The following is a 144,179-nucleotide window of genomic DNA, read 5'->3' on the forward strand; positions in this document are numbered from 1 at the left end:
AATGTAAGTCTCTCTAGGTCGTCCTCAGACGAGCCCTCCATCGTCGCTTCCAGTCATCCCGGTTCTCCATAAATCTGGCCAGTTCATTGGTACTTTGTGCTCATGCGTCTACTTCACTAAGTAGTAGCGCATTAATGTTTACAAACACCTGTGTGTGTAAGCCCAGAGATCAAAGGTTACCATGGTGACGACGTTATCAAAAACCTGTTTACGTGAGCCCAGAGATCAAAGGTTTCCATGGAGATGTGCTGTGAAAGGAGAGCCTTTCCATTTGTTCTGAAGGAGAAATAAACCTCTTACATTTCTAACTATAGTTTAAAAACGGTAGCTGCTTTTGGCTGGTAGCTCTGGGAGGGGAAAAAACATTCTTGACCGTTGGTGCTCATCCTAATTTGCGGCCTTGATGTAACAACATTCATAATTAAGTAAATGTAACACCCTTTTCACCCCGGTTACACTTTTCATTTGCCCTGTACGATGGGCGCTGTAAGTGATGAAAGTGGGGGATGTTGGCTTATCAGGCGCCCGCAGCTCACAGCCAAAGTGCGAGTGTGGGAGCGAGAGAGCGAGGGAGAGAGAGAGAGGGCGCACCGGTTCCGGCGCTGTTGTTATTAGAATCTGGTGCTAGCTGCGCTAACAGATATAAGAAGTAGATGTTTCTACAACCAGGGTGGAGGAGAGCTCTCCTGTCAGACTGAGAGGATCAGTGAGGTAAAGGACTCTCTGAGGGTTTAGATAGTTCATTTTAGTCTAAGTTATCTCAGTGGGTCTCAAACGTTTTGACCACAAATTATGTAAACACATATTTCCAAGGCACTCCTTTATAATTATTAGGATAAATAAAAACAGGTTTGAAATCATTCCAATGTATACTATAGGACAGTAAACCAAAAATATCGTTTAAAGTTGGAGAGATACAAACATATGCATAAATAAATAAATGTTAACCAGGTAAAATAAGATATGCATACCCCCGGACCCCCCTAGAGGATGTGACGTCCACCCCCCAATTCAAACATGTTCATACAATACTGAATATATTTGAAGCCATTTTGACGTATATTACCTATGTCAATAAGTTTCTGTTTTTGTAGTGTATTTGTCTTTTGTAGAGATGTTTCATTTATTCTTTATATATAAAATCTCGCCTAGGGCAGCAAATTGTCTAGAACCGGCCCTGGTACTAGGCCTCAAGAGCCTTTCTTGTGCTGGCAGACACATAGAAACAAATTGGCGGGGCGCACTTCGCACGTGCACACACTAAGAAATTCCACGCGGTCCGCACTCACATTATGCTGGGCCCACGTGCCTTAGCACCGCTGCTATGACTCCATCCTAGGGGAAACACTGCCTTCTGTACGATAATCGTTCCCAGTCGTTTGTCCCATCCCTTAATAATGGTCAACATGATGTCTCAGTTTGTAGCAAATAATTGATTTTCACATTAAAACTACCAAATTGTTTTGCAGCAGTTCATTCTGAAAGGCCACTTTTTACTCCCTGCAGAGCCTTTATTCCTCATTTATTCAAACTCATTCCTGTAATTATAAAACTATGCAGTGCATTAAATCTAAAGATACACCTGTAGCATAAAAGCATTGCCATTTCCTTTGTTATTTGCAATGTGGCATTTAAGCTGCTAAAACATGATGACATGCTTGAAATGCCACATATTTTTGGATGTGACATTAACAAAAAAATTCATCTAAATTATAGTTGTTACATTTCTGATAAGTTCTAGTGGTGTATGTGGCTCTGCGGTATGGAATTAATAATTCACCTTTACAAACATGGAATCGGCAAAATGTATGAACTATAACAGTACCTTTGTGTTATATTGATATATATTAGGCTTTCAAACATACATATGTCTCTGTTATGTTATAGACTGGTGTGACATGAGTAAATGTGTCTTGCTCACACTATTATGCGCTTCGTTTAACAGTTTTTCTGAGCATGAAATGATAGTGGCGTGACAAATGGACATGTCAGTGCTCTTTAGAAGTCAGAACATGATGTGTATTTAATGAGTTTTGTGGCTTTTCTGTTAAAATAATGAATTTGTATTCAGTTTCAAGCAGGACTGAGTTGGTGCTAGTGAGATTTCATCGTTCCTTCACTGTACTGCTACTGTAGATCCTTGTATGTTACTTTTAGGGAAAATAAAAACAACACATATTCTGAATTATTGAACAAAGCTGGTATTGTGTCTTTATACGCAATATCAGATACTTGTTTATTTTATTATAAAATTAATATGCCAACAAAATGAAATGGGGCGAATGGAGATCCCAAGGCATTGCTCACAAAAAAATGTATTTGCTCACATTTATCAAATGTTTTTCACAAGTTGAATATATTTGTAAACCCATAGCTAGACATAAACAGGGCTGCCGTAAAATACGTGTTACATAAAGCTTAAACTATAAATCGATTTTGGTAATTCTAGCTTTACCAACATTTGAATTAACTACTTCTGCTTCATATGATGGTACATGTAATGAATTAGCAATACGGACAACAGAGATATTTGAAAAACACCAGCCTACTTCTGGATTTAGGGATTTAATAGAACAAATGATGAATGGATGAATTGAGAAAACAATGTTCAACTGAATTGACATGGAAATAAGGGTTAGTAGCCCTCTTATTCTCGCCTTTAAAGTAATTTGATAAACTACCACTAGAGCTAAACATATGTATTTATCAATCAATTACTAGACAGAAAAACATTGGGAAACTATTTTAATAACCAATAATTGGTTTCTTATAATTTTTCAAACTTATCTCGTTCCAGCTTCTTATTAATCACAATTAGTTTTATTAGTAATGGGATTTTCTATAGACCATACAACTCAACTTAATCAGATGATTAAAACAACTAACAAATAATCTACAGCTACATCTATGTCAGAGTTTGTTTGTGGGCTTACTTTACACGCTTAATTTATGTGTAAATGTGTGTAGACAGCTCTGGGTCAAATAAAGTCAGTCGTGCTAAAATAAGCCGTGTTCATCATGACAAGCACACACTCTCTCTTCACCCTCTCTTCCCCTCTGGTGGGAACGCAGTTTACCTCTTCAACCCTCATTAGCATACCAATAGCGAGTAGACAGCTAAAGCGAGTTTGTCAAAGGTATTTTAATTACCAATTAGAAAGTTGGCTGCCTGTATGCGAGCTACTTCTATATCTTTTCCACTCTCCTTCTTGCTTTCTCATACTAACACACACATATAGAGGTGTATAGCCCGGAGCAAAAGGTCCCCCAGTGCCACAGCCTTGATAAACAATGTCTCATTCAGCTCCGTATGAATAATTAAGGGTGAGTGTCGAGAAGAGGGGACACTTGTTTATTCCCGGAGAATAGCCTCGTCCATGGCTGTACACCAGAGATGCCAGAGGAGCTTATGGCCCGGCTTGACATTATCTAAATGGCACACTTACAAAAGGACGAATAAACACAGAAAAATATTCCGCGTGCGCACCGTGACACTCCGAATAACATTCATAAATGATGAACGAAGTGGATAAATACAGCAAGTGTGGTAAATATGAAATATTGATGCGGCTTTTGCGATGCTCGTATTAAGAGTGTCCCTGTGTGTGTTTGTGTGTGTGTGTGTGTGTGTGTGTTTATTACATATAGACTTTTTGGTTCAAAGGTGTACTGTGCAGGGTGACAAGGAGGTCAACAACGCATTTGATAAATTATTTATTCCATTATGAGATCGTAAAAAAGCTTTAGTGTAATTGCGAGGATAAAACGGGAAGCTTTGTAGATGTGGATGTCAACCTGGCAATTCCTTAAGGTTTGTGAGTGATCATTTGCATTTGCTCTGATGTTGGCCTTTTTTTGCAGTAGCCTACCTTTTAAATATATAATAAGGAATTGTGTCTTTGTTCTTTTTTCCCCCTCGTACCCTTTGACTTGATCTTTCAGCTTTTATTGACTCGCTAACTTTACCCCCGTGGACTTGAGGAAAAAAGTGCAGATTTGCAGAATCTGACAGTAGGGGCACGTCTGGAGCGATACATGCAGATGATGCACATTCAGAGGAAATTAATACGCTTTGAAACAATATCGATGTGATGTTTTTATATGAAATACAAGCTGAGTGTTATGAGTTCATCTTAAATGCTGCTGGTTTTGGATTAGCCGCAATCCAAGGCCAGACAAAATGTATGAAATGAATTTACATTTTAAGAGTTTGAGCTTTTTTGTCCTTCATACTTTTATTTTATTTTCACATTAAAAGTGTATACGTCTGAAGATTTCTCCAAAAGTTAGCATAATATAATGCCTCATGCATATTCAAACTTAACATTTAGGAAAATGTGCAACACAAAACATATATATTCCTTTTGTTTTTTTATGTAAATGTTTGACCCTATTCACCTGTAGTGTGTTGCAATTGCACATCGTTAAAGACCTAAAGGGTAATTTCTTTAAAAATGAGTTATTGTCAGTATCCACTGCAGAATCATTACATTCCAGTTTCATTCCTATCTGTATTCAGAAGGTACAAATATGTTTTTTCACACACCATTCATAACCTGATTTATAACATTTTATTCCAAAAACAATGCGAACAAATTTGATGTGTAATGGCTCTTGAAACTAGTCTATGATTAAATAAGTGTTTAAAAAAAAGGTGAAAACCTTTGAATGTGATAGGTCAGCAAAAAAAGACAAGACTCTTGAACACAGCTGCAGATTTTTCTACCGTAAATGCATGCAAATGAGCACCTATTTAATGATAAAATGCCCAATTTGAATAATTAAATATAAAACATGTAGTGCAAAAAATAATTGCCTGCATTTAATCTAATCACCGACCGGGGAAGTTTCATGGTGATATAACATGTTTACCATACACCCGGGGTAAATCCACTTATAGAGTTCTGTATGCAGTATTTACAGCAGAGTGTTGGTGTTGTGAGAAAAGTTGACGTGAATTAACACAGACAACACACTTACTATCTCATTTAGGCTAAATCCCATTAATGTATAGGCACAGACATGACTGCCGCTTAGCTTGCAGCAATCACTTAGCAGAACAGTTCCAAATGCACGGTTTTGAGCCTGAGGGGCTACAGCTCACATACCCTGAGTCTCAAGTGAAAATAATCAAGGAGGCCAGTGCGCAGCTTAAGCTTATAAAGTACAGTACAGTGGATCCCATGCACTCCAGTTTCTGCTCTGCTGTGTTTCAATAGGGGATGAACACTTGGTCTTAAAGGGATGGTTCACATGTTTTGAAATGGTGGTAGTACGAGAAGAAGCGGCTTTAAAGCAAAGCAAATCACTATTAGTCCAAGTGTACACTGAATTGTGAATATTTTAGCAGCTTTGCGTTGACGTCAAACAGCCCTTAGCAACAGGGGGCTGAAGCCGGTATCGATGCTTTCTTCAAAGCTACCAGACTTAATTGAAAATATCTGTAATTGTACCTCGCAGATGGTGGGAGGTCAGACAGAAAACCTACCTGTTTGCTGATAAAAAATGATGCACCTTAAGGGTTAAGCCCATTCAATACTAATGACTGATGGGCATTCCAATGCTTATTTTAAGTAAATGTATGGTGTAAAAATATGGTTTATTCCACTTATTGTAAGCCTTATTGTACGGAAGAGGATTAGGGCCAGATGATTATTTATTTGTTTGTTCTGAGAAAAAAGTCAGAATTCTGACTTTAATCTCAGAATTCTGACTTTTTTCTCAAAAGAAAAAAATTAAATAAAAATTGGGAGAAAAAAGTCAATTCTGACTTTAATCTCAGAATTCTGACTTTTTTCTCAGAATTCTGACTTTAAAGTCAGAAATACCGGTAACTGTAGAGAACGGGCTTCAGTGAGAGACTTACACATTGCAGTAGGCAACAATGGAGGACGTGAGTGAATTTCTGCGCGCCAGAGGGGTCCAAGAGGAAACCATATGAATGTGACATGCAGACAATGATGAGCTAGCAGCCCACCATCTAATTCAGTAAATAATAGTTTAGTTCATTGACACGCAAGTTTGTGCTTGTTGGAACAGTGACGACTAACCAAGAGCAACAGCCTGGTGCTTTTCATGTTTCTGTAGAGATTGAATTAAGTGTGTTTAAACTGAGAGCCTGACAGCTACCGCTCACCTGCCTGGCGGGGAAAAACATATCGCCCAACCTTATTTTTTTTTGCCGTCATTACCTCAAATTATTTTGCCTGTAACAGTTTAGAGGACAGTGGTCAAAGTACAACGCAAGGAGGCAGTTGCTAATTATATATATCCAACATTTGCCCAGTATAACCCCTCTCGGTACTGTAGCAGTGTTACCGCAGGGGTTTGAGCCATTGGCCTTTTACTCCATAATCACCGAATTATCAGCATATGAATATGAATCCTCTTGGACCCCTCTGGCGCGCAGAAATTCACTCACGTCCTCCATTGTAGCCTACTGCAATGTGTAAGTCTCTCACTGAAGCCCGTTCTCTACACTTACCGGTATTTCTGCCTGAGATTAAAGTCAGAATTCTGACTTTTTTTCTCCAAATTTTTTTTTTTTTTTTTTGTTCTGAGAAAAAAAGTCAGAATTCTGAGAAAAAAGTCAAAGTTCTGAGATTAAAGTCAGAAATTCAACATTTTTTTTTTTCAAATCCTCCACAAAAAAAATATCATGTGGCCCTAATCCTCTTCCGTATTATTGTAAGCTGCTTTGGATAAAATGTTCAGCTAAATGAAATGTAATGTAATGAAATGTGGTTGCTTGCATCTTAGTTAATAACTTTTTTATTTTTTTGTTTTGTTATTTTGTTAGTTTGGATTCACAAAAGTCATGGTGTAACAGATACAATTACAGTTTGTTTTTTTAAATGGAATCTGCTGGCATGAGAGCATATGTGGCTTCAGGGGCCTCATTTATAAAGGGATATACGCTCAAAAAATGGCGTACGCCAGTTTTTACGCAATGTTTGCGATTTATAAAATACTAACTTGACGGGAAAATGTGCGGTCCTCCACGCAAACTCTAACCCATGCGTACGCACTAAGCACACACACGGGAGAGATGAGAAACTGCGACACCGTTGGCAGAAGGAAGAATGGAGATAAATGTGGAAATAAATAAAATGTTACCTCTCATTTATCATATATGAAGAATTCATTTTCAAACATTGATTAAAGCCAATCTTAAAATGATTAAACAAACGCCTGTTTGAGACTCCTCAGTGCACACAAAAACATAACTTGGAGAAATAAATAAATACGGATATGTTATTTAAAACCACCTCGAATATGTTGTGTTAATGTTATGAAATGTTTTCTCATAAATGATGTGGTAAGCAGGAGGACAGAATAACGTCTAAACTAACGCCGTTTTGCTTTTCTATAGGTTGTAGATACGAGCATGGTTTTATATACTATCATGTTTAATCGTGTTTTATGCCGTTTGCCAAGACTTGATAAGTCGCTCGTAAAACACAGGAGGTATGGAAACTAAGAACACCATATGTGTAAATTGTACAGCTAATATAACACAACACATTAGTTGTATTTCCTTTAACTGGTGGATTATGGATATATAGTTGCTGATCGACAGCTGGAACACAAACCACCAAATACAACAAAAATAATTCAGATCCAGTCGTCATGACTCCACTCCGGAGGGATTCCCCGATCATTTCTTACAGTTTCTCATCAAGGGGGTGTCTCCTGTCCCCGGGACAAACACACTGCCTGAGGAAGGTTATGTGTATTTTTTTTGCCATTAACTTTTTTCGGACCACTTATTTATTTATTTTGGTGACGATCCGACCTCCATGCTGCTACTCTGGTTCAAACTGCATCCACCAAACAATATGATTTATCTCGACCTCCCCACAATAACCAAAATCTGACATGGTGTGAGATGTCTTTTTTAGCTGTTCTATCGTCATTTCCTGCGATCTTCTTCATGCAGTCAGTCAAAATGAATGAATGAATGGGCGTTTCTTTGACTATTTATAGGCAAATATGGGCGTTACGAGTCGATTGTGATTTATCAAGGGAAACAGGCGTAGGAAGTGCCGTACGCACTTCTCTCGCCGGTACGCAATGTTTTGTGAATCGGAAAATGGCGGAAAATGTATGTACCTATTTTTGTGCTTTGTACTACGTAAGCAACCTTCCTACGTCAATCCTACGCAAGGCGTTATAAATGAGGCCCCTGGTCTCAGATGAAAACAAAGCATAAATATGTCTAATATAGTGCAAAGAAAACGTTAAAAATCCCCTTCATGGTGTTTAGCCTACTACTTGTGTGTCTAAATATGTTTCATAAATCCTCAAAAAGTGAGCAGCTCATTTGCATACTAAAACTTTGACTTAAAAAAATGTGTGATACAAAATACAAGTGTGTCATTATTTTACTTTTTTAAGTGTCATTTTACAAGACATTTATTTCAATTCCGTTGTCTCAAAATGAGTGTATTTGAATACAAAATAAGCCATTTAAATTCCTAAATGTAGTTATTCTGCCCTTGCAAGAATATGTTGGGATTGCAGGCTTGGCAGATAGCTTAACAAGATCCGGAATAAACACCCAGGAGACAGCAGGTCAGTTTTGGATGTTTACTTGATTAATTTCCATTTCCATTTTTATTTCCATTTTGTAAAACTGAAATACAAACAAAACACACAGTCATGAGACGTTTTCACATTAAGCACTAAATACAAATAAACAAGACTAAACAGCAGAGTACCTGTTAGCATAAATGCTACAAACATTTCAACTGCTGCTCACCGGCTAACAAGTTTAGCATCATTCATTGTTCTACATGTTTGCATATAATCAATTTAAATGTGCAACTAAGTATATACAGACAATATATGGAATGGTACTTACAGACATAAAGACCCTAGGATTTGAGCAAGGATTGAATTGACAGGAACAACCCATGTGCTCCAGAAACAGGAAACTACGGCAAGCATTTATGGACACACTGTGGGTGTTTCTCAATCGCGAGTACGCTTGCTTGTCTGCCGAGCATCTTGCTTCAGAAGCGAGGCAAGAATACTTCCTGGCATTCGGAAAACAAAGAGTGGAACAGGCTAGCAAGTGTGCAGGTGTGCGTCATTTGAGAGGCCCCGCCTTACATTTTCCGCCACAGATTTGGGGAAATTGGTCCGTGCGCAAAGCATTGTGGGGATTTTAAGACCGCGGAGTCTACACATGTGCAGCCTCGAAATTTCTCGCTACGAAGTACGCCGGCTCGGTAGATTTCCAAGTATGCTGGAGATTGGAACAGTACTTCGGCGGCACTCGATGACGTAGTATGCTTGAAATAGTGGCTCTGAAGCAGCTTTACTTGCGATTGAGAAACACCCAGTGCAAAACCCAAAACCCTTTGAAGGCCCTCTTAAAGGGGCAGCAAAGTAGTGTACACTTAAAGGAATATAGATTATCTAAGGTGGCTAAATATATTTTTCGTCCAAAGCAGGACATGAGTATGATGTCCTTTTGTTGTTCTGTTGTTTATGTTTTTATGTCTTCATGTGGAACCTACTGCTGCAGGTCTCCCTTGAAAAAGAGATCAATGATCTCAATGGGATTTCACCTGGATAAATAAAGGTTTTGAATTTAATTGAATTGACATTGCTTCAATGCGATAACGCCAGGAATCTCTTCAAAGCGGGGTTGTGTCAACCAAACTACCTTTGGTAACACACCGAAAAAAGTACCCTCAAACAATTGTACTTAAAACAATTCGAACTATCAGGAGATCAAGAGTTCGGCTCTCCTCATTGTTTTACTAGTGTTTCAGGAGAGCAGCTGTAAGGGCTGGCAGGAAACCCAGTAATAGAGACAGATGTGATGCACAGCAGGAGCTGCTGGTCCAACCCTGCAGTCAGGGTGGAGGTAGAGTCAGCACAGAGCACCAGACAGCTGAGCCACAGGGAACTCTGTGAGACGCATTTGAAATCTGACAGATAGCTTTTGGAAGATTAATCAGTCATAGGAAAACCATTAAAGTCAGAATACAAATGCCACAGCACGAGGCTTCTGTTCATTACGGCAGCTTTGAGGTGCAAAAACAGCAACGCTTTGGCATCGCAAAGTCTATTTACAGAGGGTGTAGGAGTGTCATTAAGAGAGACATGTGTCATGCGGTGATGAAAATATTCTCATGTTTATTTTTGTGTCTTGTTTGATTGAGTTATAATGCACAGATAGTAATTATTTTTAGTTCCTGAACTTTTGGCTTTTAAGTAGAAATCCCATCCCTGCAGGAGGTGGCGTAGGATTTGAAGTCTTGCATATTGCATGTTTTGCATCATCCAATCTTACCTGTGGCAAACAGCCAGTGCTCTAAGTGCTATGACTTGGCATTTCTACATTCCACACAATTAGACTTAACTTGAATGCCCAAAATGGAGAAAAAAAGTCCAGAAGCACTGCACATGCATCTAATGGCACATTTCCACTACACGGTCGGCCTCGGCCACGCTCGGTACGGCTCGGTACGGCTTGGCCTTAACAGGGCCGACTCACTTCATGCTGCGCTTCCATTACAGTTTAGGAACTGGGGTAGTTACTATAGTAACGCAGTGTAGGCGGAGCCGTGACGTCATCTTCAATGAGAACTCCAGAAACACAACACAGCCGTTAGCTGTTAGCACTCAGAGCTCACAGCTCCTTATATATGTTCAGAAACTCGACAAAAGTTAAACAAGTACACACCACAGACTGCCTGTGTCATGGTGAATACAGTCGCTGCTTTATTTATGTCTGTATAGGCCGTTGTGAGTGTGGACGGTCGGAGCATATACTGCGTTAGCTTAGCCAAACTCCATCTAGAAAAACACGCATTTTAAAAGGTTTTTCGCCTGCCGTCTGTCTGCAGACTTGACAAAGCATTAATTCATGGTTTTTACTAACCGGTATCAGTATGTTGTTACTTCGGCATCATTTTGAAACGTGTATTACAATTAAATCACGGTCAAATATGTCCATCTTGTTGTAGTTGTAGCCCCCTTGCCAGCGCTCCTCTCTCTAGTTTAGCATACTCAGCCCGACTCAGCCCTGTTTGTTGGCCTCGATAGAACCACAATTTTCTCGGGCCAGAAAAGACGTGAAAAAGTGGCCCCGGGCCGGGCCGGAACTAGGCCTAGTGGAAGCGCAACCAAAAACGGGAACGGCACGACACGGCACGCTTAAAGCGAGCTCCGCGCTGTAGTGGAACTGCGCCATAAATGTGTTAGTCCAACTCAGGGCCCACTTAAGAATCTAATAAGATTTCGCAGCCCATATTCAACCATAAACAATATGGAGGCTAAATACACTTCTGATTGGTCAATTCAGAACATGTGACACGTTGTAAATCCAGTAGAACAGACCACTGTCAAGGACTGTAATGACCGTTGCTAAGGAGGATCAAGAAAGAGAAAGGAAAAGAAAAAAATGTTAATGATGAAAATGTATTCCACACAAATCATAAGGAACCGCTGCGTTAGTCAATATCAGTAGTAACATTTTAAGAAATTATAAATCTGAACAGGGATGAGAAGCAAAATACAATAGGTGAAAGGCCAGTTATTGAATGCATGGGTTGTAGTTTTTAACTGAACATATTTGTGATAAAAGCAGACATTTCTCTCAATGCTAAGTGTTAAAAAAAAGACAGAAAACTAATAACTTGTCTTGGCCAAGTGGCGATGCTGTTAAATTGGAATCTGTTAACAAGTTTGCAAAAGTTTCAAGGCAACAAACAAAGAGACAAACACGACTGAAAACACAGTGTCCTTGGCCGAGATACAGTAACATTTTTCCCCACCAATATTTAATTGGATGGATTTCTTTTCAATATTGTATTCAAGTATATAAACAACTTTTTTTTCCGACTGCCAAAATAATTTCCCTGTAAAACAGCCATGTACAGTTGAAGGACAAGGCAGACCAAAGAGACATTTATGGACTAGCGTTGACGGGGCTGTTGCATTGCCTCATGTCACGATATCTTGGCCTACTACACTTTAAAATACTGCGGAGACTACAGCCAACGGAAAACTACCAGGTACGTTCTGTTCCTGCGCGAGAGGAAATAACTTGTTCATGGTGTTCTTTGTAACAGTGCCTTTCATTTTGTCTTATTAATAATTGGTTAAATTGGGCTCACACACTGGGATATTCTGAAAGCGTATGTTGTTCCAAGAATAGTTGAATTACTCAAATCTTGCACTCATGTCCTGTTTTCTTCTACCACTATGCAATTTTTATTAAAGGTCACCTAGTATGCATAATCCACTGTTTCATGTCTTTTATACATAAACATGTTTTCCCCTCTGTGGTAAAAGTTTCAGGAAAAAATATTCGCTCACTTTTTGTCCTGATCCATTTATATAAAAACCTGTCTGAAAATGAGCTCATCAGATTTTGGCCACTTTATGATGTCATAAATATTGTTTGGCTTGTGTAACCATTAGCCAATAACCAACCAAGGTAACCACCCCCCCCCCACCTTATCACCTGAATCTCCTCCTAGAGCACCATTGTGTTCTTTGTAATCAAATATCTCTCAGAGGGGCGTTGGGAGTGGCTCCTTATTTTCATCTAAATTAACAGACAGAGAATCAGCACTTTTGAAATCTTATACTAGATATCGTCACCTTCTTAAACTAAGCACGGTTTAAGAGGGCTGTGACGTCAGCGGCCCGTTTTTGGTTGCGTTTCAACTTGGCCTAGTACCGGCCGGCGGGTCCTAATTCACAGTTTTTCTGGCCTCATAAAATCGTGGGTCTAGGGCCAGCGACAACAAGGCTGAGTCGGGCTGAGTATGCTAAACTAGAGAGAGAATCGCTGGCAAGGGGGCTACAACTACAACAAGATGGACATATTTGACCGTGATTTAATTGTAATACACGTTTCAAAATGATGCCGAAGTAACAACATACTGATACCGGTTAGTAAAAACCATGAATTAATGCTTTGTCAAGTCTGCAGACAGACGGCAGGCGAAAAACCTTTTAAAATGTGTGTTTTCTAAATGGAGATTGGCTAAGCTAACGCAGTATATGCTCCGACCGTCCACACTCACAACAACGGCCTATACAGACATAAATAAAGCAGCGACTGTATTCGCCATGACACAGGCAGTCTGTGGTTTGTACTTGTTTAACTTTTGTCTAGTTTCTGAACATATATGAGGAGCTGTGAGCTCTGAGTGCTAACAGCTAACGGCTGTGTTGTTTTTCTCGGGTTCTCATTGAAGATGACGTCACGGCTCCGCCTACACTGCGTTACTATAGTTGCTACCCCTGGTACTAAACTGTAATGGAAATGCGCCATAAAGTGAGCCAGTCCTAACGAGGCCTAGCCATACCGAGCGAGGCCGAGCGAGGCCGTGTAGTGGAAATGCGCCATAAGGGCCTGAGTCATATTTTGGAGAAAATGTTTGTTTTTACCTAAATCATCTCTTCTTGATGCTGGCCACCTCTGGTCAAATTGTCTACATCCTTATTGAAAGGATAGTGCTGTTCCTACCCTGATAGTATAATGGCCTATGTCAAGAGTGTGACTTAGGCAATATATTTAAAAAAGATAATGGCTTAAGTCACATTGTCTTGTGACTTAGGCAATTTTACAAGCTTTACAAAATGGCTGCTTCAAGAAAAAAGAAAAACTAACAGATACATTAAGTTATTTTCATGGTTCAGGGCTTGTTGGTAAGTGATGTTTACTATACTATAGGCTAGGCTATAAATGTTGTGTAGTTATTTAGTCTTTTACTTTCACAATTTATAGTTACTGTAGCTACCGAAGCTACTGTAGGTACTATAGTTACTGTAGCTAATGTAGCTACTGTAGGTCCATGAAGCATGCACACATTTCCCCTCTGGGACAATAAAGTCTAATCTAATCTTTCAAAAGTAATGGTTACAATTACTGTATAATTAAGTACATTTTGCGTTTGTCTGTTTCAATTCTTAATATTGTATTATTGTCTCCTTTTTCCACATTACATTTCCATCTTATTAGGAAAGATTAAATGTTTTTTTAATTGAATTCGGCCAAATACTATTCATCAAAATAGCTGTAAAGGGGACCTATCATGCAAAATGCACTTTTGTACGTCTGTTATACATGAATATGTGTCCCCGGTGTTCCAGGGAACTCACCAAGTGTCAGAAAACACAACCCTCTCTATTTTCCTCCATACCCAAATCTCTAAAAAAGGGGCTGCAACGGATCTGATAAAAACTGATCCAGATTTGAACACTTTCCTGACGTCAGGACAGTGGCGCTACGGCTATTGGGCCAACTCCACCAATCAGGAGGAGACAGCCACGGCCATTGCCGTTCGAAAGCGCTGGAGACGTTGTAGTACATATGCCAGGCCAGTAGATGGTGCTGTTCTCACAGAATCAGCCCTTGCTAGAAATTGTCAAATTGAGCAAAATGAGGCATGGCTAAAATGCATGATCTGTTTGGTATTTTGAAAAAAAAAAAGTATAAATATGCCTTATATAGGTATGGTCCTACACTATATTATTCAAATATAGCATGATAGGTCCACTTTAATGTATTAATACATAGGACCACAGTGCAATTACAAAAATGTTTTTCATAATGATCACACAGTTGTGACCGTACGCCTACTCCTTTTTGGTAGGAGATGTACTTGACTTTTCAGACACCGATCAGGTGTCTGAAAAGAACGGTCTCATCCAATGAAAATGAGACCGTCGTTAAAGAGGTGGAGCAGCATGTACCAGGACACTGTATCAGATGGAGCAGACAATAATCTAAACACTTTCATTGAAGAAGAGAGTGTTGCTGAAGATGCCAAGCAGACCCGTCCACACCATGAAGAAGACACAGATGATGATGATGATGATGATGATGATGATGTTATAGACCCAAACTACAATCCATCCTCTGATGAGTCCTCTGTCCCTGAAAATGAAGACAGTCTGGCAGGAACTTCAGAACATTATGGTCCTCATCTAGAGGATGTGTATGAAAACAATACGGTCAAAAGGAAACGACATAAATACCTCAGCCCAGAAACATGGAAGCAAAATGAATCCAAGAAGAAACGTCTCAAAGGAATGGCATACAAGGCCAAAGGTGGCAAAGAAATAGCTGCAAAGGCTATGGGCCTTCCCTGCAATTCGAAGTTCTGTCAACGAGTCACAACTCGAGACTGTCAATCCATTACAGAAGAGCAGAGGCAGTGGATATTTCAGAAAGTTTGTTCAATGGACAACTGGGAAGAACATAGGTAATACACCACTTTGGTCACAAAGGTTGCCATGAAGCAAAAGAAAGAAAGTTGGAGAGGGATCCAGGCGCAGTTCATCATTTCCCTACCAACTGAAAGTTCAGGATGGAATGAATCTTAAAGTGTGCAAAGCTCTTTTTCTTCTACACTTGGTATCCCTGAAAGAACCATTACACTGGCTGAACAAAGACACCATCGACCATGACGAACAAGTGGCAGACCCGCCAAGTTGACGCTCTGCCAATCAAGGAGAGGAAATGTCAGGACCTTCAGTCCATGAAACATGTCATGCCCGTCGAGTGTCATCAGTTTTTTGACAATTTTCCACATAATTACGCACGCACGCTTACACACACACACACACACACACACACACACACACACACACACACACACACACACACACACACACACACACACACACACACACACACACACACACACACACACACACACACACACACACACACACACACACACACACACATTTTGTAAGCTTAATAATGATATACCCCCAATATAATAGAAACATATTCATTGGTCAGAAAAATCACCATCCCTTTTTTTTCCATTTTGCAAAAAGTTGACCAGGTCTCATTGATATCTTGAAAGCCAGGAAATGTATGTGAGAGAAAAGATGTGGAGCAATGTTGAGAGTTTTGGCTGTTTTACTTCCTTATAATAATTGGGAAGAAAATCTAAAATACACATTTCTTTGTTTTAATTGCTGCACTTAGTTCAGACTAGTTACGTCTGAAGATTTATGCAAAACAAATGTTAGTATTAGATGCCTCATTTGCATATTTAAACAAAAACATTTAGGAATCTTGTCAAGCTAAATATATTTTCTTAATGTAATTATTCAACTGGGGACATTTATGGAGATATTAATAAGACACAATGTATTCACGTTTTACATGTGTGGGAAGGTGTCCTTATATAACAAAAATAACCAGAATGTCCACTATGCTTTCAATTGGATTACAAAAGGAATGAATTGCCTCTATTTTATTATAACTAAATGCCAGTGGCGTCGGCTGGCCTGGGTTTTTTCTGTAGCCCCGGACAATTCTCCCTTAATATTATAATACATTAACCGTGCTTTACCTGAACCTCATCATGACACTAGAGAGGACGGCGGGATTGTAATTTCCCGTGTTCAGTGAATGCAACAGAGGCAAGACACCAGACCAATCAGAGAGTTGCATTCATAATTTGAAAAATGATTGATTAGAGAATAATATGCTATAGTACAAGTAGCCTATTTCTGGGTCTCTGTGTTTCATTCAAGCTCGGCTCTCTGTGTGTGTGGCAATAGCGCATTTAGTGTGATTGAGCGAGCGAGAAAGAGAGAGAGAGCGCACCGGTGCCAGCAGGGACCGTGTTGTTAGCATCTGTTAGCTAGCTGCACTAACGAACATAAGGAGCTGATTCCACAACAAGCTGGAGGAGAGTCCTCTCCTCTCAGACTGAGAGACTCAGGTGAGCTAAAGGACTCTCTGAGTGTTTAAACGTTAGATAGTACTTTAGTCTAAGTTATCTCAGTGGGTCTTTAACGGTTTGTTCACGAATTATGTAAAATATTATTTCCGGGGCACACCTTCATATGATCATTATAGTTATAAAACAAATTAGACAATAAATGAAAAACAGGTATGAAATACTATATGACAGTAAAACAAGAATACAGTTTAAAAGGAGAGTGATTTGTAAAATATCCATAAAGAAAAATAAAATCTGTTTACAGTTCTGTTTCATATGGGTGTTGAGAGATGTATCCATAGATCTCTGCATGTTGCTCTCAAAGTGCACCAGGTTGATGCTTTTAACTTAAAAAAATCTTCCCGGGGTAGCATGCCCCCGGACCCCCTAGAGCAGGGGTTTTCAAAGTGTGGGAAGGTGAGAATCCCCTCAGAGAACATAAGAACAGCCGCGCCCCCCCTCCCAATTATTATTGCTATTATTATTATTATTATTGTTGTTGTTGCTATAATGCAGGGGTATTCAATTGCATTTCAAAGAGGTCCAGTAAGATAAAATGAAGACTGTTTCTCTCCTCTTGTCTCGTCTCTGTGTGTGTGTTTGAATCATAGACTGTATAGGTTTGAATCTATCGTGCTGACTCACTGACTGCACCGATGTGATTGGCTGAGTAGCGTCACCTTAAAACAGTAAACAATAACTTTTTTAAACCTTTTTATCTTTATGTTTTAAACATATTGTATAAACCTCCCCCACTACTTGGACTATTCCTTGCACCCCTCTAGAATAAGCCCGAATGGTCTCAACCATATTGCATCAGTAACGTGCACTTGTTAGACCCTCCAGAAAAACGCGGGCTAAAATCCTTGATTATGCGGGCTAAAATCCTTGATTATGCGGGCTAAAATCCTTGATTATGCGGGCTAAAATCCTTGATTATGCGATTAAACATGCGGGGTTTTTATGTGATTTTATGCGGTGAAGTTGCGAAATATGCGGAAATATGCTAAATATGCGAAAAGTTGCGAAATATGCGGGAAGCGGAAAAAAGGTGATTCTTCTCCCACACCCTGTTACTAGGCTACTACTGAATGAAAGTGAGCCCTTTTAAAGAGTTCCTATGATAAACAAGCATACTAGAAGCAAGCTACATCACAAAGTGTTATTTATGTATTTATATATGGGCTATTTTAATCACTCTCTCTCACACTCACACACACACACACACACACACACACACACACACACACACACACACACACACACACACACACACACACACACACACACACACACTCTTCTCCGTCTCATTCTGTTTTCATTTACTCGTTCGTTATCTGACCAGCTTGTAGGCTACTCACCAATCTTGTAGGCTACTCACCTCGTTTCTTGTAGCCCTCTAAAGGGTTTTGGAGGTTGATGCCTCGGTGAACGCGAGTTGTTTGGCTTTCTTGTCCGCAGCAGCAGAAAGCATTTTCGAATGTTTGAATGAATCAAAGTGGGTCGTCACCGTCGATTTTATCTTATGCTCCAACACACAGTTGCACGGGGTGCAGAATAGTTTCCCCCCACTTTCGTGCAAGACATCAGAGTACTGCTTTGCCCGGTCTTTAGCAGAAATGTTCGTCGGTAAATGAGATGGATTCGATTTTTTGATCTTGGTGTGTTCTCTTTCGAGTTTTTTTCTCAACTTTGTGTGGAAAAATGCGGGGATTATGCGGTAAATTATGCGATCGCATAATCGCGTTTTTCTGGAGGGTCTAACTTGTTGTTATAACAAGATCGCAAGGACAGTGGTAGCGATCGGAAAATTGAGTGTTGTTCAGTTTGTGTGTTGTGGAACCTATGTGTGGAACATGCGTGTGCGTGCATGAAAATATACCACACACCCAATTACAATTGCATGTTCAATTCACTACCCTGGAAGTTAATAAAGTTGTTAAAGTTGGAACAGCCTGTGGACAGCCGTTCTTCCTTGCATGTCAGTCGCCGACACCTTCTTACAGAGGACAGGCAAATCTAGCTGCAGCACGACCCGTATATTTTCGCACGCCGTGTTCTCAACAGATATCTTTTAAAAAAAAAGTACATTTTCAAAATCGTGGCTACATCCTTATATGCTCCCGGCAACACACTGAACGTCAACTTTGCCTCCTTATTACACTCACCCCTACTTTAGTGGGAACAATGAGTCTGCGTCTTTGATTCACACAGGAATAAACGCAGATCATCCTCTGGCTGCAGCCTTGACCGGCACTCGCTTTTGATCAAAGTCAATGCGGAAAACCCGCACTCACACAGGTAGGTGGAGGTGAAGGGAATGAGCACTTTTACAGCCTTTTTGGCGAGGTGGGGGAACTCGGTCTCCACAGACAGCCAAAAGTGTGCAAGTGTCACTTTACTCGTCTTTTTCTCGTTGTTTTTTTTCTCACGCTGCGCCTCCACTGAAGCTCTCTGGCGCCCCCCAGGGGAGGCGCGCCTCACACTTTGAAAACCGCTGCCCTAGAGGATGTTAACTCCACCCCCCACTTATAAAATAGCACTTTACCCCTGCTTACACCTATATGTGAGCTGATTATCGAGCCTTCATTGTAACAGTCGCGGGTGTACTGTGTATGTGTGTGTGGGGAGTGTTGCATAAACAAATTCCACTGTCGCGACCGGTACCTTCATGGGAAACCCTACATGTTTGAGCACCCTCTATGAAACGTCAAGCTACCCCACAGCACCCCCAAAATAAAATCTCTGGTGCTGCCACTGTGGGCTAAGCCCCTAATGTTTCCAGGTCCAGGAAACGCCCCTGCTAAATGCAGAAACAATTCATGCTGTGCTTTAAAAATGAACTTGAGGAATCCTCCCAGTGGTATATGCCATACTGTGACAGATATGTGACTATCAGGATGACTCTGCTGTAGCCCTGTGGCCTAGGACACACACACACACACACACACACACACACACACACACACACACACACACACTACGCAACATAAAGTCCAGACAGGGTTACACACACATACACACATCAATCTGTATCTTGCCATCTATCTTACTACAGTGTAATCGGCCTTATTTGACCTGAGCAGCAGGGGGTCAACAGGGCGGACAGATGTTTCATGATAATGCTTTGTGTGTGTGTGTGTGTGTGTGTGTGTGTGTGTGTGTGTGTGTGTGTGTGTGTGTGTGTGTGTGTGTGTGTGTGTGTGTGTGTGTGTGTGTGTGTGTGTGTGTGTGTGTGTGTGTGTGTGTGTGTGTGTGTGTGTGTGTGTGTGTGTGTGTGTGTGTGTGTGTGTGTGTGTGTGTGTGTGTGTGTGAGGGGATAATGCTTGCCGAATGGTTTTAGACCGTGTCTCTCTCTTTCTCTCGTATTTCACTTCTTCCCGACCCAGGTCACATCAGTTGCAATTAGTCCATCCATCCCAATCTCTTATCCACTAATATTATATAAAAGAGAGATGGCTTTACCTCATGCTGTGTATAAGTCTGTGTGTGTTGAAGCAAGATGGTATTTAACCTTGATCTCGATCTCCAGGAGCAGCAGGGGGTGTAAGGGGGTTAACCTCTAACAATGTGCACATTTATGAACTCATTCCTGCGCACACATCTTTAAAGAAATATATCCAATAATGCTAAGATCCTGACTGAGGGCCAAGCAATTTTCCGACTAACACAATGCCCGTAAAAATTCCCAAAGCCAATAACTCCCCGGAGGCTCATAACTCAGCCTTAATCGTCTTGTACTTCTGTCGGATATGACATCGCTGCGCCTCGCAATATGCCTGGCAGGATCTCAAAATCCTCCACCTTTATCCTCGAGTCCTCACTCAAATCTTGGCCTTTTTGAGAAGATCCCAAGCGTCTCCTTTTTTCAAAGCACTGGTCCCCAATGGTATCAAAGGACGAGGGCAAAAAGGAAACTAAGAGTTTGATGAACCTAAAAGCAAAGATGAAAAAAACCTCAAGGAATCCGGTGACACACTTCCTCCCCCCCCCCCCCCGGATGCCCTATAATGGCTGTTTTAATGAGTGCCCAGCTTGTTTTTAGCCGTGTTTGTTAATTAATCAGTATGCATGCCGTGCCAGCAGATGGCAGTAAGGATAAGGTGCCTCTGGGGAAACGGCTAATAGGGTAATAGGAAAGGGGAGAAGAAAGAATGACAGAGCAGTCCCCAGGATTACACACAGGTGACCTGTGTCACAGTATGGCAGCCGGGGCCATGTAGTATACTCTGCTGACCTCGCATGGTCATCAAAGGGCAGGATTTGCATGAGTGAGCTTGTGTAGTACAGACACAACGCACACGCTGGTACAAATACAGGACAGAAGTACACAGGATACAACACACAAAGTACAGCGTAGGGAATGTCATGGGAATTTATAATAATTCAATATATATATATATATAGGTTCCCTAACTACAAAATGTTCTCAGACATAAGGGTGTCACCTTGACCATTGTCAGGCAATTATCATATGGATGTTAGGGTTGTAATTAACATGCTATGCTATACTTCTGTCTGCCCCCCACTTTTCTTAAAGGATGCCCTATTATACTGTTTTTCATCAATATATTATAGGTCTCAGATATATACAAAACATGTATCTGAAGTGTTTGGCTCCAAACACCAAACAGATCATTGCAGCATCCCATAATCCCCTCTGTTTCAGCCCTGTTTCAAAAGTGCTGATTCTCTGTCTGTTACTTTAGATGAAAATAAGGAGCCCCTCCCCACGCCCCTCTGAGAGATATTTGGTTAAAAAGAACACAATGGTGCTCTAGGAGGAGATTCAGGTGATAAGGTGGGGGGGGGGGTTACCTTGGTTGGTTATTGGCTAATGGTTACACAAGCCCAAAAAATCGTTATGACATCATAAAGTGGCCAAAATCTGATCAGCTCATTTTCAGACAGGTTTTTATATAAATGGATCAGGGCAAAAAGTGAGTGAATCTTTTTTCCTGAAACTTTCAGAATCTCTTTACACAGAGGGGACACATGTTTGTGTAGAAAAGACATGAACAAGTGCATTTTGCATAATAGGTGACCTTTAAGACTGTAATGTAAATTACCTAGCTGAATGAATCCTATTCCTGTGTCTCTTCCCTGTATACAGTCATTGCTTTTCTGTGTAACTTGGTCAGATTATTGTACTACATTAGTGGTACAGGTTATCTGTCCTTCCAACTGGAAATATATTGATTCTGTTAAATGCTATAACTCTTTATTAAATAACACAACTTTGGTTTAAGCTTGTATATTTGTACCAGGAGGTGATTAAGTGTGGAGATTCCACCACAACAGGGAACATTTCCTCCTGATTTCTCCCACTCCCCTCCCCCCGATGGGGCCCTTCACTGTACTGGTTTCCAGGGCGGTATAGAGGGATATTAGTGCTGCTGTGGGGCCCCATCACACAGATGGACAGGGCCCAGCACATATGCTGACAGGACATTATACGGCTCTCTCCACTTCCCCCGCGCAGAGCGCCGGCCGAGCGCTCCGGGGCCCCGAGCGGAATATTAATGTTCCCAATTCAATTTGCGGGAGCCAAAGCTACTTCCTGGATGAGCAGTGTCGACACTTCTGTGTAATGGATGACGAGCATGCGGGGATTGTGTGTGTGTTGACCTAATAACGAGGTAGAACATCAGAGCTTGGATAAACTATGGCTGCTGGTGCTGTTGCATTTTTTTACTTGATACATAGCAGGTCTGCACTGATGCTTCAGGGATAGAAAAAAAAGTCTCACACCTTCTACTGCTTCCTTGGCTTTTGTGGGAATTAAGCGTTACAGCCTTAAACAGTGCTAAAGTATCAGTTTAGGCAGTTTAGGCTGTGAAAAGAAAAAGTACAACATGTACTGTAGCTCACACTAAAAATGCATTAACAGATTTTTTTGCCACCTAGAAATAGAAAGAAAGAAATGCTGTAAAACACAACTGACCTATCACCATACATAGATTCACTTCTAAGTGTTGCTCTGTGTCTGCTGAATTTGTACAAAAGGAACAATTTCCAGTCATTTACTTGAAATGAATGTTTGTCCAATAATGACTCTCTTTTAGCTCTGTTTTGGTCTCCACCATCTCCTGAAATAAATATTTGGCTTTCAGCTGCTAAATGCTACATTAGAGGGTGAAATTAACAACCACTTCTTCCAAAATATGGGTTAAAATCTACGTTGGCATATAAACTGTGTTCATCTGGCATTGTCTGTTGTCAGAAATCGGCCTACTTCGCAAAAAAGTGCATCACTACATCACTAATTATTTGACCGCATTCTATTATCAATCGACTTTGCACATTGATGGCGGCATGTAACATATGACAATGAATATAGTATCGCAATCCTTTGATTCTCCCTCACTGTCAACCATTGCAATAGTGGTGTTTACTCAGTCTAGCTATAAACAAAGCTCCACTATTCGTAGGATTCATTTTGCGCCAACTTCAAATAGCTGGAGTAGATCAACCTAAGAGAATGAGCAGGGGAGAAATAATGGTTCAATTAAATCAAAGAGAAGTAAGGTTTTCACAGATAAGCGGTTGGGAATATCAGTTTGGTTTCCAGGTTAAGAACTTCAGTCTACCATCCATTTACAGTGCGACCAAAAAGTGAATTTGGGACCCTGTTCCACTATGGTCAACATACTGTTTCTAAATGTGTGCGTCTGCTGTTCGTTATTGAGGTTGTACAGTGGGTAAAAAATAGTTGAGTGGTATAAGTGAAACATATCACTTTGAAACCAAAGAAATTAGCTGAAAGACGGGCGATTCATCTGTTCCATTTCTTTTTTACTAGGAGCAACACCGTTACACGTTGATCCAATCATATACAAATATTTTATAGAACAACCTAAAGCATGGGTTGGTGACAAAGCTGCCGTATTTAATAACTCCCCTTAACACTTCCTGTACATACCATACTGTAACTGAGAGTGTTAACAAGACATAACGCTCAGTGTGTCAGGCTGTGGTTTCTATTCCTGGCTATACCTGCAGCATTTGTTATGACTACTGTTCTGGCTGTGCGCACTGATTTAAATAATATATTAAATACATTTGTTCTTTCCCATACTCACATGTTCCCTGGGAATTAATACATTGACATGATAATAAGGCATATTGCTTTACTTTGAGTCAATACTACAATGATTAAGACACCAGGTTTAAAATCGAGAGGGTTGGAGACATAGTTTACCACTTTTAAGGTGCATAACAAAAACATGACATTTTCCTTTCATGAAGTAAACTACAGTTTTTTAATTATTATAGCATATTGTGTTCATAATTTTTAATTGAACAAAGCTCCAGATCTCATATTTTATGTATGCCCTTTAGTCTTTTATGGTTGTTTTACTGTATCTGTGTGAATACATTATGTTTACTTTGAAGCAATAAAGATACTTAAAAAATACGTTTTTGTTTTATTATTTCCTCGTTAAGTCAGCATGGACTAATAAACAAGGGAAGAAAGAACACACTTTTTATGGAAATACAAACCATATAAGAAATGTGTTTAGTAAAATACCTGAATCCTTCAGCATCCAGCTGAGGCTCCTTATTGTCCTGAATGTGCTGTAGAGTAAGTTAATGAGTGCTTGGCCTGAAATAAAACATTTCAAATTACACAACTACACACAATGGTGTCCTTATGTTCCCCTCCTCTCTTTCACTGGACGCTCAGTGGCTTTGCGCTCATATTTAAGCCTGCATTTTAGCCGACTGCCTTTCAAGAGGCTGAGGGCTGAAAAGCATCTCACCCTCTTTTTTGTTCGGCAGAGTAGGATTTGTGGACAGTTCTCGTCATGGGGGTTGTTCACATAAACACGCTAAAATAAAAGCCTACTTCTTGTAGTGAGGGCCAGGAAATTTCTATTTCAGGATATTGTTTAAAAAAAGTATGAAAATCCTCTTTTTAAGAACATAAGTATTTTAATTGTTCCACTTACATTTGAACCTCTTAACACTTTTACGTGTGGCCATTGGAGTCACAGATGTGAACAGATACGATACAGACCACAGGAAAGATAGCTTCCCACAATCCATGCTGCCATAAATAACAAGTACACGTATAAATACATTTAGAGGACAAAGATTATCTGGGATGTAGATTGTCATGTTATCCCGAATTACAGGCAGAAAGCTGCGAGAGGGGGGGCGGTTTAGGATGGGAGACAGATCATATTTAGCTTATCCCCATTGTACATTCTTAGTCTTAGTTTGCCAGCCGGCTCCACTTAATGACAGTTTAGGCTTGGTGTTGCCATGGCGACCAATACTTGATTGCTTGCCCTAATCTTTTTTAATGTGGCTTAATGCTGTGTGTACCTCTCAACATTTTAGTGAGTCAGTAGATATATGCTATTGAATATAGAAGGATATTACTATAAATCTCTATCTTCTTATCTTCTCTCTCTCTTTCTCTCTCTCTCTCTCTCTCTCTCTCTCTCTCTCTCTCTCTCTCTCTCTCTCTCTCTCTCTCTCTCTCTCTCTCTCTCTCTCTCTCTCTCTCTCTCTCTCTGCTAGTCCACGCTGCAGTGCAGGGGACAGGATGTGATGTAATGTGAGGGGATTGGAAAAATCAGGCATTTCCTGCTGGATTTCTGACGTTAACATAGCTTCCAAACATTGAAATGTACTTTTGGTGTTCTGAAATATATGTACTTGCCTTGTGTCTTTTTGTATTCATTTTCATGTATCAGGTTGTTTTGACACTTATGTAGCCTGTCTTTGTATTTTTTTTTTTTTCTTTTTTGTTGTGTTCTTTAGTAATCACTTGGTGTCTCTTTGTGGTGGTTTTTAGACTTTGTATAGTTGCTTTTATCTGTTTGCATCAGTTTTAGTCTTTTTGATGTTACTTGGGTCTTCCTTGTGAGTTTTGAGTCTCTTTGAACTAACTTTGTGTCTCTTTGTAATTGTGTTGTGTCTGTAGCGTGTGTCTTTTGTACTCATTGTGAGTGTACTTGTAGCCTCTTTCTGTCTCTTTACCTTTTGTGTACATCCGTCTGCTTTTGATCTCTTTGTAGTCTTTTGGTGTCTATTGGTGTTCTTTCTTACTCTTTGCAGCTGTTTTTCCCAGCATGTCTTCGTTGTTTAATGTTTCTATAATAATAGACAATTTGATCTTTTTTGGAGAGATAAGTTGCAGATCCAGGCCAGGGGAGCCTTGAGCCTGCACCCAGTAGGCCTGTTTGGTCATCTATATATGGCTAAATATGTTTACTTGCTGCAGTACATTTACTCAAAGTGAACATATAAAGGTTAGAAATAACTTTGAAAAAAAACCCCTTCCTCTATCTTTCTCACGCTCCACCCACGGTCAGTCTCCCTCCTACCATCTCTTGCTCCAGCTTTTTGCTGTCTGCCCAGACTTCACAGCTCCTTTTGGACTCCTGCTGTTCTTTATTTACCGTTTTCGTCCATGTCCACACAGAAACTAACAGGCCCCCCGCTGCAAGAGAGACACACCTTCAAATATACAGTACATCCATAATGGTTATCTTGGTGACTTGGAAAAAGTTGGACAATAGTTCCTACTCCTCAGGACAGATTATTGTTTTTTACCAAATATAGAACACGGTCTGTTGAGACCACATTTCAGCTTGTAATATTTCAGATGTTTTGCAATTAAATACAGACAGCAGCACCTAAAGGTATAATTAAAATGAAATTGAGCCTGCCAATCTTTGAAAGGACCTCAAGGTATGAATACTGAGATTTTAAATCAATACCTCTATCTCTGAAAACACCCATCCAATCTCACAGACACCCACTAGATCTGATGGATAGAGCAATGCACTTTTCATGCAAATCAATATTTTACCGTATTCAGAATACCACATAGATAACAACCTCACATTGGCATAACATCTGTATAAGGATGCCTAACCATATCAATCAAATATATGACTAAACAACACAATGTAATCAGTACAAGAGGTTATTTTCTATTGCAAATGCCTTTGTCAATTTGTTAATTTGGACGTGAATGACATCCACATTATTCATATTTCTAAAGCTACTCGAATACAAAGGTTTTCCACACTGTGATAGATTAAACTCCTTCAAGCAGAGTAGGTCTAGGCTTGTAGTTGGTGAAAAATGTAAGTATGCTACATTTTAAAGGTTGTATTGTGAATAACACTTTGCTCCTCAAGCTGTTCTTTGCCTTGGATATTTCTTCATTTGCTTTTTTAAAGATTAAGGATTTCCCAAAACACCTCATCATAGACATATCGGCTCTTTGAAAAAGTGTAAAATAGTAGGTAGGAGGTTTGCACTCCATCCTGAATATATTCCGTTTTACACAGTGAGTGGTTATCAGCAGCTGAGAGGGTAGATGTATTAAAGAAAATATGCAAGAATTTTGAATCTGTATATAGAAGAAAATAAAACAACAAATAGTCTCGTTTCTTTTCATTGGAATCAGCATTTAGGGGAAAAATAGCACAAGGCCGGTTCAGTGGCTTCTTTGGAGCTTTTATACACATCACATGATCATCAGAAGACTGTGATAGCCCAGATAACATGAATGTGTATATTCCACATCTACAATGTTTCTGACCACTTCATCAACTGTGGATTATAGCCTGATGATACAAATGCGTTGAGGTTGATGCAGATATTGATATCTGAGAATTGTTCTAAACAAGCCAATCTTGATTTTCTTTTCACAACACAATGTTAATGACATTTTTCACAAGATTCCTTTAGAAATATGTTTTTAACAAACATGTGAAGGCAAGGCAAATTACAGATGGAAAATAAACTACTTTTGTTGGTTCAAAAACAATTATGTTAACAATGTTTCAAACATTATCTTTGGTATTTTCGTGCTTACATGTATTGTCATCTGTTGGTTAGCATAAACTGCTCATATACATATGCAATTATATCATTGGATGCTTAGTTATATCCAAGTCACTAACAAAATGTTGACTGTAAAAAGGATAATTGTACTTTTTTCAGTTGGATTGTCTAAGCAGGTATAATGCATGATTGTTAGTAGGAACTTGATCCATGAGTTTTAGCAATGTTAAGTAACAAATGTTAAGTAACAAATGTTAAGTGATCTTAACATTGATATCTAAGTTATGTTTCTATTCTTAGACTTATGTTTGCATATGTTTTGCTTTTATGTATTTAAAAAATGTGCTTGCAATTTTGATTAAGCATATTTTCAACATTTTAATCCGAAAATACAATGCCGTATATTCCAGACCTTTCGTTTTATATCTCATATCTCTAAAGTTTCCACATAACCACAACTTCATTTTTATTTTTTATAATCTATTGACTAAATCGTGACCCAACCATAAATTAACCGAGCATTGATACAACAATAAAGGCTAAGATATATAGAACGATATGTAGAATCATCCTAGGCTCAAAACAAAAGAAATGTGATTGAAACAGTAAGAATGAGATGTTTAAGGGAATCCTTGAAATTGTAGAGGATAGTTAATGCAAGTAGGGGAACGTACCTCAGAGACAATCTATACCACTTTACCTCACAGCTGGGTTTTTATATCTACTATGTATGGTCGAATAAATCCTGCATGCGGAATATAAAGACGTGCTGCTGTTCAAATGATATTTACCATTGGCTGTCATGTTGGACTGTTGGCTCCTCATCAAAGTTGTATAGTGGAGGATGAGTCGCTAACGAGTGGAGCTGTGAAACTGATTGGCTTGCTGTGGAAAGTGACACGCGTCGTCAGCGTATAGTAACATGCACACTAATTATGTGTATGAAGAAGAGTAATCAGATGGATGTTTTTCATTTGGCTAAACACACACACCAAGACACACACACACACCAAGACACACACACACACACCAAGACACACACACACACACACACACACACACACACACACACACACACACACACACACACACACACACACACACACACACACACACACACACACACACACACACAGCTGTGATCCTGGCAACAGTGGAAGCCCAGCTGGCAATGTGTGCATCTCAATGGCATACCCGGGTTCTGTGGAAATTATAGATGTGCCAACAGATGTTTGGCAGGGATGTTATGGGTGTCTGACACTTCCTGTATATCTACTCGTGTGTATGTCCCTGCATTAGCTTGTGTGTGTTTTACCAAATGTTGTGTCTGGTAATTCTTTGTGTGTGTATATAATTGGTGTTCATCTCCCCATGGGATTGAGAGTAAGTGTGTGTCTATGTGTGCTAAGCCCACGAAGATGAATTTGAGGAATTAATCATTTATGTGAGTGGTGGAACATGAGAGGCCACCGGTGGTTCTCTTTGCAATATTGATACCGCATTGTTACAGGAAGCAAGCGAGGCCTCCGGGGGAGTAAAAATAAGTTATAAAAACACAGATGATGAAGGACAAGATGATAGATGATAGAGACTGTGAAGGAAGAAGTTACCCAGAGTCTTACAGAGGGATTGAAGGTGAGGCAGATGGAGAGGGTAAAGTGGCACGAGGGAGTGGAGAGGCGGAATCATAATGCAGAATGATTAGAGGGACAGGTTATATAACTTGATTGTGCTTTTCCTGGACGATAACAAGGGGAAGCAACAAAGGATGAGGTTGAATCTGAATGAGGGAGGTAAAGACTGAGCCATGTCCGGCAAGAAAGATGGGAGTCACGAAAATTGAAAGAGACAATGAAAAGAGTTAAAGGTCACCTATTATGCAAAATCCACTTGTTCATGTCTTTTATACATCAACATGTGTCCCCTCTGTGTATAGAGACTCTGAAAGTTTCAGGAACAAAGACTTGCTCACTTTCCGTCCTGATCCATTTATATAAAACCTGACTGAAAATGAGCTGATCAGATTTTGGCCACTTTATGATGTCACAACGATTTTCTGGCTCATTAGCCAATAACCAACCAAGGTAACCCCCCCGCTCCTTATTTTCATAAGTAACAGACAGAGAATCAGCACTTTTGAAACAGGGCTGAAACAGAGGGGATTATGGGATGCTGCAATGATCTGTTTGGTGTTGAGAGCCAAACACTTCAGATACATGTTTTGTATATATCTGAGACCTATAATATATTAATGAAAAACAGTATAATAGGGGACCTTTAACCCAAGAACTGTATCGACGTTTTCACTGCATGGCATGGCACACTTGTCATGACTCGCTTTTTTTGGATTTCAAATGCCAAATAGTTGTGGATAGAACTTGAAGGTTCAAAGCAGCTTGGGCCAATACTTGAAGATGAAGTTAAATCAACGCAGACTAGTGATTGTTCAAAGCTCCTTGTCCCAATCTCGACCCGGGATCCTTTAGAAATATACATTTTTATTGATTAGCAAAAAAAAAGAAAATCACTTGCCCAAGATTTAAAATAAATTGAAGGCCCAAAAACTGTTTTGTGCACCATGCAGTTAAGACGTGCCTCTGTTCAGTTGCATATGAAGGGGTTCAACAAGTTTTTTCATTTAGGATGATCTTACCGCAGTATCACATGGCGTCGTATCAGCGCAGTAGAAACCCAAACTGCTGCTTCCCATTGGGGCAATCAGAAAGCAGCATTTACACTGGTTTCTAACTTGTTATTTCTTAAAACCTTTCTTCATAACAGGCAATAAAGTGTCCGACCACACACCGGCCTCTTGCCTTATAATCATATCAGCGGCACACTTTTCCCCTTGCTGCTGTCACTCACTTCCAGCATGCACTGACACAGTGACAGGCACAGCATGGCACATGAGTAAGGCACTGGGGGGAGAGATGACTAGGGACAAAAGTGAAGACAAGATATAAAAGATAGGGGAGGGTTTGTGATGTACATTAAAAAGGGAAGGATGTATAGGTTGGAGCATGAGGAGAGAGAAAAGTGTGGGTTGGGAAGGGAAGTGAGAAACAGAAATAACAAGAGTGCGAAGGAAAGGAGCAAGACCAAAAGGAAAATACCGAGTGGAGCCGAGTTTAAATGAGGTTTACAACTTTTGCAGCAAGGAGGAATGTTGAACAGCAGAGGGCTGCAAAGGAGGAAGGAGAGGAATAGATGAAGTGAGAACGAAGAATCTGAGGAAGAGAGGGTGACGCCAAAGGAGATAGACACTATTGCCATAATTAAAGCTGAGGATGAGGTCACTGCCGGGGACATGGTGCGACTTTAATAGCCCAGAGATTTGGCCGCCGTCCCATCAGCCCTTTAACTCTGCATTAAGCTGATTACCCCCACATTTAACCAAAGATCACCGGCCACACTCGCTTCTCGCCTAATATCGCTTTAACTAAAGCATTTGTCGGGGGTGGGAGACAGCGAAGGGCGTAAGCTTAAAATCCATTTCATTTGTGTGTGTTTTTATAATGAAAGCCCCGGTGTTTTTGTGCGATTTTCAGTAATACGCTACACTACGTATTTGGGTGTTTTTACAACTGGGCCACTTGAATGGTACATAGTGTGTGAGTGCACACTGTTTCCTGAGATTACTTGTTGAACCACTCTGTGGAAGGGTTAGGTGCACTAGGTTTTAATACCAATAATTGCAGCTTTTGGTGAATGACTCATTGTTCTAATGCAGCTGTGGTTAACATCACATCATCAAAATGATTCTCTGCGTGTGTGTTTACAGCGACAGATGAGTGCAGATCAGCAGCACACACACTGACACACACTTTGTCATGCATATTCACATCCAGTAGTAGATCTTCTGACCTCAATCATCTTTATTATTAGAAACGATTAGGAAATTAAAGCACTGCTATTTTTAAACAACATGTGAAATACACAGTTCAGATATTATATGATGTTTCCACAAGCTATCATGCAATCATCACACAATGGAAGTCTCAGCAACGTAAAAAACGTTTTTATCAAGTCTGGATTGAGGTTGCGATTACCATTGACTTCTATGGAAACATGAGTTTGTTTGGCTGTATTTCTAACAAAGCAGTTGCTGTAGTAGTAAACAACACCAATGGTGTCAGGACTGAAATCTTAAAGAGTGAACCATGAGTAGCGTTTATGGCTGTAATGATTATTTGTTTCAAATTCCGCACTTAATGCTGTGTACTTTTTTTTCTATTCTCTCTGTTTTTACTGGCATTTCTACAAGGTTATAGAATAGGCTATGTTAAAAGTAAAACATTTAAAACCGTTATAAAATACCTTATAAAATGTTATTCCAGTGCTACGGAGCCCCTAAAGGGACATGAAAAAAAAAATGTCCCTTTAGGGGCTCCGTACAGTGCTGTGTAGAATTGTTTATGACTTGTGTGATACAAACATTTCCAAAACTTAAATGAACTTAAAAAAGATGTAAGAATTGGTCCCAAAACGTATTTACTTTGAATTCATCAACTTGAGAAAAAAACTCCTAATCATAATAAATGGAACAAATTATAAAAAAAATAAAATAATGGCTTGTTGCAGCATACAACCACTGCTCAACTACAATTTACAAATCCACTCAATGCAAAATGGCATTGTGGGAGGTTAAGCAAAATGCAACAATTTTGGCTTTTTTGTGGAAATGTCATATGTCATCAAGTGAAGCCGGTCAGCTTTCTTACAATGTGGTCTCTAAATAAAAAAAGGCAGGGTGCGAATAAAGTGCAGTGGGTAGCGAATGGACTAATTTCAAATACAGCCTTCAACTGTTGCACAATCACATAATGGACTGTTGCTTTATATAGAGTCTATATGAGGGTGGGGGAGGGTGACACATTGTGCTGGCCCACCACTTCACCTGCCTATACAGCAAATGTGTGCACATGTGTGATTGTACAGAGTGTTTGTGACTGGGGCCCTGGGCATGTGGCTTCCTGCCAATGCCCCACATATCTAGTGTTCCCACTTGGCTGAACCTGCACAACCAACCGCCGGTTAGATGCAAAAAGCCCCCAACCCCCCCCGGTTTCCCTTTGCCCCGCCGCTCTATTATCCTCCCTCCCTCTCCCTTTGCAGCCACAGGATTAACATAGCAGGGTGGAAGCACTTCAGCTAAATCTCCCCTCCCCTGCAGCGCTCGTGCTGCTTGGACTGCTCTGGATCGAAGCTCACCGCGCAGAGGAGAGTCTTAGCACAAAGTGGTGTGTGAGAAACACATCTGGAGTGCTGGGTCATGAGCCTGTTTTTTTAACACGGGGAATATGCAACACTGGCGGATCAGCTTTCAGAGCGATTGCAGCGTATCAGGCATCTGTTCACGACTTTCCCTCGACACTATCTTCCCCTAGACACTGTTGAAAATACAGCTAGTGTCATGCCACGTTGTCATGGTTCGACTAAGATATTGGTCTTCTTTAACTATTATTTATATTGATTTATTTGCCCGTTATTTTTTAAGATTTTTGGATTGGTCGTAAGGATTTAGATTGGACCGGTAGGTTAACAGAATGCCTGAAAATCGTTAAAAGGTTAATGTCCAAGCTGTGTCAAAAACACAAAGATTTTCAGTTTAATAAGATATTAGAAATATAGGCGACCCATGGGTCATCCCCTCTGTCTCCCCATTTCAACACTGTCACAAAAATATTTTAAATTAATATTAAATTAAAAGAAACTGAGAATTTAGAGGCTGAAAACTGGCCTTTCTGCCATTTTTGAATGAAACATGCTCAACTGTATTCAATGTATTAGACAACTTTAGATGACTAATCATTGCAGCTCTAGTTTTCTTACTTGTATTTGGATCTATAATATTCAACTCTACAACTGCATTTGCCTTCTACTTTCTGTTGATGCAAAATGAATATGTCTTGAACACGCCATATTCAACCAATGAGCATAAAGGTTAATTCATTTATGTAGCGCTATTTTAATGAGCGGATTGCACGGAGTGGTGATTGCCTTCAGTGGTGTTATTAATGCTGCGTCCTTGCAGATTTTACGCTAAACATTCCACTCATGCAGCGTGCCGGTCATATCTAAATACACTCCTCGTCTACGTCCCCTTCCCCCCCCCCCCCCGTCTCTGTCTGATCCTTTGATATCTGCCTCGACTTCAAAGTGTTGGGCTGCAGCGTTACCTGATGCTAATAGTCCACATGAAAGAGAATCTGTATGAGGTGTGAGCGTCAGGGACTGATGGTGCCTCTTGGGGGGACCCCCATCTCTCCTCCGTCAAGCCAGACATTCTATTCCCCAGCTTCTAGTTAGTGGTGACTTCTAAAAGACCTTCAGAGATAAGGGTGGGATAGTGTTGCGTACACCGGAGGGCCGCAGACCTTTTAAAGACAGGAGCCACAGGACAGTGAAGGCCAGTTCAAAGTGCATGAATAAAGTACGTTGAGGTGGTTTGGGTTGAGTGAGTTGATAAATATGAAGAAAAAAGATTTAGTATTAGAGCCCTGTCCAGTCCACAAGATTAGAATCACTCCTCTGGGACAATAGGAATATTATAATTCAGTGGCACTGTGTGAAGTGGTCCAGTAGTTAGCATAGCTATACATCATCCTGCCAGACAGAGGGGTGTTGAGACTGGCTGCACTCTGAGGAGATAGGACCTCATTAGAATGGAGATATCTCCAGCGGGCATAAGATTTATTAAACCTAATATATATATGTCTTATTGGATATTAAAATGTAGAGGCGGGAGGCCTTCTCATTTTGGGGAAAAAAAGAAATTAGTCCTTGAAAAGCATTGAGGGGTGTATCACAGAGCCAGGGCAACCGAGGTCAACCAGCAGGTAGGCATTGTGAAGAGAACATATTAGTGCTAAGCAGTAGATGTAATCTTCCCCTAAAATACAGATTCAATCTGTCCGACTCCTTTCATCTGCTCCTCATTCACTAGAAGTAGATTCACGGACTCTCAAAGTCTTTACTGTGCTTTTAGACAATATCGTTCTAACTCAGCAATAGACGAATACGCTGCCAACTAAGGCAACAACTGGCATTTCAGTGTCTGTGTCGACATGAGACGCTATTATGCCTTTGGGGGTTTTCCCTTTCTTGTTGTGTGTTGTAGGTTTGTGTGCATGTAAATGGTCTTCAAAGGCTAAAATCCCCAACTTCCATTCATGCCCCTTTCACACCAACGCGTTTTCAGGGCCGGCTCGGAGCTAGAGCCTGAAAAGTACAGTTTTTTCCAACCCGGTATCACGGCAAGACGTGAACATGTGACGATCTACCATGCTGGGAGACGTGAATATGTCACGGTTTCGTCCCTTCAAACGTGACAGTTACATGGTATTGTTAACATGGCCCAACCAGTGGAGAAATACCCGGAAGTGCCAAGCAAATGGTCTACCGCGCCGGTCGGTTTTTATTGTCAAAATGAGATGTTTTTAATTTATTTTTTAATCTTCACACTCGATTTCGCCAATTTTCTTGTTGCCCTAGCTGGTCGACACCTCTTTTAGCAGAAACAAAGGCTACATTAATGTATTAAATCGATGTTAATCCATGTGTGTGGATCATAGACTGGTGTGGATGTGGAATTAACGGACGTGACGTTGTGCGATTGCGTTGCCAGGCAACGCCATTTACAACTCTTCAACTACAACCCTAATTATATTTAAAAACATTTTAGAAGGCCTCATGAAATACTTTAATGTAAATTAAAATGTAAATGTGAAGGGATGTGTGTAATGTGATGATTGACATTATTCACCCACGGATCTATGGGTTGGGGGTATTGCTCCGCACGGACATTTTAGTTAACCGGACTTACTGTTGATGTGAAATCCGAAAATAAAATTAAAAATAAAATAATACTTTATTCTGAGTTTGCTTGCTTTTCTCTTTGGAGGTCATCACATAACGGCATTGTAATACACGGTTCGGCTGCATTAAATATTACATATCTGCCGTAGTTCTGTATTTATAGAGCCCTGATGAGAAGACTTCTGGACAAACAGGAAGCACTGCCGCCAAAACTGAAAACGTGACGTGGATCATAAATATATCAGCAATTAAACAACATCTTACATTTCTTTTCACACAATACGTCTCCTTGCAGTATCAATACTAATTCGGCTGACTTTTATATTTGATCCAATTGGTAGATAGGCTGTATTTACACCATAACGGTGCACAGCTGATAGAAAGGCACATCTAGTGGTTAAAGCACGTTATTGAATTTGATTATTTGATTATTTTTCACAAAAATTAAACCATCAATAGCAGAAACAGAATTAACTGTCACTAGTAAACCACCCCAAAAAAAAGATCATAAGTGGTTTTGTTTTATATATATTTTAAGGATAATAATAGCAATGTAACATACAGAAAAAACGAATTCACTGCCCTTAATAAAGTATTTAAATATACATTTCAGGTGTGCTGTTTTGTTTAGATCATTGACATCTGGAGCTCTTTTAATGTCCTTTTTGATTATTGTTACACCAGGTCTTGTCAAACCTTTATTCCATATTCAATAGCCATTACTAAACAAAACAGCAATTCTACTCCACTACAATTCAGAGGTTAACCTGGTATTTTTACTCCACTACATTTATTTGAGTTACTTTGCAGATTCTGATTAATGATGTGAAATATAAACAACCCTTAAATCAGGCTTTAGTTACACTTGAGTAAAATTCAGGGAAAGGTGATTGTCAAGTGCCAACAATCAGGAGAGATATTTGATAGTTGCTGCTTGAGAAGACTAAACATTTATCTGCAGATCCCTATACAGTATATTCATTACTCGTTATGCTCTACTAATAGTTCATTAAAGACTGTATATAATGGCTATTTTGCACAACCCTTTCAAGATTTTCAAAGGTTCATTGACATATCATATACACAACTAATTCAATAACGTGCTTTAACCACTAGGCGGTGCACACAAGGTACACACAGCCATAATAACTTTGTATTATTATTAGTGTAGGACACTTGTATATGTATAACATCTGAAGATGTGTAGTTTTATTCATGTTTTCACATAATTGTACAGGATATTGCTATATTATTTCACATGTTTTACTTATAATATCTGATTTGTAAAACATCACAGACAGAAAGGTATATCCGTCATTTAACAGTAAGCTATTGAAATTCTGAATCCATAGATGTGTCTCCCATCACCCAAATCCCCTGACTATTCTCTCAACTCAGTATTTACATTCTTATATTCAAAGAAAATCAGTAATATCTTTAAAAACGACAAGTCCTTTTATATCAGCTGTGCACCGTTATGGTGTATATCGTATTTTTTTTCGGATTTCACATCAACAGTAAGTCCGGTTAACTAAAATGTCCGTGCTGAACAATACCCCCAACCCATAGATCCGTGGGTGAATAATGTCAATCATCACATTACACACATCCCTTCACATTTACATTTTAATTTACATTAAAGTATTTCGTGAGGCCTTCTAAAATGTTTTTAAATATAATTAGGGTTGTAGTTGAAGAGTTTGTAAATTGCGTTGCCTGGCAACGCAATCGCACAACGTCACGTCCGTTAATTCCACATCCACACCAGTCTATGATCCACACACATGGATTAACATCGATTTAATACATTAATGTAGCCTTTGTTTCTGCTAAAAGAGGTGTCGACCAGCTAGGGCAACAAGAAAATCGGCGAAATCGAGTGTGAAGATTAAAAAATAAATTAAAAACATCTCATTTTGACAATAAAAACCGACCGGCGCGGGAGACCATTTGCTTGGCACTTCCGCGTATTTCTCCACTGGTTGGGCCATGTTAACAATACCGTGTAACTGTCACGTTTGAAGGGACGAAACCGTGACATATTCACGTCTCCCAGCATGGTAGATCGTCACATGTTCACGTCTTGCCGTGATACCGGGTTGGTTTTTTCCTCTCCACACCGCAGCGGCGCCGCCTCTTAGCTCCGGAATCCGGTTCGTTTCCAGCTCCAAAGAATTGTCGGTCTAGAAGCAAGATTCCGGAGCTAAGAGGCGGCACCGCTTACGTCTCTCTTACGTCAAGGCGGGGGCAGGGGTTTGGGCGGGATCAACCTCCTGAAAAACAACAAAATGCCTTCCATTTAGTTTCGTAAGAGCATAACCAAAGCGAACAGCGCTTCAATACAATCGGCCATTGTTGTTGTTGTCGATGTGAGGGATTTCCGTGCGGTTTGGCTTTTATGAAGCAGGCACGTAAACGGTTACGTCATGACGCAAACGATGAGGCAATGACGCAGTACCACCCCGGCTCTGTGTGGTGTGAACAAAGCGGGAGCAGAAAAGGGAAACCGGAGCTGAACCAGAAAAGCTCTAGCACGGAGCTAGAACGGGAAAAACGCTGGTGTGAAAGCCGCAACAGATGGAGTTTCTCTACCACACAGTTTCTGCTTGTATTACATGCATACTGTCTTTGCTAAATAAACGTTCACTTTAGGTTTACTCAATAAACAAAACTATTTGTTAAGGTTTAGACATCCAAAGAATGTGGTAAAGCTTAGAAAATAATTGTGGGTTGGGTTATAATATGCAAGTTTGTTAAATAAAAAAAGTATATTGTAACATAACTGGCAACGGGTTAGTATGTTATTTACATAACAGTGTGGTAATAAAAAAGTAAATGTTGCATTTTGGTTTCACAAAGGACATAAACCAAGCATTCTTCTGGTATAAAGTATTAACATAATATTTGTTTATTTCCATTCAAAAAGCCCAGGCAGATGCATACAATTTGTTTTACTCAACATCTTCCACTCATTTTGGTGATTTTTGGCTTTGTTTGGAATACTATCCATGCAGTGTTAAATACTTTATATGTTTTATTTGTTCATTTTGTTATTATATTATTTATCTACCCAATTAGCCCAATACTAATACTGCAGCTGTCTCAAACTCTGGCAGAGGCAACCATGAAAAGAAGTGTGAAACCACCTGAAAAGAAGCAATGTGATGCACCTTGCCATGAAAAAAGCAACAGAACAAACAAGAAAATAAGTCTTGAGAGAAATTATATCAAACTGAGGAATTCACAGTCAGAGGATCAGGGCAACAATGGCGTGCTGGTTTCTATGGAAACAAAGTCCTTACTTTATTGCTGCCATTGTCTTTCAGTAGGGATGCTCCGATCGCCAATTTTGGGGGCGATCGCCGGAATCAGTATCGGCCGATACCGATTGCCGATCCGATCGAGTGGGTGGGGGCTATGGGGATCTTCCATTTAAAGTGATGTTTAAAACTCAGTTAATGGGGCTCAACCAACATAATTATTACATTCAAATGAAGTACATTATTCAAGTTTACATTAACTTGGGATAATAACACGGGAGAAATGAGCGGAAGCGCTCTCTTTTCCTCTCTCCCCCTCTCTCTCTCCTGACAGCCCGTCAGTATCCGTCTCATGCAGCTCACTGATCCAGTAATGAGTGAAAATAGCTAAGTGTGTAAGGTCTAACTCTTAGTGTGTGTTCTGCTCCGCTCACCGGACCGTCACAGTGGGCGGAGCTGCAGGATTTCTGCTTCACACACGTTGCATACCGCTATTTTACTGTCTTTTTCGGACACCTTAAAATACTGCCAGACTGGTGAAGCCATTTTGGCGAGCTTGTTTTGCCGCGCCCCAGGATTAGGGAGTGACACTGCACCATGAGAATAATGCGCACCAACTCGTTTCACCAACTCAAATGAAGTGTATGTAAATCGACCCCGGTGTAGATGAAAAAGAAATGTGAAGCCATTTTGGCGAGCTTGTTTTGCCGCGCACAGAGAAAAGTCTCATGTATTTTAAGTCATGTGATCGGCTCTCCCGATCAGCATTTATAGAGACCGATCGGCAGAGAGTGAATATCGGAGCATCCCTATCTTTCAGTAAAATGAAACTTTGCAAAGGGACTAAGAAACAGTGAAAATTAAAGCCATAAGTCTACACTTCGGCATTTACCAGTCAACTTTGATTCCCAGCGTCTTGTGCGTTACATATGTTTAGGTCATGTGACTACAAAGGAAATGTTGTGTTTCAAAAAATATTCTCATGCTACATAGTCTTGAACACTTTTGAAGAGCTGAAAAGCTGCATTTATCATGTTAAGTACATTTAATTTGCTCCCTATATACCATTACAGCGTGACACCTCCAAAACTACAATTAAAGAGTTAATGTTATGCTAATTTTCTAGTTCATATGTGTCTTTTGTGCCTCTACTGTGTCTCCATGCTTTAATGTTCAAAAAGCTCTTTATTTTTCTCATACTGCCTGTGCTGCAGCACCTCTTTTCACCCTCTGTCTGAAACCAGAGCCCAGTCTGCTCTGTGATTGGTCAATCACTTAGAGATGTGTTGTCACGGAAGTACAAAAGAACTCCATCTCGAGGGAACTTTTGTGTTTTAACCATTTAAGACCATTTACATGCTCAGGAACCTATAAAAACACACTACAGGTAGATAAGATAAGATATACTTTATTGATCCCAATTTGGGAAATGTTTGTGTTGCAGCAGCATAAAAAGACATGACATTGTACAATACAAATTAAAAGACAAGAAATAAACAAGAAAGTAGAAAATATACATGTTGAATTTACAAATTAACAATAACAAGATATAAAGAAAGGTATTATAGATACATAAGTACGTGACAGATGGAATATTAAATATTAAACTGAATATATAAATGTAAAATGTACAGTGAAGAGAGAAGCTATGGAGCAGAGAGTTCTCTGCCAGCCAGAGGTGATTTGTTGTACAGAGTTATTGCAGTGGGCAGGAATGTTTTCCTGTATCGGTCCTTGTGGAGCTGCAGCAGTCTGTTGGAGAAGGAGCTCCGCTGTCTGTCCAGCTGCAGGTGGAGAGGGGGGGTGGGGGGGGTTATTTGTCTGTCCAGCTGCAGGTGGAGAGGGGGGGTGGGGTTATCCATGATGGACAATAGCCTGTTCAGTGTCCTCCACAGCTTCAAAAGTGTCCAGCTTGATGCCGATGACAGACTCAGCTTTCCTGAAAGGACAAACTCAAAGCCAACTGTGTATGCTTTAAAATAATGACAATCCCTTTACCAATGGCAGTTTCCTTAATAAGATACAGATAACAATGGAGTGCTATAGAGAGGTGAAGTCCCTCCATTTCCGGTGGACCTCCATGGGACCTTATTTCGGAAAAATTATGTATTGAAGTCAATGGCGAGAGAAAAGTTATCTTTCGATCCCGTTTGAATTGTGCCACGAATTACACATATGATGTTTGTCAATTTAAAAGATAATTTTGCAAGTTAAAAAAAAAATGTTTTGCCGTAAAACTGTGAAGTAAGACTTTTTTTTGTGTGAAACCGCTCAATGAACTACATATCTGGTCTCGCACAACAACACACATCACCAAGATGGCCGTCACTACTGTCTTGCCAAAAAAGGGATTGACTACCCTCACTATCACCACAATGAAACACGTCCAGAAGAATGTCATGCAAAGCTGCCTGCCTGCCTGCCTTCCTTCGATTCTCCCTGAACTGCCTGATCTTTTTAATGTTCAATGTTAACCATTTGTGCAGATAGCATGAAGTAGAAAAGATCGCCAGTGCTAATGTAGCGTTAGCGTTAGCATGTCTCCCCCGGGGGCATCCGGGCTTAAACGGTGTATTATAGAATGATCACACCGGTGACAGTACTCTTCAAAGGGTTCACGAAATATGACTACTACTCTTACTGTTCAACATTTTGGGTTACTTAATGTTACTTCATGTTAAGGCTAATACAAATGACAAGGCTAAGGCTGTAATGCTAACTAACGTGCTTGCTACTACAGTAGCTAGGTAGCTAACTTGATCCAGCCACTCCTGGTCCTTTCATCAGACGGGAAGCGAAAGAACGAGCAAGACCCATTGCTGGTATGATTACAACCTGCTGGTACTAAGCACACAGGCATCTTGTTAAAGTCATCTTAGCTATCTCTTATATTTAGTGGAGGAAAACAATTATGACATCAGTTATGACATCACTTACGCGACTCTGGGATTTGTAGTCTTTCTAGTTGCGTATTTTTCATAGTCTTATATTTCAACAGTTTTACAACAAACTGTGACTTTTTGGACATGGAAATGTTTTTTTAAGATTGACAAACATCATATGTGATATGTGTAATTCATGGCACAATTCAAACGGGATTGAAAGATAAGTTTTATCTCCCCATTGACTTCAATACATAATCTTTCCGAAATAAGGTCCCATGGGTCGAAGTAGATGGGCGGGACTTTGCCTCTCTTTATCTGATAACCCCTCTCTCTACTTCATGCGAACCCATTAAGCCAGCGTTTCTCAAAGTGTGGGGCCCGCCCCACTGGTGGGGCGCAGAGATGCGATAGGTGGGTCGCGAATGGACGCGATGAACGGGAGATTACATATTTTGGACCTCAGGCCGGAATCGAACCTGGGTCCTCGCGGGCGGTAGTGGACTTTCACAGCGCCTCTGCGCCGGAGCCGCCGGAGCCTCGCAACGGCGGGTGTTTGCGGCGGCGGATGCGGTACCAGTGCTGTGAAAGTCCACCGCCCACCTATGCCAGAGCCAGCGGCCCACCGGGAAAAGTCCAGAATCTCCCGATGACCAATCCGAGCCTGCTCACAAACACAACTGAAACCAAAATAATTTACAAACATGTAAAAATCACACACACACACACACACACACACACACACACACACACACACACACACACACACACACACACACACACACACACACACACACACACACACACACACACACACACACACACACACACACACACACACACACACACACACACACACACACACACACACACACACACACACACACACACACACACACACGACTTGAGAGTGGCATTATCAAGCCTGCAACCGCGTTTTGAAAAGAAGTGCAAAACAGGTTCATTGCAGTCACTAATAATCCAGTGATGAGACTCATGCATTCAATTGGTCATTTGCATTGCTGAATGTATTTCCTGAATGTATGAATGTATTGATTTGTTATTGATTGTCTCTATTTTGAACTGATGTTATTTGTTATTGATGTTATTTGTATTATTGACTGATGTTATTTGTAATTGATTTTATTTGTTATTATTGACTGATGTTATTTGTTATAAGATGTAGAACTTGACGTTATTTAAATACATTTGACAATTTTAAGCTTGGCCTACCATTGATAACACAATTGCATAGTAGGCCCTTTTTCTATATTTTTGGAACTCAGCCCATTTGAGGCAAGGTTTGACACCATTGCACTTTTATTTTCTCTATTTCTGAACTTTTATTTGTTATTGATTTTCTCTGTTTTTGAACTGATGTCATTTGTTATAGATATATTGTTATATTGTTATAGAACGATAAACTTGACAATTTTAAGCTTGGCCTGCAATTTTATTGGAGCGATGAGGGACAGGTGGGCCTTGCCTTGAAAAGGCCCACCTGTTCAAAGTGGGGAATGACAGAAAAAGTTAGAGAACCACTGCATTAAGCGAATGGAAGCATTATGTTGCGGATGCCACTACCACCCTTTTAGAAATCTTCACAAAAGAGAACTTATTTGACGTATTAAGTGTTAGAAAGTGTTAATAAAATATGTACGAAGTAACTGAACAAAAAGGTATAATGACATTAACTGCCAACTCAAAGACACAGTACTCAACTTCATCATACCATATTATATATATTAGGTGAGGTACAATGGACCAATCACTCATCACATTCAATTGAATAAGATGCAAACCAGACCATAACAATACTGTTCTAGAACTGGCTACAAAAAGGGATTAAAGCAGGTATAGTTTGGCAGAAGACATTTGGATACACCTTGGTTAATATGGATGATATACTTAAAAGTGTTGAGAATAGACCCAGCCTTGCTCAGTACCACCTTGTACTGTATAATAGCGATTCAAGCAACTGCACTTTGAAACACATCAGCCTATTTTCAAGGTCTCATGATAAATGTCTGGCAACATTTGGATTTCAGATCAGTTGCATAACTTCTATCTATTCTGAGTGATGGTTCAGTCAGGCCAGTCCAGGGCACGTCATGCAGACAGAATGTTAATACCATATTTCAGGAAGGGAATAAAAGGCATAACTTTGTGCAAAGCAATGAAACGTTCATTGTGTTTTTCACAGCTTTCCCCCACTGTGGTTCTGAGGTTTGATTTGATTCCTAAAAGCTCTGTGGCTGCCTAAAAACCTCCTTTTCATTTTGACTCTAGTCATTTGGAACATTTTCTCATTCAAACTGCGGCTTTGATTAAAAACAATGGAGCGCTTATCTCAAAGGGCTGGGTTTCTTCCGCCAGCCTTAGAAAACAGCTTGCAGCTAATTATGGTAAATATGTGTACAAAAGCTTCCCCTCGTGTACACGCAGGTCAGTGCTCTTCAGAGCGTTGGCCGGCAACATGGTGAACAACAAAGTCCTGCGATGAACGTGGGCACAACCAATATAACTGATCTCTGTCTATGTTGTGTTTCACTTCTATCCGCCTCGATTCCTTGCTTTACTTTAACATCAATCAGTTGCCGATGGAGAAACTAATAATTTCCGACAACTGATGATAGATTGCTAATCTCGTAGGAAAGCGGACCTCGTGCAGGCGGCGTCAATGATACCAGCTTTTTCACGTTCCAAATTAATTCCTGAACGTAATAACTCCAGGCAGTTTGGAGAAAAGGGGATTTCATTTATAATTAAACATTGCTTTAGATGATGTCTAAACGATTCAAAGCTTTTGCCGATGAAGTTCTCAACTCTGGAAAATCACACGGGAAATAAGGAAGCTTGCCGGTAATGTGCATCAGTATTTTCGACATGTGAAATGCTCCTCTGTCTTAGTGCTTTACGATTGAATTCAGTGATTGTACTCCTTAAAAAAAATATACTAGTGCTCGCTTCTAGTCCCCGTTCTGATCACAAGTTCATGTTATCATTTAATTTCTCATCTGTGGAGGCAATTTATGTGGTGTCACACCATTGCACCCCAATTTCAGCTCATTCAAATGTTAGTCTTACGACACAGACTCTCTCGCGGAGGAGTGCTCGTAATGAAATTGAAATCAAGCCACGTCTCGGGCCTGATTCTGATTATCACGAGGATCAGTTTGAGATAATGACAACCGGCAGTTTTCTGTCCACGCTGTTAAGCAAAATGTGTTGCCCTCTTTCTTCAGATACCTGCATTGTGAGGCCAAGTTGCTACAGTTTGGCATTGCATTGCATCCAATTGCATCATGTTGAACCTCTTTGAAGTTCCAGTGGCACTTCTTACCCCCTTATTCAGGCTCAGCTTCTACTATTTTGACCCACATAATAAGACAATCGCAAGACAAAAAAAAGAAAGAAAGCTACACGAGTATTTGATGCTGTTGCAATGAGTCTGTTACGCCAAGAAAGGGACAGTTTCACTCTCTGAAGCACCTGTTCTCGTATGATGATTAAAACGGAGTTGGTTTACAGTCATGTTCTTAAAGGGCAGGACTCAGATGTGAGATCTCTTCTGATCTGTCAGTTAATAACTCCACACGCACATCAAGATCCACTGGGATTTACTTTAGATGCTTTCTGTCTGTCTGTCTTTGTAGTTGTCTTGCTCTCTGTGTTCAATTCTTATCTCACTCTGTACATCACTTGATCTCTTCTTCTTCCCCTTGTGCGCCTCCCTCTCTATGTTTTTGATTTAGCAACTTTTTCCAATCCCTCCCCCATTCAGCCAAGTTTTTTCCCATCCATGCTTTGCTCTCTGTCGCTAACTTCCGTATCACTCCTTCCCGTGCACGTCCTCCTGCTGTCTCACTAGGCCGAGCGAGACATTGTGTGCAGACGCTGCCAGTCTCCAAAGAGTGAAGGCGGCTAATGCATAGCAAACACTAACCAGCCAAGCCAGACATGCATAACACAAAAGGATTGTATCTCGTTTTTTTTGTTACGCTGCGGCCAATACACTCCGGCTTTAGCAAACCCCCTTCCTGGCCATACATTCCAATAAGCCTCTGGTAGTTTGTACAGCTCAGGCTGCTGACATATTCAGTCAGGACCCAAATTATCGTCTTTCTTGCCAGGCGCCGTAATCACCCGCGGGGACCTGTAGGTCGGGCAGAAGGACAGCCTAAAAGATACCTCAAGCTCTCTCTGAATATATTTCACTGTTATCTTATATTTGCCCTTCAAGTCATTTCATATTCAATATGTGGAAACTGAGGAGGCATCGCACGTCGCAGAGCACGCGGGTCATTTGTAAAAAGCTAATAGACACTAAGTGAAAAGGAAGCAAGAACGCTCTGTGAGTTTGCCAACATTCTGTAAGTCCCGGAGCTTACCAATGTGAACAAGTCTCTCAGCAGCTGTGTGAGAAAATAAGTTAGGCTTTCAGGCTAACATTGTTAATACCTTTATGTGGCTTAAATATTGACATTTAAGTCTTGAAACTGAATATATTGAAAAAGTATGGTAATGCAATCTTGAAGTTTCTTCAGACTTAGTTTTCTTAATATTTGTCCAATTGCCTGTGCTGTTGCCATGTCGTGAACAGTACAATAATAGGTACATATTATAAACTCCCACATGACGGCATCAAAAGTATGGCTGTGGTTATACAACAAAACTTAAAATGGGCAATCATGACACGCCCCAGAGGTATATTTCAAGGCAACTGTTGATACTTTTTTTAGTTGACACAGAAACATATTCATGCCAAATTACTGGGATTGCCTGGGTTTTTATCAGTCTAGCAAAGTTAATTTGAAATAAATGAAGGTTTTGTCCACGGCATAGCTACACAACGCTCGACACTGTCTTTAAACTCGATGTGGCGCTGATTCGATAATTGTTCGTCCTCAACGTTGGTCAATTGGGTTGTTTAAACCTATAAAACAATGTTTCACAATGCCAGGTGAATCAGTCAACACAGTCAAGTGGGCGGAGTCAAATATCAGAACCCAGGAAACTATGATCTATCAATAAGACAACTGAAAAAAGCAAATGTAAAGACCAATTTTAAAAAGGGGGAAATGGATAACTACAATCTCAATAATTCATCATTAGGAGAAAAACAAGCAAGTAAAACTCCCCTGCTATTACATTTGATGGTCTTATCCTTCATCACTGAGTCGGAGGAGTGCCATTTGTTTCTCCTGTGGCACTTGTGCCTTGATCTACTTGAGCTGGCATCCATCACAGCAAGCTGCCAGTCTTAAATAGGCTTCCGCTTTGTGACAAGGGTAATGCTAACATCGGAAGAGAGGTGTTTCAAAGTAAGACAGGGGCATCCTCAATGCCGCATATTACACATGTTCGCATATGGAGGGATAAAGCATAGGCTGGTGTAGGAATCAAACAAAGTCTGTCGATGGCGATATAAGCAGCACAATATGTCAGCCATAGAGTTAAGTGTTATATTTCAAAGTTAGAGAGTGAGAGAGACCTAGAGGCTGTTAAATTGCCCATTTCATTATTGATAAGCATCACAGGCAGGAGTCAGTCGTCGCATATGATTGACAGCTAAGTCCCAGCCACTGATTTTCCACATGAGAGAGAGAGGGGAGTCAACCAACGAGGGATGAGATGGTCCAATTTCATTTCAAATGGAGCCCTATGTGCAGGAAGGCCATGTGAATACATATCAATGTACCTTACTTAATGCAAGTAATTCAAAGTAATGCAAGATAAATAACAGATCCCACTTTGCATAAAGCTAAGCATTTAGGGGGGGTTAAGTCTGCGGGTTTATATCAGAGGCAGTTGAACAGAAAAAAACACATCCACGCAATCTTAATAGAACTATTCTATTAAAAAGCAATCAGATGTAAACCAAAGCATATTAATAAATAATAAAGATGAATAATTACGTCTCTGTGATTCCACTAAGACTTTTTTTCACACTTTCAATTATGAACTGTGGCAGTCTGTAAGAGGTTTTCTTTAAAATAAAACTATTTGTTTTCCTACCCTTACGGCATGACAATGCCGTACAAAATGCTTATACAAAAAGGTAAATACATATTAACAGATGAGGAATACACATATACATGAGTACAATGTAAAACGTTTCTGGCTCACGGAATCATTTTGGTCCTCGATCATGCCATCATATATTAATGGTAGTTTCAAATGAATATCTAGAATGTTCTTTCGGCCCTATTGCCGTTCAGGGACTTCAATGCACACAAATATGTGTGTATACTCAAAATGTCCACATTAAAGGTTTACAGGATGCAGGAGTTTAGTGCCTTAACAAATATATCATGGTCTCTGATAAAAGTTTAAGATATAGTCAATTCTGTGAGGTGAGGTGAATAGATATAAAGTGATACAAATATTCTCACGATGATTAACACAATGATGCTGATGCTTTGTCAACCATCTTAGTTTAGCATGTCTCTCTCTCCCACATGAAGGCATGTAAAGAATGGCTGTGCTGGTACAAAAAAGTGAACAATGGGCGATAATGACATTCCACAGAGGTATATTATAAAGAAACTGGTGACCACTGCCTGATACAAGGCAGCCTTGTTAAATATGACAGCATTGTACGTTGACACAGAAACGTAAAAACAATGGATTTTGCTGGGGTTTTAAGAGACTAGCAGAGCGAATTTGAAACAAATTAATGTGTTGGGCAATATTGAGAAACTGTCTACAGAGCAAAGCTACATACACATTGCTCGGCAACGTCTTCAGTCTCGACCATTGCGCTGATTCAATAATCATCCGTCCCCCCAGTGATTGTTGGCTTGATTGTTTGTTAACCTTGAAAACAGTGTTTCACAATGCCATGTGAATCATTCACATGTGGTGGGCTGAGTCAAATGCTTGAAACAAGGCAATGGAGATCTATCAATAAGAACTGAGGAGAGTAAATGTACAATAAAAGGCTGATTTAAAAAAAAAAAGGGAAAATCTGATTGTCAAATGTATGAAAATGAATCCTGAAGGGAGCCTGAATGTTTCATGGCAGGCCACCCACAAGTTATCTAGACCTTTCATTAAGAAACGAAAAAGTAAACGATAGTGGAACTACAAGAATAGTCAGGAGATCACCAAATATAGTAGGGTTCATCCTCTGAGGACCATAAACGTAAAATATTTCATGGCTATCCATCTGACTGTTGTTGAGATATTTCAATGGAGTCACGCCACTCAAAAAAAATAAAAGCGCTCATTGGGCTGGAAATAATAATAATAATATTTTCTTATATAGCGCTTTTCTAGGTACTCAGAGTCACTTGCCTGTACTTTAATGGTGCCCAATCATTGTAATACTCGTAAATGTTCAACCTTTTTTAACAGAAAAGCTGTTCTCACTCACTAATTTTGTTATTATTTTAATCAATACTACTTTTCTGTACTTTTTGTATTGTATGTCCATAAAAACAATGGATGTTTGACATTCAAGCTGCCATTAAATGGCCAGTTGAACTTTCTGGAAAGCAGTGCATTTCAAATGTCAATGTTATCCTGCACAAGTAGGGATATCTAAAACTGAGGCCTATAAATACAACAATCCTGCCTTTACTTTCCATCCTATCAAATCAAATTATCTTTCCCTCCATTATGAATAGCTCATTGATTGCTCAATGTCCTATTTGACATCACATTAAAGAGGTAATGTTACCTTTTATGGGCCCTTTAAAAGCTTCGACAGGGAGGGATTATGCTCCTTGTCAACTGCAAAGCCTTTAATTTGAAAAATCGGAACTTTCGAGGGTCATGGATACCAAAATATTGAGTATTTATATAAAAAAAGGCACACTCAAACTTGTACTGCTGTAATAAGAGGCAGAAAAAGGTGCATTAGGTGACAGTTAAACATGGAGGGAGTTCCTCTTTCAACAACAGCAAACTGTCAATATTTAACCTGGTAAACTAAAAGGGCACTTAGAGAGCGTAGACCTCCACCAGGCCGTCTCCTTAAATAATGGGTATATTCCAAGTGATTAGGATCCACTCCAAAACGTACTCTTTCGCCGACTATTAACACGTTTTTTATCCTGCAAGCAAACAAACCAACCTACTGTTCACCGAAAAACTAAATCTCCTTGATTTAAAGGTCCCCTATTACACTGTTTTTCATCAATGTATTATAGGTCTCAGATATATACAAAACATGTCTCTGAAGTTTTTGGCTCGAAATACCAAACAGATCATGCATTGTAGCATCCCATAATCCCCTCTGTTTCAGCCCTGTTTCAAAAGTGCTGATTCTCTGTCTGTTACTTTAGATGAAAATAAGGAGCCACTCCCCACGCCCCTCTGAGAGATATTTGGTTTAAAAAGAACACAATGGTGCTCTAGGAGGAGATTCAGGTGATAAGGTGGGGGGGGGTTAACTTGGTTGGTGATTGGCTAATGGTTACTCGAGCCAAAAAATCGTTACGACATCATAAAGTGGCCAAAATCTGATCAGCTCATTTTCAGACAGGTTTTTATATAAATGGATCAGGACAAAAAGAGAGAGAATCTTTTTTCCTGAAACTTTCAGAAACTCTTTACACAGAGGGGACACATGTTTATGTATAAAAGACATTAAAAAGTGCATTTTGCATGATAGGTCCCCTTTAAGGTAAATACAACCATTTAAAACAGAGCATGTTTTAAATATATGCTTGGTATTTTCTATGGTTGGGAAAATAAGGCTACGTCCCTTATTTGAGAGTTTACATTATCTGTTAGTCAGTCAGGTGAATCCAAGCGTAGCACCTGCCCCTCGGCTTATTTTGATCTGCTCCTCATCCACTTTTATTTAGCACCCACTGCACTACCACAGCCAAGCAATGGCTTTGTTAGACTGACTGTGTCTTCTCTTGCCTCTCTTGTCCTGGCATGCTCACAGTGGCGGCCGCACACCAGGCAAGCTTTATCTGCCTGCATGTGGAGCAAGCTTCCTCTGGCATTGAAGATCCAGTGGCATGTGTGGACAGCCATTTGTTGTAAACAGCAGCAGGAGCTCTGTCAGGGCCGTCTTTGAGTGGTTGTCGAAAAGCTCAGAATGGTAGGTTTTTTTTTTTTTTATCCCGAGCTCCGTACAACTGACCCTGAACCCAGACGTGAAACTGCCATCATGACAACGAGAAAAACATGCTGGGCTTGGATGAGATAGTTTTTGCTTCTGTGGTCCTGCTGTCTTTATCTGTGAGGCGGGACATCCTGTATAGCAGGAAAAGCGACTGTTGAAGAGATCAGCATATTCTCACTGCCTCTCTGGTTTACTGTCTGAGCTGCTTTGAACTCTTTGACCGTTGGAAGCATGTGATCAAGCAGAAAAATACCTCACTTAAAAGGAAACCTATCCAAACCAAAAGCAAAAGTCGGAATCTTACAATATAAAAAGGCAATATTAAGTAATTCAGCCAAGGCAAATTATGTTTAAAAGCCAGCAAGTCTGCTTATTCAGGCCGATGGGTTAATTGAAATAATGGTAATTTGCTAACTTGGTTATAATAATGAAAAGGAAGGTGGACATTTAGACAAGTCTGTTCACTCAGAGACACATGAAAGTTCACTGTCCTCATTGGTTGTGTTTAAAGTAAAAATTGATTTTTGTGAGGACATTTATCAGTGAGAAAACATTCTGCAGACTGCACAACAGGTTGAGATGACCTCACCAGATGTTTTCTTGCTTTTTCTTGATCAACCCCCCCCCCAGAGGAAGTGCTTGAAGCTCGGCACAGCGAAACACAAACACGCTGGTAGGAAGAAAGACACGAGATCAAAAGGAAGAGTGCAGCAGGTAAAGAGATTTACGCTGCCAACACGCGGGAAGAAATACACTTTATGAGTTCACCATACGCTGTCATTGCACTGTTGGAAGTCACCTGGGTGCTTGTATTCATAATGACTCACATCACAGAGAATCTGGAAAGAAATCCTTTTTTTAAATGGTTGTGTTGTTGTCTTGTCAAATGTTACGAATTAAAAGCAGGGCCGATAACGCTTTGTGCTCTGAAATTACCCATTAATGTGCATTAGTGGGAAGTAACTAAGTACATTTACTAAAGTACATTGTTGAGGTACTTTACTGAGGATTTCCACTGTATGCTATTTTATACTTCTACTCCACTACATTTTGGCAGCAAATATGGTACGTTTTACTCACTATATTTATTTGACAAGAGTTAGAGTTACTTTATGGGATTCATATTATTAAAGGGGCCCTATTATGCTCATTTTCAGGTACATATGTATATCTTGTGCCTTTACTGTGACATTATTACCTGGAGAGAAGAACTTTGGGATTTTAGCCTTTGCAGATCATTTACATGCACAAAAACCTATATAACACACTACAGGAAAGGGAAAAAGCCCAAAAGCATAGGGTCTCTTTAATGTCTCATCCTTCACCAGCTGCAAAATGTAAGTTATAGCCTCAATAATGCATCACTAATTATAAAACAGTGATATAATACATAATATTCCAAAAATGGCTACTTGTGATTAGGAGTACTTGCTGCCAATACATTTATTATTTGAACTTAAATTCAGGAGGTTGTCTTGTAACAGCGTATTTCTACACTGCAGTACTAATACTTGTACTTTAGTATATGCTTTGAGTACCATACAGATCCTATGACTGTACGTTTTAAATACTTGTATATCATGGCATCAGAATGCAATGTTTTATAACCTTGCTTTATCAGATTCAAAGTATAGTGGCCTGTTTTCAGCTCAGGAGTGGCTGGAGAGACATTGTTTTTAATGGAACTAAAGTACAGTGGTTCTCGCTAATGCATGGAAATGGTTGTCAACAGGCTTTCAGCTGCCGCACCACAATTAGAGCTCTGTCACTAGTCGGCGGATGGCTCGCTTCCCATTGCACTGAATTACAATGCTGTCAAGTGTATCCTATCACTTATGAGGTTGGCAGCGCATATCTGTTCCCAAAATATGAGGGCCCTGGTACTGAAACCGCACAGTTAATGCACACTGCATATTCAAAAAGTCTAGAGTAACTGATGGGCAGTGAGCCGAGTGCATACATTTCCTTCAGCTAAACGAACTTGGACACAAAGAACACCCACATTTTCAAAAAAATACTCCATAAGCATGTCCAGATAAAGACCAGCTAACACGTGTTAGTTTTAATAAAGCCATAACCATGCTCATTAACAGCAGTGGGAGATTGCTGGCTCCTTCGAAACATGCTTTTTAATGACCCCCGTGGGACAGATCATCTGAATATGCAACAGTGATCTTTTTATGTAGAATAGCGCAGTCTCTAGGGCTCTCTGTGAATTGGTAACAACCATGCATGCACCTTAAAAAAAACCTCTCAACACATACATTTGTGAACACACACACACACACACACACAGGAACACACACACCATTGCCATGGAGCACTTATTGCAAAATTGCTAGACAACTGCATGGCTAACAAAGAAGGGTCTCCATGGAAACAAATCCACCCTGGAATGTCATTCCCTTCAGCAATGGCTTGTACTTTTGACAATGTTCCTGCTCAAATTACATTATTGTTATATTTCTATTTCTTTAGTTATCTATTTACTTTTTTACATTTAAAATAATGGAATTGGGTTGCATTCCTGCTGCTCTTCCCAGCAAAATGATGTGAGGTGGGTCACAGCATTGTGAGTATGGTGCAATTCATGTGTGTGTTTCACAATAGATGCCGAGCTTTGGCTTCGAAACGAGTGAAAGAAAAGTTATTTTCGGGTTTTAGGACTCGTTTCTGAACAAATCTACGCTATCAAAGGCAAAAGTTGCAAGATGATATGCTTTATTCTCACACTTATACAGAGGTTGAGGGGTCCAGTGCCACAATGTAAATACATGTAAAGAAAACCTCTCTCCTCTTTATTCCTCTACCAAGACAAACCTGTCAACGTGTTATATGGCCCCATTTGTGTGGCGTTCTAACATGAAAAGAGTGCTTAATACAACTGTGCGTTGCCAGTTTGGCACGCTTTCTTCGGCTTGGCTCCCTTTGCAGAAAACCTTTGGATAAGAAGCAAAATGGCACATATCTCCTGTGTATAGAGCTTTATGGACAGCTAGAGTGTAGGTGTAGCGAATGTTCAACTTGACGCATATCGCACAAACAGTGTTGATGTTCCCTGGTGCTTATTGATCAAGCTTTTCTCTTTATGGAAGTACTAAGCAAAATAAACGTCAAAAGGAAGTTAATAAAGAAGACTGAATAAAGTTGAAAAGGAGAGAGTAAATATTGGAGGTCCATTCATGTCTTTATCTGTGCACGCATTGTATCAGCTTTGCTCAAATGAATTCAGAGGACACGTATGGGGCCATTTTACTGTACTGCAGGTCAAGCTATAGTTCTGGAAGTGTCTTACACCTGGTAAAGCCATTAGAAAAACGTATGTCAACAATAAAAGGCATTCGAAGAATCTTCTTTTACCACCGTACAGGTCTGCTGAGGTTCTCAGTGAATACATCAGTATGTGCAGGCACAAAAGAAGAAGGACCGCTGCCAGAGTCTCACTGATAATTGAGTCAAACTAATTCCTTGAGTGCTTTAGGATGAGCAGAATTTAATTACATAGAGGCTGTCTTTTTCACATTAATGGTAAGCATCAGATTGGATGTGGTTATTCTGCTCTGCTGTGAAATAAAATCCTGTCAAGAGTTTTTTTTTTTTTTTTTTTTGGTGACAATGTGTTTTCTGTGCTGAGTGTAAACAGATTTATTTTGGCTTTTGTATGCGAGAGAGCCTCAACAAATGGTGCAAAGCCCCCTCTCAGCTATCCATTGGAATGTACATGTATCCATCTGTCTCTCTGCATGTTTTTGAACAAAGTTTTAGAGATGATTTGTGGAGAGCGGGCTCTTTGGCTTGTTAGTCTGTCACTGTGTAGCGATTGGCTTCACTAAGCATCATTAGCATGTCTTATTAGCGTCTCTCTGTAGAGCTCGTTTGAAAGGCCACCTATTTTGATGAGGGATTATTTCCGTTGTCGTGTAACTGTAATGTCTAAAGCAATATTTTGATATCAGTTGGTAGAATCTTCTTTTCTCACTAGATGACAGCTTACAAATGTGACATAGCCATTTGATGTCTGGAAATGGAAAACCATAAGGAACACAACCTAGCAAATTGTCGATGGCACTTTCGTTAATATATAATATTACATTCTCTTGAACCACCTTCCTGTTGTTATTAGGCAGGCAGACAGTGTCCAAAATGTTAAGAGTGTTAAGACCTTTCCTTTGTATTAAAGCCTATAGTTAGAGCTGGTTTTAAATTACCCTGTTTTTAACTGCACTGTCACTTTTATTCATGTAAATGTTTATTTTTTATCTTTGCTTTTTAATGACTGTTTTTAAATGCCATTTTCTGAATGTCTTTCATTGTTGTAAAGCACTTTGAATTGCCTTGTGTTGAAAGGTGCTATATAAATAAACTTGCCTTGCCTGTTTGTCCTTCGGAGACTCACATTTTCGGAGGTATTTTTTTTATAGTTTTATTGTATTTTTACTGTCCTTTTGTTATATTGTATCTTGTTTATTTGTATCTATTTTACTTGTATTTCATGTTCTTTCTTGTGTTTTTATTATTTCATTTTAATTGTATTTATCTGTTAACACTGTCATCGATTTTTGATGTCTGTAAAACCCACTGAGACAAACGGATATGTATATAAACTTTGGTTTGAATTGATTTTATTGACAAATGATTTTATTGACACATTTCTAACTGCGCTATAAATAATTGGTACCGAGATTCATATACCTCTCAGGATGAAAGGTCAACACTTATCAGGTCAACAATTACATTTGTCCAATGCTGTGGTTTAGAATGAGTTCAAACAAACTATTGGAGTTCCTCTCAGATTAGTGCTAATTAGCTAATGTTAGCATGCCAACAAGATACAAATAGATTGTAAATGTGGTTAATATAATGGCTGTAGACTTTTGGTGAACATACAAGGACAGCAACAAATAAGAGCAGTATTTCATTTGGTATGAAGAGTATTCCAAAGATTATTCATGAAGCACATGCTGGCATTGCCAACTTTTAAACTTTTATTTGCAGAATTACTCATAATCGACTCCGTCAAATAATAATAAACGACTTTCCCTTTTAAACTTTTGAATGGCTTTGTCTTTAAATGTTGTGTTGTGATGTCGTCGTCAACATTCGGGTTTTCATTTAGAATGGAATAATGTGATTTGTATTATTAGCACCGTCTGATATTGTTCTGATCTGTTCTTAATGAGATTGGCCTTATCATGTAACAATCGCTTAGCATAACAGGAGCTAATCATTTATATTAAGTAATGCAGAGAGGGATAATGAAAGATGCACATGTTGGAATATCAATTTGATAAGGTAGGAGAAAGATGAGTGTGAGATTGTGATTGTGTGTGGATATTAATCATTTTTGATGAGCACTGGCATACTTGACAATGTTAAAATAGCATGATAATTGACAGTTAAGATGAAGAGTAGGGCTTGGTTGTCATTTATCAATATTATGCATATTCTAGCTTAATCCCTTTAATGTACTGTAACTGAAATAAAAGCGCAACTAAGTCTCTGCAATGGTCATTAATTTGGTCTTTTCTGAGCAAATTTGCTAAGCTCTTAATGCCACTTCTATCAGGGCAAAGCTACACATTTGATATTAATGTGAGGAAACAATTTAATCCAGATCCAAAGCGTTTAACCCGCACTAATGTTTAAGCTAATCCAGAAATCCAAAGTTTATCCCAAAACCCACATGTAAGCAATCCTGGTGTCGGTATCCCCATTACACACTGCTCACCATGGAAACCCATGTACGATTAACAGTGAGAGAGCATTTGCGTGATATAAATGTTTAGCTGTAATTCATGTGAAATCACTCTGACTACAGTTAAGCATTTTAATATTTTAATGCTATGTCTCTTCATTGTATTTAAATATTGCTGCATGTAAATGATAATCTAGATTCATGCACATCTGTTTTTGCCTTGCAATGGAAATGTGTTTTAATGCAAGAGTTTTGAAGGCCTTTGGATTATGGTTACAGACCATGCAGAGAGACGACATTTAAACTAAAGTGGCAAATCTTTAAAAAAAACAACAGTTTGTTTAACTCCAAATAGGGAAGGCAGGGAAAAATAACAAGAAACAGAGTCGGAGCAGAGCATCCCTGCCACTGAAAACGCAAAGTCAATATCCTAATGTGAAAGGCAGAGATTGTTACTCGCTCTTTGCCTCTGCAAAACTTGAAGAGAAAACTATTTGGAGTGAAATTGAAATAACAAATGTCATTAAAGGAGGTTTGGAAACGGCAACTGTTCAGTGAATAGTAGGCCTGCTGCCTGCGGAAGATAAGCAAATGGCAGCTTCTGTTTCGATGTCGACTGATGGTCCAGGCAGGATGGTCACTGGGGAAACCGTCTTCACTCACTCTGCGCCCAATTGTTTCCCAGTCCCCCCCCCCTCCATTAAATGCCAGAAATGGTTGACTTAAATCCACCATTCATGAGGTGATAATGGATACCCATTATACGGTGGATAGGGGGTTTTAATTTAAAACCACAATTAGTTGAGCTTTAGGCCACACCCCCAGTCATTCACATGCAAACTATCACAGGTTGGGTACCAATTTGGTGTGTGGAAGTGAGAAACTTTTCAATTACTTTCAGAATAAATACAGGTTATACAAGATGCATGTACTAAATCATCAGTTGTAATTGTATGTAATAGTATGTAAATGTCACTGTGTGTAGCCTTATAAAGGCCCTTTTGTGCTTCTGGGGTTTTCCCTTTCCTGTAGTAAGTGTATTATTTAGGCTGTTGTACATGTAGATGGTCTATAAAGGCTTTAATCCCAAATATCAACGTTTAAATGGTGAGAACATTGTCTTCTTTATATCATTTTTTTACTGCGCATTATCTTTTTAAATCTAATCCTGACTGTACTGTATGTAGAAATATTGTAGAATAAAAAAATGTTTTCTTCAACTACCACTTTTTTTCCCACATGTTTCACAGATTAAACAAACCAAAGACAAAATATCATTACTTGACATAGTAAAAGCAAAAGATGCCATAAAACAATATTATATACCAAATATGACATATACTACAGAATTGAAAATTGTCCAAGATCCTTTTTCAAAAATATTTAAATTTAAAGGTATTATAAAAATATACAAAAAGTAATTTATGTGCTATAAACTAAAGTGTTACCCTCTCAATTTAACAAGCTCCGTTTTGACCGGCAGTAAAACGATGCTTACATATTGGTAGTGTTTTATTCCATGATGAGTACTTTCACTTTTGAAGTTTCCTTTCAGTACATTGCATTGATAAAACATTTTACTTTTTATTTGTTGAATTGTTATCCAGGACTTCTTTCAATAATCTTGCTATATTCAAGCTTTCACGAAAGAAGAGGATGTGAGTTGCTGTTCCACCGTTGCACAATGGATGTTTTGAAATTATTCCTGATGACTAGATGAAGTGCTTCGGGTGAAGGGTGCTTACTGCAATTTGTTCAAACCGGCAGACTTTGAACAAGTAATTGTGAAAAGCAAACTGTATTTACAAATCATATGAATGGTAAAAACCTTACAATAGGTCGGTATCAGGACCTATTGAATGTGGGTTGAAAGGCTTATGATTATCCATATAGGAATGTTGTACTTTTTTATGGTACAAATGTTACATGATAATAAGTTTGTATTTGGAGTTACTGTATCTGTTTAAAAAATACTGACAGCTAAGAGTAAATATAAATCCAGTGACATGGTAGCTATAAAAGGAGGCTGTTGCAATATTAGGGCAAGGTTTTTTCTGCCTGCATAAAGTGGTTGGTCGGTTAATATTTCAATTTGTTTGAAAAGGAAGTAATGATGAATGCTTTTTAATAGTTTTGTGTTTGTTCTTTTCATATGTGTATCTCCTATTAAAGGAGGTTATTAAACTGTTTTCTTTATGTAGGCATGGGGTAGGGCAAAGTTTTGTTGTGGCTACGAGATGCCATTTTTACAATTCAGAAAGAATGACGTTTATATTGGCTGATGCTGCAGGACACGATTCCAAATGCCAACGATCACTGCCAACGCAGGAAGTAGCGTGACGCTCACATATGTGGAGGTCGGGGGGGTGGTGCGTGGGAGGGAAACGTGGTCGGCTTGGATAAGGACCATGGGTCACATCCTGTTTCCACCAGGTAACAGTTTTTTACACTCACACTGTTACCAACCAAGATGGCTCGTTTGTTTCTTACCTATACTCATCTACTTGGTGATCTGGGCTTGTGCAGGCTTTTGTATGTGTGCAGGTGTAAATGTGATTGTTTGTATTACATGTGTTTATTTATGTTTACATGTTTGAAATAGCTGCATTTTAACTGTGCAAACAAATAGCTAACAACAAGAATAATAGATTATATGTTGTGGTACATAACATACAAATGCTTTAATAACAGTGTTACCTTTCTAACTGCAGTAAAGACCAATTGTACTGGAAGTGTGTGTGCATGTTCGGGGGGGAGGGGGGGATCTACATGTGACATGAGATGTGATGCTGTCGCTTGTTTTACACCCCTGCAATTACTTTAGTTTTCACACATTTTATGCTTATTTTTGTGGCTGCCACCTGTTAGAAAACATACATTTTAGCATGGAAGTCAACGATCAACAAAGCAAATTTAGATACACGTTATGCCTTTTTAAAACTTTTGATGAACTTTTGGAGAATTAATTTGTTTCTGTGTTTTTGCATGTAGTGACTTAATTATTATGTTCTATATAAAAGCATTTGTGGTAAGTGTTTTTCCAGTTCAAAGCTTACCCTATCCTGAACAGGTGACATTTGATTCCATTTGAATGGATTTCTATTTATAATAACAGTGTAATTTAAGATTATTTATTATCAACAAATACGTTTGACTATTTCATTGGTTGATTAATTGGACTATTGTTTGATCGATTGGTTGTTTAGTCTACAATATTTTTGAAAAGCCTTTAAAATGTAGATCCAAAAACCCAATGTTTGAATGGCTAAATATGTCAACCATAAGAAAAGTTATAATAAATTGCGTATAACAAAACATACATTTTAACAGTAAATACATTGCTTTTCTTACATTTATAAGGAGTTCTAAAGTCATGGAGTGATCATCAATTTTATTGTAAATACGCAAACAAATAATTACACATTGTATATATTAAAAAAGCATCTCCACTTAAAAAAAGCAGCTATTCATAATATGATAAAATAATTACAATATAAAACACCTGGCGGGTCGAATCGAACATTGTGGTGGGTCAACTTTGGACCACGGTCTCACTTTGGGCCAACCTCTCTTAGGTAAACAGATTTTGTTTGTTTATTAAAAAACTCCCAATAGCTGCCCTGTACCATTGACATGCACAGAAATACGCCTTTTAGCCTATGCTGAGGGACCATCACTTTAACAAACTAAAGCTGTCAGTTGGCTGTCAGCCGGCTGACCTTCAATGTGGGGAAAAACTATGGCTCTATCTGTATATTATATACTTGTATATGAATACTTAAAATGAAATGAAGTATAAAAAAGTGTGTCTCTGGCTCAATTCCTCTTGCAAACAGCAAGTACATACACCTAAGAAAATTCCAACAGCCACACCCTTCACAAGGAGCTCTGAAGCACGAGCAACCGGGTTCTGATATGACATTGAAACAACAATACATGCGGCACAAACTTACACTGTGCACAGCTTGTCTTTATTAATAATTACTACGTGGTATGTGAGAGAGGAAAGGATTCAATCAAGATACATGTTTCCCCTGGCATGCTGTCAAAATGAACAGAAGGTTAGCAATGATGAGAAGAAGAACTCGGGATACGGCAAACGATACGCTTCTCCTTCATGACAGTTAATGCTGCATATGTGGTCTGAATTATCATGTAGCTATTATGCCAGCACACACACACACACACACACACACACATTCACACAGCATTTTGACAGCCAAGAAATGACATGTTAATTGCAGCCGCTGGTTAAAAGGCCTAACAGTCATTCAGAGTAAAACGGGGAACTCAACAATAGATGATAGGAATTTGTCTTACTGCCAGAGCTGTCGAGCTAGACAAGGAAGCTCAGCAGCTGCACAATGTTCCAATGGATATTTACATAGGTGCAGCTAATGGCTAATGTGTTAAGATTAGCTTACAACATGACAGAGATATGTGTCAAACCTTACAGAGCTGTACAATTGACAGTTTCATAATATAATGTATGCTTTAATTGACATAAAGTCCTGATCAGTTTGATGACCGTAGAGGTAATATTGTTTGTTTTGCATGTCCTCACAGGATTTATTATTTTGTACCTATCAATTCATATTATTTACATGGAAAAATAAAAATGTCTCCATTTGTAAAACACAAGATAGATGTAATTAAAATGAGAGCATGAGCTGATATGGTCGGCCATTGATGAAAGTGCACCATAACTACACATACAGACAATAATAGGTGCTGTGCCAAGTCTTGCGTCACCAACATGTAGTTTGTTACCCTTAAATGCCCTCACACACTTTGTTATTGACATTCAGGCCGATGTGTTATTAGAAATTGAATTCACATGGGTTTATGCGGGATGTCAGAGTTACTTTTCAATGAACTGAATTGATCAGGTTATGGTTTTGCAAGTTAAGTTCATTGAGTTAGCATGCTAAAATGTACCTAATAAAGCACAGAATGCACAGGAAAGCACAGAATGGGAATGTCATTAGTTTTAGCATGTGGTCCAACAATGTTTTGACCCGATGCTGCAACTTCAAGAAAAGTTAAGAAATCAACGAGGTTTTTACAAATCATTCTGATGGTGACACGGCTGTGTGTACCAAATTCATGAAAATCGATTGATGAGATAGTACGGCTTGTACCAAAGTGGTCGACTGGCTGAGTTTGATTTATATATATATAAAAAAAATGAAATAATTAATTACTTTAAAAGATATATGAAAGAACCATTGTATTTTTTAAACAACTAGAAAGGACTATAACAGTATTATAAAATGTTATGTCATCCTTATTTTCATAACATTATGGTTTTTGTCAGGATGTCATGTTTAATTTGTAAGTGAAATGTATTTTGAAATATACACTTTTATACTTTGAAATAAGTTAATAATACAAATAAAAAAAGACAATGAATGATACAAATAAAAATGAAACTAGTTGTATTACTTTACCTTAAAGGTGGGGTAGGTAAGTTTGAGAAACCAGCTCGAGATACACTTTTTGTTATATTCCATGGAATGCTCTTAACATCCCGATAGCAATGAATATCTTAAGTGCTTTGACAAAAAATCCATAAAAAAATTTCATCTGTGGAAGCCGTAATACTGTAAAAAGCACGACCAATCATTTTAGCCGGCCCGGCTAAAATAACTGGATGGCCTGCCTGCCTGTCAGCCTTCCATCTATGCACAGACTTATCTCGTGCCCTCATTGGTCATGTGCGCGTTCGTGTGTGTTGGAGGAGGGGCTCTGTAAGGAAGTGGCAGATTTTCTCCGGTTGTGTACTTTCAAATTCTAGCGATCTCGAGCCGGTTTCTCAAACTTACCTACCCCACCTTTAATAATTTCAAAAAAGTGTTGATGTACTTATATTTAACACAATAAATGTAGATATTTATAATTTAATGTATTTTTTATGTATTTAATATAGGTCATTCATAGGGGGCATGGCAATCCCTTTTTTTTGACCCGGTGAGGTGGTTTTCTTGAAGTATCTTTGTAATTAAATTGTTTTATCATTTCATATTCCAGCTATTCCTCAAAAAACATGTTTCAATGCCATTCAAATTTGTAATTTAAAACATCAAAATGTATTGTGCAACTTAAATATGAATTATTAGTTATAAAACTGTCCACGTAATATAATTTGCACCTTTGTTCCTATATTTCCTAACACCAAATGTTATACATGGATGAATGAATACCAGAAAGAAAACTCAAACCCTGAAGATAGTTTGAACCATCCTTATTAACAACCATCTCTTCATTTATGCATCTCATGTAATTCTATCTAATCTTATTAGTCTTTTCCTCACTTACAGCTACAAGCTTGACCCTCTCACCGGTAATTCATTACCGACTGTGCTGAGGTCTCACAATGATGACATCACCCGACAGCATGAGGCAATCTGTTCTGAAGCAGGTCAGCCTCGTAACCAGGGGCGACAGGAGCGTTGACTAAGGCTGACCGTTTTCAGATTAATTGCAGAATAGAGCGCTGGTGGCAGTGGACGTCTCCAGGCAGTCACCGTGATGGGGTCTCTCCTGACTTAACTAGTCAATTTATGCAGTGTGTGTGAATGGGAGCTTATGTAGGTGCTAGTGTGTGTCTCCTTTATTAGAGCTAGATGGGCGATGGGGTGAGCAGGGGGAGACCGTCTTATTATAAATGGATGCCTGGGGGTTTGAAGGGCTCCCTGGGCTGACAAAACTTAGGGCAAAGGGCATCAGAGCTGTGAGGAAAACTGAGTGGTGGGAGTGATGAAGATCAAGTGAAGGGACAGAGTTAAAAGGAGAAGAGGACTCATTACTGCATGGCCCAGAAGAGGAATACAAAGTGACGTGTGTGTGTGTGTCTGTGTGTCTGTGTCTGTGTCTGTGTCTGTGTGTGTGTGTGTGTGTGTGTGTGTGTGTGTGTGTGTGTGTGTGTGTGTGTGTGTGTGTGTGTGTGTGTGTGTGTGTGTGTGTGTGTGTGTGTGTGTGTGTGTGTGTATGTGTATGTATTAACTGTTTTCAGCGCTGACATGTCCTGAATCATGTGTCCTGGATCCTCTATCCTGAGTTCTGGATTTGAGTCCTGGACTTCGAGTCGTGGCTGAACCTATCACTGTGGTCCTGCCTGACTCATCATACTGCTTCCCTGAGGGCTCCCACAGGATTGTTGATATCCTCGTGGATTCATCTTCTTATTATAGACACATGCATTTCCAAACATTCGGTCTACCTATGCTGTAAAATGTATTATCTCTTCGATTCACACACGGCATCTATTGCACGTCTGTCCGTCCTGGGAGAGGGATCCCTCCTCTGTTGCTCTCCCTGAGGTTTCTCCCATTTTCCCCTTTAAACTGTGGGTTTTTCTCTGGAAGTGTTTCCTTGTACGATGTGAGGGTCTAAGGACAGAGGGTGTCGTATTGTCATACTGATATTCTGTACAAACTGTGAAGTCCACTGAGACAAATGTAACATTTGTGATATTGGGCTATATAAATAAACATTGATTGATTGATGTCAGATAGTGTTTTTTGTAAAAACAAATGTTTCAAATATAATATAAATATAATATATTGTTAAATATTTAATTTCACCTTCATGTTCATTCATTTGGTAGCAGTCATTTTTAGCTTGTTGTTTTTGTGTGCATGTCAATATGGAGAACTAATGAAGACAATGGTTAAAGGGGCCCCATTATGCTCATTTGCAGCTTCAGAGGAACTCCTGATCGATGGAACTTTGGGATTTTAGCCTTTGCAGACCATTTACACACACACAAACCTATAGAACACACTACAGGAAAGGGAAAACTCTTACTCTTACAAGTAAAAAAAAGGGATGATCTGTTGGGTCATTAACACATGATCAATATGACATTTTCACTTTTCTCCCACCCAGGGTGGATGTGTGTATTTGTTAGGCATTGATTTTTGTTAGGATTATTGGTTGTTATCAAAAATATGTAATTACAAATTATACTCTAAAACTAGAATTGTAAGTCCTATCAACACTTAGACAAGCATGCTTTCGGAGAGGGAAATAAGGGATTCTAAAAGATCTGAAACAAAAGCTTTTGAATTGTTGATATATTGCACTTGGAAGAATTCATTAAAAGTGGGTACAAATGCCTCCCCTAAAGCTGACAGCTCAGTGGAGCAATACAGCGAGTGCATATTCAAACAGCTCTCTTTACTTTGTTGCAGATTTGTTTAAAGTAACAGAAAACAAATCGGGCTTTGTGTGGGTATGATTGCATGAAGCATGAATAAGAGGGAGGGACACATAGATAGAGAGGAGGGAAGGGAAGGGGGATTAAAGGAAATACTTTCCCTTTTCTCTATAGGCAAAGATTCTGTTGCATTAATACACACATTCTAATGCATTTAGTCATGATGTAGCATGCTTATTAGTTGATGTAAATTGAACGTACTACAGGGTGGGATTCAGACGCTGCTTTGAACATGTTATAAAAATGTATGAAGGTTAATGAAAAACAGGGACTGTAGCTCAAGTGGGTAGGCTTGTACTCTTATGCTTACCTGCACATTCTATTGAATTATTTATGTGTCAGTTTTTTTGACACAATAAGTGAGTTAAGATTTGTCGATTGGGACTTTTAAACGCAACATTTAAAGTTTGCTCCTCCTCCCCGCACAACGTAGGGTGCTCCCCAATGAATGAAAGCCAACCCTAGATTTGCTTTAATTCTGGAGCGATTTTGTCCGCTTGCCATTGCAAATTGCTATTTTTTTTGTGCACGTTGACCTCCATTTCAGAGTTTCCTACTGGAAACATTCTTACGACAAGGCTACATTTTTATCCAGATTGACACCCACAAACATAACTAACACGCAACATAAAAAGAAAAATTGAAAATCTAGATCATGCAACCATTTCACATGAATGGGATCACGGATGGGGCCAACAGTGAGGATGTTAGTCTTAGCAGGTCTAAGAAGTCTTAGCAGGTATTTGATCAACGTATAGGACACACTGAAAATAAACTGATGACTTAATAAAAAATATGATGATCACTAAAGACTGTTACATCATCCTGAGTGGCAAATACATGTGCATGCAAAGATTTGTGGCAATCCATCTAGACAACCTTCACTGGGAACCACAAATGTCAACCTTTAGCTCTACAGGAAAATCTCCAAAGTCATTGAATTGTAAATGCAGATGTCTTAAAGGTCACCTATTATGCAAAATCCACTTTTTCTTGTCTTTTATACATAAACATGTGTCCCCTCTGTGTAAAGAGATTCTGAAAGTTTCAGGAAAAAAGATTCTCTCACTTTTTGTCCGGATCCATTTAAAGTATACAAACCTGTCTGAAAACGAGCTGATCAGATTCTGGCCACTTTATGATGTCATAACGATGATTTGGCTTGTGTAACCATTAGCCAATAATCAACCAAGGTATATATAACAATATATGCCGGGAAATTCTACTAGGTAAGAAATGTAATATTCACAAGCTAGATATGAAAAGTCAGGGGATCACCCCAAGTCATTGGACTTTATATTCCAAGCATCATGTGGGTGTGGACCAACATTTCATTGCGATTAATCCAACGGTTTTCAAGACAGTTCGCAAAATATGATTATTCACCGTCTGAGGAACATAAATGGCATTTCAACTTGGCAGTTCGTCCAATTATGAGGAGATATTTCAGTCTTTACCAAACCGATGCAATAACTGACAGACAGGTTGACATAACCACGGTGCAACCATCGCCAAGAAAATTCATAAAGAGATACAGAGTAACAAAGATACAATTATAATGCTTCACAGTTAGATATCAACATGTGTCTCGCCATATAAGGCTTGCATTTTAGCTCAAAGAAGAGTCTTCTATGAAGGAAGGTGCCGAGAAATTACTAATTGTGCCAAAAAGAAACATTGTGAATTAATTACGTCTGCATGGCCTTGATCATTTAATAATGACTTGCAGAGCCAAACTGCATTGCCAACACCTCTCTTGTGTACTTCAGATTATGTGTGATCTTTTCATTCTGGCTAGAGGTTCTTCATTATCAGCTGTCGGGAGATTTTGCTGGAAATGTATTGCAGTCACATTGATATTTGCTGTGTTGGTGGCCTCGACCGTCAACTCATCGAGATGTCCTCGACAACTTCCACGCTGTTCCTTTGATTTATTTAAAATATGTCATGCCTGTAGCCGAAGGGATAGTGAGTGGTCTGTCAAGACTATGTCACAATGCAGGAAGGTATCCACACACTGCTACTCTCCCAGCCTTTAATGCGTGATTGACATGTTCATTCATTAGTTGGCTACATTTGACAGGATGGTTACTTGCCAAGAGTGAGGGGAGAAGTATTTTGTTCAGTGCCAGAAGGGAAGGATGACTGCAAGTGGAGCAGACACCAAATTTAATATTTTCCCTATCAAATGATCATCCCCTGTAGTATTGAAAAGGGCTTGAAAAGTTTGCTTCTTAACAAACTAACTGTGGGCAGCTTGAATTCATGTTGGCTGCCTTCGATTCAAAGAGTGACAAGTTCGAAAAAGTAAAAGTGTCAAAACAATGGAAACTCTTCAAACCACTCGTGCGGCATAATCCACTTGTCTGCCCCCCCACCTGCGCACTCAGTTTGTCCACCATTTTAACAAAACATGGTGAAATGACTACACTCATCGTCCACTTCAAACCTCCACAGCTTTGATGAAAGAGGTTTATTTAGCCATATTTTGGAAAAGATGATGACTCAAAACATACTGCTAATGGGTTTGCAATTTTACTATGGATGCAAAAAGTTGTAACCATTAGATTTTTATTAAAGGTGACTACAACTACTTTCACAATGAAGACGTTAATTGCATTGTACAGCCTTTCTACAGATGGCAACTGTTAGTTAGCCAAGCTTGTTAGCTTGCATCAGTTTATTTGCATCAGTAGTTTTTGTAACAGTAAGTCTGGCTATTGTGTTTTAACTTAATTCTCACATTCCCAGATGACAGAAATACATTGTTTGCTACACTGAGGAAACATTTATTTTTCCTCAATTACATTTGTCAAGTTTTTAAAAGAGGCCCTGTTATGCTTTTGGGGTAGTGTGTTATAGTGGTTTTCTTGCATGTAAATGGTCTGCAAAGACTACAAATCCCACAGTTCCCTCCAGTTCCCTTCTATTGACTAATGCTCCAACACATTGGACATGACATCTCTAAGCGGTTGACCAATCACAACAGAGCCAGCCAGCTAACCAATCAGAAGAGACTGGGCTCTGGTTTCAGACAGAGGGTGAAAAGAGGTGCTGCAGCACAGGCAGTATGAGAAAAATAAAGAGCATTTTGAACATTAAAGCATGGAAACATGCCACAGTAGAGGCACATCATACTAATATGAACCTGAAAATGAGCATTATCAATGTTTTTAGTTAAAAAACAGTCACCCAAAACGTGTTTCAATTCATGTCTCTAATACCCTAACATGATTATTACATGCCAAAACCTGATCATCTACTTAACAGAACGCTTTGTTTTATTTTACAACTTCAACAATGTGTTTTAAACCGCCACCATTAGGGGGAAACGTGTTTCCCTCAAAATGAAGATTGGATATTAGTTGTATGGGATTAAGATCTAGGAGGCATTGTTGGTTTAAATAAAGGGGGATTGTTTAAAACACTTAGAAAGTTACAATAACTTCCTTTATTTTGTATTCATCCAAAAAGGTCAGTTCTGTATAGGCCCCAAATCTTTAACAATTACAGTAAATGGCATGGCATATGATTCACAGTATTTAAATACTCATTTAGTATTCAAATAATGACCCCTGTATGAAAGCATCTGCATTGAATAACATTTATTCAGGCTTTTTTCTCTATTCCTTATCTGTATGTAAATGGCATAAATAATTGCATTTATTTATTTAGTTATTGTTGTATATTTAATACCTCCCATAGGTTTACTACCTAGTGTTCAAAAACAGTCACCCTGAACAAAATGGTACGGAAAGCATGTATTTTAACGAGGGCGCCTAAGCAAATAGATGCAAATTGAAGTTTAAAAAAAAATATATATTGTTCATCCAACAGATCACCTCTAAAAATCAATAGCGCAAATGCCAGGACCTTAGTATATCATTTTTACGTCAATGTAGATTCTCTTAAAACCTTAAGATTAATCACCAGAATATCTGTTCACCTTTCATATGCAATCTACCACCCTTAGGGATATGTCATAGTCACCCACGTAAACCAACTCATCATCCTTCTTTTGATCAAGGAAAGCGTGTAGATTGCTTGCCAAGAACACACTATGTGATAGAGGGATTAAGTCGAAGCCATGTTGGCAAGTTGATCTGAAGATCCTGAGATACGGTCTCTTTGCAGTTGTTGAGAGGAACTGACACAGATTGCACCCGGTAAAGGAAATACATGAAAAAGAGAAGGCAGGAGGCATTATTAGTGTACAGTGCCACATGGTCATTGAGCCTGCAGGTTTTGAAGTCATTGGAGTGAAATCGATAAAAGTAAACACTTGTGGGCTTAAGGGGAAGATATGAGAGCGACTAATAAAGGTTGGCCATATGTGTTTGGAACATGGGAAGCTATTGGATGAAGAGGTTGTGAGTGACTTATGAAGTAGCTGATGTTCCTTTTTGTTAATCAGAGCAAACAGTACTATTTGATATCAAGAGATGTGCTTTTGTCCGCTTTGGTCTATTACAAAGGCCACTTTTAAAAGGTAATTCTCACTAATGTGGGAATGAATAAATGTTTGTCAGATGCAATAAATCGCAATATAGACCGGCATTTATTCAATTTTCTCTCATTCTTACTGAATATTAAGTTAGATTTTAACCAATTTGCACAAATGGCAGTTTTGGAACAGAAATGAATTTTGCCTTCCAAATAAAAAAAGCTTTTACAGGTGCCATGGTTTATAACTGGACAGGATTTTTATTTTTTTCTCAAATTAACAACTATACATGGAAAACGACTATGAACACAGCCAAAGCCACAATTGGTCCACTTGAGAGTTGATAATGCATCATCAAGTGCGGCACCAGTGTACTTCACTCAGTGTTACTTGATGCTAAAAGCAAGCAGTAATGGGTTTGAGTTGTGCGTTTTTCCACACATAACTCTCCCTCCCTGAAAACAGCTTTGGCAGACAGCAACGAAAATACCTAACCGAAAACCCACTGACCGCATTGTACCTCCCTCCCTCTTCTATTTGCAAAATAACAGTGAAGGTTTGGTCCCGCTGAGCGCCGACCAAAAGATGCAACACGCGAGCTTCCATCAAAAGCACTACTGACAAGTCATTGAACTTCACAGTCGAGGGACTTTACATGTTGAAAGGCCATAATTTAACTGCTGTTTCTTCGAAAATGCCGCTGAACTTGAGCTGGAGGTAGCCTCTTTTTCTACGAACAGAACATGAATAAATTACCACCGGCTGAAACATTTTTGGGAGAGGGGAGTGAACCAGACAGAGGCAGTATGTACAGTCAGTAAGTAATATAGCAAATGAGAGACATCCGAAGCAGTTGAGACATCCCCTTGAGAAATCGAGTCCACTTAAGAAGAACTGACTTCTGAACACTTTCTCTCGAGGATGCCACATTAAAAGCCTGGTGCAACATGAAAACAAAGTGTACATTTGGGTCAGGGTTTTCCGTGCTGTCAATTGAAAGTCATGTAAACTGTAAGCAATTTTCTCCCCCAAACCCCTTTATTCTGTCAGGTTACAGGCGCCCCCTCTCCTTTAATTGCTTGAAAGTTGCCAGGCAACCACTAAAGAGGCTACGCCGGGGCGAGTAATATTACATGCACTCTCATTTGGAAGTGACACGTTGCTCTTTTCCATGTAATCCGCCTGTGCACACATACAGTTGGATCTGTATTTATGACTGTATTGATAGGTGACCTTACAATGTGTAATTATGTTCTCCATCTGTCTGCTCGGTCGTCCACAGTACCGCTCATTATGGCAAGCATGGTGATCCCATTGCTTTTCTCATCATTGGTCTTCTTTTAACTGCTTTTACAATCTCTCCTTTTTCCAAACTCTTCTCCCGTTGCTTTCTCTTCCCTCATCTGGTCTTGTTGTGAGCTTTACCTCTTACTCCACTTCCACTCATCCTCTAAATCAGTCTTTTATCCCCTTCTCGTTTTCAACCGACCATGCCCCCAATTTGACTTGACCTTCGATTATTTTCCATCCACTGCTTTGCTTTGCTTGTTGCCTCTCTTGACCTGCGTCTGCCCTCTGGATCTCTTGGTGTTTCAGCTACTTCCCCTTCCTCTTTATTGCTCTACTTGTCCATCCGCCTGCCTGGCTGTGTTTTTATCTTTTCCTCCATCCTCTGTCTTTATCAGCTTTTTCCTCTTTTAGACTCCCTGCTCTTGTTTATCCCCTCGTCTGTTGCTTTGTCCTCACCTCTGTGTTTCTGGCTCTGTTTGTTCTCAGCCCTCTGAAACAGTGGCGGAGGCTGTCCGAGGCTCTTACCAACCACAGTGGAAGGCTGCATTAATATTGCATGCTACTGTCTTATCGACCACAGCAATGCCGGGAATACAGAGCCGGCTACAAGACAAGTTAGCGGCGAGAGTGGCTGCTCGCTCACACACACATATACTGTATGTATATATATATATATATATATATATATATATATATATATATATATATAGAGGTAAACAGCTACAAAGCCAGATTGTGGCTTTGGTGGCATTGGTTTAGGGTTGTGTGGTGCACTAAGCCTGAATCCAGGGGGCAAAGATGAGGTTTCCTCAACATACAGTACAGAGAATGTTAACCAATTCAAGAATATTTCAGAATGAAGCTGCAACACCTGAAAATGACACAGATAATTAAGGCTGTCACAATATCAGATTTGCGTCTCCCGTGGGTAAAAAAACTAACAATTGTGTTACAATATCTTTAGAAAATATAAATAATGCTACTAGTCAAACTTCTGTTTAGTGTGCTTTCATTCTCTCTTTTATTGGCAGATTAATTACATTTTAACGTCAATTAAGGAGTTGGAGATAAAAATAAATCAAACATCCCCTAAAAACATTGTAAACGTTAGCCTAAATGATTGTTTACAGTTGTTAACATCCGACACAAGTAAGCCTTAGCTCTTCCAGTTCCCTTATCTCAAAGTCAATGTTTTTTTTAATGGGTTTCAGGTGAAATGTAACCAAGTTGGTGATAAAACAAGCTATATATTCTAACATTCTGCACCACAAAAAACAAAATGTTTATGAAGCTTTTACGTGTTTCGTTAACAGCAGTTGCTAACAAGTTGCTATATGAGGTTATTACCGCATCAACACTAGTCCTCCTATAGCTTATTGTTGGTGACGCTATCCATGCAATGATATTGAATTTTCAAAAATGATTAATAGTGATTATTTCTAAGCTGCACCACATTGTAACTCACAGTTCTTTTAAAACTAATATAAAAGCATTTTTAGTTAGGTATTGTCTTTGTCAACACTAAAACATATTATTACACTCTACTGACTACGGTTAACATATGGCTATCTTTTTGCTATATAATATGTATGTTCTTTTTTATGGTCTTTATTAGCAGTTCTAGTAATAACCTTCTTTGTTGCATGTTTTGCCGATTGCATTTACACGGTTTTCATTGAATAGGGTGACATCTTTCCAGGGAAAACTCATGCCATCTTGGCTAACTGGCGCATTTACAGAAATGTTTATTTATATGCTTTGTCTCTGTTAATTAAACGTATCAAATAAAATAAAATACTAAGAAATCTTATCTGGCTGAACAAAACACAGCTAAGTTTTGTAAGAGCTTATTTTCCTTAGAATTCCTTAATAGGTTTGGCGATATTTTCAATAGAGACATCTTCAGAATGACCCTGACTCACAAATATGAGCTTGTTGAATATGTTTCGTTTTTGGCAAATTGAAAGGGTGAAAATGTCACAGAGGTTGAATTTATTTCCGTCATACAGAAGGACAAATACACCAAAATGTATGTTTTGTCAGTTTAAATGTTACATAAACAGTCATTTGGATCCCTAGCTATATTTTCTATAATTTTCTAAAATCAGACATACAAATGAAGGCGTTTTGTCGAGAGAACGATCCTTACTTCAGGGTCGGTCTACAACAATATGCCGTCCTTGCACCACTCTGTTCTTACATTAAACAAAGAAAAAGTCCTGGACTTTTCCACAATGGTAGAAACACAAGGGCACAGGCAAACACACACACACCCACACACCCCCCCCCCCACACACACACACAGACATAAACCCAGCGTGTGTCTGCGCATTCCAGCAGCCTTCCTGGCTTTTCCATCAGCTGGACCTATCACAGCTTATTATCAGCTCCTTTGAACCGTGGGCTCAGAGCATGATTGCACTCTCAATTAATGCCTGTATGATCTACTTTGACGGAGCGAGTAATGACAAGTGCATTGCCTGCAAGCGCGTGTGTGCGTGTGTGCGACTGTGTGTGTTTGCACAGATAAGGAGTGTGTATATTTCTGTACATCCATGCATGACCGTGCCCTTGTGTGTCTTTCCATTACAGTAGGTGCCTATATGTGTACGCTGGCAGTGTGTGTGTGTGTGTGTGTGTGTGAGAGAAAGACATATATACGTGGCTCTGCATAGAATTTATTTTCAAAGGCATACTTTTATCTTTGGCCTTTATAACTGCGGGAATCTGCAGAGCCGCTGTAGACGTTTTTTAAAAAATGTTGTTGTTATTTCTCTGCACTGTCATCTCTGATGGGCCTAAAGATTAGACCCAGCACCTCTCAAGTTGGTTTGTTTATACCAGTAAGTGAAAGAAAACATTGGGAAAGTTTCAGGGGTTTGAATATTAGGTTAGGCACGCAGACATAAAAGCTTTTCTTGCTGGGTGCTTGTGTGTATGTGTGTCCATCCGAAAAAGAAAAAAAAAACACAGGCCAAAGTTGATTGACACACGGGAAGATGAAAGCGCTACAGTGCCTAGAAAAAATACAGACAGCCCGTCACTGAGCGTGTCTGCGTCTGTGTGTGCATGTACCTCTAAAAACACAAACACAGATGAAAGGTGCTACACCGTGTTAGACTACAAAGACTGACATGCACAGATATAAACACACGATGAGAGCTTTCTTTACATTCCTTCAACAAGTGAGAAACTCTGGTTTAGCTCTAATGACCGGCGAGATAGACCTCAGAAAAGGTAAAGCTAAGGCCCAGTGAACTAAAAGTTATAAATACAATACGTAGCTGAACATAGTGTATTTAACTTAGTATAGGAATACGTTACGTACATAGTGAAGCTTACTCTCTCGTTGTTAACACGCTGCACGATTGTTATCAAAATCGCCATTTGTTGTAGTTTAATATTCAAATCGCAGTTACCATAATTTATGTAAAATATCTGAATAAAGTATTTATGTGCAGGAGAGAAGTCTCAGCCAACAGACATGTTAAAAAAAAGATCCTTGTTGGAAATAGTCATACCATGAGCATTTAAAAAAAAAAAAAACTGTTTCAAAAAAGACTATTCCCTAACTATAATATATCAGATCGCAGATCATGTTGCATTTGTAATATCAGTCAGAATAATCGCACTTGTTTGGACAAGCCCCAGGATGAATGTGTACTGTGAAAACTACACTGCGCATGCTCACAGTATTTTTGTATTCAATGTGTGCGGCAAAAAAACAATCACTAGTTGGGCAAAGCACTCGCAGCCCCAATTAAACGTCATCTCATAATTCAGAGAGCTGATTGGCTGTAAATGTGCAGCGGAAAGCCTAGTTAAGAGTAGACTAGAGAACTTATATTACATCACCAGCGATAAATAATAAAAACAGAAAATGAGTGAAGTTGACCATCTATTGAGCACAAATTTGAGACGCTTACTCTAGGAGAAAAACTGGAGGTAAGTGTAACTCTGTTGTTAATTCAGGGCTTCCGACGGTGTGTTATGTGTTGCTCCCATTCTCCACCAATCACACACTCTGTGCTTCAGAACCATTGATAGCCTACAGCTATTAGTTGACGTGTTTAAAAAGCACCAGAACCCTATACTGTACATAAATATCGAAGTTGTTCGTGCCTCACCAGTTTTGTAAATATAAAAATGTCACTGCATGCAGTGGTGGAATGTTACAAACCACATTCACTCAATTGTACTATTTTGCCATACATGTTTTTATGCTATGTAAACTTCTACTCCACGACATTTTGGAAGCAAATATTGAACGTTTTACACAACTACATATATTTAATAGCCAAAGCTACTAGCTACTTTGTGCATAAAAAAAGATCTTGTATGATATGATGCTGTACTGAACTTCTCATCTACTCAGTATTTAAAAGGAAGGAAACACAACTACAAGAATAAAAGATGACAGTTATTAGTTGGTAAACAGAATACTAATAGTCTATGATACCATGAGAGTTACAGTTCTGCATACTGAGTACTCTTACTCGTAGGACCATAGAAGAAATGTAAACAAAGTAAATGATGAGAATACTTTTACCATTGCAGTTACAATAACTGTATGAGTGGTGAATTCACCACAGAAACACTCGCTCAAATGGTATTAGAACCAATTAAAAATGTCCTATGTATAAAGTCTCATTACCTAATAAAAAACAGTTTCCCTTTGGAGGTTTTCAGAGGGTTAAATAGAGCTGAGTTCAGCATGACCCTGAGTAAGACCATGTGAAAACAACTAAATTATTAAAGGTGGGGTAGGTAAGTTTGAGAAACCGGCTCGAGATACACTTTTTGTTATATTCCATGGAATGCTCTTAACATCCCGATAGCAATGAATATCTTAAGTGCTTTGACAAAAAATCCATAAAAAAATGTCATCTGTGGAAGCCGTAGTACTGTAAAAAGCACGACCAATCATTTTAGCCGGCCCGGCTAAAATAACTGGATGGACTACCTGCCTGTCAGCCTTCCATCTGTGCACAAACGTATCTCGTGCCCTCATTGGTCATGTGCGCGTTCGTGTGTGTTGGAGGAGGGGCTCTGTAAGGAAGTGGCAGATTTTCTCCGGTTCTGTATTTTCAAATTCTAGCGATCTCGAGCCGGTTTCTCAAACTTACTTACCCTACCTTTAAGTAAGCTCAAATTACATGTTATGTTCATAAAGTCCTTCTGAAAATATTTGTTTTAAACTATAAATAATGCCTTAATATGTTTGGTGATATTTTCAATAGAGACATCTTCAGAATGAAACTGACTGACACATATGAGCTTGTTTGATTGAATATGTTGGTAGATAGTCAAGGCTACCTTACAGTAAATTATAGCCTACATGATGTTTTGTACATTTAAAGAATTATTGCTGAATGGAATTTCTCCAGTTGTACATTGGCCGTGAATAGATTCCTTCCTAACCCAATTCCAACGGAAGTTATTGGAAAAACATTCCACAGTGCTTGTTCGTGCAAAAGTTGAGTGGAAGTTAAAATGGAGCGTCAGCAGTCTGACCACGTTTTTTATAAATTAAATTTGTTGGGCTTTACTACTTTGACAGCAAGAGAAGAGTGATGACAGGAAAACAGTGGGGAAGGAGAGGAAATAACATGTACATGCAACAAATGTCCCTGCCAGACGTGAACCACATAAGCTGTTTGTGGCTGACGCCTTAACCCCTAAACGGCCAGGAATCAGCATCCAATCCTGGGGGAACCAGCACAGACTGAGTGAAGCAGCGCATGAGCTCCAGCTCCACACTTGAAAACTGCTATAGCAATTTTCAAGAGATTAAACAATTAAGGTGCAGTAACTTATTCAATTCACATATATAACCATGATTACTGTGTTAAGGTAGACTTACAAAATGCTACCTTTTCTTTAGTGTTGTGTTTTTCTACTTTTGATCATTTTGATTCTTTATGACTTTTCTTAATGATGTGTACTGTATAAACAATATTTGATTTACTGAAGAAGACGCATTGCTTCTTTTGGACCCCAGCTAGGGTTCATACAGTAGATTTTCTTATGTGTAATTAACCATGCATCAATCTGGTTATGACGTTTTGGCAAAGAAACTTGTCATGAATATATTTTTTACATTATTTAATTTCCTTTTGCGAAAATATTATAGTCCTTTTTGTAATTTGTAAAGAATATGGCAAATTGAGGGTTTATTAGCTCAAAACTACACATATTAATAGATGTTCATACTGTGTCCTTACTTTTTTAATTAATTTTTGGTAAATTAAAAAATGAATACAAATATGTTTTGTTTTTTTGTTTTTAGCTTCTATATTTTTATTTTAGGGATAGGGTTAGGATTAGGGTTATTTATTGAAATAATTGTGGTCAATTATGTAGTATGTCAACTCGGGCAAAATAAGGGGTTCAATTAGCTCAATACTATGATATAGATTTGTACATTGGAGTTAAATTCAGAATAAAAAATATATTTCATATATTTTCTACATATACAGCAATGAGGTCAAATAAACACTTGATAATAAAGGAACTAGTAATGACAAGAAACAACAAAACACAAGATGCTTTGTTTTAAAGGACTTGGCTTAAAATAATGTGTTTTTTTTATCCTATATAGTTGGATATATTTCTTTTGTTGCCCCCTGGTCCTTTATTATCCTAACAGTAACATGGACTGACAAAGTGAAGATGTCTGCAGTCAGCTCTGCCACTAACTGGTCACTAGAGAGTTAACATCTCAAACTGACTCCTTGTGTAAGCAGCACTGTGGTGTGTGTTGGGGTATTGCCAGGCCTTCTGCCACCCCGTGGTTGCCTTTGGTACTGCAGGTTCATTATAATCCACAGTGGATTACCACGGGGTAATGCTCCCCCGATTAAAAAGGATTTTCTCTCTGGGGTTTTAATGAGAATCTCAGCAGTGTTTGCAAAGTGTCCTCTGCCCTGTGCTCTTTCTTCAAAGCAGACTATTTGTGTGTGTCGAGTCAATCTGTGTTTTTGTCTCTCTGTGTGTTTGTGTGTGTGTGTGTGTGTGTGTGTGTGTGTGTGTGTGTGTGTGTGTGTGTGTGTGTGTGTGTGTGTGTGTGTGTGTGTGTGTGTGCGTGCATGCGTGTGTGTGCGTGTGTGTGTCAAGTCAATCTGTGTCAAGTCAATCTGTGTGTTTTTGTCTCTCTGTGTGTGTGTGTGTGTGTGTGTGTGTGTGTGTGTGTGTGTGTGTGTGTGTGTGTGTGTGTGTGTGTGTGTGTGTGTGTGTGTGTGTGTGTGTGTGTGTGTGTGTGTGTGTGTGTGTGTGTGTGTAATTCTCTTTGTGTGTCTCTATTTCTCTCTGGTCCTTTATTCACTTGCATTATACAAGTGAGAAGACGATGAGAAATTCAATAAAAATGAAATAAGGTTTTGTGGAGGGAATAAAATAAACTGGCATAAAAAAACTTTTCTGCAAATAATTAATTATCAGATATGAAGTAACTAACATGCAAACTCCTGGATTTTTTTAGATTGTAGTTCAATTTGTGAATTTTCAACTGGTAGTTTTTATAATAATACATTTATCAAAATCCTTGAGCTAAATTGTTTGGATTTAGATGATTTGAAGGTACATTTAATGTGTTCTGAAAGACAAAAGAAAGACAATATGACTTTATGAGAGAGAGAAACAAATAAACCTGATTTAAAACTATTACTAGTTATTATTAAAACCCATTAAATCAGTATTCGAGGTAGGAAGTAAGTGTTTTGTATATATGAATCAAGAAAAGTAATTTAATAAAAGTCTCCTATATAACATTGCTCACTATATTTTCATAAACTATGACTACCTTAAGTGTTTACATACAGTACCAGTCAAAAGTTTGGACACACCTTCTCATTCGAAGGTTTTTATTTATTTTAATTGTGTTTTACATTGTAGATTAATACTGAAGACATCAAAACTATGAAAGAACACATATGGAATTATCTAGTAAACAAACAAGTGTTAAACAATCCAGAATATGATTTAGATTTGATATTCTTCAAAGTAGCCCCCTTTTGCCTTGATGACAGCTTTGCACACATCTTGGCTTCTCTCAGTCAGCTTCATGAGGTCGTCACCTGGAATGGTTTTCCAACCGTCTTGAAGGACTTCCCAGAGGTGCTGAGCACTTGTTGGCTGCTTTTCCTTCACTCTGCGGTCCAACTGATCCCAAACCATCTCAATTGGGTTGAGGTCGGGTTATTGTGGAGGCCAGGTCATCCGACAGGCAGCACTCCATCACTTTCCTTCTTGGTCAAATAGCCCTCACATAACCTGGAGGTGTGTTTGAGGTCATTGTGTGTTGAAAAACAAGTGATGGTCCCAATAAGAGCAAACCTGATGGGATGGCATGGTGCTGCAGAATGCCGTGGTAGCCATGTTGGTAAAGTTGCCTTGAATTCTGAATAAATCACCAACAGTGACACCAGCAAAGCCCCCCCCACACCAACACACTTCCTCCTCCAGGCTTCACGGTGGGAACCACACATGCAGAAACCATCCGCTCACCTTCTCTGCGTCTCACAAAGACACGGAGGTTGAAACCAATAATCTCAAATTTGGACTCATCAAACTGTCTAATGTCCAATCCTTGTGTTTCTTGGCCCAAACAATTCCCTTCTTCTTCTTGTTCATCCTCAGTAGTGGCTTCTTTGCAGCAATTGGACCATGAAGGCCTGATTCACGCAGTCTCCTCTGAACAGAGGATGTTGAGATTGTCTGTTACTTGAGCTCTGTGATAATTTATGTGGGCTCTAATCTGAGGTGCTTTCATTTGTGGTTCCTGAGGCTGGTAACTCTTATGTATTTATCCTCTGCAGCAGAGGTAACTCTTGCTCTTCCTTTCCCAGGGGGGTCCTCATGAGAGCCAGTTTCATAGCGTTCGATGTTTTTTGCGACTGCACTTGAGGATACATTCAAAGTTCTTGAAATGTTCCAGATCGACTGGCCTTCATCTCTGAAAGTAATGATGGACGGTCGTTTCTCTTTACTGAGTTGAGTGGTTCTTGCCCTAATATGGATTACAACAGCAGTCATAGGACGGATATAATCTAGATATCATTTATAGTATCTTCTTGATCTAGGTACGGGGTGGGAGCGGGTCTTGAAAATCAGACCCGTGTTGGACTCTGGCGGGGATGCAATGTAGACGGGAATAAACGCAGATCATCCTCTGGCTGCAGCCTTGACCGGTACTTGCTTTTGATCAAAGTCAATGCGGAAAACCCGCACTCACACAGGAAGGTGGAGGTGAAGGGAACGAGCACTTTTACAGCCTTTTTGGCGAGTTGGGGGAACTCGGTGTCCACAGACAGCCAAAAGTGTGCAAGTGATACTTTACTCATCTTTTTCTTGTTATTTTGTTCTCACGCTGCGCCTCCCCTGAAGCTCTCTGGAGCCTCACACTTTGAAAACCGCTGCACTAATCTATACACTGCTGTATATAGTGTATAGATTGTATATATATATTACATACTTACATTCCAGTGCCACTATTGCATACAAAATAGCTGTTTTCTTAAACCTCATGATGAAACTGCTCAATTACCCCAAGAAAAACAAATTGGATGAATGGATAGATGGATAAGTATCTAAAATGAAATCAGACTTCAGGCGCTGTCAAACTGTTTCCTGACAGGATGTATAATTATTGTTCCGGTCAAATGACTTACAAATCCATTAACTTATGACTGACATGGAACACATGTTTCTGAAAGTTGTATTATTGTGTTGCCAGTTGTGATATTCTGGCCCATACTTTAAAAGTACCCTACATGTAGCTGTCTTCCTGTCCATATCCCTCCTCACTGTGTGAGCGGTGTTGTGTGTTGGTCACCTGCCTGCCTTTCCTGTGGCTTTAGATGTTGTGGCATCCAAACTTTCACATTGCTCTGCCCTTGACACATTCTCTATCTGTATGTCAGTTTGCAGAGACAGGCCTGCCTGTTCCTTTATCTGTGTGTATGTGGGCATCTTCTAGTGTTGCTGTGTATGCCTGGCTTTGCGTGGTGGTGGCAGTGGGGTTGGGCATGGAGGGGACATGCATATGTGTGTGTGTGTGCGTATATGTGTGTTTGCCAGACTTGCCCCAGGGTCCTGAGCCATCACGCTTTATGAGGTATGGCAAGGTGAGAGCAAAACATCTGCTAGCCCAAAGAAAAGCCCTGGTCTGGGACTCATACTGGGTCTGGACAGTGACACACACACACACACACACACACACACACACACACACACACACACACACACACACACACACACACACACACACACACACACACACACACACACACACACACACACACACACACACACACACACACACACCCCCCCTCAGGCTTTCTTTTCTCTGATTCCCCTTATAGGTTGGCTCTTGTTCTCTCTTATCCCGGCGTTTGCCTCATGTCAAGGGCATTGGAACAATCCCCTAGTACCTGCCATCCTGATTCCCCCCCTCCTCCATCCCTCTCCTCCCCCCCGCCCCTGTCTTCTCAGAACACCCCGGAGAGGAGAACTGCCATGTAAGGTCTAGTGGAGAGAGGATAGACACAGAGAGCGTTCAGACCGCTTCTGACATCAGAATCACTGAACCTGCCCACATTTATTCTCTCCAACCTTGTCTGTCAGACCGCCTGTCTGCATGTTATATATATGTGTGTGTGTGTGTGTGTGTGTGTGTGTGTGTGTGTGTGTGTGTGTGTGTGTGTGTGTGTGTGTGTGTGTGTGTGTGTGTGTGTGTGTGTGTGTGTGTGTGTGTGCCTTCTTAACCCCTTTTGTATGCAGGCGAAGTTGGCTGACAAAGTTACTTTTCTTTTCTGTCTCTGTAGCTGTGGGGGATGATATGTGCCTTCTTTGTGGGTTGGTATTTTTTGGAGGCCCTGAGTAAATCTCCTGGAGCAGGTTGAGCGTGTCTGCTTCATGGCACATTAGTGGTGCTCATGGGCTCAAAAAGCAGCGAGTAACACAAGCTCCAGCTGTGTGAATCCCATTTTGTTCTCTTTTCAATATCGATTCTCAGCCTGTCTGTTTTCAAGACTCCAGCTTGCTGTCCCTTTCACAAGCCCCGTAATTAAAAATTAAAGCCGAAAAACAAAAACACGGAGATGGACCCGATTCTCAATTACATCGTCATTGTTTTGCTTTACAAAAAAGCACTGGGATTGTTTAATATGTCTTGTCAAGAACCCCTGAAGAGGCTTGGTGAAATTAAACTGATCGGTTGAATAGCGCTTGATATTTTCTATTCTGACTTCAGCGAGTACAATTCCTTTCTGTCTTCCACTTGGCCTGACTCGCCGTCAACATCATTTGTCTGCTCTGTCTGGCCTATAATTGTAAAACACTTCAAAACCGTCTGAAACAGCATAAACAAATGGAAAGGCCCTTTGTTCCTCCTCACATAAATAAAGAGATGCAATTCCAATCTGTTCATGTTTCGTCAAGTGACATTTCAAATGACAACAGGCGTTACGTCAAGACCAAAAGTTTAATCAATGTGTGCCTTTGGGGGAATATCGTGCGATCCAATCATAGAGGGATGATGGTGTGATCGTCCTTATTAAGTGATCAAATCTGGGAACATGAAAATATCGCTACGACATGTCAGTCAGGAGTAGGGATGGGTATCGAGAACCGGTACTAAGTCAGTACCGGTAGCCGATTGGACGGTATCGGTATACCGTTAAGCCGCTGGACAAACGGTGCTGCTATCGGTATATGAATTACGCTACTTCCTTAGTTTAAACAATTATGGTTGGTTGGGAACCCTCATCCCGTGTGACGTATCCGGTTTGAGTACCCCTCTGATTGGCCACTGTGAATGCCACTCGTCATCTCTCCTAACAGCGCTCTTATTATTGTGAGACTCCCGGGGGCAGACGCAACATCTTTCAAGAAACAGCGTCTCAAGGCTTCTTAACATTTAACAACCTATTCATGATGCATACCCACTTAACGGGAAGAAACTCAGCTAAGACGATATTAACCATTTTAACCTACACGGAACAGAAGTCCAACACCAAGAGTCTAAATCAGCACTTAGCGAAACGGGCTAACGGCTACTTTAGAACTGGCAAAAGCGATCTTTTCTACGTCATGATATCTGCAAAAACGACATATCACATGAACGCTGAGATTCCACAGATTCCATCGGTATAAGTCTCATCACTGTACGACCAAAACTCACTGAACTAGCAGCCAGGAAAGAGCAAGAAAACAACTTCACTTTACGTAGCCATGATGATTATGTCTTACCTTTGCTGTTTTGTGATCAAAAGTTGTGTTCAAGGGCATAAAAACGCTGCTGAAGGTTAATCCAATGTCTCTGTGTAACTTTAAAATGATTACTGATAATCCATCATTACAATTATAAATAATAAACGCAATAAACAGATTATAATGGCCGACTGGAGCTTCCGGTTTATGAGGTGCGCACGCAGCGTCTCGTTTGAACTGAATAATGGTCATGTTTACATGGATTTATGAACTGCCGCCCCACTTCCAGAGACACACTGTCAAACACACGCATACCTGCTTGGTATGACAGTGAACAAGTTACATTCAATAATAAATACAAATAAATTGCAATAAAATGACTGTTTTTTAATCTTCACATCTTGTAATCATGTCTATAATTTTGAGCACCAAATTATTGAAAAGTATCGATAAGAGTATCGAAAAATAACGGTATCGATAAGCATTATCGGTATCGGTATCGATAAAATCCAAACGATACCCATCCCTAGTCAGGAGACAGGGATCGGACAGGACGAGAAACACAAGCAGCTTAACAATCAGATCAGAAAGGTTGTTAACAATACAACAGTTAAAACAGATTATCCAAATCACTTTATTTGCAAGTAAAACCAAAACACAACTTGCCCATAATATAAGTATTAATAGATGTAGAAAAACTGTGAGCACACAATACTACAGCAAGTAAGGTAGAACAAAGATACATACAGAGAATAATCTCCTCAGAACAGCCTACCTCAAAGTCAAGATCTTATAAACTGTTATTCATAATTCCCCTGAAAATAACTATCTTTAATATCCCATGGATTTTATTGTAAATTGTTAAGAACTCTTGTTTTCATAACTCATTTATTCTTCTAACCTAACTGTTTTTATGGTCTGGGTAACTCTTTATTACCCATGCGTGCTAATAAATGAAACTGTGATGTATGAAAAACTGATATTTTTATATTTATAAGTCATGGTTTGTTTACATTTTTGACATACTGCTGTCTTGCACCACCCAGCAATCAGTGTGGTAAGAATAATGTAATTATTACTGATGGCAACAACAGTAAAAAGTGATTAAAAATTGAAAACCCAAGTCGCAATCTAACAAAAAATGTCTTTGCCTTAAAAAAGTTCAAATGATGCCGATGTCAAATGTGTGTTGTGTTTAATAGTAAAACTCACACCAGAATAATCCTTTCTAAGACTTGCTTGTATTAATATAAAAGCATTAAAAGAGCCTTTGCTGTTTTTAGACTAATATTCATATGATCAAAAGCAGTCCATACAGGAAGATTTTCACCACTGTGTTACAAAGGAAAGTTTTGTCTGAATTATTCCTATGAAGTGAGTCAAAATAAATTGACGTGTTCTTTAGCTCAAATGTGTCGGTAAGGTAATATACAGGATCATCTATAAAGGCTTACTATGGTATGTACGCAGGGAGTGTTTGAATAGAGCTGCATAGTGTTTCTGATGTAACACATTCTTGAATGAAGATGGTGTTCACACAGAAGACATTACCCTTCAATTGCACTTATATAATTGAGCAAAAAAAAATGTATTCTATTGGTCTGTTTGCACCTATCGACCACTGTAAGAAATGCCTCTTGAATATATTGAATTTGTCTGTTTTTTTTTTATCCTGTATGATAATTAGGGAAATATCTTTCGATTTTGGACACAAAAATGTGTGTTTAGTATTAGAAAATAAAATACTTTGTAGTTGTAGCCCTATTTATGTTTCTTTAATATAAAAGTGCATGTTTTGGCAAGGGAAAAATGAACATCATCATGTGACCTTTTTACAATTCATCATCAACATATCTCCATTAAAATGAATAATTTAGTTTTTTGGTTGGTTTTTCCTTTTATGTTTTAAAGAGTTAGTATGACCACACATAACACAAATACACTTAGCAGTCCAGAAGTGGTACACCAACAACTGCTCTGTTGAGGTAAAATGACAGTTTTTTTTCAAGAGTTTGGTGCCCTTGAGGAGAGAATAGATAAAAGCTTTAGTCCCAAGGTAAAAAACACATGACGGCAAGGTAAAGCTTGAGGTGAAAATGTTCAAGGACAAAAACATAAACATATAATTTCACATAATAGTGTTTTGCATGTAGAGTAATATATATCAGCCATAATTACAGTGAGGTCTGGCTCCCTAGCTCTCAGTTCATCATCATATTTAACCAGGCAGGGTCATGACCCTGGCCTTTCCACACATTACTCATTGTAAAATAAAAAGACACATACACCCACTCACCCTCTGGCTATATACATTAGCATCGTCAAGGATTGTCTCTTTGAAGAGAAATCTGTCAAAGAAGGAGGTCCAAGTTCGACATCTGATGCAGCTTAGAAATTAATTGGTGACTGTGTGATTACTCACACTCTCTCACATGAAGAACATAACAGAAGCAGAGCAATTGGGGGGTTTGACATAATGAGAAGGAGAGAGCAGGAATTCAATAGGAAGAGGAGAAATGAAAATCGAGAGGGACTCTTAGATGATTGGGCAACATGACGGTGTCAATGTGGTGGGCCGTGGCAGATAACTAGTTAAGTGGCCAATGCAGATTTGCTGTAAATAAGTGGCTACTTGTTACAGAAATTATGCAGAGGAGTGTGTGTGTGTGTGTGTGTGTGTGTGTGTGTGTGTGTGTGTAATGCATATATAGTAGCCCAAATGGAAATCACTCAACGCAGCATTTTTAACTTGCTAATTTAACAGACCAGTGTGGGCCAGGAGCTTTACCTTCAATAACACTCTTTGTTGTATGTAAAGTAATGAGACTGCATTATGTAATAACTCAACTGAATGTTATAGATTTCCACTTTATTAAAAACTGTATTTAACAGTTTGATACCATTTAATACATTTTCCTGTTGCTTTGGAATAAATAAATACAACGTACAGAGGTTATTATTTTTTACAAGAATGTGATAAAACATACATTATGTAATGAAAAAAATGTATAAATGTATTTGTCTGCATACATCTAATATTTTTTTCGAATTCAAAGAAATATTGAACAATTGAAGTAGTTTTTGCAAGTAGAATAAAGTCTACAAATCTGCTTAACCCTTGTATGGTATTCGGGTCTTTGAGACCCGTTTTCATTATTTAGCTAAAGAAAAATGATATGACCAATTACTTTTTCAAACCCACACTCAATGGCCTTGGCTCATTTCCCCCCCCCCCCCCTACACATTTACATTACGGGCCTTCTCTCTCTGTGTGTGTGTGTGTGTGTGTGTGTGTGTGTGTGTGTGTGTGTGTGTGTGTGTGTGTGTGTGTGTGTGTGTGTGTGTGTGTGTGTGTGTGTGTGTGTGTGTGTGTGTGTGTGTGTGTGTGTGTGTGTGACTTTTGTGTTTCTGCCCCTGCCATTCCCGCACACGGTTGCAACATTGTTGATAAATTCAAGCACCGACACCTGTCTGCTCTCACATTCCTGCATTATGTCTTGCAGGAACCAATCTTTATTTTCTTCACACTCTATCCAAGCTGTACATTTGGGGCGAGACACAATACTGTAAATAAAGCTTTGCCAGTTTGGGTCCTTAGCACATCTGATCAAGATGGCCAAAAGGTTCTCTGCTCAGGGGGCCATGCAAATGATTTTGGAAGAGAGAGAACCATTTGATGATGATGTGAGGAAGAGGAAGAGGTTTCTGAATATGAGGATCACATTTCTGAGAATTCTGAGTCTGACAGTGACTTTGAAGAAGAGGATGAGATTGAGCATCAGCTAGTTACAAAGAAAAGACGAGCCACAGGACCAGCCGGTCAGCGGGCAAAAAAACGAGTAGCACTTTAATTCATTAATGTGATCTAACAAATGTAAAAGGGCAAATATTAAACATATATGCGGTTTATATTGCTTGTAATTGAGATAAAGTAAACATCTGCTGAGTATTTTAACATAAAATACTTTGATTGTGTTGAATTGAAGCCCAAAAAGGCAGCGGGTCCACCAGACCCACGAACACTGGCTGAGTAACAAAAATATGAACACCACACAAGGGTTAAATAATTGTATATTTATTGAATTTTGCATGATTCATGCTAGATTGCATAAATTGAACATTGTTGTTATAATGTAATAATACATTTAATGACTGAGGATAAAGCCTTTTGGTTGGGTTATACGAAGGATATACCAAAACTAATATTGGTGAAAATAATTAATACTAATAAGAATACATGAATTATTATATTGACAAGATTCAAATTGTAACTCCAAAAATGTGTAATAACCAATTTAAAATGTAGTTATTTATTTAAAAAATGTTGGGAAATGTTTTACATGTTGCATCCAGGACCTATATTCCTTTATTGCAAAAGGTGGCAGATTATAACACAATGGGGGTTATTACATTATATATATTAAGTACAAATGTTTGAAATCGTGTAAAGTTATTATACGGCTCAGTTGAATACTCGGTTCTGATTTGCCAATTTGGAGATTTCAGAGGATGTTCATGCTCGCTAACAGAACGCTGCTAAGGAGAACATGACCGTTGCTAAGGAGGATCAAGGGACTATGTGCAGTCATATCAATCTGCAGAAAGAAGTCAGTCTTTATCCATCAGAAAACACAGTGGAATACATTTTGAATATACATGTTTATATTTTTGGAGAGCAAATATAACTTTGGATTCATTATAGCTAAACTGTCATCAGTAAAGAAAAGAAAAACAGCGCAAGAGAAGGAAAGAGCTTAAAAGACAGAGCGCTGGACGTCAGAGAAATCAGCAGAAGAAGACAGAGAGGAAGTAAACACTAAAGGGAACACAGTGGGCTCTGTCGGTGTTGAAAGACTGGTTCATGAGAAAAACAGAAAACCTCGGTCAGTGCTGCGTCATTTTAAGTTACCTCGTTGTTGCCGCAGTTCGAGCTGTTGGTAGGCCAAACAATAATTGTGTTATCAACAAATCATTTTGTATCAATATTGTAAGTCAAGTCGTTGGTTTATTTAGTATCGGGCTCTGTCGGATGTTCTTTTTTTCATTAATTACTGCCTCGCTGCACATTATCCCTTACTTATACATAACGCTGTGTTATTCCATAATGTGTTGTTACAGGCCTACCTTTTTAAACGTTGTCCCTCTCCTGCTCTCATGCCACTCTAAATCAAGGGTCAGCCATCAGCACAAACTGAAATAATGTGAATGGACATGGGCTTTGACAGAACAAATTAGGAATGATAAGCATTGAGGATTTTCTGGACAGCGCATTAGGCACAACATGTGCTGCTAGGAGGCACCAAAGGTGGGTGGGTGGGGGGGGGGGTTTAGGCGCACAGGTGTTGGGGTGACTTCCAGACACAGAAAGGATGGGGAAGAGTGCAAACAAGATATGTGTGAGGAGCGAAATAATAAATGTAAGAGATAAGGCAAGTCAGATGACGTAATAAGACACCGGAGAGTATCTTCGCCCAAAATGGAGATTAAATTGCAAACAAGCCAATTTAGAGTTTTTTAGCCCACATGTTGGCAGGCGAAAATACAGAAAACACACACAAATACACACACACACACGCGCTGGCTGGCAGAACAGAACATTATGGCACGTAGATTATCCAGCAGGCATCTGGTGAGGCAGCTAACACGCTCTGACAGAGCATGCAGGCTAGGCCATTTGTGTGCACGTGTGTGTACGGCTAGTGTTTGTGGGCCTGGCTGTGTACATATATGTGTGTGTCAGGTGTCTGTGGGGACAGCTGCTCACTAAATAGTATTATTGTGTCTAATTGGGGATTACCGAGTCACTGTGTAGTGGTGGAAAGTAATTTGTCTCGGCTCGTGTATGCAGATGTGAGGCAGGGAACCCGGAGGATCCTGATGTGAAGACATGTTCGGTAAAACTCTCTGTATAGATTACCACAAGGGTATACAGTCTGTCTTTGAATTAGCGCTGATGTTAGTCAATGAGTGGAAAATGCACTTTATATTTTAGCTAGTTCCTATCTACAGTGCTCTCTGGTATGGGGAGGTCTAGGACATAGAAAGTCTGAGACAGTGACGATACAGACTGTTTTGACTATGGAGCCTTCAAAATGACTCATCTTTAGATGAATAAGTTATTTGCTTGCCCTGTTTAGAGGATACATAGGGACAGAGAATGGCTATGCTTCAGACAAAGATGGTGGATTACAATGTAACTGCATACTTGTATTTGCTTGGATTGTTAATTTCCTGTTTCTCTTTAGCCAAGTGTTTAAACCTCAAGTGTTGTAACACATCAGTTCCAGTGTTGAAGCATCCTTATTTGGTTTCTAGTCAAGGCTCCAAAAAAGAATTTCCTTAACAGGACTATAATGTTGTACTTATTTTAGTGTTGGATTAATAAACAGTTCACAGCCTAATCTTAGTTCCAACAACAGGTGAGGAGCTTCTTGCTGTTCTATTTTCTATCATTGGTCCAGTTTGTTGTATTTAGGGATATAACAGAAATGGACTGTAAACATCAAAGGTGTTTTATTGGTTTTATCGTTTGGTAGAATGAGCACGGAGCTACAGTATGTTTCACTAAAGTAGTTGACATTAGAAAAAGTTAACAGAAACTCTTGTTTGAGTCTTTAGTGCTTTAATGTTACGCAAAAAAAATCACCGTAATTCTCCGGACGCCCCCAGAATTTCATTGCCCCTAAAGTACTAGTATGGTAAGGTGTGCCTCGGAAACAGGCGAGAGTCTTGAATGACACCACAGTGTTTTGCTATTTGCAAGGTCTTGAGAGATGTAAGGGTTAAGATAAGAATCTAAAATATATAACCTCAATGCTATCTCGCTTAATACTAATCATCTTACCTTTTGAAAATGCACAATGAATATGACTTTCCCAAAAAACTCTTGACCTATAGGCCTTCTAACCTGTTGTCATTTTGCTATCAGCCATAGACTGTATATATATACAATATATGTGATAAGATGACAGATTGTAATCATGGATCTAAGAAGAAACCACAACAACAACAAAAGCGCAGAAACATTGCAAATAAAACGTTGGAAAATTCAAGAGACCATAGCTTGTTCCAAGAATATAGTAAATCTGTGTTTGGACGTCACCTAACTACCCATCATACCTTTAATTAAATGTGTGGGGTATAGGAAAGCACTCCAATTTGAGTTTTTTGTATTGCCAAACAGTGGTTTTGCAATTTATTGAAACGTATATGTGTTAATATTTCAAATCAAATTGAAGTGCTGCAGTCATTACTTTCTTATCATCTACATTAGGATCCAGCACCCAGTATAATTATTTGACGAGGGGGCTGCATTTTAATTTGTAATTAACCTTTAAACAAATACCTTTGGGTTTTTGACTGTTGGTTGGGTAAAATCTCAAGGGTTCATCTTGGTCTCTGAGAACGTGTGGTTGGTGTTTTTTATTTACAGTACTTATGTTTGATTAGTACAAAACAGCATAAAACCCAATCAATGATGCAATTAAAATGACCATAAAACTCAATGGTAAGCCCCAAGTTATTGATGACTACATGACTTGTTAATTTTTTCAAAACTGTTTCACTTTGAGTCCAACATTATCTTATTATTTATGAGTTTTGTGAATAATAAGTCAAAAAATATTGATCTCCAGAAGAGTTACTTTCCCCCGAAGATATCAAGAGGCATACATTTGGCAGTAATAAATCATCATAATTATTACAATATTAATAATTTCCTCCTTAGGCTCCCTGGCTGATATGTCTTCGGCCTGGTCCTCTTCCTCCTCATCTCCTGACAGCTCTTCCTCAATCATTTTCAACTAAATCCTCTCTGCCACACTCAGTGCCGTTTCCCGAAGTGTTGTAAACGTTTGACATTTTTGAAGAAGCAAGTCACACCGTCACCATACCATCTGTCCTTCTTGTCAGTCAACAATATTTTGAACCTTTCATGACATAACGAAAATAAAGTTGTATGGTAGGCAAACAGTAACTGCCAGCTCTATCTGATGTGTTTGATACACAATGAAGCTCACACGTCATCAATAACAAGCTAAGTTATACTTGCTTTTTAAAGACTTGGAAAATAGAAATGTATTAAAATCTAATTGGCACAACCACAGCGCCCATTATTTGTTTGTGTTGTTTGTTTGTGTGAAGTAAAGTTGGCTTAATTCTGAATGTTCATATATCTTTCTTTTTATCAGTTTGCCTTTTTATGTATTTCTGCAAATACACCATTTGGCATATGCTGCTTCTCTTAGTAAATATAATTGTGTATCTCTCGAGAGGCCTTCTATGATTAGTTCATTTTGCATCTCACCATATGTTACCATGGTATTCCAATTTCTTTGATTCAAACACATGATCCACTGCTACTCCACAAAATATGTGTCCCTATGCATTTCAAGTTTATTTCGCCTCATTTTAGAGTTGCTCTACTTCATCTTTTCTCCTGGAGTTCTTTTAAAGCATTGCATGGTCCAACCCCTTTACTGGATAAAGTACATACTTGTGCACATGCAAAAAGCAATACCATGAACAGACAGACATAGAAAGGCAGCATTCTCCCACTGTGATCTTCACACTCACTGTCCCAATACACTCTCTCTCTAGAATCGCTGGGACAAATCGATGTGGGACCTGCCTCCACGTCTCCAAACCGCCAGCCATACAGTGCCTATCCATCTAAGGCCTTGACACACAGCGATGTAAAAATAACAGGAAGGCAGCACTTAAAAAGGCACTGGGGAAAAGAAGACAAGGCGGCCAAAAGCACTTCTGTTTATTTCTAATGGGACACCCACATAAGCCAGAAAGGGGGTATTTGTCTGCAATCCAAAGGGAGGAAAAATTCAAATCGACTGTCATGGTTGACTCATTGGCTTCCAAGAACAGCAACACATGTATCATTGAAGCTATATTACTCTCTAAAGACAACATTTGATGCAAGTCAACGGATGGAGAGAAAAAGTTTGATTTAAGGATGATTACATGGGAAGACAGATACCACACTAATGTGTGTATATTAATTAGGGCTAGCAGCTGGTTAGCTTAGCATACAACAAGTGGATAAAGAGAGACCTCTGGCATCTTCTGTTTGGTAGTGACAAAATCACAGCACAAGCACCTCTAAAGCTGGGAAGGAATTCATTGCTACTGGCCAAGAAAAGGTCCTATAAATGACCCTCTAAAAAAACCCACAAAATGGTGTTGTTTACTTGAACACTTCAGTTTTAATGAATAGAAAATAAACAAACCCTGTTAGAGACATTTAAAGATGTTTCTAGGCAGTGGTTCAACAAAACAAGGAGAAGTCATGCATTCAAAACTACAATTATGTAGAGTTTCAGTAAAGTTTTACTATATGTTTTTACTTCTCATTCTCACAACCCCGCATGGGATAACAAGACGGCGTTTTACGTCGAACATCAAGATTTTTTTTGCATCTGATGGATATATGTTTGAAAACAATTTAAAGTGAAATATTAATACTGAATGCACTTCAATGTACTTCCAAATAGCGTTAGTTTGTTTGTTTGTTTGTAGCCTTTATTTAACCAGGTGAAAGCCCCTTGAGATCAAAATATCTCTTTTTCAAGGGTGACCTGCAGCACATTGGTTACACATGTAACATAAAAACAGAACAACAATAAGGACGACATACAACATAAATTACAGGGTACAGTTTACAAACTCTATTTACAGTGACAGGTACCATGAGTATCAAACAGCATGTCACCCAGCCGAGTTTTAAAATGATGCAGGGGAACCAAAGTGCTCAGTTTTAAACATTTTTGTAGACTGTTCCAAGTTAGTGGAGCTGCACAACTAAAAGCTTTCTTCCCTAAGACAGTCCTAGCACTTGGCACATTTAATAAAACCACATCATGAGATCTCAGGCAATAGCTACTTTCAATTCCTCGAGAGATCAGAGAGCAGATATAAGATGGTAGTTTACCCAACATGGCTTTGTAGATGAACATGTACCAATGACTGAGCCTCCGAACAGTTAGTGAAGGCAGACCTGTCTTGGCATACAGGGTACAGTGATGAGTTAATACTTTACAGTTAGTAACAAATCTCAGTGCACTGTGATAGGTGGCATCTAACTTGTTCAGGCAATGGGCAGGTGCATTCATATAGACCAGATCACCATAGTCCAGCACAGGTAAAAAGGTCACAGTGACTAGCCTTTTCCTGGCCTCAAGCGAGAAACAGGACTTGTTTCTGAAAAAGAAACCTAGTCTAACCCTCAGCTTTTTAAACAGGTTAGTGACCTGAAGTTTAAAAGTAAGACAATCATCAAGCCAGATACCAAGGTATTTATAACAGGTAACCACTTCTAGTACTTGTCCTTGCATAGTAACAATATCCAAAGCAGTCTCTGGAGTCTTTTTAGCTTTTGAAAAAAGCATTACCTTGGTTTTCTCAACATTTAAAAGAAGCTTTAGCTCAGCGAGCTGAGTCTGAATAATGTTAAAAACAGCCTGTAATTTAACAACAGCCTCCTTAATGGAGGGACCTGCACAATACATCACGGTATCATCCGCATAAAAATGTAAAGTAGCTTCATCCACATTTTTAACATTAGTTAACTGTGGACTGAATATTAGCACATTTAAAATGTATCCCTCTGATAACAGGTATTTTTTCCAATCTGTCAGGCTCAAATTGTACTGCCTATACACTAAACTAACTAAAACCACATACTTGAATACATGTATTTCCATGACTGCTGAAAGTCTGATTTTGTTCACTTTCGAGTGAGCTAAGCTAGCTATTTCCCCAATGTCAAGTCCTAATGCTAAGCTAAACTGGCTGCTGTCTATAGCTACAAATGAACAATGATAGTGGTATCAATCTCCTCAACTCTTGGCAAGAAAGTGATAGGCAACATTCCAAAAATGTCCAAAAAAAGGATGAATTACTTTCAATATCTATTAATAATTTCTCTAGATTAATCAATTAAGTGTTTGGTCTATAAAATGTCAGAACATTTTTTTTTAAGTCTTGAAATGTCTATTTGTTTCCATCCAAAACCCAAAAATATTCTCTTTTGTATAAGTTAAAAACGATTTATGGGGATTTTTGTTTCTGTCGATCATTTTAGGGACATCCTAGATGTACATTATTGACTTTGACGCTACAAAAGGATTCATGAGGTCCCGTGCGTTGGAAGGTTTCCCAACCTTGAAACATAGTGTGCACGTTTACCTGCGTGTGTCTGTTTCTAAATGTGTGTGCAGAGCTCAGCGGAAGCGAGGCCATATGGAAACACGGTAGATGCTTTTTGCACCTCTTCACACCTTCTGCTCTTTCCACTGCTTATGATGCCGCAGGGAAGAAGGGAAAGGGTAGAGGGTAGGGAGGAAGTATAGAGAACAAGTAAAGAAGTCTAAATGGCTTTCTAAAGGCGTGCTGTGTAAGGACGCTGCAAGGACGTGAGATATATATGGGGCGAGGGGGGGGGGCGATGTTAGATTGGGGTCACGAGTTTCTGAGCAAAGATGGAAACAGACAAACCTTGATAAACACAAAGATAAAAAGCCTCACACGGCACAGCTACATAATAGTCACACATAAATAATAAATCATGCGGGTGTTGTTCCTGAACGAGGCTGCAATCGGAGCTTTCTCAAATGTTTCCTTAACCCTGGGTAACACATACTGTACGTGGTGTGTTGTCTAAACGGCTTTTGTTTCACAGAGTGGATCCAGCCCCTCTGCCAGTGTCTGACAATTTTCTAAATGAAGCTCATTATGTCCTCATTGATTTTTCATATTCTTTCTCACCGGTAAATACCCCCAAGGTGCTCCTCTTACACTCTGCCCTCCCGCCTGGCCCGGGCCTCCCTCTCCGCGGGTACCTTTGCGATCTATCCGGCGTTTTTTTTGCATTTCGTGTGTGTTTTATCTCCAGCCCCCTGTGCCGCGGCAAAACACTTAGGGGAGCTGAACGGTTTCCAATTAGCAAAACAAATACCTCCGCTCACTCTCACCCTGTCACATAGGGCCTCAGAGAGCCTGGGCGGCCATTACAGACAATTAGAATTTAATAAGCCCAATATGCTCTCTGTACTAATGGAGAGGGAGGTAGGGAGGGAGACAGAGAGCTGTGCCCTCATCATGCCTGTCTCCCTGTCCCTTGGTTGCTATATATTTCTTATTGCTCTAAATCCTCGTAGTTGTCCTGGCAGCTCGTTCTTATTTGAATAGTATCCAGGCTTTCTAATCTCAGTCACCGTAAGGCCCTTTTTTTTCGTTTATCGCTCTCTCGGCAATATCGTTTTCGCACCGTTTATTCACCTCATCTCTTCTTCTCGTCCTACTCACACCTATTTCTGCCCATTTCACCAATCTCACTATTCCTATTCACTCATGTATCCCTCATTTCTCACCTGTCTCATCCTGCCCCCCGCAGTCTGGCTCTCTTGCAGATATGTTTTGCTATTTCATACGATTTTATTCATTTCCTCTCCATCTCTACCCCGACTCTATGTTATATCTCCTTTTTCTAATTCACTCTCACGCTCTTTGTCCCTCTTCTTCCCTCTCCGCTACTCTATCAACCCTATTTTGTTCTCTCTTTTCATCCCGCCTCCACGCTCACAGCCCACCATATATCTCTGCTCGGTCTCCGTGTCTTCCTCTCTGTTTTGCCTGTGTAGTGTGGCCCTATGAAATGAGATGATACAAATGGCATTTTATGGGGCTGTGCAGCACAACCAGGCTGAACACGGCAGGCAATCATAAAAGCCATTGTCTGCCGCGCGTGCCACTTTTAATGTGTTCCATTTGATTTAATGCAAGCGATAGGTGAGGCAGGAGAGGAGGTGAGGCAGGAGAGGAGGTGAGGCAGGAGAGGAGGTGAGGATGAGTAGTGAAAAAACGAAAAAGAAGGGGATAAAGAGACAGGCTTAGAGAGGAAGAGGGGAGAGAAAAGAGACAGAGCGGTATCTAGGTCGTAACTGGAGTCCTCACTTCTGGGTTGAAATAATAAGGGACAGCCGGGCGGATATCTAATTTCTAGGGAAGAAATGGCATTTAGAGTGAGAATGAAAATGGAATGCATGCAGGGGAGCAAGCTGCAGTGTAAGGGGAGACGAATAGACGGTGGCAGAGTGAAATATTAAAAAAATAAATGCAATATCCAATGCACAAAGTGATTACATTGCCAGAGGGTGGCAGAGGTGTGAGGATTCTGATGGCTTTTTTGTGCTTATAAAAGCCGTTCATTTAAAAGAACAGGCCTATTTACATCCAGATGGGGACCTTCTAGGTATTACCTATATGCTCCCCCCCCCCACCCCCACCCTCCATCCCTTCTACCCTCACCCCAATCCGGGAAAAATGTGTGACAGGGGTAATTGCATAAATCCGTCGTTAGTTCACAAGATTGGATGCATGATTCAAATTTCAGCCACTTTTATTTTTCAAAGTCCATTTCTGTCAGTGTGCTTTGGAGAGGTGGTGGGGGGGTGCTGTTAGTAGTAGATTGTGCCTCAGCAGTTCAATTACACTCACATGGATGAATAGTCCAAGACTGATGAGTTTCTCTCAACATGCTGTGTATGATCAAACATTAAACTGGCTTTAATAAATGCAGCTTGTAAGACAGGCACACAATTAATGCACATATCAGTGGAATAATCACCCTGATTATTCCACATTATGTGTGTATTTGCAAGCAGAATGATTTTATCAGTGACATTGTTAGCTCCACATATACATGCATGTTGATATGCATTTTGATAGCTGAACTCATGGTGTGAACCAAAAGCTTTAGTGTCTTATACAGGTTTTTGTGCATGTAAATAGTTTGCCAAGGTAAGGATAGGCTAAGGAGCGCAACATTTCAGACTCATCTCTAAGCGGTGGACCAATCACAACAGAGCTGCCAAGCTAACCAATCAGAGCAGACTGGGCTCTGGTTTCAGACAGAGGGTGAAAAGAGGTGCCCTCTACAGGCAGTATGAGAAAATACCTTTTTGAACTTTAAAGCATGGAAATGTGTAACAGTAGAGGCACAAAATAGGAATATGAACCTGTGAATAAGGGTATTATGTCTTCTTTAAACTGGGCACCAGTGCCACAAGAGGCTAGATGAACAACAATGTCTGTATACACTACAAACCACGCTTGCACATTTTTACACTCATTAACTGGAATGTATAAAATGAAGAAACCTAACCCTATGCCTCTGCAATGAGAATGTGTGCACCCCTTGTGAACTGAAGATAAGTTGAGGAAGTAGTTCACCGTTTGTGATTCAGATAATACTTTTTCTGTAAGATGTAGATTACTGGCCTATTTGTAAACCTTTAAAGGCAAAAATGGTTTGCAGAAATGTGATGTGGTTGAGACAATAGCCACAGTCTGGCACCGTACACTGCACTCTTTGTCTACAGTATTTGATGTATTTCTAATTGACATTCCTAATGAGTGCTCTGGGCTAAGGTATTGATTTGCAAACAGATGTTTAGGACGTGCCTGCATTTATTCATGGCTAACTAGGGACGGCAGAAGCTCAGTTGGGTGGCAGTAGGGACTTGGCTTGGTAACTGAGGGTTGGCAGTTCAGGTCACTGCCTTGAGCAAGGCACAACATAGATGACTTAAATGCAGAAACTAGATTTCATAGTGTGACAAATGAAAGATGCCTTGATTCTAGATGCAAAGTATGAATGTAGACATACTGTAGGCACATTCTTGGAATTGCTTTGTATGCTGCATGTCTCACAATGATCCAGAAATGGTCAGATGAAGATCCGCCTGAAATTCTATTATGGTTTGACAAAACTATGTCCATTCAGCCATGAAAGAGACCATCGCACGCGCTACGAGGACCTGTTGATGAGTTTGTTAGGAAATGGTCACTAATTGCAGCGTACATGAAAGAGAAATGGTTTAGTCTTATAACTATGGGCGTATAACAAAGTGCTCACACATGAGTACCGCAGTAGATTATTATTATTATTGCTGCTTTTTTGTTGTGTTTTTCTCCTAGTCTGTTCTTGTCTGTAAATGTTTTGGTATTGTATCATCTTGTAAGTTCTGACATTTTTTGGGGGAAATTCTTCTGGAGGGAACTTTGGGATTTTAGCTTTTGCAGTCCATTTACATGCTGGAATGTATAACTAACTACAGGAAAGGGAAAACCCCAAAAAGCATAAAAGGGCCTCTTTAAGCAACCATGTCTGGACCACCACTTCCTGAATTAGTTTTAAGTAATAGATTTGAACAAGTTCCCAGTGCACTGTGGTGCAAATACACCGATGGCATTTCAATTAGTATTACTGCATAGTGCCAATTATAAAAATACACTTTCAGGCTAAGGACGGACACAGAAACATGTTCAGCTCGACTTAATTACATGCACAAATGTGGTATGCGGTTTCTTCTAAACACTGTCAAGCTTATTATTAATATCTACATTACTTATGGTTACTGGTATTTTAATGTAATTCCGGTTTTTACATATTTCCCACTACCCTTTTCAAATGTAGTTAAAAACTAAACTTTCGAGAGTCAGATTCATTATGCAGAGCGTTGTCCGGTAATGCTACTTGTCAAACAGCTGTAGGCTAGTGGTTGATCTGGCTTGGCTAGTGTGACCACAGTGATCAGTGCTTTTGGCCCACCCTTGTCTCTCTGCCTAATAGATACACCCTGAGAGCAGTCCTGTGATTGTCAATGAGCCCTTCAGCTTCCAAGCACCATGGGATAATTAGCTTGCTTCCCCTGCCTGCCAGACTTGGCAAGAACTCTGTGCTTTCTTCCTCTCAATTTTAATGTTCTCTTTTTTGTGAGTGTGCAGAGAAAATAAGCATTTTCTAAAAAGTTATTTTAATCTCAGAGGGTGAACTGAATTGATTACTGTTGTAGTTGAACATGCACATGAGGGTCTTTATTGCTGATGTACTTGTGTGTGCTTTGATAGGATCTTTCTATTTGTTGAATCCAATTGTGCTTGAGGAAAACCCACTGCAGCATCCTAGAAAGCCAACATGCAGTGCCAACGTTCGGTGCCAAAGCAGGAAGTAGTGTGTCCTTTGTGTAGCAAGGTGGAAAATATGAGTGTGGACAACAGGGTGGTGGATGGTCACTTCAGATTTTAATGTGGAAGGCGGAGTTCATGCAGAGTTCACATTCCAAGCAATTTTTATTTAATGTAACCAACATGCTCTCCTTACCCTCACTAAACCTAATCCATAGTTCATTTTTCACAATAAAAACCTTCTTCATCGTTACCCAAACACTAGTTTCTAGAAAATGGCACTGTAGATTGACAAATTCGGAGAAAGAAAGTTGCCATTCAAAGTAATTGTTGCGTAATTGTGAAACTGTGTTGTTTCCTGGCAATAAGAGTAAAGATCAAGTCCTAAAGAAGATGGACATTTGATCATATTACTTGCGTTCTACAAATATTGTTGATTCACGTCTTCCAAAATGAATTCATAGGGAATTATACATATACAAGGTTTGTGACGGTTTGTTGACTGTTCTGAGTCATGAGAATAGCTACTCAAACTATAAAAACAGTAGAACAGTAGTAGTTGAGTTGAAAATATAGTAAAGTGGGGTTTACAGTAAACACAGAATATGAATATGAAAATGACTCCCTCAGTCCTTAGACCCTAGAACAGTGTACATTAAAAAGACAATACATTTACAACATAGTTCACATTTGTGTCTATATATAAGTAGAGCATGAAGATGGATCTAGGTGGATGTCAACAATCCTCTGGGTGCCATGAAATAAGTAGTAAGGTGAGTGTGAGGCGTAAGGCAAAGCTAGATAGCGCAACACATCTCAGATACTTCCTCCAAAAAATGCACAACTTAGTTCTCACGCTACAGCCTGTAGACATACTAACAGGCTAGAAGAGTAATACAGAGTTAAGTACTGAGAAAAGGTAGGGTTTAGGTTACAAAAGGTACTATTGTGTACTGGTATCAAATTCTAGGTACCAGTATTGTTCAAATGTAAACATCCGACAACCCTAAATGTGGTGACATTGGTATTTAACCGGCAGGCATCTGATAAAAGAAGTGTCAAGTTTAATTGTGGGAAATGTAGGGTTGAGCATTTTTTGTGTTTGACCAACTACGTGGAATTAATGTCAATGTATGCCTCCGCTGCTTTTATTTTGGCTTGTATTAGAGTGCCAACTTAATGAAAGTACGATGCAGATATTGAACTTCAAGAACTGTAAGATCAATGAAAGAGACATGAGCGTAAACTTGTCATGAAGATCAAAGCTTTGTTGTTTGCCCTAGATCAGGGAGTGGTGAAACAGAACTGTCTAACTTCCTTAAATTCCTTGAATGTACAACCTTTACCTTACCTCTTATGCGTGTCTCGGAAGTTAAGTAATTTGGTGTCAGAAATAGCTTGGCGGAGACTGAGCAGTATCTGAATGATTTAGTCTGCGGTGAAATAATAGTAGTGCATTCAAATACCTGCTGAGCTGCTGATGTAAGCAATGTTTCCGCTCTTGCTCACCCCCTTTAATCACTGGATGTAAATCAAACAGAGAAAGAAAGGACTCATTTAAACCTGCTGGAAGAGTTTGGGTCCCCATGGGGACTTAATAAGGTGGAGAGTCTTGCTGTGATGAGTGTAAAAGCGAATGAATCCCTTTTTTTAAAGATTGTGACATAAAAACCGAAAACTTGGAGGCAGATGATTAATAGAGGAGGAAATAAGGGAGTGCTGTTTATTAGCAGTGGATGTGCTCTGCAGGCATAGCTTTTAGCCAACTTAACAACACATGCTGTATACACAATAAGCACAATACTTACTTGTTATGCGGTGAGGTACGACCTCCTCCAGATGTTTGTCAACAAGCAGTATGTCTCTGTCACTATAATTATAATTTCTGGACGCCTAACTGCATCGATTCATAGAGGTGGTGTTTCTTAATTAAGCCCAAGGCCATGTTTATGACTGCATTTCTGATTGAATTGAACTACGGAAAATGTTTACACATACAAAAAAGTTTGTTCACAAATGCATTGTTTTCTTAATGAGAAGACTAGGTGCGCTCATCCTTCGAACAATGAACACAGGTATTGAAAAACAATGTCTGTTCAGCCAAGAGATTGGTTGTTCACACGGATACAAAATGCTGATCCACAAGCCGTAACTACTATATGAAGCAATTTAGGTATTACCCAGATGTGAGTGTGACTGATTCACATTCATTGCTCATAATTAATCACAAAGGCTCTTCAATGTTTGTAGCTGTATCTATACCCAAAACAAGTCATCCTTTAATAAAACGAACACACACAATGTTGCCAGCCAAGTTGATAATGCCATTGGTTTTACTCTTACTGTCGGTTAGCATGTAGTGACAAAACTAACAATGTACTGCCGATTTAAAGTGGACCTATTATGCTATATTGGAAAAATATATTGTAGGGCCATACCTATACAAAACATGTCTGTGAAGTTTTTTGCTTAAAATACCAAACAGATCACCCATTGTAGCCATGCCTCATACTGCTCATACCCTTCTTTTGCAGCCCTGTTAGAGAAACGCGGATTTTGGGTCCTTAGTTTGAAAAATAAAAAAAGGGAGACGGAGCTAATGCCTGATCAGAATTCTACCGGAGATAAAGTTCAATTCTGCTGTGATAAAACGCCATCCTGTTCTAAACCACATCAAGGATTATTTCTGAAACTCAATTGCCTTTTCTCTTGCAGGTTTATCACAAGGTGAGTTCCTTTTTTTATTTCCTGCTTTTTAAACACATGTGCTCTACAGTACAGGTTAGCTCTGAGTGTTAGCGAGGCTTGCTAATCTAAACAAAAATGAGATTACGTCCAAAACACGTCAGGCATTGTTTCTGATAGCAACTTTCTGTGGGTCCGCCGCCGATTTGACGTCATATCGGAAGCAAATCTGTATCCGCTCGTTGTACCCCCGTTTTTAAAAGATTTGGGTACGGAGGAAAAGAGAAAGGGTTTTATTTTCTGACGCTGCGTGAGTTCCCCGACACACCGGGGACACATATTTATGTATAAAAGACATCAAAAAGTGCATTTTGCATGATAGGTCCCCTTTAAGCTAAATTAAAATGACAGCATGCTATCATAATCCCAATGGTAATGGTAATTGTAAAATTCAGCCTGTACAACATATCAGTTTAGTAAGCTTTGCTAAGAAAGCACTAGAAAAAAGGTACAGCTACTGTAGCTGATGGGAATGACATTAATTGTCTGTATAGTTGGTCTTTACTCATGGTATTGTGTAAATTAAAACCTTGAAAACACCAGTTCAGATGAAATAATGTATTGGTCAACAAAGTTATTACAAATCATCCGGAGAGGAACAATAATATGTTTACCCAGATTCATTAAGGCCAGCAGTTGTTGAGGCATTTTAACCAAACTTCAATTGTGAACCACATGAAGTCAGGAGATCACCAACATTGTGAGGATACATCATCTTGGAACCATGAATATCTGAACAGAAATGCACGACAAACCATCCAATGCTTTTGAAATATTTCATTCAGGCTAAAGTGTTTGGACTACAGTATTGAATGCTGAAGTCACGTGGTTAATGTTATGTTGCAAATCTATTAAAGGTGGGGTAGGTAAGTTTGAGAAACCGGCTCGAGATACACTTTTTGTTATATTCCATGGAATGCTCTTAACATCCCGATAGCAATGAATATCTTAAATGCTTTGACAAAAAATCCATAAAAAAACGTCATCTGTGGAAGCCGTAATACTGTAAAAAGTACGACCAATCATTTTAGCCGGCCCGGCTAAAATAACTGGATGGCCTACCTGCCTGTCAGCCTTCCATCTGTGCACAAACTTATCTCGTGCCCTCATTGGTCATGTGCGCGTTCGTGTGTGTTGGAGGAGGGGCTCTATAAGGAAGTGGCAGATTTTCTCCGGTTGTGTATTTTCAAATTCTAGCGATCTCGAGCCGGTTTCTCAAACTTACCTACCCCACCTTTAACTGGCCGTTGAGATGGATTTGGTAGATGTTGAGATCTTTCATTGTATAAGTAAACATTTTGGCCGGCTTTGGTGGTAGATTAGAAGTTGGGGATCCCAATGACGCAGGTCTAAAGTAGTGGACCAACCAACACTTCAATCCTACAGCCCCTAACAGCTAGCATAGCTAAAAATCATGAACAGTCTAGAACTTATTAAGTAAAATATGCACAATCCTACAGTAAATTGCATTTTGTAAGTGTTATTATATGTATTGTTTTTGATATTTTTGCAACAAACAGTATTGGTATAACGCTGGTATTGGCAGACACCTGTAGTAAATAAGCCAGAATCTGTAACTGGAGAAAGAAGATGGATCAGTCTGTCCCTAGTTTCTAAAAGTGCAAGGTTTCTGTACACTACAGTGTAAGTATACAGGTGTTTTATGTGTGTGTTCTGCCTCACAGCTCTGTCGCGGGGTGTCTCAAAGTTGAACTTGCCCCAACAGGCCTTCACACACATCCTGCCACAAGTCTGATGTGCTCTTCTCAGGTTTGACACTGTCCACTTCTCAGGAGAAAGTATACACCGTGAGCATCCGGCCCTCTGTGAGGGGAAGATAAAGTGTGACCGCTACCTGAGCTGAACTTCTACATTTGGAGAAAGCCTTGTAAAAGGGTTACAATGTCAATGGACACATGCTCGGGAGAGGGGTTTTAGGGGTGTTAAGAATATTCTTATAGTTTGGCTTGACAAAGAGAGTATTTTGTTATAGAATACTGTAATCACACGGTTTTCTTTAAATAAGGGATGCAGTTATACATTGTTGATTGATTGATTGATAGATAATGGGAAATGTATATTATTGTTTATTTTTCCGATGAAGAAATTATGGCTGGAAAATAGGTAAAGCTAAATTGTTTGTGTTTTACACCTAGTCATGTCAAAATGTGATAGTATGTATGATCTATGAAAGGCCAAGTATAGGAAAAACAACCTTAACCTCATTCACTAATACTATTGGGTCCCATAACGGATCTTTCCATTTCTATATTAAGAATAACAGTCTACTAAATGCTTTTTATGCAGTCACAGGCTTTTGGTTCTATAAAAGCCTTTCTTTTGGAGTATTTGATAGTATTTGTCAAAGGGAAAATTAATAGACAAAGTGCTCTATTCAGGCTAACATATGTTTGTGAAGTGTATTGATGTACTAAATTAAAGTTAGAGTTGGAACTGTTATGTTAAAAATATCGCTGTCAGAACTTGGGAATTATCCATCTTTGCTCCCTACATCTTAAACTCTTTGTTAAGCCGCAGGTGTGCTTAAACGCTGGTTCTGAATCTTTTTTTTCAAATACAATAATTAAAATGGTCAGTTATAGGTATTGGCTGAACAGATCTATACCTTAATCCCTACTTGAAATGGTCACTTCCGGTTCTTATCCTGTCTGATTTGATGAATGAATCACCGTTAATACTGTTGCACCTTAAAGATAAAACGTTTTTCTTAATTTGTATGATTAATTTATGTGGAAGTGGGAACAATGTGTCAAGTGAGTCAGCATCCCCGTCTGTGATCAACAATAATCATATGCATGAATTTACACTCCAGTCCTGCTCTTCAAAGCACGAATATCAACATTATTGAACTATTCGCTATGATCACTGTTTACAAAGCCAGCGGAAGATGAAAGTGGCCTGTGTTCATAAGCGAAAGGGAGGGAGAAAGGGAAAGATAGAAAAGAGGAGGAGATAAACAAGCTTTGCTTGGAGAGAAAATTGAAAAAAAAGAAAGAAAAAAAAGGCGAGACAATAGCTGGAGATGCAGCAGAAGTGCACTGCCGCTCTGCCTTCTTACACTACCACTCTAATTATCTCCAACATATTACATTTGGATGAAGAACAATAGCTGAATTACAATACTCGCTGCCAAGGAAATTATGTTCACCTCACTAATGAAATTCATGAAATAATGCCTGCTGCGATTTCCAACTCAAGGTAGAATCAGTGTCTCGTAATATGAACCCAAAGGGGTTGATTAGGAAGTAATAATGGTGGTAGGGCCGTGTCATTCATCACTGTGTGAAAGCACAGATGTGTTGTGTTATTTACAAAAGGTGTATGATTAAATGTGGTAATGCAGGTGTAGTTTATTAGGTGTAAATAGATTATATATAGCAATTTGCCAGGGTTTGGGTTATACTCATTGAGCTGGGCGTATACTAAAGCAGACCACAAGGGAGCTACTATAATTACATCCTGTTAACAGGAGGGCAACATGTTCCGTATGAACTCAAGGGCTCTTAAGGTAACTACAGCAGCGAGAGCTAATGTGTGTGTATCAGATTTACATGTGGAGAAGAGTTTCAAGAATTCAAATCCTTTCAGTAAAAGGCACTCAACCATAATCCACATTAAAACGCATATATTCATACAAACGTAATACAATGTAATTGAATGAGTCCACGGTGGTGTCTCCTCCTCTCCCCCCCCTCCCTCGGTCGGCTACCTCTTAACGTGATGTGTTGAATTATTTGATGAATCGTGGCTTTCTCTACAGAACGGATCGTTCACCGTAATGTTGTGAGATGTTAGGACACCTCTCGGCACACTTTTCTCTCCTCCAGTCTCACTAAGGCCTGCAGCGTGATCGCATGAGACACCGCGAGTGTGGAAATGGAATATGAATGTGTGCATACTTATCAGATTATGTTTGCACTTCTCGTGCTGGGAATGAGTGTGTTTATATGTAGATGCACGCTCGTGTCGGCTGAGTGTGACCTCATATATGTGTGCGTGCGTGGGTGGGTGTCCGATTGCGGAGTGACGGTAATCCCTGCGCGTTCGCCAGCCAGTTTCAGTCACGGTCAGTTGGGAGGGACTCTCCCTGATGCCGGTACCCAGCGAGAGGAAGCCTAAATCAGGCTGACACGCTCCTGGCACACCCTGCACCAGCGCCAAATTGTTCTTGACAGTGTCAAATGCATCCGGTTGGGTGTTCGGCAGTAGTCCAGTTCCCCTGACCTCCTCCCGTACTGCAGAGTCTGGAGCAGGGATTATATTAAAATGGGGTTGGCGGAAGTGTGATTATTTCTCATTTCTCCCATGTCAGAAATAAGATAACAGTAATTACGGTCTGACGGAAATGAACCAAAATGAACCGAGTTTGAAGGGGAATGGAGGTGAAGGCAAATGGAAGTTGGGGTGAAATATTTTTAAAGAAATTCAAAGGTTCTCATGAAGTAGCTCAAGTAAATGGAGGCAGTTTGAGGTCTTTTGTTGCATCAGTACACTTCAGTAAGGACATAAGTGAATCAGGAATGGAAGCTTTTTAGAAGAATTTCCAATCATATTGTCAGCTCCAGTCCAAGAAAGCCTGATACACTCTATATATATATTATCCTAAAGGCTTGCTATTACTATGCAATATTGTGAAAAACTGCAACATCGAGACATTATGTTTAGACAATCCACAAACATAAGGCTGTCGAAGTTAATCAACTACACAGCAAGAAAGTTTCAGGTGCATTTAAGTATAGTGTCTAGCAAAAATGTTTTCGGATATTGAATGTGGAAACCATATCTATTTACAATACCATTATTGTAAAGTCAACATCACAACAAGCAAAGAATGAACCAACTGGTCAGAGTAAACTCTGTACAAAAAACATTAATTTAAATTAAAGTTCATTATTAGCTCATGTGTTCAATAGATATTTTCAATATGTGAAGCTTTTACACAGTGTGTGTGACTTGCCCCCCAGGTCGTTGTTGCAAACAAATTTGAGTCAACTTGCCTAATTAAGTGACGGTTAATTCAATATCGGTCAAGCCAGTGAAGCGAATAAAGCCATGAGCTGACATATGACACATGGTCCACCATTTGCCTACAGTCTGAAGCAAAGCTCTGAACCTCACTTAATAGGAATATTATGTGTGGATAAGCAGGTAAATGTCATCATGGCAATAAGAAGGTCACTGATTCAGTTCCAGGGTCCAGATCTTAAAAAAATGCTATCTAGATGCATATTCACCGCTTACACATATTAATGCATGTTATGTTTTGACAGTGGCTTGAAAATAATTGTTAAACCTTTAGGGGCGTGTGGAGTTGTTCATTAAAAAAAAAATGTATAGAACGGATCTGAGGTTGTCGACCCATGCTGCTGTGCTTTCACACTTGTCTCTGGTTGTTCTAAATTGTACAGCTTTTGCATGATTTTCTAAAAAGGCAGCTGTTTACCCCTGTTGCCAGGAGACAAGGTAAGTGCCAGTTTTGATGAGCGCAGAGAAAATTGTGAATAATGTACAGTTCTGTTTAATGCAAGCCTTGAATGTTCTACTCTGCCCATACATTGTATATTTCCATAATGTACCATCATCTACCAATGGCTAACAATGCAGCAGTGCCCCATATAATGATGTTAGGATACATTGAGATGAATGTTTTTCAGTCATCCGATTGCCCCAATCATTTAGAACAGTTTGACTGGATCCATTTCAAAACATCCAAGTGTCTCGGTCCATTTAGTGGATACAGTTTTTAGCACACCAACCAATTACTCTACTTAAGTTTGTATAAACCTAATTGTATTACATTTGTACCTTTAACATTTGCATTTACATTTAATATTCAAGACAAATCAAGAAATTATCAAGGAATGATTAAGATTGTAATACTCAAACTTGCAGATAATCTGCTTCAATGGCCCCAAGTGTGTGTGGTTTGATCACATTCACATTAAGATACCAACCAAAAAACAATGTCACCAGATTTTGAATCAAATAATTGATTCTAAATTCTGATTGGAGGACAGAAAGCATGGTGACGAGAGATTAAACCAAAACACAAAGTGCATACATAAAAAGAACAATGATACTTGGGCTAGTGGCACCGTGTTGACTTACCATTTAACATTATCAGAATTATTCTCAATTTGTTTGTCAAATAAATCCATAATTTGTCAAATACATATGGCATTACATTTGCTATTAAAATGTCTTAATTTGCATGCTTTTTCAAGATCCAACCCATATAATAATAAATAGCAAGAACATTTGCAGTAGATGTTTAAAGGACCTATACTGTATGCATAGTGTAGTTTAGGCTAAGATCTGCTGGTTAACCCAATATCATAATGCATAGTGTAGTTTAGGCTAAGATCTGCTGGTTAACCCAATATCATAATAACAATGCTAGAAGTATAATCAATCCAATTGGCATAATTTTAACCGAAGAAAATAAAAGATCTAGTATAGCTTTGTGATATGTGTACTGCTCCCTGATTTGAGTTAATATTTACATTTCCTATATTGATACTGAAATTGTCCTAATATGTTCCAACCATGTTCAACCCTATAAGTGAGTCACGTATTTAGTATTCAGCAACAGTTCTGCTCCTTTTACATCTATAAAGATGTGTTTGTTGGATGATATTGTGTTGTTGCATTTCTGTGGTATTTGTTTGATATTCTGTACTGTTTAAAGGTCTAATATTCATGACAATCTGGGTTGTATCATATACATTTTGTGTACTCTGTTGACTCAAGAAAAAATAAAGATACTGTTCCATTCAACTTTATCTGGTAGCTTACGAGTAGGTAAGCCATTCATCTTAAACGAGTCATCTAATATGCTAAGAGAGTGATATTTCATACTTTGACTGCAGAACCTTCAAGACAGTATAAGGTCCCCTGAAAAAAGCATCAATTCCAATAGTGAAGTGACACATCAACCTCTATCAATCTTAAACTACAGTACTATATCCAGCATACAAAGACAGATCCTCGCTTTCTGTCACATACAGTTGACTTAACTAGTGGACTTTAACCTTTGGCCATTTTGGTCTGAACTCTAATCCCTTTAGACACAAAAGTCAAACTTAATACTTCTTTTCCCCCCAAAAAAACTCTGCGTCCTTAACCCAGCCCTGAGATGATTATCTAAAGGTCAGCGTTCCCTTCCTTCTCATCCCGAGTCTTCCGCCGGTTAGCGGAGTGGCTTAAAGAGCACGAGGCGCCCCGAACACTGACTGAGTGCCTATCACGGCTTCTCACATCAGCAGTCGGCCTCGCAGCAACAAGGGTTCTTGCCAGAGAAATGAAGTATGGATTTTTAATTTAGGGGGATGGTTGGAGATGTGGGTCAAAGTTGCATTTATCTCCAAGGCGCCTCAGCCCGCCATCACGCCTTCGATCACCCTTTAGTTGAGAAATACATATTGGGCCTAGCTCATAATGGATGGAGGGGGCCATTGACGGTCGGCGTAGATGAGGGGTTTGCATTATGTATTAGCTTTATCCCGTGAACGAGGGGCTGTGAGGATAATCACTATCTGATGATCGTCATCTCTTTTGTTCGCAATGTGCCCTCTGAAAATGGTTACATAAACTGTGCATAGTCTCTTTTGTGCCACAGACAATGGGAAAGATAGAGAAAGAGCGGCACATATCCAAACAGAGTTATGTCAGGTATTGACAGAAAAAGACATCTGGTGGGAAATGTTTGAGAAAAAATGCATAGTTTAACTCAAATGTATGTGTATCTGCTTTAATTACAGAGATATTGTAGAACTTGCCTGTCAAACCACACTACATTATTTGAAATGTTTCAGTCCTGCCCCTCACACAACAGCTGCAATTGTAGTTGTCTTCCTCAACTGTCAGCCATTTTCTCACCGTGGCACAGCGCAGGCAGACATGTGTGATCTGCCCCGAGAGGAGTTCTCGCACCTGCCTGTTTCAGGAGTGGGAGGTCAACCCCGAAAGACCTTCTTTGTTTTGTTTTTTTCCTGGTACTAAATTTAGCACGCTGACATGTGTGAAACTTCCCATCACCCTCTTAGTCATGGCAGAATGAGCGTACTGACCGTCTAACAACAGCGAAGGACGTTGCTTTTGGCCGGCTTTGTGAAAAAAGTGCAGAGCATTATGGCGCAGAGGAGAAATCGGCATTCAAACTCGTCTTAAATCAGCCATTTATCAGGTGTCACGGGAGTCAGGGCCTGCTACACGGGCTCGCTCTGCTCTTGTAAAAACCAATGTCAGGGCCAGAGACGGATTGTTCATGAAGTGTACGGAGTGCTGTAATGAAAAAGTAATACATCGGAAATTGCTGGGGTACATTACCACTGCAAGAGGAAGGAACAAATAAATGTCACGGTGCTTTTGGAGCTGCTGTACAGTCTGCATCGACTGCTGGATAATTATCATTACAGCCACTAATAACGAATCATTGCTGCTGACTAATAGCAAAAGCATCTAAATATTTATCGTGAAAGTCTTTCCAATAGGTAGCCCACAGTCCGCTGTAAATCAGAGAAATAAAGAACCCATCAGATATTGGTGTACTGTGAGGCTAAATGTGTTTTTTTGCATTCTCTTGCATTGCCTTGGGTGTGATGTTCGCAGTAATGTGCATTTTATGATTGTTTTTTTCCTTCCCACCCATAGAAACTTTACACCCATAACAGTGGCAGAAAGGGCATAAAGAGAGGCGTCCTTTCCTGTCAGAGTGTCTCCCCCACACACACACACCTCCAAACCCACAAAGGGAGACATTATCTTGAGGCGATGGATCATGTAAATGGCATTTTGTCTACATTATGAGAATGTTGAAGATGTTTTTCTGCATGACTGAGGCGCTTATCAAGTGGGACTGTCTGTACCACCAACTCAATATATTTCATCTTCAGAGATGAGGCTGGGAGGCTGCAGAGGGTGAATATTTCTGGATGTTTGTGTGCGAGCTGTGGGGTATGCGTGCGGTTTGGGAAATAAAATGACTTTTTCCTCACCTTATTCGCCTCTGAAACTTAATGAGAGCATGGATTCCAGCAAATGTGCTGAACTGTGAGAGATGAAGGAAGAACGGGGGGGAAAAGCTTCGCTTAATATGGCCACATCATTTAACTGACAATCAAAGAGACTCAATAATGGCTTTAATTAAATGATTTGCATCAACAGCTTATCTAATCTTACTGGGGAGAGACAGAAATGTTTTTCTTTCACGCGAGCAGGAAGAAAAGAAAATAAGAAATAATCTCAAAATGTGTTGAGAATTGTGTAGCTAATAGTAGGCAAGTAGGATGATGTTTAATGAGAAAACCGACAAACATCATAGCATTGGTGTTCAGTACAAAACCATTATCGGTTGTATTCAGATTTTCCTTACAATCTCTTGACGGTTATAACAAACTAAACAAAGGTTTAGTAGATATTAGTCTTGAGTAACGGCCTTGGTAATGTTCAAACCTGTAGGTACAATCTGTAAATGAGCTGAAATTATGACTTTGTGACTGTTTACTTGCTTTAAACTTCACATTAATTTATTTTATTTGCAAACATTAGCACAGTCAAGACCGGTTTTTGTTTGTATGAATTATGTCTCTTTGTCCTTCCATGTTCAGCAAAAAGCGTGGCTGAGGGCTAAGGACTCCTTAATACTGCAGGCAGCGAATTGGCAAAATGTGGACAAACCAAGGGCTTCCATGTTAAGGGGGTGGGGGGGGTATTTGGGTTTGTCAGTGTCCTTTTGTATTCTGTTTAGCTTACTGACCCCTTGTTTTTTGTATTTGGTTTGGCGAAACCACTTCATATGTTTCATTCATTGTCATTGTCGGAGATCAGTTTTGTTCAGTTAACACCTGTTTAGTTGCTGTTATATTTATTAGAGTTATGCTCTCTTGACCTTTTTGATAGGTCTAGTTATTCAAATTAATTGGATTTTGGGTAAATAAAAAACGTTTTCTTCAAACAACTCCTGTGTCCCGTTGTCTCACTGTTTGGTCCCTAACAGTGTGATGCGACTGAAAGTAAAACTGGTAAATACTGATTATTTCAACTGAACTAAGATCAGAGCATTGTTTCACTCACTCTGTGAATGGACTGCATGCTTTTTGCAGTTCAAAAGGACGAACAGTGAGTGAATGATGTTTCAGAATAATGTGTCCAATGATCTTTGGCAGAGAGCAGACACCGTCCTGCATGGAGCACATTAATCAAACAAGCCATGTCTCCATTTGGCTTCTGGTCAAGTTACTCAAGGGATTACTGTTAAAACGTCTGATATAATCTGCCACTGCCAACGTCAATTTGACCCTGGAAAAAGCACCATTAATGATAGGCCAGACACCTGAATGGACATTAATTGTTGGCAGAAAAAAGGCAACAGGAAAAAGAAAAAGAATATTCATCAAGCCACGGAATTATGAGATGCATGGGAAAAAGTCCCATGTTTCGGCGCGAGCAATCAACACATCAAGATAGTTCTATTATGAGTTAGTGGTGTGAGGAGTAAAAATACTGTGGATTGACAATATAGCACTGTTTCATGTGTATATAATATTTTGGAGGAGGACTTTGGCTGATGTAAGCAAGTGGTTTCTTTTTCAGGCACGTCAGTATTATGATGTGTTAAGTCTGATACTTGGATCATAGGAAACTTGAGTTTCAAAGAAAAATCTGCTTCATAAAGTTGTGATTATAACTTTGACATGAACATTATTTAGAAGTCAATCACTAGAAATTCCAATAGCTCAAACATCTGGGTATGTTGGCAAGCAGGATGTTGGAATTCAGAGTCACTTGCATATTTGAATCAAAATTAGCATGTGCCAAGAAGAAAAACATATTTTTGCATACAGGCGCGTCCACTATATAATGTATAAGGCACTTAGTAAAAAAATCTATCTCTATTCCAAGTCTCTTCTCACCATCTGCACCGTGGTCCAATCATATAGTCTCATCTGATATCCCTCTTTACGCCTATAACACCGCAGTGATTAGACTTGATTGTGAACATCTGCAGTCACCTCCTCACATTCAAATGGAATTACCATCAGAAAACCTCACAGCATGTAGTGGCCATGTCTAAATTATCGAATCACGCTAACTCAGTCCAACCTAAAAGGTCTGATTAATGCGGCGTGAATCCTCACATATGAATGACTCCTCTGCAGTAAATGGAGTGGCTATGGTTAAAGCAGAGATCCATCTCTGATGACAATTGTCTGATTTACAGAGAGGAAGATTCTGTGAAGCCGTGAGCAAATGATAGGGTGCTGTGGAGGATGATTTATCCACACGCTGTTGGCGCAGGGGTGGAGCTGTCACTGTTGAGATGCAGGATAAGAATCAGCCTCGGTAAAAAAAATGCCGGTTTGAGAGATGCATTTTTGAAATGTTGCGCAAAGTAGGAGATCGAAATGAGCATCTGTTGGGGTCGGGGCGGGGGCGAGTAAGGCGATGTCACAGAGTGTAGGCTAAGAGAGGTGAGAAGAGGTTGACAGAAGGTGAGAAGATTAAAAAAAGTGTCAAATATATGTCCAAATAATAATCTCCAAGTGAAACACTAGACTGTTTACAACAACAGCAACAATTGCTATGTTGTGCATAATACCATATCAATAACCTAAACCCTAACCACCTGTACCATCATAACTGCCTTTATGAAATACGCTCCTGCTACTAGAGCTCATCTGAACATGAATGTCAACTTTTGAAAAAAGAAATAGCTCATTGAAATTCAAAGAATTCTTAGTTTAACAATATATTAAACCTGAAATAATTGTCATCCCAAAAGTTCGCTATTTCCAGTAAGATTATATCCATTTGAAGGTATAGGCTTTATACATTGACTTTTTTTTTCAATGAAATAAGACTTTAAAATCTCAATAAATGACCTTGTTTACTGTATGAAAATATGTCACAATTAAAATAATCGTAACCTGTATCATGAATCGTGTTGGCAGATTCTCGCCAATACACACCCCGTTAAATAAGCACATATTTAAGCCCGTCTCAACTGACTTCATTCATGTTCAAATATGTAATATTCAATATTTATTTTTAATTTAAGGGTAATTTACCTCATGTTTTTCAATTTATCCTAGCCATTATTACTTTGAATAAACCATCAAATAATAGGTTAAAGTAACTAGGTGTGCATGTCAAATTGTCAGTGATGTTGAATGGAACTGGCAGGTACTCCAAATGTAGTCTTGGATTTAATAACATATTTTTGGTTCATGCAATCCCACATAGGAAGTCAGTCAATAGCCTGCAATGTGCTGTGAAAGGCAACAATGCACTAATAAAAGCAGAGAAGGAGACCTCTAGCTGATGTTTCAAAACATTAAAAACATAGCTTTTGTATTTTGTTATTTTAAAATGGTATTTGATTCACACGCAGATAATTACTGCACCACGTTTTATTAAAGAAACAAAGTGAAGTGAAAAGATAATGTTGAATGGGCATGAGCACAGTTGAAAACCAAGTCCCCACTAATGCTAAATAGGTTTCAAATGTTTTTTGCAATTTTTATGACCCCATTTCTTTAAAAGGAGCCAACAGAGTGCAGTGAGTGTTCATTTCTTCCCTGACTAATGAAACCTTTATGGGGGCATTATGAAATGGCCCATCTATGTTAAAGCCCCCATAACAGACATTTTTGTACTTGGATAACGCTATGTCAGCGGAAACAGCTTAGCTACTCACTTTGACCCCAGCCCTCCCAGCTTCTATAGGAAGCAGGAACCTTTTATCCCACAAGCCAGGAACAAGAATTATACAAGCCTCTGATCTTTTGAACATGTGACCACAGATATGATAAAAGCAACCAAAATGAGTTCATGAGATAAGTGGGCCAGTAAGTGACCAGCATGTGCTGGGAATTAATAAGAATACAACTGGTTTGTAGGAATGTTTCCCTTACATTAACACATTCTATTGTGAAATGTCACAAATGTATGGAGAACATCCTTCCAAATATTTACAATTGTAGTATTGCTTATTGGATGTTACCCCCAACTGTCAGGATTTATGGATGGACATACATTAAAACTAGTTATAGTAAGTTGGAGACAATAATCACAATATATGGCTATGGCTAAGGGGGGTATTGTGCTGAGCTGCTAATCAGATAATTAGTTATTTAATCCCACCACAAGCAGTCCATTTCTCAAAGAGTCCTTTGGCAATATACTTAACTGCTTAGCTCCCATAGGCATGTCTATGGTTTTGAAGTGTATGTAAGTGGCTTAGGATACAAGCTAAATCGCAAGTAATATAATGCAATATACAGTAAAATTGCTTAAATTGGTCATTTGAAGAATGGGGCCCTATAATGCTCATTTGCAGGTTCATATCTGTATTCTGTGCCTCTACTCTGACATATTTACCTGCTTTAAAGGGCCCATGTCATGGCCATTTCCACTGATCATAATTCCATTGTTGAGGTATACTAGAATAGATTTATATTGTGCAATTTTCCAAACTCACATTAGTTTCTCATACAGCATCTCTGTAAACTACGTGTATTCACTGAATTTCACTCTCTGCCTTTAACGGCTCGTTGTAGCTCCAATAGCTCCAGCCCCCACCCTCCCTGTGAGCACAGTGTGCTCTGATTGGTCGGGACGTTGTGAATCGCGCTGAGCTCCGTGGAGGTGTTGTTTCCTTGTTTAGCGATACACAGCGAAACACAGCCAATCTCATCCTGAGCACACACAAAGTCACAGCCGAAGTAAAAACAATAAGTGTGGCTTGATATTGAGTAAGAAAAAGGTTGATAAACGCTGTGAGAATGGGTCTGCAGAGAGAATTTTGCCGCGATCCCAACTGTCTGTCATCAGCCTGCAGCCAGGGAGGAGAAATCAGCAGAGCTGCCTGCACTGAGTGTGTGGGTGTGAGGAAGTCCGTGGATTGGTCAATTTGGACCAATTAGCGGGGGCTTAACGTAACGGCTCCGTGGACGTAACGTAACGGCTCCACGGATTGGTCCATTTCATTCCGGGTACCGCATGACCGTATCGCGTCATAGCTCTGGGCGTGGCTACTGGGTATCCAGACGTCACGATGCCCAGGAAGAACATGAGAAATCTCCAACGAGGCGTTTTGGAGAGGTCTTTTCTGTGTTAGAGTTTTACTCCCTACAGGGTGTACTTTGAGGGTTTTTGACTCTGCAGACCGTTTACATGCATAAAAACCTTCATAACACACAAGGGGATGGGTAATAACCGGAAAAGCATGACATGGGACCTTTAATGTTCGAAAAGCTCTTTATTTTGCTCATACTGCCTGTGCTGCAGCTCCTCTTTTCACCCTCTGTCTGAAACCAGAGCCCAGTCTGCTCTGATTGGTTAGCTGGTTGGCTCTCTCTGTCAACCGCTTAGAGATGTCCTGCTCTAAGCCTACACCTACAATGCTCTAAGCCTACACCTACAATGTGTTGGAAAGTCCAATGGAGGCGTTTCAGGGGGGGAGGGAACTAGAGGTTTATGGGGGGTTATAATTTCTCCCCAGTTTTTTACATATCATCGACATTCTTTAAATAGTGCTCACATAATTGAATGCACGATCCCAAGTTGTACAACATGAATGCATCCTTTTGTAATTATTTTAGTTAGAGAAATACACAAGACCAATAAAGAACTTATTGTACTACAACAACAGGTTTCCCTGTGCAGACCTCATTATCTTTTTTAAATAATGAAGTGTGCATCATTACGCACAGAAACGTGGTGATGGGTATAACAATGTCTTCAACATAAAAAGGGCCATTATCTTCTTATTGTAGCCTATTCAGGGACCTGGGTATTGCCACCCTGGGATTCAGCACTCAAAAACAAGAGAAATATATATTCAGCGAGCTCAAAAATCTTTCTGCCTTTGGTCCCGATAATGAAAAAAGAAATTGCAATAATTCACCAGATTCACAAAATGCTCAATGGGCAAAGGGACGAGATACACATCTGTAGAAAGAAGCTGCTGATTTATCATTTCAAGTGCACTTAACACATCTGGGTCTTCCTGACACACTGGTGCTGCATATTCCTGTGTGAAACACTTCTTATGCCTCAAGCTCCCTTTTACTTAACATTAGAACCGCCATCGGGTCAATTTGACCCACAGCTGTTTTTCTTTGTATGTAACTTTTTTTCAATAAAATATTAAAGTCTCCCAGTCCGTGACTTTTCCTGAAAGTGTGTTATGTAGCACCCTCTGTTAAAAATTGTCAATATGAAGTCAGATTGAAGAAATCGCCCAAAAAATTGCCATTTATACCTATTTCCGCCAGTCATATTGACCCCACCCCTTTTCGCGCTATTGATTTTGCGCGTAAACATGATGTGTTGCTATAGCAACGCCTTTTGTCTACTGCGGTTCCTGAGAGAGAGAGAGAGAGAGAGAGAGAGAGAGAGAGAGAGAGAGAGTAGAGGAGAGAGTAGAGAGAGAGATAGAGAGAGAGAGAGATAAGAGATAGAAGATATAGAGAGATATGAGATAGATATAGAGATGAGATAGATAGATAGAGTAGAAGAGAGAGAGAGAGAGAGAGAGAGAGAGAGAGAGAGAATTTATAATGTTGAGCCCTGTATATCATATGAAAAGCTGAGAGTCCACAGATTATATTGGTATACGTTTCATCCCTGTGCGATCAAAACTCACTGTTCAATAAAAGAACATTTTACCTTGAAAATCAATGCATTCTAATAGCGGGTCAATTTGACCCGGTGGCGGTTTTAGGTATACAAAAACCTCTGGCGGTTCTAGTGTTAACAGAGCAAAGGCTGGAGTGTGGGAGATAGCTGTGATTGTTGACAATTGGACAAGACCTGTAGGTGACCAATCTTAGCACCCATAGCAACAGGGATCCACCAGTGCTTGTAATTTTTCCCCATGTCTTTTTATTTTATTCAGGAGTGTATCTACATCTTGAAATGTGCTTTTTACGTGCATGCAGCTAAAGCCTGCTCAAACATCACTGGTCAGTACTACATTTAAAAAATATTGTCCTGTTGTGTAGACATTCTGCATCCATATCTGTTAATAGAGAGAAATTGGTGATGGCCGAAGATTAGTGTTCATATCTTATCACTATAGTTGTATGACCACTAAGTCGTAATTCTTATATCCATCTGATAAGACTTTCTAAAGGGGATTCCTCCAGAGCATTCAGAGCCATACTTTGCCTGTAAAAATCTACCTTGGATTTAAAGAAATTGTGCCCTAAACCGGCACCTCAAAGGAAGTAGGCTAGCAGCAAAATGGAGGTAGGGACCACGGCCATTACATTGATAGCAATGATAAAAAAGCACTGGCTAAGGTAAAAGATCAAGATTTTAATCAAAGTTGATGAATCATCTGATGCTGAACCTATATTGAATTATAATATGACTTGTGCTACAGATTTATCGCATAATTGATATTTATACTTATACACTGTTAACATCTGACAATGATCAGCTGACCAGTGCTGCTCACATTTTCCCTCACACGTGTCTTTAATTGTATTACCCGTTTATAGAATCACTCCATCCTTCTCTCCTTTATTCTTTTCCCTAACTGGTTTCCTCTGAGTCTGCGGTCGAGAAATATGCTCTTTAAAAAAAATTGGATGTCAGCGAGAGGGATGTCTGGGTTTAATACAGATTCATTATTTTGATTGATGCCGCACAAATCTGCCACTCACTGCAGACATAAGAAGATTCAGCTACATGCTTTATGGTTTATAAAAACCTCAAAGGATACTTTTAAGTCCCTTTATAGATCTCCCTGGTGCTTTCTCTTGTCTTTCAACTTGATCCTGACAAATGGACCAGAATAGTTTTCCTTGCAAATAAAGTTAGTGGGAAGGCTTTCTCGAATACTTTCTCCCTGTTTTTTATTGGCTGTTGTACTCCAAGGCATGATCGATAGGGTCAATATCGCAAAGGGGGATACATTTGGGTCTCTAATCTCCCAGACGGAGATGTGAGTGGAATATCAGACACATTTGGGCAGGATTAAAGGGGACTTTGGGGTTTTACCTTTGCACACCATTTGCATGCACACAAATCGACATAACGCACTACAGCAGGGGTTTTCAAAGTGTGGGAAGGTGAGCCTCCCCTCAGATAACATAAGAACAGCCGCGCCCCCCCTCCCAATTATTATTGCTATCATTATTATTATTGTTGCTGTTGCTATAATGCAGGGGTATTCAATTGCATTTCAAAGAGGTCCGTAGGTGCTGCGTAGTAATCAGCGGCGAACCGCTTCAACACATGTATTTCGGTTTATTCACTGCATTAATTTTGTTATTCTACAGTATTGTTGTTTTATAGTTATTTTGTTAATGTAACCCACTTTGTGTTCTTTGTGAAATTTAAAAGGATATTGCATTGTGTTTGTTACTTTTGTTGCAGTTGTATATGTCTTAAGTGTAATTTGGCTTGGCTTCCTATTTCGTATGGACATGCTTTTATTTTGAAGGAGAGTTAGCGCTGTTGACAGGAAGTTGTTTGTTGTTGATTTCAATCAATTCAATTCGTTTTTTTTGGCAGCCGCGCTGCACTGCGACTGCCAAAAAAAACGAATATCCGAATAACGTAATTGAAACCTGAATAGTACTCCAACGAACGAATATTCGGATACAGCCCCATGGGATAGTAGACTAAAAGCTTTAGGAATCCAAACTATAACATATAATAAGTACCCTGTATCAAGATTGATGCAAAACAAGTGAAATTTGACCCTTTTAGAGAGAAGGTAAGTTAGTGGGAAGGCTTCTGGGGTCATTTGGGTGGATTTTCCATATCTCTGGAACCCATCGGTCGATTTTGATGATTGACATCTCTTTTGAACAGTTAGATCTAAACATTACCCATTGGTGAATAGAGTGATGCGTAGCCAGAATGCCCAAAACCGGAAGCTGGGTTTTAGCTCTAATAACAGCTAATATGAAGGATGGATTATCAGTAATCATTTCAAAGTGACACAGACACATTGGATTAACCTTCAGCAGCGTTTTTATCATTGTAATGCCTTTGTACACAACTTTTGATCAGAAAATCAGCAAAGGTAAGACATATTTTCCGTGTTTGCTCCTTAAAGCTACGTCGTGTGATGTCTGGGTTTGTTTCCCCTGCCGCGAGTTTTGATCGCTCAGTGATGATACTCAGCTTTAATCTGATATCTTGTTTGTGCAGATCCGATAAGTAATAAAGTATTTCTACCGTGAGTTGTGTGCTAAGTGCGTTAGCATTTTTTCGCTCAGGGCTCATTTAGACGATTCTTGTGAGACTTGTGTTTTGTTTCGGTAAAAATGGTTCGTATCGTCAGTTAGCTGAGTTTCTTCCCGTTAAGTGGGTATGACACATTAATAGGTTTTTAAATGTTAAGAAGCCCTGAGACACAGTTTCGTGAACAAAAAAAGCTTAAAAGCTTAACAGGTTTAAACAACAACTTTTTTAAACCTTTTTATCTTTATGTTTTAAACATTTTTAACATTCTCAACATCGTGGATAAATCCTTATATGCTCCCGGCAACACACTGAACGTCAACTTTGCCTCCTACTTTAGTGGGAACAATGAGTCTGCGTCTTTGATGCGCACAGGCGGATGATGCGGGGATGCAATGTAGACAGGAATAAACGCAGATCATCCTCTGGCTGCAGCCTTGATCGGTACTTGCTTTTGATCAAAGTAAGTATTATTACAAATTAAAATAAAGGGCGGTGCCGGCCGTCAGCGAACCGAGCCGGCCGTCAATGGCCTGCTGACGACCGGCCGTTCTGTGATTCTCCAGAACACACAGATGGCCAGTCCGCCCCTGACAGGACCGGTCCATGAAAATCCTAGCTTCAAATAATCGTGGTCATACTTCCTCCGTTTTCTGCCAGACGCTGTCTCCTATGGAGCTAATTTCCTGCCATAACTCCACAAACAAACTAAACAAGTTTTACAAATGCCTTATGATTCACTAACAAACACAGTGTGGTTAGCAAATACAAAACACCATCTACAAACTAATGCATTTAGTTTTGCAAATAAAAAACGTATCCATCAAACAAACACATAACATTTTTCTAATAAATCATGTTTCAGAGACAAATTCAGCATAGGTTTTACAAGTACAAAACTTTTTTTTACAAGTAAAAAACTTTTTCTTCTCACGTCACGGAATATTACTGCCAAAAGTCACGCTGCCGTGGTTGTGCTCAGGATTTTCTCACAAATGTACACATACACACTCACACATGCTCCACGGCAGCAGGGGGCGCTACTGAGTCTATTTACATAATTTTTTATAATTTATGTTGTTTTGAGTTTTCTCTTTTGAATTATGCTGACAGCATCTGTATTTTTTGTTCTTGTTTATTGCGTTGTATTTATTTGTCTTTCTTCTCTTGGGGACTATGTGTTTGTCTAATGTCTTTTGCTGAAAGAAAAAATTCCAACAGAAGAGTTTGTTGTTGTTTCTGGTGAAAAATGTTAAACTCCACAAGTTACTGTTTTATGAGTAGGATGATATCAAGGAGACTGCAGGAGCTAGCTTACACCAATTATATATATCTTTACATTTATATATAAAAATGTGGCTTTTGCCCACCAGTGATCAGTGGAGGAATGAGTGTATACACTGAGACTGAACCAACATGAAATGTGCCTAGCTTGGTGTAAACTAGCTCCTGCAGTCTGCTCATACTCATGAAACAGTAACTTAGTTGAGTTAACTTTGGCTTTTTCACCAGAAAAAACAACAAACTCACCTGTTGGCCGCTCATTGTTAAATGAGGTCCGGTATCAGATCGCTGGATCACTAGAAACACCGCTGTCATCAGACTGGCAAGGGCTGTTCCATGCTCTGCTCAACCTCCCGCCAGGTCACGTGACTTTTGGCAGTAATATTCCGTGACTTTAGAAGAAAAAGTTTTGTACTTGTAAAAAAAAGTTCTGTACTTGTAAAACCTATGCTGAATTTGTCTCTGAAACATGATTTATTAGAAAAATGGTATGTGTTTGTTTGATAGATACGTTTTTTATTTGCAAAACTAAATGCATTAGTTTGTATGGTGTTTTGTATTTGCTAACCACACTGTGTTTGTTAGTGAATCATAAGGCATTTGTAAAACTTGTTTAGTTTGTTCGTGGAGTTATGGCAGGAAATTAGCTCCATAGTCTCCTCTCTCACTTTAGGTAACTTCACAAAAAATCGATCCATGTTGCCGCTCGCATAAAGTTAGCTGAAGTGAACTAGCTAGATTTCACTGTTTCTCGTTATTTTTTTCTCATGCTGCGCCTCCCCTGAAGCTCTCTGGCGCCCCCCGGGGAGGTGCGCCTCACATTTGAAAACCGCTTCACAACAGGAAGGGGAAAAGCACAAACACAAAATAGGGCCCCTTTAAGGTTAGTATTGTTTGAAAGGAATAGGAATGATTTGTGTTTTTGTAAATGCATAGCTATGGTAATAAAGCCAACAAAGAAAATGCAATCAGAATTAGGATTGAATATGTCATATTTGTTTGCTAAACATGCAGGGGTTTGCTTTCATAAATCTTAACAGTTTCACCGGTGGTAATGCTTTATATGCAGAGAATTTAATAACAACATACCCTATTTGCTTTGGCGAGGCTCTCTGCGCAACAGCGCTCTATTCCTCAAACAATTCAGAATTAATGAAATGGCTTACCGTGGGTTTCATGCATATTGTTCAGAGGGGCAGAATACCAGAGTGAGAGTAGTTTTTCACTTGGGAACCATAATAGCTTAACCCTTAGGGCTGACAGTGAGTCATAACACTTCCTGAATTACATATCATCGGCAGGATATTCGGGACACCTGAAAAAGGGAAAGGATCCCAGGAAGAGCACTCTACACAACATAATTTCTCATTTGCCATCATTTTTTCTCTCTAGCCGTTTAATTTGCTGGTACGAATTGAGAAGGAGAGTGCATAGGGACTGATTAGAAGCAAAGGTGATCATTTATACTTCAGCTGGAAACATTACTATTTCCTCTTCCTGGGGAAAAATGGACCTACCCATTCAATTACAAAAGCCACTTATCAAGAGACAGGTGAAATGTAGGGAATTCTTTCCAACAAAGCTGCTGTTGATGTTGCTGTGAAATGATGATCTAATAATATTAATATAAAATAAAATATTTTTTTCAAATTGTTATTAATGGTCATTTGTCAGTAGCAATTACAATATATTTATTTTACCCTACTTTCTTCTGGAAAATATTCATTATCTTGACATAAGAAATTGCTAAAATGACTTTGTGTAAGGGGTTTCCTTACTTGCCCAACCAATGCTGGATTTTTGATGCAGATACCATAGATTTACAGTGGTATCAATATACCTGTGCTAAGCTTTATTGACCCACCCTTTGATAAATTCAAATAATAATTTGGCTTAGATTTAATGCAACCATATATAAACCGTGTTTCCTGTTCCCAGTTTACCATTTAGCTGCTAATTCCCCATATAAATTGCTAAGATTCACACAGAAATACAAAACAAGAAATGTTAACCTAAGATTATCATTAGAGGAAGAAAATAAATTAACCTAAACATTTGCATATTAGGGCCCCTTCAAATAAAGGTTAGCATTAGCAACAAGAGAACACATAAGCATTTAGCTGTTAAAGGCCCAAATATATTTCCCAGATTGAAACAGAAGAGGACATTTTAAACTAAAATTAGCTGGAAGGATGGAAACCCTGCAAATAAATAAATGTTGCTTTACCGGATAGGAAGGAAGGAATATAGAATATAGAAGGTGAAGCAATTTGTGAATTGAAGCTTGTTGAGATCTGTTAGCCTACACTGTAAAAACTGTTCCGATGGTGAAGTCAATAAAACTCTATTTTCTTATGTCATTTACTTGCCCTAAATTGATTTCTTTTCAATGTGCGTTTAAATAAGTAACACTTAAGTAACAATGAGTACATGTTTAAAGAACTCATTAATTTATAAATTAATAGTCACATTTTCTGAACTTTCTTATAAATAAGTTTTGGAAAACTTCATAAAAATACTTTTGTCAACGCCACGGTCATGCCACGCCCTCAAACGAGAATACCGCGGTGTGAGACTTCCTGTTCCTCTTTACAGCGATTCTTCGGCAGCTGTACATGTGCTTGCATCTAAACTACTTCAAATCATCGTAAAACAAGTAAGCAATATCACCTGAGTTATTAATTACTGCTTTTTAACTTGCAAGTGTTATTTACTTTTCTTGTATTCACTGTTTCGAACGGAACATCGACATTTGAATGCATGACAGCGCCAATACTGTTGTTAAAGTTAGACTCAGCCCTGTCATGCTCATGTAGTCTATTTCTTCGTGCAAATGGTGTTGGGCAAAATGTTTGCATCAAGTGCTTACCTACACAATTCTGTTAAAAGTGGTTAAAGGAGAGGTATCATGCTTTTCCGGTTATTACCCGTCCCCTTGTGTGTTATGAAGGTTTTTATGCATGTAAACGGTCTGCAGAGTCAAAACCCTCAAAGTACACCCTGTAGTGAGTAAAACTCTAACACAGAAAATACCTCCCCAAAACGCCTCGTTGGAGATACGTCATTGTCAATTGTTTACTTCCTGGACACTGTGACGTGTGAATGGCCAGGAACAAAATTGACCAATCCACGGACTTCCTCACACACAGACAGCTCTGCTGATTTCTCCGCCCTGGCTGCAGGCTGATGACAGACAGTTGGGATCGCGGCCAAATTCTCTCTGCAGACCCATTCTCACAGCGTTTATAAACCTTTTTCTTACTCAATATCAAGCCACACTTATTGTTTTTACTTCGGCTGTGAGTTTGTGTGTGCTCAGGATGAGTTTGGCTGTGTTTCGCTATGTATCCTAAACAAGGAAACAACACCTCCACGGAGCTCAGCGCGATTCACAACGTCCCAACCAATCAGAGCACACTGTGCTCACAGGGAGGGTGGGGGCTGGAGCTATTGGAGCTACAACGAGCCGTTAAAGGCAGAGAGTGAAATTCAGTGAATACACGTAGTTTACAGAGATGCTGTATGAGAAACCAATGTGAGTTTGGAAAAATGCACAGTATAAATCTATTCTAGTATACCTCAACAATGGAATTATGATCAGTGGAAATGGCCATGATACCTCTCCTTTAAGTTAAGAGTACGTATTAAGAATCAACTCCGCAAACTGTTCCCCTGTGCCGCTCTAAGCGTAGGCCGGGCTCCATCATGCGGCCGCGGGGCTCTGCTTGAGCATGTTGTGCAGTAAAATACCTCCACTAAAACTATTCCCTACTACTTTATAACCCAGCGGTTATGTAAGAGTAAGTCACTAATGTGCCGATTTGATATGAATTCCTCTGTATGTATTTCACCGTTTGTTTTACTGTGAGCTATTTATTATATTTCTACAATCTAGATGTGTACCCAATTTAAACTCATAGTCTGCAGTTACAGCATCGAATTGTTATTATACAAAATGAAGTGCAAACTATATTGTTCATGCTTATGCAACGCTATAGATGCAAATCCATGTTGGAATCTGCAGGAGAGTTTACGTTAGTTCTCAGTAGAAAGTGACGGAAGTGCCATTGACTTCAGTTAAGGTGCATTCAGGCGCAATTCAGTAAAAGTGTGTATTGGGCAAAGATGCATTTATAACGTCAGCAGGATGTGTTCAAAGTAGTCCAGTAAAATGCAGTCTTTAGCGAGAAATATCAATAAATACCGTTTTATTAAGGAGATGTTTTACTACAACATACAGTAGATATTAGACAGTATGCAAACGAGACAAAGGAGTGTATATTGAAGTAATTAGGATCCGCTGTGTAGAGAATCATGGAATTTTACTGGTATCTACCAATGCCATCCTTAATAAATGCCATCCTTATAAATGTATATAAATACAATACCGTTTTAAATGATACTTATGTTTTAATTATGTTTGATTCCATTAATTGAATTAACCTGTTAAGCCCTGAGCCTGTTTTTCAGGTCTCAGGCTCGAAAATGACATTCCCAGAACAAATGACCATATCTTCCCTTCTAAAAGGGTTAAATTAATAATATTTGTTCTCAAAGTAATGATAAACCTGTGAATTGGATGTAGAAAAGTCAGAATCAATATAGATGTTTTTTATTTAAAAGAAAATTCAGATTTTACATAGTAAAAAACTGTAAATTATAGTGTCCGTCCAAAAATTATTTTTTACTTATAGTGAAAACTACCCTTGGATGATGGTAAGGTAGACTAAAAGCTTTAGGAATCCAAAGTACAACATATAATAAGTACCCTGTATCAAGATTGATGCAAAACAAGTGACATTTGACCTTTTTAGAGAGATTTAGCAAAAAGAAACTACTTCTGGGGTCATTTGGGTGGATTTGACCTATCTCTGGCCCCCCTTGCTCGATTTTGATGAATGAAATCTCTTTATAACCGTTAGAGCCAATGGAATCGAGGGAAAGTTATATACACACCAAAACGTTAACAAATAAGGAGTGAGAGTGATGCGTTACCAAAACCGGAAGCTGCATACACTCTGGTGGCTACCATTAGCAGCTAACTTTTCCGCTCCGATTTTTTACATAAAAAATGAAATTATAAATAATTTTTTCAAAGGCACGGGTACATTATCAACCTATGGATCAACAGTTGTAGCATTTTTTCGTTTTAATGCCATTGAACACGTCTTTTGACCTAATTGACAGCTACGGTGAGACGATCTGCCGTAAATGCTCCGTAAAGGTACGTGTTGTGATGTCTGTGTTTGCTTCTCCTGTCGCAAGTTCGGATCGCTCAGTGATGATACTATACCTAAATAATCTGTGGAGTCTCAGCTTTAATCGGCTATATTGTATGTGCAGCTACGATAAGTAATAAGGGTATCTTTATCTTGAATTGTGTGCCGCAGTGCGTTCGAATTTTTTTGCTCAGGGGTCATTTAGACGCTTCTTATGAGACTTGTGTTTTGTTTTGGTAAAAATGGTTCATATCTTCAGTTAGCTGAGATTCTTCCCGTTAATCTGGTGCTACACATGAATAGTTTCATAAATGTTAAGAAGCCCTGGGACATTATCTCGAGAAAAAAAACGGTGGGAGGGGTCCAATGGGGGGACCGCCGTGCTTAAGAGGTTAATCTGCAATGTTTCAATGCTATCAAATATTGAAAGGGTTGGATTGGAATCAGGAAGAGTTTGTCGTATATTGGGAGACGTGTGGTGCAGTGGGTTGTGTGCTGATCTTCGAATCAGAGGATAGCAAGTTTGAGTCCCACTGCAGTCAGCATGTCGTTGTGTCCCTGGGCAAGACACTTCACCCCAAATTGCTCCTGTGGGGATTGCCCACAGTATTGAGTATGTAAGTCGCTTTGGATAAAAGCGTCTAACAAGTAACATGTAATGTAATGTAATATTGGTTCCGGCAACTCAATTGTGTTTTATAATTTACTTTATTTATTCTTGTCTTGATTGTCTTATTCTTGATTGTTATTTGCAGTGGTTACACTTAATATCTTGGCTTTTAATTGTAGGCTCAACTCATCTTTTCACATGCAGAAATTACATTAGTGAGTTTACCCAACTCCTAAAATTGCTTGGAAACTGTTGACACATTGTTTTAAAGTTTTAGCAAAGTAACACATTCTTGAGTAGAGGAAAACTAAAAAGGTAAGTTTCACCAACTCAAAAAATGCAAAAGTTGACTAAACTCTTAAAATTGCTTGGAAACTGTTGACACATTATTTTAAATTGTTACCAAAGCAACAGTTTTTACAGTGTATTCTAAAACTGCTTTATTAAAAAACACCATGAATAAAATGCATGACACATTTTCTTTGTTAACTCTTAATGTGTAATAGTATCAAGAGACAATACTCTACAGCAGCGGTTTTCAAAGTGTGAGGCGCGCCTCGGGGCGCCAGGGAGCTTCAGGGGAGGCGCAGCCTGAGAAAAAAATAACGAGAAAAAGATGAGTAAAGTGTCACTTGCACACTTTTGGCTGTCTGTGGAGACTGAGTTCCCCCACCTCACCAAAAAGGCTGTAAAAGTGCTCATTCCCTTCACCTCCACCCAGGGGCGGACTGGCCATCTGTGTGTTCTGGACAATCACAGAACGGCCGGTCGTCAGCGCGCCGGTCGTCAGCGCGCCGTTGACGGCCGGCTCGGTTCGCTGACGGCCGGCAGCGCCCTTTATTTGTTATGTTTTTAAACGGCATCATTTAAGTTGCACTGACAGGCGACAGAGGTCCGTTCAGCGGGCCGTTGCCACGCAGCGAGGCCCCCCCCCCCCCGTTGACAGTTCACGAGCACCCCTCCCCCCCCCCCGTTGACAGTTCACGAGCGTGCTCTACCAATTTGTGTGGGCTGTAGAGATGGCAAATCCGGATCATTTTACGGACTCAGGGTCTTCTGAGTCAGTCATTGAAGAGATCCGGATCATACGAGTCATTTGAGTCATATGAGTCAGCATGACCAAGACCGTAGAAATCCTATTGGTGAAACCGAAAAGTTGTTGCATTTCACGAGCATATTATTATTCCATATATTTTGAATATATATATATATATTTGTATATATATATATATATATATATATAATATCTGCATGTATATTTTCTATTTCGACATGTATATTTTATATTTTATATTTTATTTTATTTTTATTTCTATTCTTGCATATTTTGTAGTTTTGTTTTATTGTAAAATGCCTTATGCTGCTGTAACAACAACAATTTCCCAATTTGGGATCAATAAAGTACTATCTATCTATCTATTAAACTGACGTTATATTAACCTCCGCTACACAGTGTATTTTGCTTTAATAAAAAATGTTGATCACAAAAAAAAGGGTTATTTTGCGATTTGGCAAATCTGAGTCTGCTGTTGACTCGTGCATGAGGACGAGTCTGCTGGATCTCTGGATCTGCTGCTATATACGGCTCCGAGTCCGCACGAGTCTGATCCGCTGTGTGTTGCAGCGAGTCAGGATTTGCGAATCTGCGAATCTGCGAATCCGAGTCTGCTGTGGACTCGTGCATGACGACGAGTCTGCTGGATCTCTGGATCTGCTGCTATATGGTTACGGCTCCGAGTCCGCACGAGTCTGATCCGCTGTGTGTTGCAGCGAGTCAGGATTTGCGAATCTGCGAATCTGCGAATCTGCGGGTCTGCTGTTGGAGCCGTCGGCTCCTCTGAGTCCCCACGAGTCTGCAGGAAGTTTCACTGATCTGCGTCCCCTCCCCTGAGCCAAACGATCACTTCTGGCAGCTATCCTGTATACTTGCTAAAGGGTAGGTAGATGGACTTGGGGTACGTTGTAATGTGATTTTACATGTTATAAAGAGAGTAGCGAGTGACGCAATTTATAGTTTTAATTTGTACGTCACACCAAGTGTGGGACTCAAGGACTCGGGTTAATGGAGAGGGGAGACTCGTCATGACCAGCTCATTTCTAGGATCCGGGTTAATGATCCGGATGAATCAGGACTCGCCCATCTCTAGTGGGCTGGGCTGGGTGAGATTCCAGTGCTGATTTTTAGTCCCAGTCCGCCCCTGCCTCCACCTACCTGTGTGAGTGCGGGTTTTCCGCATTTACTTTGATGAAAAGCAAGTACCGGTCAAGGCTGCAGCCAGAGGATGATCTGCGTTTATTCCTGTCTACATTGCATCCCCACATCATCCGCCTGTGCGCATCAAAGACGCAGACTCATTGTTCCCACTAAAGTAGGGTTGAGTGTAATAAGGAGGCAAAGTTGACGTTCAGTGTGTTGCCGGGAGCATAAGGATTTACGATGTTGAAAATGTTAAAAAATGTTAAACATAAAAAAGTAAAACATTTTATGTTTTAAGGAGGTGACGCTACTCAGCCAATCAAATCGGTGCAGTCTGAGTCAGCACGATAGATTCAAAAACACACACAGAGACGAGACAAGAAGAGAGAAACAGCAGTGAGTCATTTCAAATGGCGTGCTCTAAAAAGAGAAAGGTAGACCGCGAAAACAGAGCATTTAATGACATGTTCTCTTATTGGACCTCTTTGAAATGCAATTGAATACCCCTGCATTATAGCAACAACAACAATAATAATAATAATAGCAATAATAATTGGAAGGGGGGGCGTGGCTGTTCTTATGTTCCCTGAGGGGAGGCTCACCTTCCCACACTTTGAAAACCCCTGCTCTACAGAATACTTCAAATGTTCTATACAAATACCTCAAGTATTCCTGCATTGTAATGGAGTTGAAAAGAAGCTCACTACAGTTATGTTCCTAGAGTGAAGGACATGAAAACACACACATTGCCTATGAGTACTGTTCCTCCACACAAACACAATACACTCCGCATAAATATAGCATTGTGTTATGATCTGTGATTAAATTCAACAGACTGAAAAAAATAATGTTTGCCATTGTGGAAACACTGCTGCCAGTGGCAAAGTGATGTCCTCTGCATAAGACAAGTGAAGTACACAGCTACAGTTACAACTGCCTTCTCTGCCTGAATATACTCGCAGCACTGAGCTCTGATAAATGATTCATGAAAATCTCATTCTTTCCAAGTGCTAGTTTTCTGGCTCCGTTATATAAACCCGGGTCTTTGTTGTATTTGTACAGTAGGCTCTCAAACGGTCACTGCTTACATGTCATACTGTAATTATGTTATGAATAATGTGCATATATGGCCATCAGATTCTGGCAATAATGAGGATTTTGTATTCAATGAAAGAATGTGCAATTCAAAAAATATCTCAACTACTATTGCATGGATTGCCATGTAGTTTTGTACGGCCATGCGTCGTCTTCCGAGGATGACTCATATTGACTTTGGTGAACCCCTGACATTTCCTTCGGCACCACATGACTGACATTTTTATTTATTAGTGAAATATCTTCAATGCCTTGAAATGTGGTACAGATATTAATTCACACCTCAGGATGAATTGTAAAACGTTGATGAACACTTAACTTTTTAATCCAGCACCAAAGGTTTACTTATTTAAACAATTTTCTTTATAATCAACTACTTAAAAGTAATGTCATTCCCATTAGCCTCATTTGTGCCTTGTGTTTACTGCTTATATGCAAATGTTGGCATGCTCACACGCTAAACTAAGAGAGTTAACATGGTTAACATTATAACTGCTAAACATTAGCATGTGGAATTTTCATTATAAGCATGACGTTAGCATTCACTAGGTAAATCCCCTCAAGCTGTATTCACTTAATAGGTTGGGTGCAGAGCATTGCAGTGGTTACGTCCCCTGCTAGCTTGTGCCGCAAAATACAGCTTTCATCTGATTTGTTGCGTGTCAAAAGGTCAGCTGTAGTAGAGAGGTCAAAGTTAAAAGAATTGGAACTTTGGCCCAATCCCAGCCCAATCCACGCCCTACACACTACCCCTACACACTACCCCTACACACTACCCCTACACACTACCCCTCCGTTTGTACGTTCACGCGGCGGGTCCGCCACATTAAGTGCTGTTCCAAACCAACAAGTGTGGAGCGGTGTGGAGTGGGCTATCAAGCCCCCAAACAGCGAGTCTGCATCGGTGCTGACTTGAGACGCTTGAGACCGGTCTCTACCTGACCGGTCTCAACGCTGTGTGTGTCCGTCAGGAAACACGCTGTTTACAAACAGTTCCAGCAAACATCCACTGATAAATTGCGATGTTAAAAACCTCATGATAACCTCATTTTTTTTTTACTTAGGATCATACCTGTGTTTAGTCTAGAAAAAGGCAAATGTGTGCATTTTATTATAAAGTTGTGTATATTTACAGACTGTTGCAAAAACTAAGAAGCTTATAAACATCAGGTTTAAAACTAAAAGAGCTTTACAAAAAAGTAACACAATTAAAGATGTTTGGAGTTTCATTTGAGTTATTAATTGTATTTGTTTGTCTAAGAAATGCTGATTTGAAACCGTTGTTACATACAGTTACGGCATCTCCTGTTTCTGCCGGAGAGAGGGGAGTTTGTCCCAAAGCTTGCCGCTGTATTTACTCCCTCCATCTGACAGGAGGGAGCCTCATTCAGCTGCGAGTGTCACTCCACGGAGTTCACTCCGTCACGGAGGGGTAGTGTGTAGGGGTAGGGTGTAGGGCGTGGTTTGGGATTGGGCCTTTGACTGCAGCGCCCGCCAACAATCTCTAGCGGTGCACAACGCAAAGGATAGCACGTATACCGCTCCTTCCATAGGGAAACAACTTCAACACCAGCGCAGAGTCGTAGCATAATGTGAATGCAGCTTCAGAGCTACAGTAAGCTTTGAAATATTAGTGAAATTCTGAAAAACGAGAGCATGAAGTAAGTAACTTTTGCAGGTGGGATGACAAAAAGTTACTAAATCACTAAGGATCTATGTTCTCAATCTCCACATTAAACGCATAGTCATACACACCCATATAAACAGTGTGTTCCAGAGAGCAAACGGCACATTGTGTGACATCTTGGCAGGAGTCAACGTGATTCCCATCGCTTGAAGCAAAGCTGTAGGTGGCTGTATTCTGCTGAATCCACCACATGACCCTCACATGGCCTAAAACGCAAATCGTACACATGCGTACGTGCACGCGTACTCATACCTCCAATGTCACAAGTGCAGAGCGGGCCGCCCTGGGCTCTAAGAGAGGGAGCTCAGGGCTCTTGATGAGCAACAGAGCGCAACGGACTGAGAGGGGGGGGGGGAGAGCGCAAAAGAGGAAGAGATAAGAGAGGCAGGGGGAGAGGGGCAGCGCTCTGAGCCACAGTGCAGTCACAAGCGACGAGTGATGAGAGAGGACAAGGTCACAGATCATAGACAAGGGAGATATGGGCACTCATGTATGGCAACATACCTCTTCACCACCACCCCCCCCCGCCCAGTACTGAACAGAAAATAGTGCACCAAACCTGACATCTATGATAAACACCTGTGCGTATCAAAAGCATAAGCAGATACCCGGAAGACACAAATCAACCCAAGGACAATTAAAAAGTTTGATTTATTATTTATGCTTGGGGTGGAAAAGCCTTTGTTGATGTATGCTAATGTAGGCGTGTAAATATAAAAACTATTCTAGCTTTTGTTAGCCAAATATTGTGGAAGAATTGCCCTCAAAGCGCTGATTTCAGATCTGTTTTCCCGTACCTCGCCGGTGCCCATCCGCCAGTCAACAGCAATACGCGAGAGCTGACCTGAGAACAGTGCCTGGAGGCAGTTTGTTAAGCTCGCTCCCTGGTGAGTGCTTTGCAGACGGGTGTTGCCCAGAGTTGAAGTCTATTAGTTCGAGTTTATTTACAGCCAAATGCCCAGAGACCCGCCTCTGTAATGTTGTTTGGGGGAAAATAAGAGCCGAAAATTGAATGAAAAGCATCACACCGCATGCATAATTCATGGATATCATTATCAAGCGCATGCAGACGCACAGATGAGTGCACACATAAAAAGCACACATTTGAACACATACTTGCAAATACAAACAAGGCACAAAAAAAAACCACACAGGCCATTATGTGTGCTTATTATAAGGCCTTTCTCAGTCATTTATACTACTGCTGAACCCAGGCCAATTTTCCCAGCATGGATCCTATTTGTGCATAATAACACGACATCACAAGAGAGAGTTTGTGTGCAGTGCTCCGACCAATGCGAGCAAGGAAAAAGAAAAAGACAAAAGTGGATATTTAGCAGATCAACACTAGCCATTGAAGCAAATTGTCTTTTGCTTCCTCCCGAGAGGATCGTGATTTATATGGGTGATCTCGCTAGGCAAGTTTGACGACGAGATGTGTTGAAGAAGAAAGAAGCAAATGAGGTTTCACAAAGGAGGGTAATGAGAATGGCATGTTGAAGGCAGATTGTGAAAGGTAAAATAAAGAGAGCAAAGAGGTGGAATTAGTGGGTTTTTCTCTATGTACTTCTGAATATTGGCCGTCTCTCATCACCTTCTCTAGGGCCTTTTTGACCTCTGTGTGATGTACTTCCATTGCCATAAGTACCTTGTGAATTCCTGCACACACGTTCATACTTACACACTTATGCACACAACATTGCAGCAGTGTAGTTTAGGAACAATTTTTATTCTAATACTCTAAATGTGTGCGCGGATTAGCCACACACATTTTTGTGCTTACTGAAGTAGCGCGCTGGTAGAAACATCGAATTTGGTGGGAATCTCCAGTAAAAAGTGAGAGATTCTGCTCTCATTCAGCAGACAAATGAAGCGTGAGCAGTCTGACACACACACACACACACACACACACACACACACACACACACACACACACACACACACACACACACACACACACACACACACACACACACACACACACACACACACACACACACACACACACACACACACACACACACACACACACACACACACACACACACACACACACACACACACACACACACACACACACACACACACACACTCCCCTGAGCAGATAGACACACAAACTCGATGTTTGCGCACACGTAGGCCGATGCTCAGTGCACTGTGACACTCTGCAAAAGGAATGGAGCTTCAGTGCACTACTTAATTGATATGAGGCAGCCAGCTGTGTTAGCAAGGGCAAATGGCTGGGGAGTGGGGGGGGCAGAAGAAAAGACAAGAGTATGGGCCTTATATGAGCCTACATGTACTGTAGTCAGGCCACACACATACCCGTGCACATGTTTCGAGGGGAAACAGTAGCTGTTCTTCAAACCCGTCACTGATTGATTGACAATGCAGTCACGCTTCTCACGTTGGTAAAATAACAGCTGAGCGAGTGGGAGCGGAAAGAAAGAAAAAGAAACCCAGAAAGGGGGAGGTATTAAAAAGAGATGAGAGATGAAAGTGAATGGAGACGACTCTCTAATGCTTTCCCCTACTTCCCTCTTGAGATCTGCGAGCGAGCGTGTGTACCTTTGTGAGTATAGAGCGCTCTCTGAAAAGATGAAGAGCATTGTTTGAGACGTGCTCTTGTTATGCAGCGCGCCCGATTCCTGAGACTTCTCACACTCGCTGAAACTCCCACTGCTCTTTCAACCCTAATTGAAGCTGGCGCGCTGAGACGGTGTGATGTGATCAAAAAGGTAAGCGCCGAGTTGAAGAATTATGTATGATTCTTTTTTTGTATCGATTTCAATATTGTGTTGTTTCTCATCTTTACAATTTCATAATAGTCAGAGATAACATGAAGCTAAAGTATTAAGCTCTACTGAAGCTGGAGGCAATAAATAAGATATCTCATGGCTCTGGCAGGGATTTTTTCATTCCTTTGTTGCATTCTTTTGTGCTTTAGAATCAATTGTAGCATCACAAATCCATTAAAGGAAACCTATCATGCTATATTTAAATTATATATTGTAGGGCCATACCTATATAAGGTATATTTATACGTTTCTGTTTTCAAAATACCAAACAGATCATGCATTTTAGCCATGCCTCATTTCGCTCTATGTGTTGTTTGCTGTCTACGGGTCTGATTTTGTGAGCTGCAGCTGACCACGCCCCCCTGCAGGAGAGGGGAGCCGCTCTGATCAGCTGCTGGGCTGTCAGAAGAGGGGGAGAAAAAGAGATCTCCGTCCTCCGTGTTTTATTATAGCCTATATAGAGTCGTTATTCATTTGTTTTAAAGCTCAATAAATAACAAAGAAGACCTTTGATCGGCACTTTTCTAATTGTGTCCGGAAGATTTAAACTTTAACGGACATCTTGACCGGCGAAAGAAACTGAAACTGAAACTCTGCCGCACGGTCCCCTCGTTCCATGGAAGAGGCGGAGAGGTGGGTGTTTGTCATCTGCTGGTGGACTAACCGGAGAGAATTACAGTGCTTGCCTCGACAGGGAGGGATTGCATTGAATTAAAGCAGCGGGAGCAAACGCTTGCCTCGGGGAGGGAGAAAGAAAGCCACAGCGGAGAATAAACAGAATGGTAACCATGGTAACCAAGTCTTCTTCGCTGCTTTTGTGGCAGACTACAGCGCCACTTACAGGCCTGGCATATGTACTACAGCGTCTCCAGCGCTTTCGAACGGCAATGGCCGTGGCTGTCTCCTCCTGATTGGTGGAGTTGGCCCAATAGCCGTAGCGCCACTTTCCTGACGTCAGGACAGTGTTCAAATCTGGATCAGTTTTTATCAGATCCGTTGCAGCCCCTTTTTTAGAGATTTGGGTATGGAGGAAAATAGAGAGGGTTGTTTTTTGACACTTAGTGAGTTCCCTGGAACACCGGGGACACATATTCATGTATAAAAGACGTACAAAAGTGCATTTTGCATGATAGGTCCCCTTTAAGTAATTATTTTACATTTTGAAGACGCCATTAGAATGCCTTACAATAAAAACGATGGCCCGTTTAACCAGTGACCTTCAAGTAGCTCACATCAGGCATAATTTGACAAATAAATATATGAAGATAAATTGATTATATTGTTGGTGGATCTTCAATTAAGAGAGGACATTTTACTTAGATGTATCAACCATTCAGCTGTCATAATTTAAGAGCACTACTGCACGTAGCCTTGGTGGACTCTTCCAAATCAATCTGCAGGCCCATAATAAAGCTGTCTCATCCTTCCTTGAACTTTTGTCTGTGTCTGTGTCTGTGTCTGTAACTGTACTTGCAGGTAAAAGCTCAATCAGCCTGTCAGAATAAGAGACAGAGAGGGAAAGCAAGAGAGGTGGAGACAGAGAGAGCCCCTCGGCTCAAACAAACCTTTATCCTTCATCCTCAAATACTGTCTTTCTCAAAGTTCAAACACCTGGCAGTGATTCTTACATTCTGATGTATTCCTCCATCATATTTTCACCTTGTTCTCATCCTTTTTTCCGGAGACTATGTTCTCTCAGCCCTATGTTAAGTTGGGCTATGTACCCTCAGCTCTATGTACCCTCAACCATATTTTCGACAATCTCTATGTTCCCTCAGCTTGTTTCTAGCTATTTTTCCCATAAACGCTGTTCCCTGAACAATTTCTCCCCCAAGCATCATGTTCCGTAAACCCAAGGATTTCTTAGCCCTGATGTTCCATCAGCCCTAATGTTAGTTAGCCTTATGTTTCCAGTTATTTTTCCTCTCCGCACCATGTTCCCTCAACTCCTATGTCCCTTAAGCCCTAGGTCTTCTTGCCCAATATTACCTCCGCAATACTTTTATACCAAGGTTCCATCATCTCTATGTTACCTTAGCCCTCAGTTCGTTCAGTCTTTTGTTCCCGTAGCCCAATGTCCTCTCAACCCCTATGCACCCTATGTTACCTTCGCTTTATGTTCCCAACCAACAAGAGCAACAGGTACTAGAGAATTGGAGAGAATTCTCTAGTACCATCATAATAGGAAGAAAATGTTCAGCAAGGAAAAGATGGCCTAATGTTGGGAAAATACTCAATGTACTCTTCTAATATCAGAGTAGCACGTGATAACAAAGACCATACGTAGCTGTGTACGTAACCGGGTGCATGATTACCTGGAAGAGTGTCAGGACACACTGTTTTAGGAATATGATAGCTATTTGACAACGATTAACATGATGATTCAGCCGCTATGGAGATAGACATATGACAAGCATGATCATTTCTGACGTGGGCCTCAGCTAATCTAAACAAAACATTGTATACTGCTTTGAACCGGAATTCCTGCATCTTGTGACTGTGAAACACCCTCTCTTGTATATATATACACATATACACATATATATGTGAAGGACACTGTTCAGGAACTAGTTGAACCATATGATCTGTATGTGATGACTACTTCCATTCTTGCAAGGATAATAAACACATGTATCCTGATATTGAAGCTCAAGCCGGTGACGAGTGATAAATCATAACATGAACAAATGGAGGGAAAATAGGAATAAGGGAACATAGGGCTGAGGAAACCTAAGGCTGACCACCTCTTTCCTCCTTTTAGTGCTTCTTACTTCAATCTCTCTGACCACTTCTTGTTTTTTTCACCCATTCCTTATTTTATTCTGAATCATTGTTCTGTCAGACTTCTTTTTGCTCAATAAGTGGATTTTTCTTTTCTTGTATATTTTCCTTTTGGTTTTTTAACCGAAGCCCTTTCTTTTACCTTCACTCTTTTATCCTTTTCAAGAACCCGATGGTGTTACATCAACCTCTGAAGCCGGTCGATGTCCAAGGAGCTCAATCCTCCTTTACTTTCATTATTTTTACATATTTCTTCTGCTGATTGTTTTCATCTAAAGTTAGCAGCTGCTAATCAAGATGAAGCTGCTTGAGTGGGAGACCAGGGCACATGCCAGCACACACAAACACACTTGTGGATGCTCACACACAAACACACACGCAGAAACAAGATAAAGGAACGAGAGGCAGGGCCTAGGGGTTGCCTGGAGCTGTTTCCCAATCAGCGCCACTTGGGAGAACAAGAGAGACCTTCAGTGTCTACAGTGGGAGCTCTGAGTGGGCTTCAGACAAACACAGACACACACACACACAGAGACACATACCTCCACATCTACAAATAGACTTTTTCTACTAAAGAACACGTTTAAATCCGTATGACATCTGAGGGTGTGTCTGATCAAACAGGCGACAGTCTGATGTGACTGATGCACAGGGAACAGCCTCCATTTCCTGTTTGAACTATATTGATTTGCATTACACACAGTGCATTGAGACAACAAAAAAAGTAATTATGTCTTCAAAGGATATGTTTCCATGTGTGCAAAGATATTCTAACTAGTACAAATGGAAGCAAAACGTTTTAACAAAAAGGAAATTGTGTTGATGTGGAAGATGAAGAGAAATATCCTGCAGCAGTGATGCTTATTGAACCCAAATACTTTGAGTGGCAACCACCCATATGATGTATTGAGCACGAAATACTGTCATGTATTTAGAATTTTTTTTTTTTAGATTTGTAATCTTGTCGATGACGCTTTGATGCAATATGAACGGGTGAGCATCTCGTGATAAATCTCAGAATTTCTGAGATTTAAGTTGTACACCTCGAAAAAATAATTACTTGCATATTCTCAAAGATTGTTTAAAATTGTGCATGCAGGGAAGAAAAACACATACATTTAGTTCTTCATGACACCAGTTAAGCCACCAGTAAACAAAGCCACACTACTTCTAGTCTCATTGGAAGACGAATGAAACAGAATGAAACATGCTGGCGCAACTTAAAGCGCTTCTATGAGATTTGGCATCAAAGTAAATGTAATTGATTACATTTTAAAAAGGCAATTAACCGACCAAATACATTAACTGGGAGTTAACAGTAAATGCAAAGAGAGGAGTGCAAGACAGTAAATATATTTGCTGTTTCACAGTGGATGAACAAGGGTACATTGCTGCACAGTACAGAAAATTCAGCATTTGTCATTATAGGCATCCAAGCATTATGTAATGCAGTATTGTTGCAGCTGCAGAGGCAGATGGCTAGTGTGCAGGGGTTCACTGGAGCATTGCACCATGAGGTAGTTATACAGAGTAGGATCAGATGGAAAAATAAATCATGAGCATTAAGGAGCATGGACCAAATCCCTAAGGTGAACGTGGTGTAGTATTCAAACACACGTTTTGCAGCCTGTGCAAACAATGCCTCTTCATAATGAATGAGTGGGATAATCTCCAGAGTAATGGTGCAGTATGGCGCTTTATCCTGTTGTAGAGAAATGTGGCAGGAGTTGATGAGGACATCAGACACTATATGGATGTCAGGGGGGACTGGGGTCAGGGAAAACTGACTTGTGCTGTGCATTATAACAAGTGGAAGAGCTGAAGGCGTCAATCATGTCCCCTGTAAAAGTAGCCTTGAGTAAGGTAGTGAAACTGACTTTTTTATTATCATTTTCTGTGGAAAAGCGACAACTAGATATCTGAAACATACAATTGTGTAGTAATGCTGGATAAGAGTGGAGCACTGATTAAAATCTGACTCAAACTGCTGTGACGGTAATAGCATGCTGGGTAAGGTGTGTAATCTTTATTAACAGATGTCAGCGTTCATTCAAACACAAACTGCAGCTCTCAGTGTGGAGCAGGTAAGCACTGTGTTAGAGGAATGATTCCAGAACTAAATGTCCAAAAAATAAAGTCTGTGTCGGACTTGGGCAGTTCAAGGATTGCTTTGGCATTTTGGGAAAGGCGCAAATTTGCTTTGCATAGAGAAAACAGCCAGTTATATACCTTAGTCTTAATGTCACCATATGAGTAACCAGGCAATTAGCAAAGGGTTCTGGAAGTGGCGCAATGTGATTTTTTGTAATCCTTGTTGTTCCGAAAAACATTGCCCCTTGGATCGAAAGACCAGTGGTATCACGAAAAGCAAAAAAAGCCCATGGTTAAGAAAATACACCCTCTATACATCGGAAAAAAATATTTTGTTTGGATTATTATGCAAAATTGCACAATAATTGGAAATGGACATCGTATTCTCCTACAATGGCAAAGGCATTCCCCACCCTCCCTGATTGGCTGACCCTGATATTCTCACCCTCGCCCTAACCACTCTCAGTCCTCATAAGTCGTGCCTAAACGTTACCTACCCAAACAATGCAGGCAACAAGTACTAGCCAATCAGAGGCAGAGTAGAAGGCAGGTCATGGCTTTGCAAGTAGGAAGAACAATCAGGAAGGGCATTCTGCATAATAATTAGCAATGTACTTCTGTTGGTTGCATGGAGAGTATCTATTTCCTGAGCATTGGTACTTCTGAACAACGGGAGGATTTTTAAGGACTGAAGGGCTTTTAGACAACTGTTCTTCTTTTTGGACAATTTAGCATTTTTGGAATAATCAACTCTGGAACAATGAGGAGTCACCAAGAGAAAGTCTGCCAGTAAACCCAGCCAAAACATCACATGGCGCTTTTACTCTTCAGTTTGTATGGGTTTGGTGTTCTACTTTAGAGGCGCTGGTTTTTACATGTATATTTCATGACGAAGATTTCAATCTGGATCAAAGTGGTGGAAGCTAGAGTGGTGTAACACGAGAACAGAAACAATCCTACCCTTCTGCTTGCCTTTCTGAGCTTTGATCAAATAAAGGTTCTGCTGTAGCTGTACAGAGTTAGAACATTTGACCTTTAGATACCGTGTCCCCGTTAGGCCAATCGATATCATTTTTCAAACGTCAGATCCGAGTACGAAGATGCATCGCTCCTCCAAGTTTCATCAAAATTAGACCAGAGTGAGATATCTCCGGAGATGTCCAAGATGAGGGACGAGCATTATACGCATTAGTGTGCCCTCCAGTGTGAGAAGAAACCGTTTAGACCTTTTGAATCGAACAGTATAAAATATGAAATGACCTCAAAGTTGTGCTATGCTAAAAACACTTAACTACTTAAAAAGAAAGGGAAACTGATTTGACCTGAAAAACACCTGTGACCATCTGCTGTGTCAGCACAGTGAGTTTCTGGACAAAATATTTAATTCATGTGTTGACTAAGCCACTGCACTCCATTGTACTCCTTTATGCTGCTTTAGCTTCTGGGGTGTGGACTTGCAGTGCTATTTGTGAAGGTTGACGCCTGTTTGACTTCAGACTGCATTTCTCCCATGGATGTGAAAAGAAAACAGTAGATTATTTAATTCACATATATATTTTACACACAAACACTCAGTTTCATCCTAAATAAGCATGCTTTCTATCGCTCTCCTATACGCTTATGCATGAACCCTTTAGCTTATTTCACAATCTCACGTCATTCATTCATTGCATTTCTATTGAAATATTAATACGAAACAAATAATAATAAGGGAAAGGCTCCACTTCAGCTGGGATTTTAGAACAGATTTGAAGTCTCAGCCTGTAGAAATCCTTCTGTAAAATTATGCTTATCTCTTTCGGAGAAAGGAGGAAAGCTTGATCCAAAAAGTGCATTACATTATTTCTTTTTTTCTAGCAGAGATAAAAGACAAAGACGGATTCAAATGAGATTGGAATAATGGCATCTCAAAGGGCCAATACACACAAAAGGATGCACTTAGAGTTGAGCGGGAGACGCTACCAACTCATGATTATGGAGATAGGATGATCTTCTCTAAAGTCACAAAGTTCTGTTAGAAGAAGGCTTTGAAGCCGTTTCTGTCAAGGCAGAAATATTCACAGTACCATTCCTGTCTAAGCTTCAATTGATTTAGGCTGCTTGGAGAGATTTCAGACAGATCTGCAAAGTGTGTAGGCGTCCATGTCACAATATGGACTGATGCCATGTTGGAAGACATTTGCTATGTGCTACATCTGCTCTTCTCTCATGCTGAAGCGTTCAAAAAGCAGCACACCGCTGTCAGGAGATGTTCCAACGGCAACAGGTGTTATCATGTATCTTTACCACACGATTGTTCTGCCACTTGTCATAAGTACGCTACGTTCTATCTTTTTGTCTTTACAGTTTAATTGGCAACACTCATAGCCATTGTGGCTGTTATTGTAACAACCCTAAAGCACACCATGCCTCCTTGCCTTTTACGATAAAGGCGATCATTGTTATTGCGCCCACTTGCAACCTCAATTAAATTTAGAGGCCGTTTTGTCCTGGCTTTAAAGAGACCCTGACTTCCTCCAGGGGCTTAATCCCATAAACCAGTATGACCCTCTGACATCATAACTTTAAGCCGCCAGCCAAAGCGAATGGCAGACTATCCTCCAGAGGAGGCCAAATGGATGCAGGTCTATTTTGAATGTGTTTGTGTGGCAGTTGTGTAAACCCATCCTCACTAGACACCAAGGTGTTAGATGGACATATTATGATTGGAGTTTTATTTGATTTTTTCTTTTTACCCTGACAGGCAACCAAGATGAGATTTAGATTTAATGTCTGCTCCCATAAAGGTGTTTATCTGTGAATTAAAGCAGGCAAATCTTTAAGTGTTGGTGAACGATGTAAGAGATGAGCAGTGGAAGCAGCCTTGGACCACTGCTGCCGTCTATAAGTTCAAACAGCTCTATTTGGGCAAGAGAGAACTTTGTTGTGACAATAGAAAGCTGAAATTATTGTGTATTGTATAATGCACACTAGCAAAGGATAAATAAGTGTTTTTGTTGTGTGTTTATGAATTTTCCTCCGTCTGTTGTGCCATATCTGTTGTGTGTTCCCCTCAGGTCCTGGTGGCATCATTTTTGAAAAAAGGTCAAAGCAAAGTTTTTTTTAGTGTGAAGTTATAAAAAAGTCAAATGGAATTGTGAATTGGAGCATTCTGACTTCCCTAGAAATGAAGCAATGCAACCAACCAAGCAAGTAAATACGGATGGAATCATTAGAGAATGAAAACGTGCATTTAATATTTGTTCTAGACCTCAAGGACACACACAAAGAGTTATGGTGACATTGAATGTAAACACAACACTTGTTTACAACAACACTCCATGGGCCACCTTTAAAGGTCTCTGGGAGACTTGTAGCATAAAACGCAGAGGATACAAGGAGACAAAGTGAACCGCAACAGTTCATTGGGGAAACCCGTGTGTTAATGCTGTTGTAGGTGTAGCTTCTTAACCCATACAACTCGGGTGAACTGGAAGGTGATGAAATACGGAGAACAAATGTCACTGTGTGCTGTGTGCTCTGCATGTGTGACCATTAAAGAGGGTTTCATCCCTCCAATTATTTATTCTTCTTTAAATACATCATACGTTTATTCCAAACATTTGTTCAAGGTTGGAGGAAGCAGGATAATGTAATGGGATGTTCCCCCTGCACTGCTGTTCAATATATAGGTGACAATAATCACTCCAGTGAATACATCCAGTCTATCAGAGATCATGTCTTTATGTATGGGGTATAGGTGGATTTAGTAGCGGTAACCATTTTCAAGTAGTGTTTTCAAGTTGATGTGACAATGCTGTAAACTCTTTTTCATTATTATTTATATTTGATCAATGTCAATCACACATGTACCTTCATCACTATGGTACATGTGTGATTTAATCAAAGGCTGTTTTTTTTTAAGTTGTATATTAATATGTTAGAATAAGAGTAAGTTGAGCTGTCCTCTAATATAATTCTTTAGTCGACGTACGAACAATTTGAACGACTAATCGATGAGAAGATTTAATCAACAGATCTGTAAAACACAATAATACCTGCTCAATAGGTCCTTGGAAAAAAAAGGTTTAGCATGAAAAACAAATGACCCTAAATCTCACCAAAACGACCAATTTGCAGCTGAAAGGCAAGATGTTTTACTTAAGTAAGAGTAGCAATACTTCAGCGTGAAAATACTAATTTACAAGTAAAATTCCTGCAGTCAAAGTTGTACTTTAGTAAAAGTAAAAAAGTATAAGCCTTATTAAATACTTTAAGTACCACAATTAAAAGCAGACATTATGCACAATGGCCTTTTTAAGCACCAGATATATATCGTTTTATTAAAATCGTTGGTACATTTATGTGTTCATCACTTCAATGTTGCACACTTTTAATGTATAAATATACTACTTGGTAGCATAACCTATAATTACTTATTATGTTTGTTAATTTATATTGTGTATACAAAACTTAAATCTCCATAGCAACTAGTAACTAAATATGTGAAATATATGTTGTGGAGTATTAAGTACAACATTTGCCTACACAATGTAGTGGTGTAAAAGTATAAAGTAGCATAATGTGAAAATACTCAAGTAAAGTATGAAGTGCCACATGCGTTACAGTGCTTAGTTAATGTACTTCGTCACATTACACCACTGCTTTCCAGTTCATCTGAGTGTTTAGTTGTGCTTCTGTCATGGTTGTCTTGCACAACAAAAAAAATGTTTCAATCAGTTTGATTGCATGAGGTACCTTGTTATAAGAGTCCTTTTAGCAAACCAGGAAACAAGTTTTTTCTGTGGCATTAAATCAGATAACAAATAAGATGGCTGGAGTCACTTTTGTACTCCCCCGTACATTTAAAAAATGAAAGGATTGTTTTCATTCCAAATGTACTTTATCCTCTTATCGTCCCCCTCTAATCAGCTTTCAGCCAAATACTATGGATGAAAAGTATTACTGTGCATCCAACTGCATACTCCTGTGTTTTGGTTTTACTACTTGTGAAAGTAGACTTTGTCCTATAAACATTTAATTTCTGTC

The sequence above is a fragment of the Trematomus bernacchii genome, unplaced genomic scaffold (assembly GCF_902827165.1).
Source record: "Trematomus bernacchii unplaced genomic scaffold, fTreBer1.1, whole genome shotgun sequence".
Lineage (NCBI taxonomy): Eukaryota > Metazoa > Chordata > Actinopteri > Perciformes > Nototheniidae > Trematomus > Trematomus bernacchii.